The 141,859-nt window shown below is 45.2% G+C and overlaps 1 protein-coding gene and 2 pseudogenes across 1 annotated transcript; 1 reads left to right on the plus strand and 2 right to left on the minus strand.

Moving 5' to 3' along the window:
* Positions 1–44,896: 44,896 nt before the first annotated feature.
* Positions 44,897–49,287, minus strand: LOC146170677 (uncharacterized; annotated as a pseudogene).
* Positions 49,288–80,897: 31,610 nt separating this feature from the next.
* Positions 80,898–102,871, plus strand: LOC146170678 (uncharacterized). Its single transcript, XM_084586852.1, has 8 exons — positions 80,898–80,951; positions 84,853–84,891; positions 85,727–85,762; positions 89,704–89,797; positions 97,972–98,141; positions 101,190–101,237; positions 102,508–102,543; positions 102,695–102,871. Exons 1-8 carry the CDS (start codon positions 80,898–80,900, stop codon positions 102,869–102,871), a joined length of 654 nt encoding a protein of 217 aa, XP_084442978.1.
* Positions 102,872–119,460: 16,589 nt separating this feature from the next.
* On the minus strand, positions 119,461–120,258 carry LOC146170679 (uncharacterized; annotated as a pseudogene).
* Positions 120,259–141,859: the final 21,601 nt, after the last annotated feature.

The raw sequence follows: 141,859 nt of genomic DNA on the forward strand, positions 1-141,859 counted from the left end.
CGCTATCCTGCCTTTGGCGTAATTTTTCAACGCCTGCCTCGAGTCGCATAGCACTGTGTGGCAGTCGTGGTCGGCGATGTATTAAAAATCCGAATGACCCAAGCAGCACGTAATTTGTCTTCGCAAACACGAATCATGTCGACTGCGCAATCGGCTCTTTAACAGCGCAACTGCAGTAGCGCTAAGTATAAACGCAGGAAAAGCAGGGGGACAATATATTTCTTTCGTGTCCATACGTAGTTAGAATCGGCACTAAGTGTTGATCCGTTATGTATATCTGACTTCGGACACTTTGTTTTGAAGCCCTCATCCCTATCCCTCCCTCACTAAGTCCATGTCTACAAATTGCATTACAGCCTTCCCTGAACATCCATCGACAAGCTAAGATAGGAGTATCGCTGCGCCAATCTCGTGCTAAGCTCTTTCATGCTTTCTCCAATAGGAAGGAACTCTAACAACAAAAACTAGGAACATGCATTCTCTGCCTGCCTTCGCGTAGGCGTGGCCAATTTTAAGGATACCCGTGTGATTCTGATAAGAGCGATCATTAAAGCAAGCATTGCGAATAAAATAAGGTAAGAAAATATAAGTCGCAGTTAAGCTTCTCTGAACCCGAAACCAATATAACACCGCAGTAATCTTTAGCCCTCACTGAGATAAGTTTTGCTTGGTTTATAAGTGCTTTTGTACGAGTTTTCATGTTTAGAAAATTATTTGCAGGGTGCTTTACGTGCGAGTTGTGATGAAAGAGGCCTAATTAAGGTCCTTTGTAGCAATGTTGTCAGTTGAAATTAAAGCAGTCAAGACCACAATCTCTGAAGTGTAGTGCGAAAGACCGCCGGGATGCCAGGCAAAAACCAAGCTGCGGAGATAGCTCATTGCTCTAACGCAGTGACTAGAGAAGCTGATCTCTTTGCTTCAGCCATCGCAGACACCCCCAGTGAAGCCCGAAATTGCGAAAAACAAACTTTGTGTGATTAAACTATGCGAATTGCATTTGCACATAGGGTTTGTCCGAACGCCTTCTACCAAATTGATTTTCTTCTTTTCTTCCAGACGAAAACAAAGAAGAGTGGTGATCTCAGGTAGTGGTTTCCGCAAGCTGTGTAGCGGCCCGATTGATTATATGTAACAATATTATCAAAAATGCTGACAAGAATCAGAAGTATAAAATCCCACGGCCTTAAATTGAAGTCATCTAATCTCAAAGCCAGTTGGCATCGTAAAACGCTCTCTATAAAATCCGAGTTATGCATGCAAAAAACTGTATAGATTCAAATATCCTTGAAACATCTTTCACGAGCGTTAGTCATCGAACGCAGCAATCGTCACTGCTGCCCCTTTGATCGTGGCTCGCTTCAGCGCGTGGTAAGCATCTCGGGCTAAGTCCTAGTCTTGCTTCTCGTTGTTCGATGGTCTCGGCTGCCTATCGGGAACAGTTGTGGCCTCTGTCACAAGACACATGTTGTCTGTGTATGGCGTATTTGCCTAGGGTAAATGAAAAGGCGCAGTAAGAACTTCGTGAAGACAGCCATGTTCAACACAGCGCGAGAGCTTTTTGCAGTTCTAACTTGATGTAGACGATCATTAACGTGACAGTTTGGCCATTTTGGCGGAGCATGATAGGTACGAATGAGAACACAAGATACTAAACGTAGAAATATGCGAGCGCTGATTTACAACAATTCGTATTGGACCTAAGTCCGGCTACCCTTCAAGTCTTCTCATTCCAAACTTGTGAAGGGGGTCACGAAATGGTTATGCTCGAAAAATGCTTTAAATATGTCCTGTCCTGAGCTTCTGGATACGAGTAACAAGGTTCAATGTGCAGAACGAGCAGATGCGGTGGGATACTCCACAGAAGCCCAGTCCGTCTCGCTGAAATCACTCTTAACCTCATTTGTCACAAGACACCATCCCATCCCAACCATCTACCCAACAAATATATTTCGATTACTCCGTACTTACGCGACTTCTTCCACGGCTTAAAAATGATCGTACAACTGCCGAATGTAAAGTTTTTTTTTTTTTTGCACCTCAGAGAAGCTGCAAAATTAGCGACTTGACCAAGCCTGGTGGCACAAAGAATGAGATGTGCGAAAAGAAGCATCGGGCAAAGTTTGCTGAATGTTTCGCCTTAAAGCAGTTACGGAGGTCGACTGCTGAACCCAAGGATGCGGGATCAAATCCCGGCCCCAGCGGCATCTTTTAGATGGAGGCGAAAAGCTAGGTGCCCGTGTGCTGTGCAATTTCATTGCACACTACAGCGTCAACTACCGCTCTATTTCTAGAAACTGATGCTAACACACAGATGATGTTTTGCAAGTATGGCTCCCTTAGTGGCCTGGTTAGAGCAATACGATTTGAGTGACGACGTAAACAATGAATATTCTGTCTACTCCCCTTTACCCCCATCAATGACCATGAGCATTCCCATTCAATAACGGACATTCAATCAATCAAGTGCCCGGAATGTCCGGAGTACACTACGGCACCTCTAATAGGATGCAAAGCTTGGAACGTTAAACCCCATAATCCAACCAACCTGTTATTATTTGCACAGAATTAGAACATACTTCGCGGGGACACCTTCATTTGGGTAATAAAAACGTCTTATTTATTCACTATATTGGTACGAAGAAGCAATATTATCGTCCGTTAAGGCTCCATTTCTATTCCTTGCGTCTACTTCAGAATCACATAAAGTGTTGCCGTATTTCGCTTCTAGCTGAGCATTTTCGGAGTTTAGGCGATACATAGGAGTTTATGCATGTTTGTTTTCCGATACATTTGACGACTGTTGGCATGATGCCACGTCTTGACAACAGCACTCTTTCGACAGAAAAACACGGCGTAAAATTATCCGGAGTTTAAATCCGCTTAAAACATTTAGACGACCGAAAGTACTGTTGGACAAGGTTTTTCTTAGTCTTGCTTGGTAGCGCTGCTTTGTGAGAGGGCACACAGCTTGGTAAATTAAGAAACATCTTTAGTTGTTTGGTTAAGGCTAAAACAACGATACAATATCTCTCTCGCTTCACCTAAATTAACGGCATACATTTAGTGGTACATATGTCCTCGCTTCGAATTCATCCGCAAAACTTGTCTTTAACTTTACTAGCAAAACGATGGTAAATGCGACGCGAAATATTATGATGCCACTATCAAATGTGCACAACGTGCGGTTGCATCCCAGTTCTGATACAACAGTATTGCGTATTTATTCCGACATGTTTCCGAGGCCTTATTTACAAATCTAGAGTGCGGCGGCGTCTGTTGCACTGAACGAACTTTATACTCTACCATGTGCAATTTATAATCACCAAAGTTCACGTTTGTGATGCGATCGCTCTTATTAGGTCAAATTTTCATTTACAAAAAACGTTGGTAATTGCACTTACACTTGAGTACCGTCATTCCTTGAGTACTTTTACTAAACGAGCAAGAGTCGGCGTCGGCCGAGACTCCAAACTGTTCTAAAACTATAGCGGTGTTGACTTGAATGAACGCGTGTATTTCACCACGCACATGCTTTGTGAGTTTCATCGAAAACATAAAGAAGCACACAAAAACGTGCATGAAATGGTGGACATTATACTAAATATTTTAAAGGCCTAGCTGTCTACCGACCGCTCTGAAGCATTACCTTTTATTGTGGCGACAGGTTTGCTCTTCGGAGCCATCAACGTGATAGCGGACTTGCTTGGTATTTTCAGTGGAGAATATAATTACAGTGAGCTTCAGCGGACAAACTTTATTATTTCAGAGGAAGATACAAATCTGTTTTCTCGATGGTTAAGCTGCTTAGTAGAGCATGTTTGTGCCAAAGACAACATGAGTGTTTGAAAAAGACCATGCAGAAGACCACGGTGTCAGTGCAGTCCTTTTGTTTGACGCCGTTTTGGTGTTGAGCAAAAACGTAACTTTGCGAAAGCAGCAGGATTGGGCAGCGTTATACGCTCACGCTTTGCTTCTTTTGTATTGAGCTTACTTTGCCACTTATGAACACTTACGAGCGTACCGAAATTTGTTATACGAGTTGGTACGCAAACCCAGAACTGCGGCGCAATGTAGACAAACATGAACAGAGGAACGCAACACAGGCGCACGCTACCAGCTGTAATGCAAAACGGAACACAAACTTTCTCTTTCACACCCAGCCAAAACTTACTCCTCTGCTCCCAAGTACATCACACTGGCACTCTTCTTCTTTCTCAAGCAAATATGTCTGGCTAGCGATAAATGTCTTGAATTCGTTGCTTGGACGCTATCTTGGATGTGAGGGTTGCTAACATTTATTATTGGCCAGAAATATCTGCCTGGGAAAGAAGAGGCGTGGAAGTGTGATGTACTTGGGAGTAGAAGAGGAAATTGTTCATGGGTGTGAAAGAGCAAGTTAATGTTCTGTTTTGTATGACAGTTGGTAGTGTGCGCCTGAGTTCTGTTCCTTTCTACGTGCTTTTCTATGTACCGCCGCAGTTCTGGGTATAAGCGTGCCACTTATGAACACCACAGTAACAAGGAATATTTATTCGTTGCAACCATCCTCGCCTTAAGTGTTTCCTGAATTCCTTGATACGTATGTCACGTTGAGCCCTTAGTTTATCTTTCCTTGCCCGTCCAATATTTTAGCCAGGTCCTTTGTTCTGGCAGCCTTGACTCTAGGGGCAGCATAAACGATTTACCGCACAGCTGCCTCATTCATGATTTGATAATGTTTGATGTCAATCGTGCATTAAGAGGCTGCGTTATTCCACCTCTAGGACGACGATGTTGGTGCAGGCGAACAAATAAAATCAAGTTAAACGACATATTAACTCTACGGAAAACATAGAGCACGCAACTGCGGCTATGTCTCAATTAGTGGACATAAGCGGAGTGCGAACGTCGCATGTTCTAATTCGACTGGGGCCTTGTGGGTGGGTTTATTGTAGTTTTTCTCACCTAGTTTGCAGGCCTAAGATATTTGTAGTAAACAAGCCTCATTAACCAAGTCCAGATCACAAAGAAATATCGATATGTGATTTGGCAGTCTACTGGCTTTCTTGATATTCTCAACTCATGATGACAGGCAACCGACCAAGAGACCGCCGTGGAAAAGAAATTACATATTTTTAGGAAAGCTTGCGCCAACAATGAATTCCATAACTCAGTGGCGGCAATAGCCGCAGACGTGCTGGGGATCATCGAACTAGAAAATGGCGCTGTTCTCGATAGAGCTAAATTTAAAGTTGGCACAGAAACCTCGAAATGAGTCCGCCAATGGACCTAGAATAAATGATAACTATTTACAAGCGGTTGCGAGTGGCTGTAATCATTGCAGATAAATATCAATGCATCTTGCTCCAGAGAAAAACGATGTATCTGCGCTCGGAGGTGTTCAGAGTGAACAAGCAGACGAAAGCTTTGCTGTGGTAATGCCGCTCAAAGAAGCATCGACCCGATGCTGTACAACGAAAAGAAACAAAAACACACAAAAAGACAGATTCGCTAAAAATTGAAAACACAGAGGGCTAATCATCGCTTGCAATGGGTCCTAAAGGCACAAGAACAATTTTCGGACTAGTGCGTCGCAGCTCGGACGTCGTCTGTGCATTGTACTAGAAATATTCCACGGGACTAAAAAGTAGCGCAAAACGTTTTCACGCAGTTCTCTAAAACGACGCTGCATAAAAAGTATTAACATAAATAATAAAGGCGTCAGACTGTTAGAGCAGTACTTGCACAATAGATTTCGATCGGTTACTACTATTGATGCTAAATAGACTCCTCAGTTTGTAAAATAAGGTGTTCCTAAAGTATCCGTCCCCCACATCATTCTTAATTTACATAATTTACATACACATACCCAGCATTTCCTCTTTGTCTGTTCTTGTTCAAATTATTAGCTCCAAAGTTGGAGGAGAAACCCAAACACGAGCGTGGCCCTCGGTCGACATTTCAAGATTCCTTGCTGTTTCCTCGCATAAGCCATCACAGATGACTAAGTGTTTTGAAACAATGTTTTTTTTAATATATTGTTTTGGTACAAGGTTTCTCTTTCAAATAGAAAGCACAAGGGATTAAAAACCTGTTTAAAACGAAGATGCCCCGCAAACTACAGTTTATTTCAGAGGTAAAGCTTGGAAGACATTTCCTGCTGACCTCTGTGTGCCTGCCAGTCACTTGGCGGTGCTACTGAAAATGACACTCAGCATGGGCGACCTTCTTTATCGACATTTGGCCAAGTCACCTTTATTTCTGCTTTTTCAGTGATTTGTATGGATATTCAAGAGCCCTTTCCTTGCGAGTTTGGTTTATGCCATTAAATCTTTCCTTAGGGGAGCAAGAAAGAACCTGTTGGAAATCAACTGGCATACACATAATATTAAATCCTCTTACAGTGAAAGCTTCGCACTCTTTTCAAAACAAAATGAAAAACCAATAAAGCATTGCGAGATACTAGTATTAATAAGGTATTACTAGGACCACATATATATATATATATATATATATATATATATATATATATATATATCCATATAGATTGTGCGTGTGTGCGTGTGTGTGTGTGTGTGTGTGCGTGTGTGCGTGTGTGCGTGTGTGTGTGTGTGTGTGTGTGTGTGTGTGTGTGTGTGTGTGTGTGTGTGTGTGTGTGTGTGTGTGTGTGTGTGTGTGTGTGTGTGTGTGTGTGTGTGTGTGTGTGTGTGTGTGTGTGTGTGTGTGTGTGTGTGTGTGTGTGTGTGTGTGTGTGTGTGTGTGTGTGTGTGTGTGTGTGTGTGTGTGTGTGTGTGTGTGTGTGTGTGTGTGTGTGTGTGTGTGTGTGTGTGTGTGTGTGTGTGTGTGTGTGTGTGTGTGTGTGTGTGTGTGTGTGTGTGTGTGTGTGTGTGTGTGTGTGTGTGTGTGTGTGTGTGTGTGTGTGTGTGTGTGTGTGTGTGTGTGTGTGTGTGTGTGTGTGTGTGTGTGTGTGTGTGTGTGTGTGTGTGTGTGTGTGTGTGTGTGAAGAAAAAAAGCCAACAGTCGGCGAGGCCAAGGAAAGCATTCTGGATTATGTTTTATGTCTTGTTTTTTTTTTAATTTTTACTTCAATAATCACAGAAATGAGTAATGTAATCTGTTTAGGGGAAAGATAATTAAACACAAAGTAGAAGAAAAAACAACCTGCCGATGGTGGGGACCGAACCCACGACCTCCGAATATCGCGTCCGGTGCTCTTCCAACTGAGCTACATCGGCCGCTGTCCCCCCTGCTAATTTCTCGGGTAATAATGTTGCCTGTATACGAACATTCAGAGTGTTCACCAGCGCCACCCTCAACCATGCATAGCGGCGGATGTGGAACGTCCTGTGTTACCGCCAGCGTCACGTAGAACGTGATCAAGAGCGAGGGCGAAAGCTGTGCTAGAACCCTCTTACGCTACCTATGGCTTCAAGACTGCCAGAACCGAGAGCCCCGTAAGCTACAAGCAGATAAATTAAGGGGAAATGAGGGTGCTCGTTATAATACATGAAGGAAAGAAACCAATAGTTAATGTTTATTCTGAAGGAATTTGATCATATGTTATATCTGTTTCCACTTTGTTGTGTAAATTGATTTTATGTTATTTACGCTTTGTGAATGTTGTTTGTTTCATTCTGGAGGAATTTTATTTTGTACTACTTGTTTTCACTGTATTATATTCCTTGTTCTGTATCATAATTAACCCACTCCCCTCTGTAATGCCTTTGGCCCTGAGGGTACAATAAATAAATAAATAAACAGTCGGCGAGCTAGGCCAAGGAAAGCATTGGGGATTATGTTTTATGTCTTGTTTTTTTTTTTTAATTTTTACTTCTATAATCACAGAAATGAGTAATGTAATCTGCTTAGGGGAAAGATAATTAAACACAAAATAGAAGAAAAAACAACATGCCGATGGTGAGGACCGAACCAACGACCTCCGAATATCGAGTCCGGTGCTCTTTCAACTGAGCTACATCGGCCGCTGTCCCCACTGCTACTTTCTCGGGTATTAATGTTGTCTGTATACGAACCTTGAGAGTGTTCACCAGCGCCACCCTCAACCATGCATAGCGGCGAACGTGGAACGTCCTGTGTTACCGCCAGCGTCACGTAGAACGTGATCAAGAGCGAGGGCGAAAACTGTGCTAGAACCCTCTTACGCTACCTATGGCTTCAAGACTGCCAGAACCGAGACAACCGTAAGCTACAAGCAGATCAATTAAGGGGAAATGAGGGTGCTCGTTATAATACATGAAGGAAAGAAGCGGACAGTCGGCGAGGCCAAGGAAAGCATTGGGGATTATGTTTTATGTCTTGTTTTTTTTTTAATTTTTACTTCGGTAATCACAGAAATGAGTAATGTAATCTGCTTAGGGGAAAGATAATTAAACACAAAGTAGAAGAAAAAACAACGTGCCTATGGTGGGAACCGAACCGCTATAGTTGAGGGTGGCGCTGGTGAACACTCTCAAGGTTCGTATACAGACAACATTAATACCCAAGAAAGTAGCAGGGCGGACAGCGGCCGATGTATCTCAGTTGGAAGAGCACCGGACGCGTTATTCGGAGGTCGTGGGTTCGGTTCCCACCATCAGCACGTTGTTTTTCTTTCTACTTTGTGTTTATTTCTCTTTCCCCTAAACACATTACATTACTAATTTACGTGATTAGGAAGTACAAATTTAAAAAAAGACAAAGTACAATCCCCAATGCTTTCTTTGGCCTCGCCGACTGTCGGCTTCTTTCCTTCATGTATTATAATGAGTACCCTCATTTCCCCTTCATTTATCTGCTTGTAGCTTACGGGGATCACGGTTCTGGCAATCTTGAAGCCATAGGTAGCTTAAGAGGGTTCTAGCGCAGCTTTAGCCCTCACTCGTGATCACGTTCTACGTGACGCTGGCGGTAACACAGGACGTTCCACGTCCACCGCTATAGTTGAGGGTGGCGCTGGTGAACACTCTCAAGGTTCGTATACAGACAACATTAATACCCAAGAAAGTAGCAGGGCGGACAGCGGCCGATGTAGCTCAGTTGGAAGAGCACCGGACACGTTATTCGGAGGTCGTGGGTTCGGTTCCCACCATCGGCACGTTGTTTTTCTTTCTACTTTCTGTTTATTTACCTTCCCCTAAACACATTACATTACTAATTTACGTGATTAGGAAGTACAAATTAAAAAAAAAAACACAAAGTACAATCGCCAGTGCTTTCTTTGGCCTCGCCGACTGTCGGCTTCTTTCCTTCATGTATTATAACGAGTACCCTCATTTCCCCTTCATTTATCTGCTTGTAGCTTACGGAGGTCTCGGTTCTGGAAGTCTTGAAGCCATAGGTAGCGTAAGACGGTTCTAGCGCAGCTTTAGCCCTCACTCGTGATCACGTTCTACGTGACGCTGGCGGTAACACAGGACGTTCCACGTCCACCGCTATAGTTGAGGGTGGCGCTGGTGAACACTCTCAAGGTTCGTATACAGACAACATTAATACCCAAGAAAGTAGCAGGGGGGACAGCGGCCGACGTAGCTAAGTTGAAAGAGCACCGGACGCGTTATTCGGAGGTCGTGGGTTCGGTTCTTACCATCGGCACGTTGTTTTTTTCTACTTTGTGTTTATTTATCTTCCCCTAAACACATTACATTACTAATTTACGTGATTTTGAAGTAAAAAGTTAAAAAAAAACAAAGTACAAACCCAAATGCTTTCCTTGGCCTCGCCGACTGTCGGCTTCTTTCCTTCATGTATTATAACGAGTACCCTCGTTTCCCCTTCATATATATATATATATATATATATATATATATATATATATATATATATATATATATATATATATACATATATATATATATATATATATATATATATATATATATATATATATATATATATATATATATATATATATATATATATATATATATATTCCTATGCAACTTTTCCGCCATCCCAATTATCACCACCGCAGGCATGCAAATATGCCTCCGATGAGTGATATTCTCGTACTGTCGCGTACGAACCAACTATCACATTTTCAAACATGCTTTTAAACTAGTGTTACATTAGCTGTAAAACACTACAATGAATAAACAAATTACAGCTCAGTAATTTAAGACCTACAAATGCTTTGAGAGATGATAGCCTCACAAATAAACAAGTTGGTCGAACAATTAGGGCAATCCTCCGAAGAAGATTTGAAGTTGATTTGTAAAAAGCGAATACTGAATTATTTACCGTTCTGCTGACCGCCCTGGTTAGTTCAGTTTCCACAGCAACTGCCGCGAAAAGGCGGTGGGCCTCGATCCCCGGACCAGGGCGAATGTTTCCTTAGTTACTAAATTACTTTTAACCCTGTATAGCTTTCATTTGAGCCTTTTCGGGACGATGGGTGGATGTGTGAAGGTCAATAAGTAATTTTTCTCCTATTAAAAATAAACTAATTGCGAGAACTAGGCACACTTTCAAAGACATAGACCGATGAAACCGTTGCTTTTAGTACAGGAATTGTGGTCTTTTTTTAATATATTACTGCAGTTCGATACAACTCAGCATCGACGTAAGAAGTATCTTAACAAGAGGCCTAAACAACGGCATCGCCTAACTGTCAGTAGTTGCTGGCAGCCTTCTGGTCGTTGCCTCACCCCAAACTGTTGGCTGGAAGGTGCGAAGCAGTATTTCGCGATGTTGGGTCCGTCTACATCATTCCAAGACAACTGATTGAGTGACCTCCTTTTAAAACATTTTCCCGTGTGTTCCTCATTTGTAATCGACGAGAAGAACAACAAAGCATAAAGCCCTAGATTAAAAAATCTTTGTTTTAGGCGCCTGCATTGTATAATCAAAAGTTTCAGTTTGATTGTACATATAATTGTTTACAAGTAAATAAAATTAAGAAACCAGCGATAAAACCAAGGCTTGTAAATATGGTTCATGCTAAAAAGCGTAAGAATGCAGGGAAGGCCGAGCAGCCTCTGATAGTAAGACAGTAGTTCAAGAATATGTATAGGTACTTAGACGACGTCGATATCTTCTCTTTGACCTTTGAAGGCCACCTGGAAAAGTTTCACACCGTGCTCGACGCAATCAATTCGCCAGGGCTAACACTGGAAGCAGAGAAGTGCCACTTCGTTTACGAGGAGCTGCTGTCCCTGGGCCACATCGTCAGCATGGACGGTGTTCGATTAGACCCAAACGAAACAACTGCGAGCTCACAGCTTCCCCAGCCAGGTGATAAGAATGTTGTGCGCCGATTCCTCGAACTATGTGACGATTTCAAGAACTTTTCGCGCCTCGCGGAAGCTTTAACGTTGCTCACGAAGGCAGTCTTACTATTTGAGTGAAAAGCACCGACAGCAGAAGCCTTCGAGGAACTCAAGTGCCGCTTACAGACCCCACCAGTGCTCGGTCATTTTGATGAAACCGCCGAGACCGAAATTCATACCAACGTAAGCAGCGTGGGTATAGGCGCAGTCCTCGTTCAGAGAAATGCCGGAGCAGGAAACGTTATTGCTTACGCTAGCAAGTCCCTCTCAAAAGCAATGCTGTAATGACGGCTTGTTAGTTTTCCCTCTCAACAGAAACCAAATATTCGACGACCAGGAAAACATGCCTCTCGATTATTTAGGCCATGTCGAAATGGAGCTTACGCATACAAGAATTCGACATAACGGTTGCGTAGAAGTCTGGAGTCTGGTCGCAAGCATTTTGACGCAGAGTGCTTCTCGTGGGCCCCTGTTAACGTGCCTCCGAAGGACGACGACGACGATGCCTTCTTGTGACCGGTAAGCACCACCAGTTTTGCACAGAACCAGCGATAGGACCCTCTATTGACAGACCTGGTGAATTGCCTAGAAGGCAAGAGAGCTTCTGCTCCCATGGTTTTCAGGCGCCAGCTATCGTCCTTCGTGTTAGACACCGATTTCCTTGTGAAGAAGAATTTCGCACCCAATCCGACCACATACCTCCTTATCGTGCCTAAAGAGCTCCGAAATGACATTTTGCAGGCTTTACACGATGAGCCGACAACAGGTCATCTCAGGATGGCACGCACGTTGCATAGAGTGCAAACGAAGTATTATTGGCAGTGGTTGCCTGCCGAAATTACCCATTACATGAAAACATGCCGTGAGTGCCAGCGGTACAAGACGCCCCCGGTCAGACCAGCTGGGCTACTGAACCACATATAATCTCCGATCTTACCGTTGCAGCAAATATAAATGGATCTGCTAAGCCCCTTCCCGCCTTATCAACGGTAGCAAGCGAGTCATCGTGGCCACCGATTACCTTACCCGCTACGCCGAAGCGAAAGCACTGCTTAATGGTACGGCAGCAAAAGTCGCCAAGTTTTTCGTGCAGAGCATTCTCCTGCGACATGGCGTCCCCGAAGTGATCATCACGGACAGGGGAACAGCATTTCCAGCGGCGCTCACTCAAGCCGTCTTGAAGTACAGCCAGGCAAGCCACCGGAGGACGACTGCCTACCACCCGCAGATAAACGGACTATCGCGGACATGTCGCCATGTACGTAGACTATGAACACAACACCTGGGATCCCATCCTGCTGTACAAGACAACGAAAGTACCCCGTTTAAGCTTTTGTACGCCAGGGAGCCCACGACAACACTCGATGTAATGCTGCCGCACATGTCAGAGGAAGACAACCTCGACGTCATGCCCTACCTGCACAGTGCAGAAGAAGCCCGATGACTTATCAGGCTGCCCATTAAAGACCAACAACGCACCAAAACCCGACTATACAACTTGCGACGATGACACAGGCATGTCGTCGTCGCAAGTTGTGCAAGCGTGCCTTAATGATTAGAGTGCCTTATGATTACTCTTTTGGCAATAAAACTTGTTTCTCTCTCTCTCTCACCCAACGCAGAATACAAGACGAGAGACTAAGTATGGGTATGGATGTTGATTCGCCGTCGCGGCGCAGTGAAAAGATCTACGTCGATACGTAGACCCATACAAAATCCTACGCCTCGTCAGACAACTGGACTTTGAAATAATTCCCGACGGTACGAAGGCCTCCCAACTTCGCCGGGTGCGCCACAAAGTCGTGCATGTACGGCTGAAGCCGTAATATGCGTGTTAAAGAATCCGGGATGTTTAAACTTTCTAATGTTTATGTTTACATTTCTCTGTTTATTTGTGGAATATCGGGATGATGTTTTTGAGTAAGGAGTGCCGCATACCACTCAAACCTGTAATGTTTACAGCTGCTGGCATGCGACCTTATCACTGTGATTGTACGCACAAATTCTTTTTTCATGCTCGCTGTCGCGAGACGCAGCTTTATAAGATTTTTTTCCAGGGTTCCGACCACTCGCGTATGTTTATGCAGTGTTCTAGGTTGCACTAGTTTATCTGGATGTTTCTGCACCGCCTTTAATTTCAGCGTTGACGGGTGCGACGGGTATTCGTACTTCGACAACCATCAAGCACGTTTCCTGCTGTCGCCGCCGCTGAGGTTTTCAGTTGAAAGCTCAAGGCAGCCCAATAAATGTAGTGCTTCTACATTTAATGCGTGTTCTTTTGTGACCACGGCATTGTCACAGCCACTTGACAATATTTCAGCAGTTTTGCATCATGGTTGTGAGTTTGGATAACTATAGAAATATTGGAGCTCCGACGTATGCGCTTGATAAGAAGCTCCACATCCTCGCTAAGTATCAATAGCAGAGATTTTTGGGCGAGTTGATGCATTGAAGATACGTTCTAGTGCATATGAACAAGGACAAGAGAGTTGTAGACTCTCTCGTCCTTGTTCATATGCGCTAAAACGCGTCTGTTCGCTAAGTAGAACCGATGCTGCATAAAACAATCTGGTATCATCAGCTTTTAGCAGTCTCTTGGGTGCCTTTTTTTTCGCTGCGTATAAGAACGCATAAAACGTTTGTCATTTCAGTGCGCAATGACGAATACAAAAATGTCTCAAAAGCAAACAACATTTACGTTTTGGTTTACGTTTCGAGAAGAGCAGCACATTATGTTGTCGGTACGCTGAAAGCAACATCTAAACAACATAATGTGCTGCTCTCTCTTTACGCAGAGAGCTCTGTGATCAACACCATCTGGTAGGCTCTGTTGAAGTCAATTTTGGAACATTTCTGGCTTCGCGCAAGAGCGGAAAAAACGTTCTTCATTTTTGGAATCGGTTATTGATGCCCATCATGGCAAGCGTTGACGGTCGTTGTATAGCCACCGCACAAGCGGATACCGCCATCCTTCTTCACTACTGGCACCAGCGGTGTTGCCATTTGGCTCATAACGCAGGCGTTATTATGTTGTCTTTCGAGTTTTTGCAGCTTTGATTCAACAACTGGTTTGGTAGCGAAGGGAATACTTCTTGCTTTTAGAAACTGCGGGCGCGCGCCTTCACGCTAGAACCGTTCAGCGCGTTCAACTGTAATTGTTCCCTGCTAATTCTTAAAAAGGACTTCATATTTATGCGACAGTGCCTCGAAATGGAACCGGTCGTTAACTTGACAGCAGTAGGCAAGGAACCATTCGTATAATTGGAGCAGCGGAAATATGCTGCTCCAATTTATACGGATGGTTTGAAGCCAGTCTCGGCCGAACCGTGAACGTCCACGTCTGTCTACGACGTACATTTGCAGGATCTCTACGCCATCGCCATGTCGGACCTCGACATCAACCACTCCTTTAGCAAGACGAGAGCTCCCGACTATACGCGGATCTCCACCTAAGTCAGTGTAAGCTTGCCGCTGTTGCCATATAGCGTTTCAAACAGCTTAAACGTAATGACGGACACGGCTGCACCGGTGCCTATTTCCATCAAAAGAGGCTTTTTGGACCGTTACTTCGAAGGTAATTGAGTCGCGGTCACGACTCTACACAGTATTCATATCGCCCAAGTTGTCGTCTTCCACCTTCTCGACCATTTTCACTTGTTTCCGCCGTCTTTGTTTTGTACAGGACCACGGTAGGCACGCTGAATGTGGCCTTTCGGCACTTAAAACACTTGTCCCCCGAGTTCGGAAAGTTCCTGCTCATATGGTTGGTTGGTTTGTGGGGTTTAACGTCCCAAAGCGACTCAGGCTATGAGAGACAGGACTCCAGAAATTTCGACCGCCTGGTGTTCTTTAACGTGCACTGACATCGCACAGCACACGGACGCCACTCCGTTTCGCCTCCATCGAAACGCAGCCGCCGAGGCTGGGATGCCTTGGCGAATCGCATCGGAAATATATAGTCATCGGCACGCTGCTCGCTGCACAGCGTTTGAGGAAATCTGAAGCCGCACTTGGCGTCGACTCGCCTCGATCTGAGTGGACCTTGTACATTTTCATTTTCGCTCTCTCTGGTGCGTGGTTTAGGGCTGCGATTTTGGTTGCCGCTCCCACAACGAGTGCTTTATCGACAGCACTTTAGCACGTCTACCGCTATCCTTCTCTGAACAGGATGCGCCGGGTACTCGCTTCAAGCTGCAGACAAAACACTCCCTTAGCGCTTGTTCGAGGAAAATTTCAAATCCACATGCCTGAGACAAATTGTGCAGATTTAGCACGAATTTCGCAATGATTTCCTTCCCTTGAGATCGCTTGTACAACCGCGTGCTTACTGCAATTACGGGGGTCTGTGGCACGAGGTGTTATCTCAACAAGCTCTTCAGGGTATCGAACGTCCCGGCCTACGTCAGCTGCGGGACAGGAAGCTACTTCAGCAGGGCGAACTCCTGGAACCGATAACACTTATGAAGGCGTGCACCCTATCATCCTCGGCGATTTGATTAATTAGCAAGCATGAAGTAAATCTTGATTCGCTCCACAACCAGTCCCTTGTCGACTTGTAACACTCGATGTGTCCGAGACGGCTCATGCTTACTCTGATCGGTGCGACGTTCTCTGTGCTACTCGATGCTCGATGACTGGCTCACTCTCACAGCTCGTTACTGATCCATCGGATTCCATGATTGGTTAATCCCATCCTCACCGCCAGTGTTGTGTACTTGTGGTTTTCAAGTCTAAGAATTAGGCAGCCAGGCGCTTGAGTAGCGAAACAATAGCAAACTAGATGTTTGTTAGACAAGTGCGTCTACATGCTCGTAAAGCACTTTTACTAAGAGAGTGAGTCTAGGCCTTACGGCTGCTTCTATAGGTCTTAGTAGGCGGTGGAGTAGGCGACCACGGTTGCCCGGCGGCTATATAGCAATAAGCTAGATAAACCGCACATGAGTTATGGCTCCGGAAATTGTGACCGCCTGCGGTCCTTTGACGTGTACTGAGATTGCATAGCACACAGGCTCTAGCTTCTAGTTTGTCACCTCTATTTAGAAGCGGTTGCCGCAGCTGGAATCGAGCTCGTCTTTTCGGGATCAAAGCCCGAGCGCCCAAGCTTCTGCGCCGAAATGGCGGAACTCAGCGATGCCTCACACGCCTATTAATAAACAGTATCTGCACGACACAGGAAAATTAAAATTACTAAGAATGACCAAGCCAAATAAAGATGACATTGAGTAGGTGAGCCTATGATATGAAACTTTTAATTGTCCTTGCATACAAAATATGAAAGACAAAGTATGAAACCTTAAATGAAACAAAAATTCTAGCAGGCACTTAAGAATTCTCTTAAGAGCGATAAGGCGAAAATGTTTCGAGCTTGTTCTACTGTAGTGTATATTAGACAGAATCGTGCCAATGGCACATTCCAGGAAAGTGACATTGTTTAGGGATGGATTCAAGGTTAGCGGCGCCAGTCGCTCGTCGCGCCGCTTGTTCTTTAAAGTTGCCGGCAGAAGGCGTGCGGCGGTGCGCGATGGGCGACTGTGGCTGGCCACACTTTCTCCAGGAGACGGGAGTGAAGCCGTCGTTTTCACTCCTCCTACGTTGCCATGGAGGCGGCAGTAACACTGGACTGTGAAAATTAATAGTGAACTCCAACGCAGATGCAGAGCTGTTTCCACGCTACGCGACAGAGCGCCTGAATCCGGCGAAGAGCATGCGTTCCGATTCTGCGTTTGGAACACTCGTGCTCAGGCCGGAGCAATCAGGTGGTGCTCGCGGATGGGCAGAGGAAAAGCCCGTCGCTCTTTGCGCTTGCCTAGCTGCGGTTCATGTACGCATATCGATTCTTTTTAAATCTGTAACAGACTAACGCTGCTTGCTCTCACTGCCTCTAGAAGTGGTGACATCAACAGTCTATACGCGCTTATTTCGTTCATGTTCACACAGCCGAATACGGGCGCATGCGGGAAGAGTTCTTTGGCACGTTTTCGATTAGAACAATGTCACGGTGCGCAGTTAGGAAAAGAAGCGCAGTGACTAGATGACCCCATTTTTACGATGTACAAGCGCTTAGAGTTTTTGTGCATAGGTTTGCAGTCGCTTTCCGATCTGGGGCTACTATCCAACTCGCTGTCCCCAGGAAAGAACGCCAGTTTTCGACAGAAATTTTCATTCATAGCGTTGACAAGTACTGCTTATCTGTTACAGAGGGCAGAAGGCGGAGCCGGCGCAGCGACGCCACTGAAGAAACATGTCGCGGAAACTTTCGGCCGGCTCCGCCGATTTCGATGCAGCATTCTTGACTGCTCCACGGAGCGACCTTGGCTCAGTGGATGCTCCCCATCTGCGTTTGGAAGACGCGATCCGCGTTCCGGATCTGCGTTTGGAATTAAGTTGCTCAGAAAAAAGCAGTAAACGTTCTCGCACTGCTCCAGCTCTGCGACTGGAGTTCACCGTAAGATATATTTCTCACATGCCCCGCGCGACGTAGTTGGCGCGCCCGGCTGAGGATCGGAAGGGTAGGAATTCGATTCTAGTGACCGACGGCCTGCTACTGGCTGTGTAGCTGAGCCACCTCCGCTGCCTCATGCGGACAGAAGAGAAAAGAGAGAAGAAAGGAAAAAGACGTGGGAGAGAAAGACGCGCGCCGCAACAACAGCCGTCGACCTCCACCGAAGCAGTGGCGGGTGCAATGTAGGTCACCCCCGCCGCAAGCGGCGGTGACCTACCGTCCCAGCCCCGTAGAGCCTGGAACTGGCACCTTCACCAATAGCGGCGGCTGTGCGTTTCGGTTCGGGCGGTGCGGGTTACCAAGCGTTGCATCCCGATCCCGAAAACACTTAAAGTTGGGCGTACGAAACGGGCTTGCACACGCATCGCTGCCTACGTTGCTCATGGAACGAATTTTAGGGGGCTGTACGTTGGCACCTTCGCCGGAGTGGAAGCAACAAACGCATCTTAGAATGCTCGGTTGTGTTTCTTAGCGCCGACTGGTATGAGAAGCGAAAACTAATGCTTGACAAGTAGAGTGCATATTTTGGCAGCGTAAAATTAAAGACAGGACTAGAGGAGAAAGACAAGGGACAAACGCTGAACTTCAACAGTTGAAGTTCAGCGTTTGTCCCTTGTCTTTCTCCTTTAGTCCTGTCTTTAGTTTTACGCTGCCAAAATACTTACCAAGACCAACTAGCCCGTCTTTCTACGTTAACTAATGCTTGACAATTTCTTACACGTCGGCCAAATCAAGACTGAGTCCGACCTTCATCTAGCCGCTCTCGTTTGAACTTCGTCGTGATTAACTTGTACAACTGGGCAGTTATCGAAGTGCCACCAAAGAGCATTCTCTCGAATCCGCTGGTGACTTCTTCATTGTGTTGGGATGACATTGAGGCACAGATAATGCGAAATGTGGAGCAGCGGCTGTTCAAGAACAGTTAAGGAGTGAGAAACGAGTATTCTCTGTAGCCTTCGCGACATAGACTTTTTGACATCGCAAACTATGACGCAGCGTTTTTCTGACAAATGTCCCATTTTGAGAAGAGCGAACTCGATGACCTATGGAATGCCTGTTTGTGCAACAAGCCCTCACCACAGCCCAAGGTGCAATGCTAGCAGGGCAAGAAGGGTTATGCTTCACACTAAGCATTCTGGTGTATCCCAAAAGCTGGTGCCACCTACAGGACATTTTTTGGGGCGCCACTTATCGGTAATGTCTTATGCGGCAAACATGATGCTGAGCCACATATCTTATCACTTTGGGCATCTGCTCATCGATTGCAACAAACACGAGTGGCTTTCACCTGCTTCGAAGCTTTGTAAGGGTAAATTAAAGGTTAACATAATACATACGCTATCGAAAGTTCCAAAATTAGCTTTCATTCATCTGCTATATTTCTCCATTTGCTGTGCAAATTTTCTGAAACTGGTTAGGAGTTAGTGTTACTGTGATAAACAAGTATTTCCTTTGTAGGCCAACAACAATCTGCAGTAGACGTCTAAATAAAAGAGCAGTGTGTTTTGGGCCCAGTTTAAAAGTAGTTCAGATGATGTTGCATACCCCGCAACAAAGTGAGAATTTGTATTAGTAGCAACATTAGTTATGCAATTATCTTATTAGTTATTAGTTATCCTGCAGGTTATAATAACAGCCACTAGCACCTTACGATATATTTGATTGAGAACACACTCACTTGCTGAATATGGGCTGTAATAGTTTCTCAAATAATTCGCCACCAAAACAAAGGATTACATTGACTGCAATTATCAGGTTCCGTACGCAATTCATTCCTTGTTGTGCTTACAGCTTATTTGTTCGTAGATTGTGAGCAAATAAGCTTTAACTCCCATTACCTTGTCATATACCTAAAATATTGTGTCATTTTTTTTTCTCCCCGGATGTTTAAAACAAAGTTGCTCCCTTGCAGAATTTCTGGGCCTTTGTGGGTGGGACAGCTCGTCGAATATGCCACCCTAAGAAGAACTAGAAACTGTATTTTCGGGCCAACAAAAGAATGCACATAATATATGTCGTCATGTGCCCACACAACATTGTAACCAGCTCGATAGGCACTTCCTTCGGAGTTACCATGATGCAAATAAATCAACATTGCTACCATGCTTCAAGTTGCAACTCTCTGAACCATAAAACAAGGTATAAGGACGAGAGAAGCTAGCAGACAGGTCAAGGGGCTAAGAGAGCTCTCTGGTTTGGTCTTCGGTGTGTACCTTCGCATCAGACATATGCACCTTACTTATAACCTCGTACTTACGAAACAAGCAAAGCCTCTTTGTGCACGTTTTATCAAACTCGTCTCACGAAATCGTATTTTATTTGTATGTAGAAGCCTCGAAAAACTAAGAAAAAGCATCTATAGTATTTCAGAGCACATTGCTTTCCGTCCTCATTCACAATATTGAGGGAATACAATACCATCCTTGTCAGATATTGCAAATACTTTAAATTAGCAGAATGCCATCAATGCAATTTTTTCAACCTTGTGTTTTGTGCATGCTGACCTTAGTTGCTTATGCGCATAAAACCTCATACATACAGACAGCATTGCGCATTTAGAGTAAGAAACTGCCTTCAGATTTTGACCCTCATTTTTCACTCCGGTTTCTTTTGAAATCGGTTGTCACAATATACATTTGTGCTCCTTATCTCCACCAAGAAAGCACATACTCTATTCAGGTGTGCAAGGCTTCTGACCGAAGCAATTTCCTGTTGCAGTGTGTCAAATGCTTAATGAATATTCTTATTAGAGTTAAACTTGTCTAAATACAGTATTGTTATTGCATCGTTTAAAAAATGAGGCTTTCTCGTCCGTCTTTATGCAGGAATATTCCAAAAGTGTATTGTACGCCAAACTGAAAACAGTGGCCTTGGTTATTTTTTGTAATCCAGCATATCCCTTCCAACCGCTTTAATAAAGCCTTAAGGTGGCTGTCGTCAGACACTTGCCCAATAGATATTTACCTAAGGAATGCGTAAAGTCCACCCGACAGTCGAGTGGACTTTCGGGGACATTCGTGCAGAGTTTGTTTTCCCAGATTAAAAAAACCTTCGTTGAACCAAATCGAAAAAATGTATAAAATGTCAGCAAACGTCGCCAACTACCACACCGCCATGTATGGCAGTCAGGTGGCGAACTACTTTAGCCTCGACCCACCTAGATTACGCGAATACTTGCACCCACAGCATGTGTATGCTGTTCGCAAATATTACTGAATATTTTTTCTTTCGTAGAGCTATGTGTCATTTTTCAAGTTTTTCTTTCTACTTATATTCTGTTCCACCATCTATATTTGTGCTTTTACTGTTTATGTACTTTCTGAATGCTCGAGCTTTGGAGCCTGTCAGATACACTGAATAAATAAAAATACCGGAATACCATGTTTTTGTTCAGCTAACAATTTTTGAAATCACTCCCTCAGTGAGAGCCGTGAACACCTCTCTTTCTTTTCTTTTGACTTCCTGCTCATCTTCTCTTTCCTGTGCACGAGCTCCGCGTTCTTCTTTTTCATAGTACTCCATCAGCACACGGTCCCTATAACATGCAAACTTGCTCTCCTCTATAGCAAGCCGGCGTAAATCAACTTTGGATGTTTTGTACTTTCATTAGCATTTCGGGCTTCATCCTCCTGAGCAGAAAGTCATAGTCGGTTCGCTTCTGCGTTTCCTTGCAGAAAGGCAACAAACATTCTAGGCATAAGCAGAGGCTGCAAAAACATGACACTATTTACGAACACAAAGATAACTGTGCCATTTTCAATCGTGGCTACCATGGTGCTTGACGTACAGCGAAAAGAGATGAGAGTACAGAAAATGAGTGGTCAGGCACAGTGCTAACAACTGAGCTTCATTTCATTAAATGTGTACACAAAGGGTCACTGCAAAATGGACACAGTAGCAGCGCTAATATTACGGGAAAACAGGCAGTGTAAAGGCTAAGCTGATCCGCAAGTGTGCGTGCATTTAAAAAAAACAAGCTCTTATTGTGCTATGGCACCGTCCTAACATATATAATCCCTCTATAGTTTCACATTTTAAGGCATGTTTTGTTTCTTTACGAGCATTTTAAAGCTCGAAGCGAAGCTGCAGTCTACAAATACAGTCCAAGGTGACGTGAAAGTGAACTCCTAGTGTTAGGACTGGACTCCACAAGTCCAATGTTGAGATCATTGCCAATTTTACCCACAGAGCATGTGCCGTAAGTTATTAGATGTAATGAAACAAATTACACCAACATATGACAAAGTCATGTAAGTCTGAGACAGCTTCTCAGCATGTTAGATAGAAGGCTTCTGCCTGTCCCATTCTTGAAATTTTGGTCAGCAGACTGATGCCATAAACCCGTTTGGTTTGTGTTAGGGTTTTGAGAACCATCTTTTAGCCTCTTTCCTCGCTGTGTTGTTCTTAATTTTCAGAGTACATAATAACTGCACTTTTAGGAAGACAATATCGTCAGTGAAGCCAGAAAAGCGTAGGTGAAGTTTTTTTTTTAACTTCTAGGCGCTGAATAATAGAACATTAGTAGTACAATCACCCTCTGGATGAAATATAATTGACAGGAAAGTACAAGAAGGTACGTCTACAGTAGGTGGCGCTGCCCCACTCTAAAAGTGATCCTAATAAAGGCATTCCGCAGCCAGTATAAGCAAGTGATTGAAGGTGAATTACCTATTTTCCTTGCTTGGTACAAACGTCAAGGAACAGAGAATGATAGAATTTCTTAGTACATTTACTTAGGCTGGACTTAGGTTTATCTAGGCTAGCGCTTCAAAACCAGCAGCATGAAAGAGCAACGTTCGAGCAGAAAATTTAAAAATGCTTAAAAAGAATTCACAAGTTTAAAACAGCTTATGGGTTCAGAGAAAGCATCCCAAATATCTGTCTCAAAATTGCGTGTTTTTTCTGCTAAGACATAGGGCCAGTACTCGCTATTGCGAACTACACCAGGGTGTAATAATGAAAAAAGCCTTTACACAGTTCTTAAGATTACATCCTCCACACACTGAGGTCCAAGTTCCCAAGAAAGCAATTTTCTTTTTGGCAGCAATCATTACAAAAATATTTGGAAATGTTTTGTATTACAGATCTGCACTCACCACAATCCCATGCTGAATCATCAGGCTGTGTTAGAGACTGATTGCTCATCGGTGATAGAAGAGGGCATGCGGGCCCAGTCTGAAGTGATGATGATTTATTAGTGTTCAGTGTTTACAGCAGCAAAGAATATTCTTGTGGCCTTCTCGCATTTTATTGCCACTTCCTGACCGCCTCGTTCGATCGGAGTCACTCAAATTTCCACTAAACAGCCATATCATGCTTTTAAAATAGCACTATTTCCCACATCAGCATGCATCCTGGGCATTTCTCAGACCATGGCGATTGTTTCTCATGAGGGCATAGTTAAAAGTAACATTGCTCTTGTATGTCTTAGCCCTGTAGTATTGGGACAGCATCTTCATTCACCTGGTAAGTACACTGTGGCTGCTTTTAGTTCATTATTGTCTGCAGTAGAGCCAGGGATTAAGAGAAAAAAAATCATGGTAACTATCAGTAGCACTGCTTTAAATAAGCATATTAAGAATTTTCGGCTCTTCTGTACTTCAGTAACCCTCACCACTTACGCAAAAACAACATAACGCAGGCCGTGATACTCTCTTCTCAGCCCTTAATTGTTTACTAGTCACGTTCAACCTGTAGAAGTATTCCAGAACCGGTACCAACATTCACTATTTGTGGAGATAATGTGCCCAATATTTTATCCCCTTCCATATGGCAGGTACCACTTAGACAAAACTAGCAGCTGCTTGAATTGTATGCTCAGCTAACATTACTGACGGCACAAAATTAACGTCCTGTCATCTTGCGACGTAGTTTACTAAAGATTGTGGCAAGATTAAAAATGCTTTTTGAGAGGGAAAATTTGTGATCTAATTAAGAGTTATTTTTCAGGACGGAAACAATATGTTGTCGTGAACAATTTAACTTCACTACCGCAAAGCATTAATCTAGGTGTGCCGCAGGGTTCTGTGCTTGGGCCGCTATTCTTCTTGCTGTATGTTAATGACCTTCCATCAACGTTGAAATATTCAGAAGCTGTATATATATGCCGATGACACCGCATTACTTTTTACAGGTGAAAATTTAGAGGTACTTAAATGCGTCAATAATGAAGAGCTTAACCGAAATTGGTTTAAAAGTAATAGGCTAACCCTTAATACTGAGAAAATAAAGTACACCTTATTTCACTTGCGCAGAATGAACATGAACTACGAACATATCTCTAACTATCGACAACGCGAATCTGCTGAGAGTACCCCAATACAAGTATCTTGGTGTCCTGTTCGCGTCAGATATGCGCTGGAAAGAACTCATTATTAACATTTGCTCCAAATCATCTTATGGTTGTCATGTTTTACTAAGGGCCAGGGACTGCTTTGGTCTTCCAATTTTACGCATCCTGTATTTCGTTTTTGTTCACAGTCAGTTGTCCTATTGTCAGGAAACATGAGGTGCTTATAAAACATACCTAGATCCTGTTTCTCGCCTTCAAAAACGAGCTATTCGTATCACAACTTATTCAAATAGTGCATACCTCAGTAGGCTACTTTTTCAGCAGCTTCGCAACTTACCGCTATCAATGGCGTATAAACTGAAGATAGCTGAAATAGTAAACACTGTAATTAAATTTAACAACCCCCTGCCCTTTAGTTTATTTAGATTACCAATGAAACAAACAAGAGCTGCAACTAACATCCTATTTAATTTACCACCTTGTTATAATATGTACGGCCGGAGACTCCTAGAATATAGTGGAGCCCATGTGTGGAATGAAGTCCCATATGAAGTTAAGGAAAAAATAACTTTTCGGCATCTTCAAACACTATCTCATTTTCACGGAACTGTCGGAATAAATTGATTGTGTGTGTTAATTTTGAAGTTTTTCTGTACAAGGTCTGCAGTAATATTGTACTTGTTTTTCATTTCCACCCATTACTAGCCGTAAAGGCTATGGGTCCAACCAACTGGTCGCGTATAGTATTTTAGAACAAATAAAGAAAATAAAGGCGAAAAAAAAACGACGAAATTTGGTGTCATAATAAATCCATGCATATTGTTATGAATCAAACGTGCTGGAACGTCTTCAAATTCCATGTAAACGATGAAACTGTTTTTCTAGTGGTGTAAGTACGGCGAATTCTGCTATACTTTACACAACTGTTCCCCAATTTTTGCCTTTATTCTTTTAATGAAATTTCCAATTTTGGTTTTTGCCTTATCTTATTTTGTCGGTGATTTCTGCTTATGTCCATACTCATTATCCAATTCTGCGCTAGATGTGTGATCTGTTTTACTGTCCCTATTCTATCTGTGAGCTTTATCACAAACTACAAACCAGACCAAGTATGCTGACACAATGCTTTTTCCTGGTTTCTTTGGTTGCCATGATTAAAATTCCACAAACAGGGCCTAATGTTGCAGAGCTGATCTGTAATATAAACCTGTAAACTGGCTTGTAAGGTTCTGTTCACATGTACTGCACTCCACAAGTGCTGATTTACGAGGCACTTAAAATTAAAACAGCCAATGGTACATTTGCAAACCTACCCCGCACGGATAGCTTCGAGTTTCTTCAACACTCTCTCTTAACTGCTCTGTTGAAGTGCCCGCTGGTAGTGCTGTGTACACATGCGGCTTGTCGTCAGCCTTTTTTCCTCCACTGCATGTATTGCTGGAATCTTACTCCATGACCGCCAGCGGCATCGCATCGCCAGTGGGCTTCTTCCTAGTGCCTGGAGACAGATTATGCAACCGTAATCTTCATGAACAAGACTAGTGTGCTGCGCAGAACGGTCATACGCCGCTGGGACGGAGTACTTACACTCAGCTGCAAAGTCCGCGCCAGCGCTGTCAGCACTTGTAGCCTCTGACAGGGCTTAGTGTGCAGTAAAGGTGTCTCTGGCTAAGTTTTCAGCTGTGCACTCCGCTGCAACCCAATTTCACACAAAGCAAGGCGCCGGGTTGGCCATGGTTTCCTTCCGCAATGAAGGCACTTTGTAACCCATACCATGCAGCACGCTAATGATATTCTGGAGCAGCTGATCACGCTCCGAATACAATTCCTCAGTGCCAGACCTGCAAGGAAGCATTCCAACGAATGAATTCAGATTTCCTGAAGCCAAAAAACAAATTTACTCCCGCAGGTTATTCCGGTCGTTTGCAGTATAGGGCGACACCAATAATCCGAGCCGTTCCCGCACTCCGCGGTAACTCAAACGCCTACCCAATGTTTCTCTGAGCCTTACGGATATTTCGTCTCATTGCTCTGGATTGCGGACTTCCAAAAGAAGCGAGATATCCATATGCAATGTGAAAAACACGACTGCTGCTTCAGCTGGTACCGGCATCTTTTTTCTTGTGGCTAACCATGGTTGCGGCTAAACTGACAACACTCTCACGCACACGAGATCACATGAGACCCTCCAACATGAGCCCGCATGAGCAGCACACAACGGCGCGATACGTGCGTATGCACGGATCGGACCCAGAGATACGTTACGCTTTGAGTATGTGTACTCCCGACCCGCTTCGATGCTGCGTATGCACCTCTGCTCCATACGACCAAGTAGAAGTGTCGACAATCAGCATTTGAATGAATCAAAGTACACCGGCGTTTTAGACAGGATCCACTTTTATGCCTGGAGCATGCGATGCTGGCTAACGCTTTCCTGCTCCACTCGTTCAGCCCTCCACGGCGACGCACTCATGCGGAGTGTCGAACCTGGTCACGAGGGACAGCGGTGACGCCGCGAAACGAAGGAACGGGTACCATAGTTGCTCCTTAAAATGTGACAGATACCGGACCTTTCCTCTCCTATGATCCAACACACAATATCAGGGTGGGCTAGTCGTCGACTTTCAAGAAGCCACTGGACAGTACCTTTGTTTCCATAAAATATCTGACCGCTTGAAGTGTAACACTGTAGGCCACTTTGCTTTCGCACCACCTTCTCCCTTTGACCTTCATTTAACATTTGACTTTTCAAACAAGCAGCTGAGGAAAATATTAGGCCTCTTAGATGTCTCTTAAGAGGTGAATGGCAAAAGCCTACCCTTCCTCTCCTATAATTTGCCTCCCATCGTTAGCCTTTTGTCGGCATTCGTTGCAGTGCTACATATAATTTAATTGCTTTACAGAAAAGGCAAGGCGCAGTATCTATCACTTTCTGCGGCGCGTTTGTTTGTTTGTTTGTTTGTTTGTTTGTTTGTTTGTGCGTTTGTTTGTTTGTTTGTTTGTTTGTTTGTTTGTTTGTTTGTTTGTTTGTTTGTTTGTTTGTTTGTTTGTTTGTTTGTTTGTTTGTTTGTTTGTTTGAACGGTACACCAACACTCCTGTCGCGTGCCGTTCTTTGGCGCACGTTCAAGTGTGGCGTTGCATGCAGGGACGCATCGCGCCTCGTCCAATCAGAACGCCGCAAAAGCGGGACACACTTTGTCTACAGTGCTTCGGCGGCTGCGTTTCGATGGAGGCGAAACGATGTGGCGTCCGTGTGCTGTTCGATGTCAGCGCACGTTAAAGATCCCCAGGTGGTCGAAATTACTCCGTAGCCCTCCACTACGGCTCCTCTTTCTCTCTTTCCACTTTAACTCCCAAGTTCCTCCCTTCCCTTACGGCGCGGTTGCGGTGTCCACAGAAAAACAAGTGAGACAGTTACCGCGTCTTTCCCTTCCTATAAATCAATCAGTTCAGTTCAGTTCACGACAGCATGCGCCATTAAAGGCTTTCGCCTTAAAAGTGGAAGGGGTGGTGATTAATCATGTAGTGACATCACATCCAGTCGCTGCTTGATGGAACCAGCCATGATTTCAACATTTGGGTATAAGAACGAGGAGCGAGTACGCCCCGACTCTCAGGCAGCCATGGACACTTTGATGAATATCATGTGTAACTATGCTAAACCTCTAGTAACGTTTCTGAAAAGTTACATTGCGCGTGGCACCAGTCCAGTTCAGTCCAGTCGTTCAGTCGTGTCCGACTCTTCGTGACCCTATGGACCATATCACGCCACGTTTTCCGGTCTCTCACTATCTTCCTAACATCACATAACTTTATCCTCAGCGCCTCGAGGATGCCATCTAACCATCGCGTTCGCTGCCTACCTCTTCTCCGGCGACCCTCAACCTTTCCCAACATCAAATCTTTGTTCAGCGACTCCTCTCTTCTGATCAGATGACCAAAGTAGCTGAGCTTTAACTTTAGAATTTGACCCTCCAATGAGCAGTCAGGGTTTATGGTCCACAATATCGACTGATTTGATCTTCTGGCCGTCCAAGGAACTCTTAAGAGCCAGCACCACAATTCAAAAGCGTCAATTCTTCGGTGATCAGCCTACTTCACAATCCAACTCTCGCATCCATACATCACAACTGGAAAGACCATAGCACGAGTTATACGGATCTTGGTAGGCAGTGTAGTCTCTGCTCTTTACTAGGCGGTCAAGGCTAGACATGGTTCTCTTTCCCAGAAGCAGGCGTCTCCTAATTTTATGAGCAGTCTCCAATGAGCAGTCAGGTTTTATGGTCGACAATATCAACTGATTTGGTCTTCTGTTAGTAAAAGGAACTTCTGTTAGTAAAAGGTGCGATACTAGCAACAATCACATAGTAATGAGATAGGAGACAGCTGCATGACCGGCTGGGAACCGGTCGGTCTTAGCGAGGTGGAGTGATATTGCATATATATATATATATATATATATATATATATATATATATATATATATATATATATATATATATATATATATATATATATATATATATATATATATGCAATATCACTCCACCTCGCGTAACTCGTCGCAGGTGTTCCCATTTCTAGGCACTGTGTTTAGAAAAAGTTTTATTAGAGATAAGACATTCACATTAGAATAAAGGGAATTTACTGTCTTCCACGGACATAGGTACTTGCATATATACACACACGCACTGTAGTGCATGCATGGGAGGACAATGAAAGGTGCGATACTAGCAACAATCACATAGTAATGAGATAGGAGACAGCTGCAGGACCGGCTGGGAACCGGTCGGTCTTAGCGAGGTGGAGTGATATTGCATATATATATATATATATATATATATATATATATATATATATATATATATATATATATATATATATATATGCAATATCACGCCACCTCGCGTAACTCGTCGCAGCTGTTCCCATTTCTAGGCACTGTGTTTAGAAAAAGTTTTATTAGAGATAAGACATTCACATTAGAGTAAAGAGAATTTACTGTCTTCCACGGACATAGGTACTTGTATATATACACACACGCACTGTAGTGCATGCATGGGAGGACAATGAAAGGTGCGATACTAGCAACAATCACATAGTAATAAAGTATTGGAGACAGCTAAGGCACCGGCTGGGAACCGGTCGGTCATGCAATAAACCCCAGAAGCTATGCCCTCCACACCGGTCATGTGAGCAAAGAAATATGAAGAGCGTATTGTGGCGGTTCGTGAGCATTCGAGTCCGTATCATGTTCTCTTATTTCATAACATGGCCTTTAGTGCAGTGCTAAGATTCGTTGTTCAGAATGAGATGCAGTCCACATAACGCTAGCCAAAAGTGGTAAAACGGATGTATATTGACTTCAGCTTCACCATAAGAATACACACAATAGCGCATAATACACCAGGTTATTCATTTCTATGTAGCCCTACCATACGGCTCCTCTAGCGCTCTTTCTACTTGCACTCCAACATTCCTCCCTTTCTCATACAGCGCGGTGCAGGCGTGCAGAGAAAAACAATTTAGAGGACGCTTAAGCTTCGCATTTGAGTGGAACGCGGTATCGTTATCGAGCAACTTGCTATACTCATTTTTATTTATTAATCTTTCCGGAACGTAGAAGCGCTGCCAGCCACCTTGCCGAAACGCACGGGCCTCAAGTTGCAGTCGTAGTTCGTCGGCAACATCTTTGCCGATCCGAGCCGGCGCGATGAAGATCTCGGAGGCCATGCCCTGTATCTTATCCGTGCGCCACACGCATGATGGTGCTACGTACTCGCCAAGCGAAGATGAAGTACAGCGGAAAAGTAATTTGCCACTTGCTTAACTGCGTGTTCTGTAATTCTGTAATTTACATGCTCATACTTATAATTATACGCCACAATACACTTCTCTAAGGGACATTTCTGGGACAACACCGCAATCAACAGACGCGCCTTTGTCCATTTCAAACCATCTAGCTGGCGTGGTGGAGTGGTAAGCGTGCTCGTGTAAGGAACTCTATGCCCGGCAGCGTATTGCCAAACCATATCCCGTAGGCGCACTGTAGCTGACGACGTTCTCAGTGAGTTCTACTGCTTGGTTGGTTTGTGGGGTTTAACGTCCCAAAGCAACTCAGGCTATGAGAGACGCCGTAGTGGAGGACTCCGGAAATTTCGACCACCTGGGGTTCTTTAACGTGCACTGACATCGCTCAGCACACGGACGCCTTGCTTTTCGCCTCCACCGAAAAGCTGCCGCCGAGGCCGGGATTCGATCCCGCGTCCTTGGGAACAGTAGTCGAGCGTCGTAACCACTGCGCCACCCCGGCAGGGTAGTTCTACTGCGATTGTTGCTTAAAGGTCTCTCGGAACGCAACCTAAAGGTAACATAACTCACTGTAAACGGCGATTGTTGCTGAAAGATATCTCTGAACGCAAGCTAAAGGTAACATGCACTTACTGACGCAGGAAATGATAATGAGGAACGTAATTGCTTAGTGTAAATGTTGTCATGCCGATTGTTGCTGAAAGTCTCTGAACGCAACCTAAAGTAACAAAACTCACTGAAGGCAGAATATAATTGTGGTAAAGGCAATTGCAAAAAATATTTTAAAAAAATAGAACACAGGAGTCGGACAGACACTGGCATCAGTGCATAGAAGGGTGATGTTGATCCATTGCGCCCCCAAAACAACGCGAATGGTGGCCTTGAACTGCGCTCTTATTCATTTTAGACAATATATGCACTGTTTGTCGCCAGGCAGCGCCTCTCAAAGGAATCACGCGCCAAAGCGTCGTCTGCTCGAGTGCTCCTACGGGATATGGTTTGCTAATACGCATGGTCATGCCCGGCAGGCCCATGTTCGATTCCTCGGGTCGACGATTTTTCCTACTCGTTTTTATTTATTAATGCTTCTGGGATTTTTCGCTCACGGCCAACGCCGGACGACGCGGGACGGCGGCCGCCGACGACGACACCGACTTTTCTGCGACACGGGGCCCTTAACGCTACCGCTTTAATAAGCGTGACTGATACTGCGCCTTTTCTTTCCAGTGAACCATTTATTTACTGTTCATAAGCACCACAACATGTTGACTCAGAAAAATAAATGCAATATAAAAATAATAATTAGTTTACATAAACGGAAAGCTGCAGTATCTCATACGTTTTGGTGACACCTGAACCACGCCATAAGAGGAGGGAGGAACGCGGGATTGACAGCAGAAAGAAGGGGATGGGGTGCCACACTGAAGAGCAGCGGAATACCTTCGACCACCCGGGAATCTTTAAAGTGCACTGACATCGAACAGCACACGGAAGCGACGTCTCTGCTTCGCCTTCGCCTTAATGCAGCATACGGTGCTCGGGTTTGAAACGGGTATTCTAGTTCAGTAGTAAAGCGTCCTAACCACTGAGTCACAGGAAGCGTGGCTCATTAACTGCCCCTCTAACACGCTTCGTACAACAGCCCTTCCCTTCCTATGCGTTATGTTGACCATCCGGAATGCACCAACTTTAGGTTTGAACCCTTGTGACAATATATTTTGAACCGCAAGCTTCACTACGCTAAACAGTCATGCTTCGCACGCCTCATAATTTCACCTTGAGGTGACCTTGACACATAGACCGGCTTTTCTTTATTATAAACCAATTTACAATTGAAGCAAAACCTTCACTACTCTTGATAGAGCCTGTCTTCACGTGGCAGTAAATGTGACCTTGAAGTGACCATAACTGACATTAAGTGAGGATATACACAAATACGTGGTGTCCATACAAGAGTATATATACAGCACCTTCCTTTCCCCAAAACCTGACTTCAGCGAAACGCGGCGGCAGCGTTGATATACACAAATACGTGGTGTCCATACAAGAGTATATATACAGCACCTTCCTTTCCCCAAAACCTGACTTCAGCGAAACGCGGCGGCAGCGTTTCGATGAAACCCCGCCGGGGTGGTGCAGTGGTAAGACGCCCGACTACTGTGCCGGAGTTCCCGGGTTCGAACCCGACCGCGGCGGCTGCGTTTCGATGGAGGCGAAACGAAGAGGCGTCGTGTGCTGTGCGATGTCAGCGCACGTTAAAGATCCCCAGGTGGTCGAAATTACTCCGTAGCCCTCCACTACGGCTCCTCTTTCTCTCTGTCCACTTTCATTCTCACCTCCCTCCCTTCCCTTACGGCGCGGTTCGGGTGTCCACAGAGCAAGTGTGACAGTTACTGCGCCTTTCCCTTCCTGTGAACCAATTTATTTCGATGAAAGCGAAACAAAGTGGCGTCCGTGTGCTGTGCGATGCCAGCGCACATTATAGATCCCAGGGTGGTCGAGATTACTCTGTAGCCCTCCACTTTGGCTCCTCTTTCCCTCTATCCACTTTCACTCCCACTCTCCACCCTTCCTTTACGACAAGGTTAATGTGTCCACAGGAACAAGTGTGACAGATACTGCGCCTTTCCCTTCCGGCGAACCAATTGTTATTATTAACTCGGGTTGGGCCCCACGAAGCCACGGTGGTGCAGTGGTTAAGATGGCAGACGACAGTGCCGGAGTACCCGGTTTATATCCCGACCGCTGGCAACTGCGTTTCGATGGAGGCGAAAAAAAGAGGCCTCCGTGTGCTGTGCGATGTCAGCGCACGTTAAAGATCCCCAGCCCAGGTGGTCGTAGATATTCTGTAGCCCCCTAATACGACTCCTCTTTCTCTCCACTTCCACGCCCACCTTCCTGCCCTCCCTTACGGTGCAGTTCAGGTATCCACAGAAAAGACTGTGACAGGTACAGCGCCTTTCCCTTTTTATAAACCAATTATTATTACCGCGGTTTCGATTCCGACCTCTGGGAGCTGGGTTTATATGAAGGGTAAACAGACAGGTGCTCTATTGCTGTGCGATGTCAGTGCACGTTAAAGATCCCCAGGTGGTAGAAAATACTTCGTAGCCCTCCACTACCGGCTTCTTTTTCTCTCTTTTTTCCACTTTCACTCACATCTTTCTCCCTACCTTTACGGCTCAGGAGCCAGGTGTCCACAGAAACTAGTATGACAGATACAGCGCCTTTTTCTGGGAACCGGTTATGTCATAACGGAGAAACAGCCGTGTGTTGAGCGATGACAGTGCAGGTTAAAAGCCCCAGGTGATTGAAATTACTCTGCAGACCTCTACTGCGAGCCCCGACATGGCGGTGCAGGAGTTACCGTGCCCGACTGCTGTACCGGAATATCAGGGTTCGAACCCGGAAGCTGACGGATGTGTTTCAATGGCGGCGAAACAGAGAGGTGAGCATGGGCTGTGCGATATCAGTCCATGCAATATCCCAAATTGGTAGAAATTACTCCGCCGCCCACCACTATGGCTCGTCTTTCCTTCCACTTTCACTCCCTTGTTGCGACTGAAGGAAGAAGTAAAAGAAAATGCACGGGCCTGCTAGTGGGTCTGTAGCTGAGCCACCTCCGCTGCCTCATGCGGACTGAAGAGATAATAGAAAGTAAAAAGAAAAACGAGAGGGAGAGGAAGACGCTCGTCGCAACAGCCGTCGTCCACCACCGAAACGGTAGAGGGTGCAATGTCGGTCTACAACAGGTAAAAATATGGTGGCAGGCCAGCCCCCGCCGCAAGCGGTAGTGACCGACCAGTCCCAGCCCCGTAGGGTCAGGAGCAACCACCACTCCAACCACAAGCAACCCCACTTTCTATCTTTCTATCCCTCCTTCATCCGTTTCCCTGCTGCGCGGTTCATGTGTCCACAATATATTTGACTAACAATCTGCTGCGTCTCGATGGAGGCGAAACGAAGAGGCGTCCGTGTGCTGTGCGATGTCAGCGCACGTTAAAGATCCCCAGGTAGTCGAAATTACCCCGTAGCCCTCCACTACGCCTCCCCTTTCTCTCTCTCCACTTTCACTCCCACCTTCCCCCTTTCCTTACGGCGCGGTTCAGGTGTCCACAGAGCAAGTGTGACAGATACTGCGCCTTTCCCTTCCTGTGAACCAACCAACCTTTCTTTCCTGTGATTAAATTGCCCCCGCCGGGGTGGCGCGGTGGTTACGGCGCTCGACTACTGTTCCCAAGGATGCGGGATCGAATCCCGGCCTCGGCGGCCACTTTTCGATGGAGGCGAAAAGCAAGGCGCGCGTGTGCTGTGCGATGTCAGTGTACGTTAAAGAACCCCAGGTGGTCGAAATTTCCGGAGTCCTCCACTACGGCGTCTCTCATAGCCTGAGTCGCTTTGGGACGTTAAACCCCACAAACCAACCAACCAACCAAATTTAAATTGCCTCCACCACGGTACCGCCTTCACGTAACCGGGTAACGGGTGACAACCACACGCTATGGCGGCAGCGTTTCGATGGAGGCGAAACGAAGAGGCGTCCGTGTGCTGGGCGATGTCAGTTGTTGTGGCTGTAGGAAGAAAGAAAGGAAAATGCACGGGTCTGCTACTGGCTCTGTAGCTGAGCCACCTCCGCTGCCTCGTGCAGACAGAAGAGAAAATAGAGAAGAAAGAAAAAGAAGAGGGAGAGAAAGACGCGCGCCGCAACAACAGCCGTCGTCCACCACAACCGAAGCGGTGGCGGGTGCAATGATGGCCTACAACAGATAAAAATCAGCGGCTGGCTAGCCCCCGCCGCAAGCGGGGCTGACCTACCGTCCCAGCCCCGTAGGGCCAGGAACTGCCACCCTTCACCACCTCCTCCTGCCGTCCCGCGATGTCAGTTTTTGTTGTTGTGGCTGTAGGAAGAAGGAAAAGAAAATGCACGGGTCTGCTACTGGCTCTGTAGCTGAGCCACCTCCGCTGCCTCGTGCAGACAGAAGAGAAAACAGAGAAGAAAGAAAAAGAAGAGGGAAAGAAAGACGCGCGCCGCAACAACAGCCGTCGTCCACCACCAGCGGTGGCGTGTGCAATGACGGCCTAGAACAAATAAAAATTCGGTGCCAGGCCAGCCTTCTGCCGCAAGCGGCGGTGACCCACCTGTACCAGCCCCATCAGGGGAAGACTTATGTCGTTAAAGATCCCGAGGTGGTCTAAATTACTTCGTAGCCCTCCACTACGGCTCCCCTTCTCTCTTTCCACTTTCACCCTCACCTTCCTCCCTTCCCTTACGGCGCGGTTGAGGTGTCCGCATAAAACAAGTGAGACAGTTACCTCGCCTTTCCCTTCCTATAAAGCAATCAACCACACACTGCCTATCTTAGGTATCAACTCTCCTGGTCTGCCATGTGATATGAACGATCATGCATTCCAGGAGGTTGTGGTTCGTTGGTTTGGTTTGGGGGGTTTAACGTCCCGAAGCGACTGAGGCTATCAAAGACGCCGTAGAGGAGGACTCAAGAAAATTCAATCACCTGTGGGTATTTAACGTGCACTGACGTGGCAGAGCATACAGGTGCTTTGTTTTCGCCGCCATCGAAGAGCGGCCGCCAAGGTCAAGATTTGATCCCGCATTCTTGAGCACAGTCGTCAACCGCCCTAACCACAGCGCCACCCCGGTGGTGTGCAGCTTGGGCTAATCGTATTTTTAAGGACGATTTCCCCCTTCGACTGCGCACCTCCAACCAACACCGTTTCCAACATTATCAGTGATGAGCTATAGCAAGCAATGTGACTGCTCGTAAGAAACCTCCCAATCAATCAGTATTCTTATGCTGAGGTATTGTGCGCTGCTGCGTCTAGCTCGACCCAATTTTCTGCAGGGCCAGAACCACCTCAGCAGCGCTTCTGGTCTTCTCCATCTCGCGATCACGCTTGGCAGCATACACGGAAGATGGCCGTTTGGGGGACCTCTGACATTCTCCGCCACATATCAGTGCAAAGAGCCAGGCCATCTGTATCGCAAATGCGCTTCCTGTCAGATAGGTCTGAAAGGTTCCACAACTGACACACTTCGTCCGCGTTATGATGAAGGACATCACGAAATTGTAGAGTAACTAACCAAACGTCTCTCTTCCCTCATTTCATCTAACCGCCAATTCTGGTCGTCTTTCATTCGCGCTTTTTCAACGAACCGTCCTTTGTCCTCCGAGCCAGCTAGGCGTAGGTCTCCCAGGTCGCGTCTGTGAAGCTAACACCTACCTCCTGTGGTGCGGTGGGTTTTGATCGCATTTTTGAACAGCGTTGACCGACGCTGAGTACTACAGTTTCCACCCTGCCACATTCATCAACAATACCTACCGGAATCGTTCCCGCCGGCCTGCCAGTAGGCGTTGCCAACCATGTACGAATGCTTTCGTGGGCTCCGCCGCGCGACAAGGCAGCGTCGACCCGCTACAAAGGGCATAGCCACCATCACCATCACCATTACACAGGCATTATCCGCTGAATTGAAAAATGGGATCACACCAGGACCCGGAGCGCAGATTCGTACGGCAGGTGTTTCTTCAGCCTCTAAATTTAAAGAATTTAAAGATGCACTTCGTCGAGGTATAAATCCCCAGGTTGCGTTTCTGGTGTGCTTCATTGTATTGAATGCATTCTCCAGTCACCTGATTCTTGGAACAGACCTTCTTCGTGATTATGAAAGAGTTATTGACCTTCACGAGCTCGTAATTACATTTTGTACTGCTATAGCGCTCTCGGCTGACCGACATTTGCGATCCATAATGGTTTTACGTATCTACGATGATGATGTTCGCCTACCTCGAGAAAGCAAGTTAGTCGCAGTTGTCTGTGGCGACAACCGTACCGCTCAAGGCATCCCTGAAAGCAGCATGCCCTTACTCCTCGGTGCAAGTTTGTGCAACCCGTGGTATTGTAGCGCTTAGTAAAGAACTATTCACCTACTTTAACAAACTTCATTTCCGTAAACTGAGTCGACGCAGTATGATTAATTATTTCAATGACATCAACGCTAGCAACAATGCCCTTCCGTCTATGAAATTTCCGCCGAAGTTCAAAGTCAGGCGTCACTTCTCACTGCCCAGCTTAATGCTAATGCAAAGTTGTTAACCTCAGAAAATAGAATGTTCTGGCCCTCCTACTCGGTTTCAATCTGTCCACTAAAATAGGTGCAAGGGCCATCTCGAAACATAGAATTATTATCAAACACACTACCAGTCTGTTAGGCAGCACCACTCCAGAGGGGCTTCACCGGAAGGAGATTCGATTCGCCATTAGGTCCAGCAGAGGATTTACATTGACAATGCAGCGTTCAAAAAAACCTTGGGCTTCTCCAGATGTGCTTGCAAAATCACCACACAATTTTACGATTCACTGTCGACTCCACAAAGCTGCACAACGTAACAGGGACAGATGTTTGCGCTCTACCCTGAATTTACGATTTATTGGATTGTCTTCTCCATACGCGGTCCTTTTCATCAATTATTTACTAAGCGTTTACTGTCAAATTGAGGACAACGAAGGTGGTCACAAAAACCGCCCTTATAACTCCAGATGGCCCACTAGAATTTAAAATACTCCCATTCGTCCCCCGTTCTTCCATCGAATGGTGGGTACTGTACACTCCGGCTACAACTGGCAAACTTGCCTGGCAGGCTTTGATGATGTACAGTACCTCAAGTGATTTCATGTCGTACTTCATGTCATAAATTATATTGGCTTGTCCCTTAAGCCGCAGAATTATCACTCCGCTTTCGACGAGCTCAAACGTCTAGGCCATGTCTGCTCCGATCGCATCTATCTTGAGAAGACTGTTGTAGTGGCCTTTCCGACACCAACTGACAAGCGCTCTCTGCGCCATATTTAGTGCCTTTCCGCGTAATACCAACGCTAAGTAGCTAATTTTCTAACCTCAAAGAACTTGTCTGGGGCAAGGAAAAACAACATGCATTAGCCTACCTAAAAAGACGTCTAAAGGCAATATTAGGGCACTTTGAAAAAAACGCCGCCACAGGTTTACGCAAAGCCACGAGAAATATTCTGTTTATAATAGGGACTATTCTTCTCCGGAGGAGAGGGCAGTACACCATGCATTCTGGGGACTGTATCGATGGCATCGGTTGTACCGAAACATGTGTGCGAACTTACGCTGCCTTGAGGGCAATTGCTGCTTCTTTATTTTCACCTGTCATGGTATTCCGGTCAGAAGAAAATCACATTTTTCGTTCAAAGAGCACAGAACTTGCCCACATAGCAATGTTAGTAAGTCGGCAATGGAGTATATCTGTTTATTTTCATCATCATCATCATCATCATCATCATCATCATCATCATCATCAGCCTGATTATACCCACTGCAGGGCGAAGGCCTCTCCCATATTTCTGCACTTAACCCGGTTCTGTGCTGGCTGCATCCACTTGACCCCTGCGAACTTCTTAATCTCATCCGCCCACCTAACTTTCTGCCGCCCCCTGCTAAGCTTTCCTTCCCTTGGAATCCAGTTTGTTACCCTCAGCGACCATCGGTTATCCTCTCTTCGCACTATATGTCCTCCCCATGTCCATTTCTTCTTCTTAATTTCCACTAGAATGTCGGTAACTTGAGTTATTTCTCTGACCCACTCTGCATGCTTTCTCTCTCTTAATGTTACCCCTACCATTTTTCGTTCCATAGCCCTCTGAGTTGTCCTCAACCGAAGTAGAACTCTCTTGGTTCGCCTCCACGTTTCAGCCCCATAGGTGAGTACAGGCAAGATGCAACTGTTTATTTATTTTGTTTGTTTATTTTACTAAGTATTATCTACAGTACTATTAACTGAAGGCAGCTTGTCTAACTGTTCCTGCGATGGATTTGTAGCAGTCTTCGATTTCAACCAAAAGAAGTCTGAACATGTTTAAGCAGTCCTTTAATGCCTTTGCTCCTAATGTCACTTCTTAACTCTACGTGGTGTTGCGCGTCCTACCATCGGCGGCCGCGGTACGAACGAGGGCCACCATTGTCGAACTCAAACCCGGGTACTCCGTTAGTGTAAGCAGGCTATCTGAATACGCTGCTTCAAAACCGACCGCAGCTGTCCCATTTCGATGACTGTGAAACGCAAAAGCGCCTGTTGCTGTGCGATGTCAGCGAACATTAATATATCTCCATATCAATAAGATTTTGTTGTCAAAGCAACAGGACTGGGGGGCAGCCCTGCTAGGCTGCTTTAACTTGGCGAGCCAGAAGGCCCTGGTCCACCTAACCCAAGCCGCGGCGGTCGCCGATGGGCTCTTGTAATGAGGCGCACACCTAGTGATTAGGAGAGTCTGCCCGGCGACCTCAAGCTTCCTCCCTGCAATAGTTGTTCACACACACACACACTAGTAGTCGAGCCGTTTCGCGTGGCACAGCGTGGGCCAAGCTTCACATGCGCGAGGAGCTGTGTGACGTACGAGGAAGCAGCTGGTGTGTCGGAGCTGCCGTCGCGGCCGCGCTCGGCCGCGCGCTCCGCAGCTGCCGAAGATGTGACGTCATAAACACAGCCGGCGCCAGCTGCGCATCACATTGACCATGCGGAGAAAGATGTGGCTCGTTCTCCATGATGTGGCTAGAAGCGCGCGGCCACAATCAACCAACTATGGAGAAGGAGTCCCGCCGCTGCTCAGCGCGTAGTCTAAGCTATATTGAACGTAGCCATAGAGCTGTTGCTTTCGCAACTCAAGTAGGTTTAACCGTTGCTAAACCACTGGCATTTTCTATCTGAACCCTTTACTATGCATCTCTTTCTCACATTCTTCTCTCATTCCCACCGAACACCAAAAACTTCAGTGATTTCTCACCTCGCGTTACAGCACGGCACTGTTAAGGTGCCCGCCGAGTAAACTGACATGCTAATACTCCTTTTCTTTCTTGTGAACCAATTTGCACTTCTTTTTATGTAGAGGAACATAGTACAGATCACAATACAGAGCCACGCCGCGGTGAGACACTGGTAAGACGCCCGTCTACTCTGCCGGAGTACCCGGGTTCGATCCCGACCACCCGCGGCTGCGTTTCAATGGAGGCGAAACGAAGGGGCGTCCGTGTGCTGTGCCACGGCCGCTCGATGGAAGCGAGTGCGCTTCCATCGAGCGGCCGTGGATGTGCGATGCCAGTTGTTATGGCTGTAGGAAGAAGGAAATGAAAATGCACGGGTCTGCTACTGGCCCTGTAGCTGAGCCACCTCCGCTGCCTTTGATAGATTTATAGGAAGGGAAAACCGCGGTATCTGTCTCACTTGTTTTCTGTGGACACCTCAACCGCGCCGTAAGGGAAGGGAGGAAGGTGGGAGTGAAAGTGGAAGAGAGAAAGACGAGCCGTAGTGGAGGGCTACGGAGTAATTTCGACCACCTGGGGATTTTTAACGTGCGCTGACATCGCACAGCACACGGACGCCTCTTCGCTTTGCCTCCATCGAAGCGCAGCCGCCGAGGTCGGGTTCGAACCCGGGTACTCCGGCACAGTAGTCGGGCGTCTTACCCCTGCACCACCTCGGCGGGGCTGCGCTGCCTCGTGCGGCCCCGGAGAGAGTAGAGAAGAAATAAAGAGAAGAGGGAGAGAAAGACGCGCGCCGCAACTGCCGTCGTCCACCACCAACGCGGTGGCGAGTGCAATGACGGCCTAGAACAGAGAATAATTCGGTAGCAGGCTAGCCCATGCCGCAAGTGGCGTTGACCTAACTATTCCAACCCCATCAGGGCCAGTACAAGCCACCCTTTCCTCCAACGTCAGCACACATTAAAGATCCCCAGGTGGACAAAATTACTTCGTAACCCTTCACTACGACTCCCCTTTCTATCATTCCACTTTCACTCCCACCACCTCCCTTCCCTTACGGCGCGGTTCAGATGTTCACAGAGCAAGTGTGACCGATAATGCGCCTTTTCCTTCTTGTGACGGAGTCGGCGGCGGCCACCTGCACCATGCGTGACGTCACTCGGGCTCCGACATACACCGGCTCACGCGAAGCGCGGTGTGGACTAGCGTAGTGAAGCTTTTCGCTTCAAAAAGAAAAAATACACTATGGCACAATATACAGTAGTTTGCTTGAGGCCCACCCGCAAATGTCTCGTCACTGAGCACTCGGCACATCGAACTGCATGCGGTTTGAAAGTTACGCGGCTAACCAGTCTATTATACGTGTGGATACCTATAGCATCAGGCTGTTAACTAATGCCTAATAAGTCAAATACTCGCGTAACCTAGAGCAAGGGTAACTCCAAGTGTGAACGAAGGCCTCGTCAAGGACACCTACAGGAGCAGCGACCTTAAAGCTTGGAGGCCAATAACCCTTCTAAAAATGTCTCTGCGCCTGACGCCTGCTCTATCGTCAATAGTAGGCCCGCACCAGGCTTGCTTTGTCCCAGGCCGCTCGATAGAACTCCATGGCATTGCTTTGAGAGACCTTTTGATAGACGATAACAGATATGCATTTTCTGAGATGCAAAGTCCGCTGCTTGTGCAAACAAGACATGTTGTTTAAAAAAAGTGAACGGAACGGCCATGACTGACGAACTGATTTTGTCCACGCAGGCCATCTTCCTAAGGTGGCTTTCGCGAAGCAGCATTGCGCGAGCTGATTCGAACTGTAATTGTTCCTCATATCAAGCATACGCACTAGCCAAACCGTGCAGTAGACGATAAGAGATATTTATTTTCTGAAATGCAAAGTCCGTTAACACCCTTTCTGACGCAGCTCGTTTCAACCTCCCGCTCAAAGCTTAAATCAGTGTCGTCAAGACACGAGCGTCCGCTTTCACCCTTTATGTGGCGCGTATCGCGACAATCCGGCGCCATGTGACGAACAGACTCGCGTCCCTTATAGGGACTGTTTGGGATGGCAAGACAGTTATAGTCGCCCGTCATATCCTACACCTTCTGAGGAGCAGGGGAGGCCTTGGCTTTCCGGGCATCCCGAGAGTGGTCCGAGTATTCGCGTTAAGGCTGGTGGAGAGGCTATTAGCTGACGAACTTACCTTGGTCGCTCGCTCATCCTGTACTGAATAAGCACGGCGCGTCGTGTGCTTACACCCGAACATTACCGCTGTCCACAGGCGGAGAGACGTCTGCCTTTTTACCGCGAGGTTGCCGAGACGAGGTCGACTGTCGATGCAGACCTGACAGATGTTAATGTAGGCAACGTACCAGCCATACGCATCAGCGAACTAGTTGCCGTTCGGAGGCTTTCAGCTGATGAGCAACGAGAGACCGCTGTCCCCAAATGGCGAGCGGGAGCAGCCTGTCGGCTGCCAAATGAAATACGAAATTTTGACTGGCTTAGCCGCTGCGGCGTCCTCCATACGAGACAGCGTCTTGCCAGATGGAGTATTGTATCAAATGACCAGTGTGCCAACTGCGGTGCTCCCGAGTGCCTCTCGCATATTTTTTTTTAGAATGTGTAGTTGGGAGAACAATGTGGCGGCTCGCGTATAGGAAGTTTAACGTCCGAATGAACCCCGGCGTTAAGCACCGGCGCAGCCCTTTTGGACACCTTGTGTTCACTGTGATTCTGTTTGTGTTGTGGCGTCGCAAGTGCCTCGCTGAGGTGCGCCGCACTCCCGCCCGCGCTATGTACCCAGTCTTGCAAAGGCTGCGCCTCGTCATCTGGAAGTATCTCATCGCCCTCGCAGCCTCTGACTCCTCCTCCAAATACATCATAACCGACTCGCGAGGGGCTTATCGGAACGTCCAGCAAGGGTGGACTGCTCCTCTAGCTTACCGCATATACCAAAATTGCAGTCGAGATTCGGATCCCGCGTACCGATCTCTCGTCTGGGCTCCAGGTCACCAAGGTCTCCAAGGGAATGAGGCAGCCGACGCCGCCGCCCGCGCGCTTTCTCTCCGGGCATTTCCCACGGGACCCGACGCGGACCAGGATTTTGATTTCAGCCCAGTGTACAAATTTAAAGAAATATGTGAATATTACAGATATACGCACCAAACTCTTCCCACCCCGTGCAAAGGGCTGGGGAAGGCTAACGAGCGGGTGCTCCTGCGCCTGCTCACCAATACAATGTTGTGCCCGGCTACTCTAAAACATTTTGATCCGCAATTCGACGGGCTGTGCTCGCACTGTGGGGAGGTGTCTGACATCTACCACATTGTGTGGGCCTGCCAGAAAAACCAACTTTGCCCCCTATCCCCAACCCCACCCGAGAGAACTGGGAGGCGACCCTGTCCGGCTGCTGCACCCTAGAGGCCCAAAAGGTCTTAACGCAGCGCGCCCGGGCTGCGGCAAACGCCAATGTAGTGCCTGTCTAGGCATCCCACCTAGTGTACATGCCTCCATGTATTAGAATAATAAATGTTTTCACCGCCACCACCACCCTCTGGACAGTTAGCAACTGACGCCCACACACGGTTTCTACGGCGCTGGCACACGCGCTTCTATGTTGTACAGGGGAGCAGTTATTGTTGTGGCTGTAGGAAAAAGGAAAAGAAAATGCACGGGCCTGCGACTGGCTCTGTAGCTGAGCCACCTCCGCTGTCTCGTGCGGAGAAAAGAGAACTGATTGATTGATGTAAAGGAAGAGAAAAGGCGCGGTAACTGTCTCACTTGTTTTCCGTGAACACCTCAGCCACGCCGCAAGGGAATGGAGGGAGGTGGGAGTGAAAGTGGAAACAGAGAAAGAAAACCCGTAGTGGAGGGCTGCGGAGTAATTTCGACCACCTGGGGATTTTTAACGTGCGCTGACATCGCACAGCACAAGGACGCTTCTTCGTTTCGCCTCTATCGAAACGCAGCCGCCGCGGTCGAGTTCGAACCGGGGTACTCCGGCACAGTAGTCAGGCGTCTTACCACTGCACCCCCATGGCGGGACGGAAAGAGAAAATAGAGAAGCAAGGAAAAAGAAGAGGGAGAGAAAGACTTGAGATGGGTCTGTCGGACTTTATCAAAGCCCCCCCCCCCTTCTTTGTTTACCCCTCCCTGGAGAATCATGCTTTTGAGTTTACTATGTATATAGTGTTTGTATAGTGCTTTGGTCTGTGAGTAATATGCATATTCATTGTATGTATGTGCACAATAAATTCTTTTTGTACACACACATTGAAACATTTTTCACGTTTTAATTTTATACTTTTCTAACCTTTCATTTTAAGCAATAGCTTATACTTCGTGTTCAGCTGAAACACCGTCAAAGGAGTTGTCAGCACTTAATCAGAAGCTGATTAAAATATTGTATCGTGGTATCTTGTGGTTCTAGTAACTGATAATTGTTGTGAGATATGTGATAGCAAGTTAATAAATTTTGTGTAAATAGTTGAATTAACAAAATACAGAATTTGGCGCAAAGAGTTTTCGAAGGTGTAGAAATGATCAGAATGAAAATCTATCGCTTCACGATGCCCATTAAAAATATTCAGAGAGTAGATCTGTCAGAGAGTAGATCTGTCACCGAGAAATGCTACTAGTCGAGCATTTCTCGGTGGCCAGGAGAGGCCAGTTGTGCGCCTGCGTCGTTACCATGGTAGATAGGAAGAGTAGATGCGGCATGCGCTTCAACATGGCTAGGGTGGCTAGGGTGCCTCGATGTGCGCCCTCTCCCGCCGCTCCGTGCAGGGTGGGGACAACCGCGTCGTCTGCTGCAGTGTCCGCCATATTTGAGCCCACTCGTTTCAGAACACTGGAGGTAAGCTTCTCTGCGCAGCGAAGGCCCCTTCACCATCGCGGCGAAACAGGTTTTGGAGGCAGAAATAGGGTGCAGCGCTGGGGACATCTATTGTTGCCGAACCCTTTCCTACAGGCTTCTGCCCTGTGTTGCTTTCACAATAAAGAGATTAGGGACCGCTCTCCCAAGCCATTGCTGCGGTTACAATGCACCCTCCCCGGGCTGCATTCCTGAAGGAAATTTGAAACGTAGCTGTGCCAAGGTGCTCGCCTGGCCGTGCACACCATAACATAAAGGAATAAAAGTCGTTTGCGCTGCACCCAACTCTTCTCCCTCGGACAGTTCGCGTCGCAATCGTAAAGGTGTTTTTTTTTTATGCAGAAAAGCTGACTTACGGAGTTTTGTAAATTGTCTGGGACTCAGTGCGCTGACTCGCAAAAACAGAGTTTATCTCGTTCGCCGCAACGTATTAGTCAATATTAAATGCTGAGAATGATAAGGCTTATTAATGAAACATTTTACCCCCTCAGAATCAAATGGACGCAATCTGTAGGCCCTTGGACATTCGTAGTCGTTTGATCCTTGGCATCGCTTGTTTTTGTTTGTTAATTTGTGCAGGTAAAAAAAAAGAAACAATGCTGTGGTACAGGAGTTTGCACTGTAGCTGTAATATACAATGCAGCTGCATAATTCGTGCAGCTTTTTTTCATGTAAAGTAACCACTTTAACAAAGCATGGGATAATTTCGGCGCCTTCATACCTTCACCGAAAACATTAAGTGAACGCAAACTTGACTGTGAAAAATACTCTCATGAAAAGGCAAAAAAATAACATCTATCAACAGAGCCTATATTGGGAAAATGCGCGTGTCTCATCGACTGAGGAAGTTTTTCTTATATAGTGTGAAGAGTTAATGAGAAACGTAAGTGCATAAATTTCACTTACTTAGGAGTTGTAATAATGCAGTTTATTTATGTTGTAAATTATTAAAGCTACTGTCAAAAAATAGGAGACAAGCGAACTATGGTGAATTTGACATTTATACACAATATTTACAAATCTCTTCACGGCAAGCTGACGCCAGCACACGTTTTGCTTGCATGTCCATTGACTTTTTTTTCTTCCAGTTGTTGCAGGTGAATTCGCAGCCTCGTTCGAGCGTAGGTCGAGTATAACAACTTCTGAATGATTTCGTTGTGAACCTGGCATGTTTCAACATTAAACGGAACCATTTGTCTTAGGTATGTTATCACAGCCTGCACTGGAGATTTCATAGTTAGAAGGCTTTCCGCCCATTCTGTGATGCCCTTAAAATGCTCCTCGCACGACTTCAGCACTTTCATCACTTCAGGACTGGGGTAATGCAGGTTGTCGCCATTTTCGAGGTACTCCTTCAGCCTTGTGAGATATGCATTTTCAGCGTCACTAGAACCGAGCAGAGTAGCTTTGCACTGCTCGCAATTATTTATGGCTTTCAGAATACCTTTAACGAGGAATCCGGCAATATGGAACAGAATGCTGCATTCAGTCGATGTTAGCGCTTCAATGAAAAGAACCTCCGAGTCATCGATTTCCTTTACCTCGGCTTCAGCGAGTTCACGTTTCCCGTTTGACAGAAGGTCAACCAGGTACTCAGAATCGTCAACACTGTAGCTGGTGGTAGACGGCGTGTGCAAAAATTGGCTTATGCACACAAGTTTCAGCGCGCATTTCATATCATAGGCGTCTGGGATAGGCTTCCTGAGACGAACCACAGAGAAAAGATTCTCAAGGCAATCTTGTAGCAGCCTGCTGGTGAGTAAGAAGCTGTAGCCCTCCGAGTTCAAAAGAATGTCTTGCAGGCGAAGCACGACCGTTGTGGAGATCAGGAGGCCCGCCTGCGATGGCTTCCACTGAGACGTGCTGCCCATGCTCATCCCTTGAAAGGTGTTTAGAGCCAGGTTTAGAGTTTCCAGAGCTCTATGATGCTTCGCCACATCGTACAGACTTAGGGCGACAGATGGATGACGCGACGACATTAATGCGTACCATCTTGATACCAGCTCTAAAGACCAAGCTGTTGTTTCTGCCTCTATGTCCAGCACTTTTTCCTTGATGAGGTATCGGATTGCACTGGGAGCTTCTCTGAAAAATTGCACGGCAAGTCCGACTTTCATTTTCGTAAAATGTCCAGATGAGACATGGGCTTCAGAGAGCTTCGGTGCGAGCTTTAGCTCCCTTTCCTTGTCAAACTCCAGCACAGCATGCACATGATCCAGTTTCACTTCACGTGAGGGAAGATCGCACTGGCTGGCTGTTGCTTCACTTAATGTAAATGCATGAGATGTTATCAACTAACCTTTAATATTCTTCAAAACATGAGCAGCGTCTGCGTTGAAGAACAACTCCATATCCTTGAGCGAAGGGTGTGGTATTGAGCAGGTTGTCTTCGAATTTCGGTGGCTAGAAAATCCCAGCTCACGCCACATCGGTCGATTTTAGGCGCCCATGTCGGACGTTACAACCCGAATTCTGAGGGAAATATCGGCGCAGAGTTGGACAACTTGCAGAACAATGTCCTTGAGCGTGCGGCCATCCACATGGCTTCCAGTGAAATGATAAGCTATCACCTGCTTCCATCGCTGGTTGAGACCTCCAACCATAAACACCAGAGCGTGATTAGCAGGCTCATCTGGCTTTTGTGGCAATGTCACTCCCCCATACACAATGTCTTCAGCGCGGTCAAGCTGAAACCCTCTGGCAATCTCCATCTCATCGATAAAGAGGACGCAGTCTTTTTCTACATCTTCCATGCCTTGTGCCTTCGCTTGGAGAAGTTCTACAACGTCTGTAAGAATTCCTGGTGAGAACTTGAGCCAGTGGAGGCGACGAGATAGAGTTCTTTCTGCCGGAAGTGGATAGCCGAGCTGTCTGAGAGTTCTGTAACCAGACTTCCCACAAGAAAACTTCAGTTGAAGCCCCTGTTTAATAGTCTGCGGCGACCAGATGCTTCCCTTGTTGCTTTTTCGGGAAAGTGCACGAACTTGATCGTTATTTAAAAATTTTATCCTTTTTTCAAAGTGCTCTACGGCGCTTTTTAGCTTTCGCACCTTCTTTCTAAGAGAGTTAATAGTCAAGTTGGCTTTTTTATGCACTCCTTGAAGTTGTCTGTGGTTCTTTCTCACATCTTCCAGTTGTTTTCTCAGTTGAGCGCAACAACTACTGGATGAATGTGCATCGCAGCCTTCATTTTGCTCTCTTTGTCCATCGCTAGGCTGATAGACAACCTCTTCACTTAAGTTCGTTCCCCCAGGCTCATCGCAATCCGCAAAAACGCCAGGTCCTTGTTCCTGCACTGTTGAGTTTGATGTAGTTGGTAGAGCGGGTGTGCCTCTCTCCTTAGGAGCCTTTCTTTGGTGGTGGACCATAGCTGCACAAACAAAAGGAAATGCAAGAGCAGAAATGAGTGAAGTTCGTCAGAATTGCTCAGTGTCGGCAGTTATTTCATAGCTGCGCGAACCATAACCTAAAAGCGAAAATTTTAAGCTTGAAAAGTTCCAATTCCAATTCCAATTTATTTCAACATCAATACCCACAGACACTGATGTCACGGACAGTGGGCAAAAAGCCACAAAAATAGGGCTTGGCAGCGCCCACTGACCGTCTTCTTGACAGCGACACAGCAGTGCAAATATACATTAGATATGAGCAAGACATGAAATCAATGAAAAGAACTTTTGCAAAAAAAACTAGGCAGGTAACACTTTGCATACAAAAAATAATGATAGGAAAGTAACAATATCACCACACATCTGAACAAACAGTCAATAAATAAGTGCAAAAAACACAGAGGCGAACGCGTTGTAAATTGAAAAAAAAAAATATATATATATATATATATATATATATATATATATATATATATATATATATATATATATATATATATATATATATATATATATATATATATATATATATATATATATATATATATATATATGTGTGTGTGTGTGTGTGTGTGTGTGCGTAATCAGTTAAGTAATTTCGGCAGTTGAAATCGCAGCATCTGGTCACCATATTTTGTGCGGTTACACGGAACCTCCCAAGTCTCGTGATAGCGAGTGTCCCGAACATTTCTGTTTAGTGTTAGACTCGATATAATTTCAAGAGTTTTGTTTTTCTTTCTGATACCTGTTTGATAACGCTTTCTGAGAGTATGGTGATAAAGTTCAGGAAGCGGCACTAATTTTAACTCCCTGAATAGTGGTTCGGAATGAGCAAGGTATGGGACATTCATGATCGCTCGAACAGCCTTCTTTTGTATTATATGTAACTGATTAATGTTTGATAAAGTGGTTGTCCCCCAGACTAAATAACAGTAGTTTATTATTGACATAAAAAGAGAGTTATATATAAAGCGTTTTACACATGTAGGGAGGCAATGTCTCAATTTAGAAAGTACTCCGGATACTCTGGATATTTTCCTAATGATTGTATCTACTTGCAGATCCCAAGACGTGTGCTGTTCAAAGAGCACTCCCAAACATTTGGCAACAGGCACAATTTCAATGACAAAGTTTTAAAATTGCAATTGGTAATGCAATTGGTACTGCATTTAGAAGGCCAGATTTTAAGCGCTATTATTCTAACTCATGAGTCACAACAGTGATGCACATCATATTTGCCATCAATAATAAAATATAGTGCAACTTACGTCTGAACGAAAAAATGGTTGGAACAGCGTTTGACTTTAGCAGCTTCCTTCCATCCGCGCGGTGATTCTCGTAGCAGTTGTCTTCGAAATGGGCCTGCATAAGAAAATTAATTCAGGCGTCCAGTATGTAGTACAAACAGAAAGAAATGCCCCTTTTGAAAGATACACAAGTTCTGGCACTGCTCCAGCGATGTTAAGGAGTTGCGCACACTCGGCAGCTGCATTTATCAAATCCTAAAAGTCAGACTAATAATGGCTGCGCACAAGGGAAATAGCCGGCACTGCACAATAACTGCGCCAACGTTAGAAATGCCAGATAGAAGCAACAAGTTCTTAGCGAAGCTACTATATACGAAAGCTCACATTCACGGGAGTTTTACCAAAAGTAACTAATTCCTGGCTTCGTCAAACAGCCCTGGAACAAATAAAAACTCTACAAAACTATTGTCAAAGTTTCTGACGCTTCTGACGCATGTCTCTTGATGCGTTTGCTTTTAGGGCCATTTGAAAAATTAATCAAGAACCTCTCGGCTCTAAGCTAACCGGCTACAAGCAAGCAGTCTGTTATTGCATAAATGCCGAGTGCTTCTGCAACGCTTCACTGTATATAACTAATATTACCGTTAGTTGTGTTTATTAGCCTGTGCACAGAAATACAAAATCCATGTCCACACCTGCGAGTTATGAAAATGATTTTCCGCCACTCATCTGCTGTATAATTCCTCCTTATATATGTTTCATAAAAGATGTAGTCACGTAGCGTGCGTAGTTACAGCCTTTCCAGGAACACTAACACAACTTCCAGCGCACATATTAAATGTAAACCTGCAGCGACAGACATAACTACAAAAAATCGCAACCGTCCAAATAATCACTGTACTTACATTGCATATGCGCGAAGAGTTTGCGGGCTTCCATTTGTCCCGCTTTATCTTCACCGTCCAGAGGAGCCTTCTTTTAGGGTCTCTTGGGAATGAAAACATTCTCCAGCCATTTCTGGAGTGGTTTGAGCACAGTGGCACGCAACAGCCAGGCATCTTGCGAGTTTTGAAACCGAAGAAAACTGCGACCGGGCGGACGCGCGACCACGCACGTGCAACCGGCCCGTGGGGAAGCGAGGAGTGGGCTCAAATATGGCTGCCCTCTTCCGCGGCGGCGGCACTGACCCTGTCAAAGGATGGCTCCACCCTGCACGGAGCGGCGGAGAGGGCGCGCGCATCGAGGCACCCTAAACATGGCCCCGCGTCCGCTCCACCCTATAGTGAACTAGAATATATTCGCTCCGCCGTACCACCGTTATGGTGTTCCATATTCTAGAGTCATGACGTCACACTGATGAGCAGTTGTGCGCATGCGCCGATAGTATGGGGACCGGACATCGGAATGCCTGTTGCATGAGTGTGCAGTGTGTTGCTGGTCTGTGCAGAGTTTGCTTCGCTGCTGTGGTTATGTTGTGCGTGAATATGTCCGGTAAAACAAAGTCCAGGCAGACGTGTTGTGTTGTTAGTTGCACTAACAGCTACGCAAACTCGTTAGATGCTGCACAGCCGATTCATTTCTACCGATTTCCATCACATTATTACCCGCAACAGCAAGAACGGCGTGCGCCATGGATACGGTTGGTTCGAAGACAGAGGTAAGTATTCATTGGTTTTCTTTTTTTTCTGTGCGGTCGTAGAAACATTGTGGCAGGTCTTAAAAGTTGGCTTTAACCGGAAGTTTTCTACCTTCTGTAGCGCAGGAGCGACGGTACGGGCGCCTGGCAGCCGAAAATGCACCCCCACATATATTGCCGTAATTTTATTGGCAATCGAAAATCGGAGGAATCTAACAATCCTAGTTATAACCCAAGCATTTTTCCGCCTGTATACAAGAACAGGCCGGCACCAATAGATTGCCAGGGACGTTACGAAAGGTAACAACTGTGCATTGACAAAATTCATTTCAATTTTTTTAACGTCGAGCGCTTCTCTCGAATGTTCGGTACCACAGTACAACTTGTGATGACGGTTTTCATGATCATCGTTTATTCAAGTGTAGGTGGTAGGAACATGTGGGTACTTAAGAGAGACGTGCATTGCAAGTAATCATTCTTTCAGCTCCAGACAGAGTACCAAAGCTGGTAGCTTTCAGTTTCAGAACGTATGATAGCTTGAAGAACCTTTCCTGCTTTAATTGCATCTACTAATAATTCATGTCACGATGTTTACCAACATGCTTCATTGCGCGGGATTTGCGTGTTTTAAAGGGAATTTACGTCCTTGAGCTAAAAGAATTTGGAAACATGATTTTCAGCAAGATAAACATAGGCTACTGCGTTCCCTTGGTGTAATATTTTATTTAACAGTTTTTACCAATAAGTTTGCTTTTGAACGATGTGTGTAGATTTATGTTAAAAAGAAAGGATAATGTCTCTCCAGATGAGTTCTTCGTGTTTTGTTTATCATCTCAGCCCCAAAATCTGCAGTAACAAGCCTACCTGAGCTGAATCCCCATGGTCATACAATTAAATATATATATATATATATATATATATATATATATATATATATATATATATATATATATATATATATATATATATATATATATATATATTTGTAGCCCTAAAGGACTTCATAACAGCCAACTGCATAACTGTTTCGTGGTTTGGTTTCTCATGGTATTAACAAAGGAATCAATCTCTAACGACCAGCATGCATACAAGGCGTCTCCAGGTAATTATGAGCCTAAAAGGCAAACTGAATTATGAATCAGCTGAACTAATCATTATTTTGTTTATTCCTTGCACACAGAAGGTATTAATCACAGTATTTAAAAAAAAAGGCTCTGTTTAATCATGTGTAGTTGCTTTCTTCTCTTGTACAAATGTTATGTTATTCATAACAGCTTTACTGATTTTCTTTGTGAAATTTTCAGACTAAGCAAACGACGAAACAACAAGCTTCATTCAACGATTAAAGCAGAGCAAGAAGAGAGCAACCAGGTACAGATTCGTTAAGGCATATCAGTGGTAAAGTTGGCTTGCATTCGTTATGCATAAACAAAGCAAAAATGGGGGAGCCCTGCCCACTCCTCGGTGAAACGCAATAACTTGATCAATTGTATTAACTGGCACAATAAGTAGATATGTTATTGCTGTCAGTTTTTTTTTTTCATTCATTGTTGCTGTTATAAAGGTTTAATGCTGGTATCTATTATCCTACGCAGTTTTATTTCACTTAAATTCTAGCCAGATGTTGTGCGTTACACATTATTTTGAGCACTATTCAAATGCAATGCATATCTGTCTCACATATTCCAGATTGGCATTCTATTTGTTTTACTTTAGCCAGGTGAGCCACACTGCCCTGAGCCTGAGGAAGATGTTCCAAAACTATGTCACGAAAATTTCAAGAAGGTATGATGACTGCGTTCGACAGTTGTAGATATCTGACCAAACGCAGATCGCTTCCGTGACAGTGTTAACAATGCACGTTCCTTGTTGCAGGTTGGAACAATGAAATCAATTCATCAGGAAGAATCACTTGCCGAGCCCCATGTTTTTCTTAGCTTTACTGACAGCAACACTGCATGCACACAGATTTCATTTAAAATTGTGTCAACAGTGTTTATTCAAACCGAACCTTGCACAACACAAAATACCGCATCAGGACTAGATCACAAGAGTGTTTATTTCTGTGGAACTCAGACCGTACAGTCAGATGAAAATGTCCTGGTAAGCTCGTGCTCAGTGACATTATCAGTCTTTTCATTGCTGGCTAGCATCTTACCTGGCACCAGAACGGTGTAAGGGTTGTCGAAAGCTGACAGACCCACCCTTTTCCTAAAGAAACTGAAAACTGGAATGACCTACACAGCACTAGGAGCCTTGTTTGGTGTACACCGTAGGACTGCAGCCAGGTGTTTTCTGGGCATTCTTTAGACACTCTACACCAAAACACGAACTTGGATCGAGTGGCATCACAGGGATAACGTGCTTTCAACAATGCCCGAGTGCTTTAAGTTACACTATCCCAAATGGTGAGTTGTGATTGACTGTACCGAAATCCCAGCAGAACGCCCTGCATCAGTAGAGTTACAAAATTTGATGTATTCAAATTATAAGGGAACGTATACTGCGAAACTTCTTATTGGAATTGCTCCAAGTGGCCTCGTAACATTTCTGTCTAAGGCATATGGAGGAAGGGCAACGGATACATTTATCACAGTTCATTCAGGCTTGCTTTCACTATTGGAGCCGGAAGATGTCCTGCTTTCCGACAAAAGCTTCCCTGGAGTACATGTTGATGCGGCAGAAGCAGATGTTATCCTGTTTATGCCACCATTTGCTGGTGGCGGAAACTTTACCGCAGAAGAAATGTCTGAGACCTACAACATTGCAAGTGTTCGCATACATGTAGATAGAATGATCCAGAGAGGGAAGATTTTTAACATCATCAATGCCCGGCTTCCAGTTGAGCTACATGATCACATTGATCAAATTATGCATGTGATTTGCTTCCTGGCAAAGTTGCAAAATGGCGTCTTGAAACAATATGAGTAATCCTTTCCTCTCATACAGTGATTCTATATACCACATTTTGTGTACATTTGGTGCAATACACAAGTATTTAGTATCACAGAAATGCCATTAAATATGAAAATGATCACGTTTTTGACTAGCTGATGCATTTGGAAAACAAATATCACAGTTCCTAATGGAGCACGTGTAATACTGACCAAATAAAAAAACTGCAAATTTGGTATTTCTGAAACAGCATGAATCACATCACCAAAAATGACATTGAGATATTGTTCCTAAGTAGATGCAATTTTAATTTTTTCTGAATTGTCATGCTAAGAGTATGTACAGAGATGCTAATAAACACATTTTTTGATTTTGGTTATTGATATCTGATGCCTAATCTCATTTAATCAGTAATTCGGGCAACAAGTTTGGAAAGTAGAATGTCTCAAACTTTGGCACAATGTGGCTCAAAAAGCTGTTGCAACGTGCAACGGTTAGCACCATTTGTTCCTTGGGAGTGTGGATTACAAGCTGGCACACCTGGAGACCAAGAACGTAAAGAGCTAGCTGTATCTGAGTAAAATACTGATGTTTAAGTTTGCAAATGCCATCCAATGAAGCAATCTATGCAAGGCATATACCTTCAACAAAGCGTTCTTTGCCACTTCTTTTAGAATATGGGCACTTAATCTCAAGCAGCTCCGTTAAGCAATAATCGGCTTCGATTAACCCATCAGGGCTGCACGCCAGCCACGGCTGATCTTCTTTGACTACAAAGCTTACAGTGTACACTTATTTCTTAAAATGGTACTTGTACCATTCCCAGGCAGCCGGCTCAAGCTTTACTCCGTACAGCCTTGCCTGTGTCGTGACGCGCTTTTGTGAAAGTAGTTTTTCTGCTACTTCCTCTGGAGGTCTCCTTGCTCTAAGTATTTTGTGCACAGCCGTTGAGGTTATCCGACTAGACCTGCGAAAGAAAGCCAGTAGCTGAATTATGCGTCTTACAGTGGTAAAACCATATCTTGTTTCTAGCAGTGACAACTAAAGAAAGTGTTTTGACTAATAGATGAGATAAAAGGTGCCTACCTTGCTGCATGTCACTCTTTCGTTCTTTGTGCTGTGCACTGAACCGCGCTGCATACATTAGTCTTGTAAAAATAGTCAACCGGGCCGCTAAAGTTGCTGCTGTGGTTGAAGTCGTCACAATAGAGCAGATAATATTTGGCCCAAGTGTAATCTTTGGAGGGAGTCTGAGAAAAAAATAAAAAGGTATTTTTGTCCCGCCAAGCTGCACTTGACTTTCTCGACGAAACTATACCTGCTGTGTCTCAACACTTGTTTCGCCCCTCTCCTCTCGCCTTCTTTTTGCAGCAAGCATGGTCACCATAGGGCAGTTTATGAAGCCGTACTTATCTAGCAGGTATCAACGCCACCCTGGGCTGAAGCATCTGAAAAATGTTTAGATTTGTATTAAAACAGCATTTATGGCAGGTGAAGTTCAAATTTCTTTTTTTTTCTCATGCACTAGGACAGGCATCATACATTTAGCGACACATTTTTCCATTTTAGAGCCATATTTTGCAAATATATTTAAATACCACATATCGCATTTACTTGGAAAGTGCTGACTGAATAAAATGCAAGGTCTTTTTTTTTCTGCAATAAAAATTATAGAAACGTGCACAGTAGCCCCTCAAAGCTCATGTTCTCGAAGAAGTGATATGAGCAGCAAAAATTCCAAAATTTTGCATCAAAATCGTGACGCGACTGCATCATTTCGGGTGTAATTGTGTCGATGGACGCTCGAGGCTGCGAACGGATACCGCGCAGTCCCTCTCTCACCACGATATCTCAACGAGTACGAGAGACTTTGCAACGCTCTCAAAATTAAGCGGGAAGTGCCTACACATCCGATCGAAGATAGATAGTGTGCAGTGTTGAGTGAACTCTCTGTTCGGACAGAAGAAATTTTTAAAAAATGCGCCGTGCAAACGTATATATACTTGAATGTAAACAGGGAAATAAACTTGAATTTTTAAACTCTTCGCAAGCTAGCAAAGAATCTTTTCACATTATTACGTTTGACGCCGTGTTCTTCTAATTCAGCCATAAAGTATTGCCTATGCGCATGAGGTAATTGCTTACTGTCGAGTGGTTCTCATTCTGGAAGTCCGTTCCAGTAGTTGTGCTCACTTAGTGTTACCGTATCGCAAGTAATGAGGTTACGTACCATCGTCCCGCGAACTCAGCCTTTTTCCTTTGTGGTAAATCTTTTTTGAAGGCACCCCCCATCTTCGACTGCCGCTTGCGCATGATACTGTTACCTCTGTGTCCACAGCAAATGCGAGCGCCGCAGCATGCTTGCAGCGGCCGTCCACGCCGGCTATGCAGGAACATTTTGCCCCAATGATGTTCCTTGACAAGTCCAACTGAATGCAGGCGACAATACGGCATGTAAAATCGGTTTTATGTACTACGACGGTTACCCAAAAAAAATGAAGTTGCACTTACTTCTAGGTCCACATCGTAGCTCAGCGCATTGAGCTTCGTCGGAGGGATACATTTGCAGAATATATGTGTACCCTCTGATTGGCACTTCCGTATGTCGTATACGTGGCTAGCCCCGTAAAGGCACTACCCTTTGTCCAGGTTACCAGATCTGAAAAACTCTGTGCGGTTTTTTAGGCTTTGAAACCCACACCGGAGGACAACGGGTAGCGCCATTCCGCAAGCGCCAAACGCGACCCGCTCCGCAGACTCCGCGACTCACCATTCCACTGTTATGCATTTTGCCATGGGCGGCGCTGTTCGCTGAGGAAACGCCGGCAGTGCTGAAAGAGAGTAAAAATAGGCTGTTGAAAAATTCCGCAGAGCGCAGTATGGTGATAGTAGCCGCGGGGCTAAACGACGTCCTAAATGGTGACGCTGCAGGAGTGGTGGAAAGTTTATCTAAGGGAGTTGACGATATCAGGGAGATAGCACAGCAAGCGCAGATAGTTGTCAGTACCGGAGGTGCTAGGATTGAACGGAAAGCTGGACGGGGTGACAGTTAACCAGGACGTAAGAAAGATAAGCCTGGAGAAGCGTTTCGAAGTGATTGGGGTAAACAGGGAAGTGCATAAAGCAGGTTTTGGTGCGAGCTTTTCAGCGAGATGGCATTCATTTTAACAGAATAGTGGGAGCAGAGATCGGCTGGCGCCTGGCGGGCAGGGCTCTAGCTTTTTATGGGGTCCGCGAGGACTCCGTGCACAGAGATAGAAGTGAAGCAGAAGAAAGTGTAATAACGGAGGCTGAGCCCAAAAAATGACAAGAAGGAGGTCGAGAAAGAAAAGTACAAAAAAGAAATTTCACACTAGGATCAGTTACATAAACATGCAAGGAGGTAGAAAAAGAGCGAAATGGCTAGAGATAGAACAGCAGTTGAAGGATGACAAAATAGGTGTGTACGCTCTTAGCGAGACTCATCTCAGGGATCTAGAAGATCGGCCGTTTATAGAAGGCTACGTCTGGGAAGGGTGCAACAGAACGAGAACGGAAAGAAAGGGTGGAGGGGTAGGTATGTTGATACACCAGGGAACAAATTGGCAAACAATTAAATCATCTTGTAAAGAACATATCTGGGTTTCAGGAACCATTGCCGGCATAAGGACATGACTAGGGGTAGTTTATTTAGGAACAGGACATCAATGCAGGCAAGAAAACAGGGATCTTGTTGAATGTCTCAGTGACGATATAAGCCAGTTTGGAAACGGGGCCAATATTATTCTGCTGGGGGACATGAACGGCCACATCGACGATCTGGATGGATACACGGATTGTAACGGGAAGCTAATGCTAGATTTCTGCGAGCGACACGATCTAGTTATAGTAAATAGAGAAACAAAATGTGAAGGCCAAATCACGTGGGAATTCCGCAGCAGGCCGACGACCATTGACTACTGTCTAATATCGCGGGAAATTTATAGCAAGGTCACAAAAATGAAAATAGATGAAGAAGGGGAGTGTAGTCTGGGAAGTGATCATAAACGTATTGGTCTGCAGATGGGGCCCTTGATGAAAAGAGAAATGGAACTTAGACAAAACGTAAACGCAAAATTAAACGACGATCAAATAGCGCAGATAGCAGCAGACATAGAGGAAGCAATAGAGAAAAAACCCATGGGAGTTTGGGATTATGAACAGGTAGAACTACTCATAAGGAGGAAACTTAAGGAGGTTAAAGTAGCAAACCGCTGAAATGGAAAGAGGAAGCCAAGGAGCTGGTGGAATAAGGAAATCAGGGAAGCTATTGAACAACGACGGGCTGCTTCAAGGGAACACCGAGAGGCAAAAAGCACAGGTATCTCAGGAGGAAATCGACCAAAAATGGGAATCATATCAACAAAAGAAACTTGAGGTGCAGGCCCTCGTCCAAAGAAAAATAAGGCAGTCCACCGATCACTGGATGGCTGACATACAAGCTGCCTCAAGAGGCGGAGCAAGAAAATTCTGGAACCATATAAGCTGGCTAGGGAAGAAGAATCAAAGAAATCAGGATCGGATACAAGATAACGAGGTAAATTGTTTAAAGGGAGATAACGCAGTGAACTACATTACATCAGTTATAGCCGAGTCATTTAAGATCGACGATATGGTAATCTCCGCAAATCAGGAAGCAACACAAGGTAGCAGAATACAAAGCAGCTTAGAACTGGCCAATCTAAACTGGAAAAAGGCAGAAAAAAGTATTCCTAAAAACACATATACAGGAATAGATGGAATTCCGATCAAGCTGATTAATGAACTTGGTCCAAAAAGTAAGGAAACGTTGTGAAAAGCTCTGGAAACAGTCATAACGAATAAGCAAATTCCGGACAGCTGGCGTCAGAGCAAAATGGATTTGATTTATAAAGGGAAAGGAGACAGGATGCACATAAAATCCTACAGGCCGATTACCATAACATCTGTTATGTGTACAGGTTGGCCATGCAGGCGGTGAAATTAAAGGTGCAAGCATGGGTAGAAAGTAACGAGATACTCGGAGAACTTCAGAACGGCTTTAGAAATGGTAGGTGCTTAGGTGATAGCCTGTTCGTGCTTACCCAATGCATCGAAATATCTAGAGTGGAAAATAGATCTTTGTATTTGGCCTTCCTGGACATAAACGGGGCGTACGACAACGTAAGCAGGGAACTCCTGTGGACCATATTAAAAGAAGAAGGTATCGGTTATGAGATAATAGAGTTCCTACAGGAAGTATACTGGGATAACAAAGTAGAAATTACGTGGGAAGGGATAAGAAGTACGGAAGATGTCAAAGTATACAAAGGATTAAGACAAGGCTGTCCTCTATCACTGCTGCTGTTCATGCTTTATATGATAAACCTGGCACGGAGGATACAAGACAGTAACCTAGGTTTTAACCTGTCATATAGATTAGGTGGAAAGGCGGTAGAGCAGCGCCTTCCCGGTTTGATGTATGCAGACGATATTCTGTTGCTAGCTGAGAGTCTGGGAGAATTGCAAACTCTAGTTAAGTATTGCTGAGACGAAGGGGGCGCTCTAGGCTTCAGTTTTAGCGCAGTTAAGTCGGGCCTGATGATTTTTAACGGCTCAGCTGACCAGGTTCTTAAAATACAAGGCCTTGAAATACCTAGAGTAGCAGAATATAAATATCTGGGGGTATGGGTAAACGAAGGACTGGCATACAATGGAAAGCATGAGCAATTACTTAAGGCCAAAGGGCGAACGAATGCCGGGATAATGAAGCATAGGGCATTGTGGGGATACAACAGGTATGAGGTTTTGAGGGATATTTGGAAAGGAATTATGGTGCCCGGACTTGCTTTCGGAAATGCGGTTTTGTGCCTAAAATCAGAGGTACAGTCGACATTACAAATAAATCAGAGATCCGTTGGACGATTAGCACTAGGTTCCCACGGCGAAACCACAAATGAGGCGGTACAGGGAGATATGGGCTGGGCATCTTTCGAAGTACGGGAAGCTCAGAGCAAAATATTATATGAGGAACGCCTGAGGAAATTGGACAGTAACAGATGGGCAGCTAAAGTATTTAATTACCTGTACTTGAAAAGCATTGACTCACAATGGAGGAAAAGAACTAGAAAAATAGTATGCTAGTCACAAGGACGGATAAATAAAGAGCATTAAGCAACAGGTGGAAAACACAGAAGGTAAAAATCGGATAAATTCGACGGAAAAGAAACAGAGTGTGAAATTATACCGAAAGTGGAAAATGCAGATCAGGAAGGAAGATTTATTTGATAACTCAAGAGGCAGTGCCCTACTTTTTGAAGCTAGATGTGGTAACTCCAGTGAAACAATTGACCATATTATACTCGAATGTAAAGGTATCCATCCGGAAATTGATGCAGGCGCAGTCACTGTTCCTGAAGCGGGTTTAAAGATACCAGTGATCGGGTGAATAAACCGGCGGTGGAAACTAGCAAAAAACGACTGGAAGATTGGTGGCTTAAAAGCAGAGAAGTGACATAATGTTAGTAGTGTAGAAACAAAAATTTATTAAATAGAATGATGATTTAGTTAATCATTCTAAATCAATAATTAAGATAAAGGTAGAAAAATGAGCATGACAGCTACTGCTACCACCCCGTTTCAAATGGGACGCTCCTATATTCCATCCATCCATTTATCCGGTGGCGCGCCAAGCAACGGGCGCCCGGTTCATAGGTAGCCAGAGTGACACCAGTGCGCCGCGCGCTTCCTTGCAGCCTCGTCACATGCCGCTTTATCAATCGATCCGCGCGTCACATGCGAAGTATTCCGACCCTATTCACTATCAGGTTTAGCTGGCAGCAGTTGTGGTAACCCTGCATTTTGGAGACACCATAACGTTGGGCAGTTCTAAACAAAAAGCACACACAAAAAAAAATGTCTCCGAAACGTCGGCGCCGGTCAACCGGCGTACTTCCTACAGCGCGCCGTTCATTCGTCGGACACTTGAGATGCCGTTTGGAACGCCGTCCAATCAGAGCTCGAATTTCACCGTTGTCGTTTCATGATTCATCGTAGGCCCTTTCTCGATTTTTCTTTCCTCTCTCCGATGTTGCGTTGTGTGTGCCATGTTTGCCATTTAATCTGCAATGGCGTCACGTGAATAGGCTCTAAAAGGCGGTGATGAAATAAATGGCTGCATCACTTTTGATATGGATACAGCTCAGGAGAATTCAGTCGTTGCTAAACGGCGGTACAGACAGAGAAAACTTTTTCGAACCTGAGGTGGTCGACTGGCACTTTGCTACTCAACATAGAGAGAATGAGCGTAAGAAGGCGAAGAGAGCAGCGGAGACTCAAAAAAAAAGAGAAGAACGTCTATACTCAATCTCTCTCATTGCTAAACATAGTGACCACAACAAGCTCAACCTGGGAGAGAGAGAGAGAGCGAGAGAAGAAACTTTATTTAGCCGTAAAATTATATAAAGCACAGTTACATTGCCCTAATAGATGGCCAGCAGGTCAAGCTTATTGGCGGCCTCATAGCCGCGCTTGAGGATCCGGTCTTGTATGCACGGGTCCGAGATGTGCAGCAGGGTCTTCTCTTAGTGATCTGGATGCAGGCTTTCTCATTCTGGAGGTGAGGTGGGTCCTCTTTGCATCCCCAGAGTTTATGGTTGAGGGTAACTCTCTCATTTCACAGTGTGCAGTCAGGAAAAAATTGGCTGGGAAAAATATATGAGAGAACTACCGGGTTTGGAAAGGAGCTAGTTTGTAATCTCCTCCGGGTAATTTCGTGTTTTTTACTATACTCGGGGACAACTTTCTGTGGCAGTGGAGCCAAAGCTACGGGGGCGGGGCTTTCTTAACTGTGTTACTACGCTATGTAGTTCTGAGTATCTGACCTTGGCTGCGGTTTCGGCATCGCGCACGACGTACGCTGCCAAAAACAGAAACAAAATTAAAGAGCACTGCAGACCCTCCATTGGAGTAATGCGAAAGCAAGGATGCTGCTGTTGGTTGCTTCTGGTTGCTTCTAGTTGCTTGATTCACTTCTTGTTTACCCATTTTAGTCTTTGGTACTTTCAAATTGCGCGCCAATCCCTTCCTATGCCCTTTCTCGGCTCTACTTCCGGTTTTGCAACGTCACATCCCCTACGACACATTAATTCACTTCTTGTTTACCCATTTTAGTATTTGGTAATTTCAAATTGAGCGCCAATTCCTTCCTATGCCTTTTTTCGCTCTGCTTCCGGTTGCGTGACATCCTTGACGTCACATTCATACCGCACAGCTTTCTCTCCTTCCGCTTTCACTCCCACCTTCCTTCCTTCCCTTACGGCGCGGTTAAGTGTGAGAGATACGACGTCTTTCCTTTCCTGTGAACTGGGCACGTTGTTTAGCAAGTCTTTGTTCACGCTCTTCGTTTGTCTCCATAGCTCGCCGTTGTTTCATCCGCTCATTACGGCGAGCTGCCTTAGCACTAGGCGACATCTAGTCATGCGCACCGCCGGCTCTCACGCACGGCGCGAGTCGGTCGCCGCTTTATACAGCTTTATAACGTCACAACACCTGTGGCACTCCTGGCGGAGAGAGCGGGAGTTAGGCCGCCGTTCATGCGCACCGCCGGCTCTCACGGACGGAGCGAGTTGGTCGCCCAGCTTTGAGGCGTGACGTCACACAGAGGTCACGCGAAAGGTCATTTCATGTGCACCGCCGTCGCACCGCAAAGGCTTGAAAGTATTTGCTAGTATTGATACAATAAGCCTGATACAATAATAAGGTTAATAGTTCCGTAATGGTATAACGTTCCAGAGCATCACTTGCGAAATTTCTGCAGGCACTATATTCTTGTGCGGAGCGAGGTGGTGCGTTTCGGCTCCGTAGCTTCCACCACATTGCAACAAAAAGTTGTCCCCGAGTATAAGGCGCTTGTGCGGGAGCGGAAACTTCATTCGTTCAAGGCAGAAGGGGTGGGCTGTCGTGAAATGATGTCAGGTTATCCTTGGCTGCCCCCAGAGCGGAGGTGGTCACCGCACGGCCGACTAAACCTCGGGCTGTCTGGTGAGCCGCCTCGTTTCCAGGGTTGCCAAAATTTGCCGGTACCCAAATCAATGCAAACAGACTTCTCGCTACGTATATCCTTGCATAGCCGATCTAAGCCATCGCCAATTTTTATACGCTGTTACTTCGCATAATTAAACGTATAATTTCCATTCTGAGCAGCTTCACATATAACAAATATTATTCATTTTTGTTTGATCAAACATATTGTGAGCGCGGTGCCAGAACTTTCACCTCTTTTACCTGTACATAGGCTGCATAGTCATCATTCACAGGTGTTCGGAAGATCGTCGCAAGATTCCCAGGATATTTCCCGATCCTCTCGTTATACAAGACGCCGCTCGTCTCCCCTTCGACCGCTCTCCCAATCCTTCCGTCCTAGCGCGGAAAACTAACAGAAGCAGTTTTTGGAGAGAAAGCTGCTCCCCAAACGAACCCTGGAATTCCTCCCGGACACCCGTCTAACATGCTGAAAGTACTGATCGAATTAGTCTATGTTGATGCCCTCATCGATACGGAGGCCGCTTATTCCGTCATTGATGGCAACTTGTGTTATCGTTCCCGCAAAGAGATAACTCCATACATCGGTACCCCTCTCCGCAAAGCCAGTGGTACTACCATCACATCCATAGGGCAATACACAGCGCGCGTTCTCATCGATGACCAGAGGCATCATATTGAGTTGGTGGTGATTTCGTCATGCGTTCATGAACTAATTTAGGCTGGGACGTTTTATTGTCGGCGTCTGCCCTTATTTCCTGCCGCGACCGCCTCATTCGCATTGCGAGCCCTCAGTTGTAACTCGATTCTGCGTCCTGCCCACTACGTGTTCTCGCTGCCCTTGACTACGTTTTGAGCCCTGCCCGTGAGCACCTCATCATTGTTGACCTGGATTATGCACTTGACGGCGATGGTTTAGTGATGCCAGCACCACGGTTGACCTCCGACGGCATAGCACTTACCTCCTGTCTCACCTGTTTCAACCACGGTTGCGCGGTTGTCGCGGCGCTGAACATTTGTACCCAGCCTTTATTGTTACCGAAAGGAAAAACTGTTGGCTTTCTTTTTGAAGGAGAACCTGTTCCCCTCGCCACACTTTCCTATGCTTCACCACCATCTGATGCTCTACCTCAGCGACCTTCCTCGGCACTCGCGGCAACCATCAGCACTGATCTAACTTCTGGAGAGTCGGCGGTGTGACTCGCAGTTCTTTTGAAGCACAAATATTATTTCGATGTGTGTACGTCATATTTAGGCCAAACTTGTGTCATCTCTCACTGCATAAAGACTGAGTGATCAATCATTGTTCGTCGCCGCCCATATCGCGTTTCTTTATCAGAACGCAAAATTATTGAGGATCAAGGTGCAGACATGTTCGCGCGAAGCATCATCCGGCCATCGAGCAGCCCCTGGTCCTCTCCTGTTCTTCTCGTCAGAAAAAAGGATGGTTTTGTGCTGTTCTGGGTGGATTACCAGTCCCTTACCATGATAACCCGCAGAGATGTTTACCCGCTGCCACGCATCGATGACGCACTGGACTGTCTTCAAGGAAATGAGTACTTCTCGAGTCTCGGCTTGCGCTCGGGATATAGGCAAATTCCCATGCATGAATCCGCCAAGCAAAAGACTGCATTTCCTACTCCCGATGGTCGTAATGAATTTAATGTGATGCCTTTCGGGTTGTGTAATGCTCCAGCCACCTTCGAGCTCATCATCGGCACAGTGCTTCGAGGAATGAAATGGAAACGCGCTTGTATTATCTAAACGATATCCTATTTTCGTCGGACTTCGCAACAGCACTTGCACCATCTCACAGAAGTTCTCACATGTCTGGCACGAGCCGATCTCCAGCTCAACACTAAAAAATGCCACTTCGGCAGCAAAACCATCAGAGCCCTCGGCCATGTTAGCAAGGCGGGCGTACAGCCCGATTATGACAAAATTGCAGCGGTAAATAATTTTCTTCAGCCCAAATGCCAGAAAGAACTCCATAGCTTTCTCGGGTAAGCGTCGTACTTCCGTCGCTTTATCCAAACCTTTGCTTCTATTGTGGCCACTTTGCACAACCTCCTGAAGTCTGACACGCTTTTATTATGATCCAATGATTGTGAACATGCCTTCCAATCTCTCAAGCGAGCACTCCAATTCCGGTGCTTCGACATTTTGATGAGACAGCTCCCACCACTCTTCATAATGACGCCAGTGGACAAGGCATCGGTTCCGTTCTTTTGCAACGCAACGCTACGTCTGCAGAGCAGGTTGTGGCATACACTAGCCGTTCTCTCACAGCAGCTGAGCCTAACTACTAGCATTATGAAACAAGAATGCCTTCCCGTTGCTTGATATGTCCAAACATTTGACCCTATTAGCATGGCTACCACCTCACAATCGTCACCGACCATCATGCGCTCGGTTGGCTGTCGTCGTTAAAAGCTTATCAGGTCGGCCCGGCCGCTGGGTGCTACGTTTACAAGAGTATACCTTCACAATCACGTACACATCCGGCAGTAAATACCTCGATGCTGACTCCCTCTCTCGTTTCGCGCTGTCTTCTACTCCAACCAACTTCCATGCGGCCACTACACTCTGCCCCTCACGTCAGCCTTCCGGTAATTGTCTAGATGCTGCACCCATCGACGTCTCTCAGCTGGACCTAAGTACTAACTTCTCGGCATTGAAGCAGGCTGATCCTTACTGCAGCACAATCGGCCTTTTGCGGGACGCGACTGCGCATGCGCCCAACCCCTAGCGGCGTAGTCGCGAAGCGAACTGGTGGGTTCGTGGCCGCCGCAATCGATTCCGGCGGTGGAGTAAACAAACCGGCGGCTGGCCGCGGCGCCTGCATTTCTGCGGTTGTTTTGGTGGTCGCACGACGCTCCTGACGATGCCGACAACTTGTGTAGCATTTGGTTGCGATACACAATGTTTAAATGGAAGCGGCCTCGGCTTCTTTTCTTTCCAAGTGCTTCACGAGATCGTCTTCGACGCGAATCTTGGATTAAAGCTATTCGTCGGCAGGGCTATCAAGGGCGCCCTTGGGAGTCATCGAGCGCATCAAGACTGTTCGGGAACCACTTTGTAACACGTACGAACTTGGTACTGAAGTTAAATATTTGTGCAAGCTGTAATGAAACCTTTTATTAATGAGCAGGAAAGCCTTCCATGTCAACGCTGTACCCTTATTTCTTCCCGACGATATTCAACTTTTCAAGCAACGAGGCCAAGCGGGCGAATGCAATGAGCCGTTTTCAACGTGCGACAAACCGGACAGCGAAACAAAAACAACCAGAGGAGTCAGCGACCAGCTACCACTCTCCAGAACAATGCTTGTGGGGACAAACGTGCACACGTCTAAAAACTATGGAATGTAGTAAACATTTCACTTAAAACAAAAACATGGAAGAAACGTTTCTGTCATTAACCTGCCATTATTTGAAGCTTGTTTCTAGGTGTTGAATATTGTTTCTGTTATTTTTACGAACTTGAGTGGCTGCAGGACCGTTCTCAAAGTCAGACCCTAGAGATTTTGGTGGCTGTCCCCTAGCACCACCAAGTTCGTTGCCTTTGAGAGTGTTCATTAAAATTCCATGTAGCATTGGACTATCCACATTCAGTTTCATTACTACTTGCTTGTAATGCATTGAAACTTGATGGGTTACAGTTGTTGCTGCATTATTTGATGAACATTTAGTGTGATATGCTGACTCAGAAAAGCGAGAAGGCTGTTTCAGAAACTGTTAGATATGTGGTTGCAGCATAGTTGCTGAACTTTCTTTTCTCACATATTGTCAGCACCTCCACCAGATGCCACGTGGTGGTGACCAGGGTCGATGACACAAATGAATAGTCGGTGATTGCACTGAAGAAACTCTTTATTGAGCTGACTTGCGCCCGCAAAAAACTAAGCAACTCGGCTTTGGCGATAGCAACAAACGTGCTCGTCGAACAAAGAATGCCCGTCACACTCGTCAACGCTCAATTTAAAGGCTGCTCAGAGCAATCTAGATAACGTCGAAAACTGCTGCTAGCACAACATGGAACATTGCAGAAACATACGCAAGTGGTCGGAATCTTCGAGACAGATCTCGGCGCATTTTTCGCGGCAAAGAAAATTATAACGCGTCGTATTGCGACAACGAGCATGAACAAACACGGGATACAGAATCGATACGCGTGCCAGAATCACAGCGATAAGGCCGCATGCCGGCGGCTGTTAAAAAACAACAAATACAGTTTTGAAGGTTTCGAGGCAATATGTTGCCGCTGCTTCAGCAATCAAGAAGCAGTCATAGCAGTGCATCTCAGGGTTATCAAGTCACTGTTTAAGACATTAGCATAATGTACAGAAGCATGTCATGGTTCAGTCACTTCAACTTGTCATTTTTATTTATTTGTACATTCTGCAGTCCCATAGGAACTTTGAAAAAGTGGGATGAAGTACATATGAAGTGGGATAGAAGTACACAACTATTACAGACTGCACGGTTTCTTTCATTTGCACTGCTAATTAGAGCACTGCATGGGCCATAATTATTAGCCTAGGAGGAGCCCAAAGAAATCCTTGACTACTTGCCCAGCCCTCAATGTGGGTGGGCCCAGCTGAAGCCCGAAAAAAAAATATGAGCTAAGCACATTTCACTAATTCAGATGTTCTGGTTACTTCAAATTTCAGTGAAAAAATGCCGGAATAGTAGCATGAAACTAACTCCTGGTTCTGGTTTTATTGGTCTGTTTTTTCCTTGCCTTACATCCCATTGATACGAATGTTTCGAAACATTACGTTTCGTATGTAGCCCTCGACTTTGAAACGGTGGCCCTTGCTCAACTGGCGATCGCATCGCATGCCGCACGACTGGAGGTACCACTGATTTTGTTCGTCATTGGGCTTGGCTGCATTCCTCGGGCATGACACTCAGCCATCACTTATCCCTAGATACCCACCAGGTATCAGGTGCTGCCCAGTACACGCCATCGTCGACAGAACCAAAATTATGTGCGCCAAGAAAACGTGCTCCGCAGCGGGGCTCAGCGTGCGGAGGAGCGGTCGGTGCGGTGCAGTATCACGCCAGCGATCATCTGCCGGCGATCATCTTGCGCCATGGTACTCCTCGTATCTTGAATAGCGACCGTGGGAAGACATTTCTTTCCCAAGTCCCGGCGGGAGTACTCCGCGCTGCCAACACCATCCACTAGACATCTAGTTATCATCCTCAGACCAATGGCCTCATCGAGCGCTTTCACCGTACGATGCCCGACATGATATCCATGTACGTCAGTCCTGGCCATAAGAACTGGGACACCTTTTTGACTTTCCTTACCTATGCCTATAATTCCGCCGTTCAACGCCCCACTGCCTACAGCCCTTTCTTAGTTTATGGCTGTCACCTAACAACTTTATTCAACACCACCTTCTCCTCTGCTCCTGCCCCTCCTTCTGCATCGTTGGGCGACCAGTTTTATACACGTATGGCCCATTGCCGGCAAATTGATCGCCGCAACACTGAAGTCACCCAGCAAAAACGGAAGCACCGCTATGACCAGCACCAACGCACGGCTTCCTCCTCAGACAGTGATGAAGTTCTACTCTGGACGCCAGTCCGCACTCCTGGATTGTGCGAGAAGTTTCTCCACCGCTATATCGGTCCTTACACCGTGCTCCAGCAAACATCTCCCGTGAACTGCCACGTTGTCCCACCGCATACCGCCACTGATCGGCGTCGGCGCTCAGAGTTATTCATGTTTCGCGCATGAAGCCGTAGACCCACCGACCCGCTTCAATCTAAACAGCGACCAGGGTGACCGCTTGCTTGCCAGGGGGATTTGTGTGAGCGCGGTGCCAGAACTTTCACCTCTTTCACCTGTACATATGCAGTATCGTCATCATTCACCGGTATTCGGAAGATCACGCGCAGAGTTAAAGATTCGTGATGGAATAAAGACCTTTGTTCGAGCGACAGCTCGCAATTTACTATATATTTTCCTAATTAGCATCATCAAACACTAGGTTTTCGTTCCAAGCAATCTGGTACCATTGAAACCAACTTCCAAATTCTTCATTTTAAGTTATTCTCATCATGTTGCTATTCAATTACAAGCTCTACGTTTTTAACATCATCAACCATTGGCTTTTCATTCTGAGCACTCTGACACCTTTGAATCCAGCTTTGTCCGATATTTTTGTTTCGTCACTTTTTTCGATATTTGACCATTTACACACTTTAAACTTCCTTACTTAGCAACATTGGCTTTTCATTTTGAACATTTTCAAGTCAAGTCATCTTTACGTCAACCTCGCAGAGATGTTAGGGGCGTAGCCAAAAAGCCTAACAAAGGCTTCACGAGAGGCTACGCCCCCATGAAAACCCTTGGCAACTTTGGTGCGACAGATAGCAATACAGATATATATTTGTTTGTCTTATTTTCTTTTTACAGAAACAGCAGCACGGCGAAGCAACACTTCCATATAAGGATGAAACAAGGACATACACGCAAAACAGAAGGCATTTTTATAGAAATACAGTTTCAGTCAGTTCATAAAAAGTATGGAATCTGCATAGTGTAATCAATCTATTGTGTATAACAGAAGTGGCATGTTGAAATTAATACTTTGTCGTCCGTAATTTGTTCGGGTTTGCGGAAGGATGAAATTATTTTTAGTACGCGTGTGATAATTATGAGTGTGCTCAAGCCTCTACATTTCTCTAAAGAAAAGGACTGGATTTATTGCTGCAGTCCTGTGGCGACCTAATAAGGTCTGTTTGTATTGCTGCGGGAGAGGAATTATATTCAGTTTGACATATTTGAGCCCCTATTTCCAATGTTATATGTTTTTCATTATTTTAATTTATTGCTTTATCAATAGCACACTGTAATATAATAATTCGTTCATAAGAAAGGGAAGGTGCTGTATCTGTCACACATTCTGTGGACTCCTGAACAGTACCATAAAGGAAGGGAGGGAGGTGGGGGTGAAAGCGGAACGAGAGAAAGGGGTGCCGTAGTGGAATGTTCCGGGGTGATTTCAATCACCTGGGGTTCTTTAACCTGCACTGACAACGCACAGCATATGAACGCCTCTTCGTTTCGTCTCCATCGAAGACCAAGGAAAAAACCGGCTGAAGTTGGGAGTAACGTCCACTTTGATCCTCAAATCGGGTCGTTACTCCGCGAGAGGAGCAACTTCCGCGAGAAGAGCGCCGCATGCAAATTTGGAGTATTAATGTTTAGTCCTGGCTCGAAAAAAGCTAAGGAGAGATTGAACGGGAAGACGGACTGTTCATTTGATCCCCAGATTATTCCCCGCTTCCCTTCCTGCCTCTCTCAGCGCGCGTTTTGAGTTCAGAGCACGTGTCACTGGATCGGTGGACAAGACGTGCATCTTATGTTTGCAACACTGCAAAAGACAGGGGAGCCCTGGCCTATTCATAATAATTCACACTACTATAGGTAATTGTGCTATATCGTGCCCCTCGCCCCGCGAATGGCTGGCGGCGACAGGGGAAGCACAACTGCCTTTTATTGTTCCCTGTGGAGAGAGATGCTTAGAAGCACAATTACCTATAATAGTGCCCTATTATAGTACCTATTATAGTGCACTGCCAAATGCAGGGGCCCAGGGCGCCCCTGCATTTGGCAGGGCTGTAAATATTTTGTGAGCCGAAATATAAATATACAAGAGCCGGCACAAGAAATGCGACAAGGAAGTGATTTTCACTAGAAAAACCAGTTAAGAGGCAAAAGTGGCCGATTTTGCCCATGAGCGAGCATGCCGTCGATACAGTCCCTGCCGGTAGGATTAATCACGTGGTACGAGGGGCTCCGCGTTCCGTTACGGCTATGTTATACTTCGGGAGAGCCGTGCTGCCTTGCTTGCGAAGTAGTTGCGATCGGTGCTCCTTGGCTATATTGGCGCCTCATTTTAAATAGACAGTGCCTTTCTTTGTGTCGCAGCGCCATTTTGTTTGGCGTGTTGGAAAGACAATATCCAGGCTCGGTGCTTCATAAAGGGGCAGCGACTTCAGCCTCGAACCATGTCTACTTGATTGCGGTAGATACCCTGCATGTTTACTATATTTGACGAGACCTTTTTATGGCCACGTGGTGCGTTACACTAGCTTATGAGCCGTGCATTGCTCCAAGAGGACGCTCAATCATGTGTGAAGCTTGTATCTGTGAAGTGGCTAGCGTGCACCAGTAACGTGAACCACATGTCTGTATAAAGCTTTTTTCTAGCATTCGTACAAGCATTCGTAGGCACAAGCTTCTGAAATAGAGAACGTGGATGTTTCCACTTGTGTTTCTGAGCAGCGGCATTCAGTAAACGCTGCTTGTGTGCATTTCCTAATTTATTTTCCTAATTTCACCTTGTCCTGTGTTTTTGGTATTGAATAGTATGCTACTTACAGGGGTAATCACTGTTTTGTTTGCTTTATTAATATTTAATTGTGTAATTTCTGTATTATCCACATCCCCCCACCATTTTGCTTCATAACTAACAATATAATGTACTCCTGTTCTTCCCTCGCTTCCTTTTTATTTATGTCCAGTCCCACTTCAGTCTAAATTGCCGACTAAGTCACGATGGCAATTGAAATAAATAAAAAGTTTAGAAAGTAAAGTTGAACTGCCTAATTTTACATACAGCAGTGGTAAAAGTACAGTCTATCGGAGCTAGCATGTCCACGGCGGACGTGGGTGATCAGCCTGTGGATAAAAATCGGTCTCAGAGGTTTATTAGATATTCCTTTCACATTCCTTCATATCCTTCAACAGCTAATCTTGAGGCAGTAAAATTGGCCTTCCCAAAGCTCATTTCTGAGGATAAACAGTTTATCCGGAGGGAGTAAGATTTGCACTCCCAGAGACCATTTCTGTGGACCAACAGTTAATTCGTAATAGAGTAACATGTGCTCTCCTTAGGATCATTTTCGAGGTTCAACTGTTAGCCTTTAAGGGACTAACATGTGCTCTCCTCAGGATCATTTTCATTAGGAAAGTAACGTGTGCTCTTCTTAGGACCATTTGCAAAGATCAACTGTTTGTCTTTAAGGGAATAACACTTCGACGAACAATTGTTAGTATTTAATGGACTGACATGTGTTCTCTCTAAGATTGTCTGAAACGATCAACTGCTACTCTTTAAGGAAGTAACATGTGCTCTCGTTAGGATCATTTTCAATGATCAACTGTTAGTCTTTAAGGGAGTAACATGTGGTCTCCTTAGAATCATTTTCGAGGATCAACTGTTAGTTTTAAGGGAGTAACATGTTCTCTCCTTGGTATCCTTTTCGAGGATCAACTGCTAGTCTTTAAGGGAGTAACATGTGCTCTCCTTAGGATCATTTTCATGGATCAACTGTTGGTCTCTTGGGGAGCATCTGCAAGGAGCAACCGTTCCTTCTTCTACAATTTGTCTTTTCGAGGCTAAGTGTTTATCACCTTGCATTTGGTCCCCAAAAGGGTTAATGTTTGTGGAAAACCAGTTGGTTCTCAAAAGGACTAATCTTCTACCTTTTTAGTCCTTTTTTCTTAGAGTGAAATGCAGCCATCGGCGGTCTAGATTGAACCCAAGTACTCCAGTACAGTAGCCAGCCTGCTTAACTACTGCAGCACGCTGCGAGGCTAAAACATGGCAAATTTTCAAAATTAGCATCATGAAACAGTGGCTTTTCATTTTTGGCAGCCTTGAACATTCTTTTTCCCATTTTTTCATTATTTAAATGACGTAATTTATGAATTACATGCACCTAATTTTCTCCATTAGCATCATCAGGGACTGACCTTTCATTCTGTGAATTTTGATACCTTTCAATCGCTCTTTTTATAAATTTTAACTTTTCAGGTAAGTCAAACATTTAATTTGCTACTTACTTATTCTTACACACTGATTAGCACCCATAAGTAGTGCGTTTCCTTCTGATTCTTTTTACACCTTTGAACCTCCTTATTTCATTTGATTTTTATTTGTTTAATTGCTCAATCATTTATGGCATTTTCAGTAACTCGTCATCACCTATCACCCACAACTCAATCACTATAAACAAAAATTACCAGTTTTCTTCACGTAACTCTAGTTATTTTTGACATATGGTGCCGACAACTACTTCGACGCCTGCGTCGTTTCGTTTGAACGAGCTGTATAAGCTAGCGTTCAAGAGACTGTCTGCACTAGACTCATCTGTTCAACACTGCGTCAATGCGTCCAACGTCTTACGGAGATAAACATTATTCAGACTTCGAAGTAGTTCAATTCAGTACCATAAAAGAAAGCGGTGCTGTGCAAAGTCAGATTTATACTCTTTCCTACACTCGAAATAAAAAGGTACACTTTACTGGACTCAGCCCTGAGATGTATGCTTGATAGCCGACCTGGCATGTTACTCCAGATAAATATAAAAATTTCGGACGCTCAGCTTCGCCTTAAGAGTAGATGCGATAGAATTTTTGACAATGACTTTTCATCCGTGGATTTTTCTTATACTTTTGTAGCGTTACCTATAGAGCGCACATTCAGCGAGTTTGGGGTGATGCCTCAGGAGTTTACCTCAGCGTAGAGACAGTGTACCCACAACGGGATCTCAAGCATACCTCCCCGTTCCAGTTCCCATGTGCCGCGTAGGATTCCTTATGTGCCACCCTTCTCACCACATGCTGGCAATGTATGCAAACTTACAGAGCAGCCTGTAAAACTGCATTCTTCCGAATGCGCAGCTGTACATGCGAATATTGCTCGTTTCGGCACAGCAGAGGCTTTCTGGACAGGTGTCACTTCTCTACTGGCAGTCGCAGCCGCACCAGAGTTGCTCCAAAAAGATTTCACTCTTCGCTGTTCAAATTCATTTCATTTCATTTCATTTATTAATACTGTCAGCCACCATAAGGGGCTGTAACAGGAGTGGAAAATACAAAACAAAAAATGAGCAATGTAGAAGACGATGAAAATCAATAGTCAATCAAAAATTGCCTCTGAATACACAATCCCAAATAGTTGAATAAATATAAAACTTTCAAGAGAAAACCCCACGACACCCTAAAACCGTTAATATCAACATTTTAGTCCGAAAACCTTTTGGGCATTTATTTCGTTATTCGTTTTGTAAACAATGCAACCACCATTGTAGAATAGAAAGAACGTTTTTCTCTTTTGACGAAAGACATAGTATTACAAATATTATGATCCTCAAGAAAACCTACCTGCCTTTTTTATACATATAAGATTAAATTATGGTTGCAAAAGCAATTCTTTCTTGACTACCGACTGATGTTTGCATGCCCGCTGACTTTTAAAAAAGGACGTCATCTTCTGCTTAATTTTAGTTGGCCGAGCACTCCGTGTGACATGTCCGCGCTTAGCGCCTGTTGTAATTGACATTTCAGTAGAGTTGCCAACTTCGAAAATCATTTTATGCTGATCTCTTGGCTTGCAACTTCGATCAATTCATTTTGCACACTTTACTATGCCGTCTGGATCGGCTCAAATAATTAGGATAGCGTTCGTCGTTTGTGTTCAAAACTGTTTCCTGTTTACATCTGACAATACCTAGACAACTGATAATGCGTCCTCCCTCTGTGTTTTTTGACAGAGCAGCATCAGTACGAAGAAAGCACATTCTGCACTCTCCATAAGTGGTAGTGATTTTCTCTCCTGTCCCTGATCAATTCCTTAAGGGCCACAGCCGACTCTTCTGTCTGTATATGTATTTCATATGCATTCTCCCACATCGTCACCCACCATGACCTTCTTTCTTCTCTCCTTCCCCTTCCCCAGTGCAGAGTAGCAGGCCAGATTTGAATTTTTCCGGCCAACCTCTCTGCCTTTTCCTTTCAATAAATACATCTATCTATCTATCTATCTTCAACAAAGGTAGGGTTCATTTGCCTTTCAAAGTTCCTGCACCCAGTCCGGAAACGTAGGGCCCCGCAGCGACTTCCTCCTAAACTTCTGCTCATACCTGATAGGTCTAAGTCTCCCGGACCGCATTCCTAGTAACAGCAGGCCTAATGATTGCATTAATAACGTCGCGTAAAAAAACTAAGGGGTATTGCACGTGTTGGAATATTCGCCTACTTGACATCTCAGTGACATCATGACCTCAAACCGATGCTCTCTTACAGAAATAGATACAACTTTAAAGATCTTACAATATTCTAAAGAATTGCAGGAGCAACGAAAACCGCCAATAAAGAACGAAAAGAACTGACAACAGCTAAGGCTTTCGCCTTCCGCAATATAACGCTTTTGCCTGGTAAACAGCGTAAATTCGCTACATTTAGCGAGAAAACTGCTAACGTGGTAGCACAATCCAATTTGAAGAATCGCTCACTATGAAAGAGCTTCAGACGGCACGGGCAGTTACCAGCAAGTGATTATGCCCATGATCCCGAAGGTGTTAGCTACACTGCCTCTCGCACTAGGGCCAAGGCACAGCTTCTCGCTGTTTATAACGACGCCTTTCGGTACATCCCTGGACGCTATAGGTGCGCTGCCACATATGCCCTTATGGCTCCATCACATACTTCTTATCAGCAGTCGCCCTCCCGGGTAGCGCCAATGCCTACCGCAATGATGGCGACACTCAGCCATACAACGTCATCTACATCATGTTGGTGTAGCCATACTGCTATGTAACTACGCCAGTGAATGTTGTCTTTGCTCTGCAACAATACTCTACTGCATGGTTATGCTCATCGATTAGCTGTCTCGCTGCATTAAAATTGTTAGTCATCACGCATAGCATCTTGTCGTACACTTAAGCTGGCTACACAACGACGCCTTGCGAACTACACATCGCTTTGTCCTCCAGTGGTTAGCCGCTCACTGCAGAATTTCTGACAGCGACCACACTGACGGCGCAGCGATGCATTCGTTTGTTCTCATTTCTTTCCTCGAAATAAAGGAGCTATACTTGCGGATTCTGAATCCTGGAGGTTAGAACTCTCTGTGTGGTGTGATTTCACTCTTTAGTACGGACTCCTACATGACTTCAGCCCCACTTATGACTTTCAAATTCCGCGCTATCAATATAGCGGTGATTGCAGTTGCTGGCATCAAATTGGCTTAGCCGTTTCTACAAGAGATTCTTTATTCACAAAATACATGTATCCGGCAGGCCTACTTGCTGCAAATGTGATGTGCTCCTTGACCTCGATAAAGTGGTCCGCAGCTGCCAGAGCTTTACTGCATATCGCAAAATGATACAGGCTCTCTTAAGACTCTGCTAGGACGATGTCCGGTGTTCGGAGGCCTTTTTGGGTTTTTTAGGTAACGAAGCTTTCATTATGCATGCGAAAAGTCTTTGTAATTTACATAAATGACTAAAGTTTGGTAGAAACCTTTGAAAATTTTGTCTGTGATTTCGCATATTTATATATACGCTTGAATTCAGTTCCAATTTTTTATGCAACTAAAGAGCCTCCTGTCGCAGAAATTCTAATCTCGAGTGGACGACCTTGTATTTCTGGAAAGCAAGAACAACATTCCGAAATCACTTAAAACGGCAATTTCTGCCTTGACACGCTTTGGCAGCTGTCGATGAATCCAGGCGCTTGTTTCATTTCATTTCACTCGTGCAGAGCAACCACGTGTGAGCTGGGCCTAATTTTGTCCCAACTGTGTTCTTCCGGTCTCTATGGGTGTATTTATCAGAAACGTCTAAAACATTTTCTATATAAGCGGCAAATGTCTATCTCGTATCTCGTGCCTAGGCTGCGCCTGCACATTTTGTTGAAAACAGAGCTATCGATAGCCTCCAAACGATACCTATTTCCCAAAGCTGGCGTATGTTTTCACGTTATTGACCCGATTTCACCGGCCCAGCTGCCACATGGTAGCATATGAGAGCCATTAAAAAGGTCATTTCGCATTTTGCCCTGAGACATCGATCGATCTCCAGCTGATAACACCATGATGAATCTATTTGCGATCGCTTTCGCATTGGCATCTACGCTTCCGCAATGCGCGTTTTCTGGCGACGGTAAGCATCCAGTTTTATCCAAATGCCATTTTCTTCTACCTGAATCCTTTATTCTGTGGGAAACGTGTTTCCAACGAATAAGCACCCAAGTTAGGCGTCTTGCACGGCTGCATTTTCCGAAATCTATAACACGCAGGAGATGACTTAGCACAGAGCGTGGCAAATGGTGTCAAGGGAATTCTGTATTTCCATTAAAGTATTTGTTTCAATACAACCGCTATTCCAAAATGCTCATTAACAATAAAAGGGCCACATATACTAACCTTCTGGGGCAGGAGTTGTGTACTAGAGTTTTTCTTATAAACCATGAAACAAACGACACATGCATTCAATTAACGTGCTACTTAAAGCTTGTCATTGGCACGTCCACGATATTGTCTAAGGAAAATATGGCGTAGGCGCGACGCATTCACTCAATAATAAAAGCTTCGCACTTCCTTTTCAGCGTGTGCTGCTAGGCACACTCATTGTAAAGCATATTAGGAGGTCGACATTCTCGAGTAGATTTTAGAGATATCTGTACGGGTTGCGAGCGGCTGAATAATTCTTGTGATTAAGAAAATGCTAAGCATATGAAAAGACAGTTACTCCATTCTAAGCAGAGTCGACTAAAACAATCACTAGTTCATTTCCTACTTGATCAGATATTCAAAGCCGCATTCAAAAAAGATTGCAATATAAGCATGGCATGGCGAACGATATTTAAAATCCCGAATCCGCACATCGGTTATCAACTGAGGTTGTGGATTCGCAAAACAATTTGCCTCAGGCTACCCGTGTGCGAGATATGATTTCGATTAACCAGCAACAGGGTATATTTTTGCAACATGAGTTTTTCTTTACCACATTTTATGGCTCGGATTCTGACGTAGAAGGTTGCCCCTTATAGTGTCATCAGTTCAGTTCAGTCATTCAGTCGTGTCCGACTGTTCGTGACCCTATGGACCATATCACGCCACGCTTTCCGGTCTCTCACTATCTTCCTAACGTCGCATAACTTCATCTGCAGCGCCTCGAGGATGCCATCTAACCATCGCGTTCGCTGCCTACCCCTTCTCCGGTGAACCGCAATCTTTCCCAACATCAAATATTTCTCCGGCGACTCCTCTCTTCTCATCAGATAACCAAAGTAGCTGAGCTTTAACTTTAGAATTTGACACTTCAGTGAGCAGTCAGGGTTTATGGTCGACGATATCGACTGATCTGATCTTCTAGCAGTCCAAGGAACTCTCAAGAGTCTCCGCCGGCACCACAATTCAAATGCGTCAATTCTTCGACCGTCAGCCTTCTTCACAGTCAAACTCTCGCATCCATACATCACAACTGGAAAGACCATAGCACGAGTTATACGGATCTTGTTTGGCAGACTAATGTCTCTGTTCTTTACTGGGCGGTCAAGGCTAACCATGGCTCTCTTTCCCAGAAGCAGGCGTCTCCTAATTTCACGGCTGCAGTCTCCTTCCGGGGTAATCTTGGAGCCCAAGAAAAGAAAATCTGTCACAGAGTCATAGAAGCTAGCAAATGTAGAAAAGGATGAGTGTGCTGCTTTACAAAGACAGTGAGCTCATGAAAGTGCAAGACAAAACAGCTTTCGCTTTATCTAATGTGGCAAAAAAAACCCTGAAGCACATCATTGTTGCTGTCCACTGCACATAGGCTTAGCAAGAAGCGTAAGCAAGGCAAACGGAGCTCTCACTCTTTATTTAGGGTTTGAAGAGTTAAACCTCCATATATGGATTTTCCTCACAACACCACCAAAGCAATACTGAGGAAACAAAAGGTCGCTAACAACTGAAAGTTGGTCGATAGATGCAGCGTAAATTTGCATAGTAGCCTAAATACTAGTGTTACATAGCCTCTGATACATAAATTTTATTCTAGCAAATTCCCATGCCTAATTAGCAGGCGCACTTAATATTCAGCGAAGAGAAATCACCGCGTCCTCACGGTTGATACCATATCCAGCATTATATACGTACCGTTTTGTGGAATAGAGTTTGACTAAATTTTTTTCTAATTTATGCGTATATGAAGGTACGCCAGGGCGTTTCTCAGGTTTGTCATTACTATAAAATCTATTCAAAGCTTTCAAGAACATGTTCAGTGTTACACCCGAACAGAATGTCGCACTAGATAATCTATATTACAAATTAAGACTGTTCTCGTATCGCAGAGAATTGGAGGAAGATTAAGATTGATAAGCCGAATTCAACGATTTGTGTTATGTGTCAAACTATTTCGCTGAAGGAACTTTACAATAAATAAAATAGGGGAATTACGACCCACCTATTCTTGACGAGAGCACTTTGTTTTTTTTTTTACAGCGATTTCATGTTCGAACTTCAGCCTGCCAAACTTCCTAAACATCGGAGAGGTACGTGCACTGCAAAGCTAATGTGGAGCACGGAAACTTCAACAGCGCAGTTGTAATCTACGCGTCAATGCTTAGCCGTTCTTTACCGCTCGCTATCTTTGCAATCTGTTAGGATAAATAGCTTGAAGAGATATTATTCGATATGATTGAAACTGTTTGAATAATGCTTTTGGGGTAAGTAGGCTTTCTTATGGTGTCAAGCCTACTTGTACATCTTGCTTTTAGTAAGAAAGTTTATGCCTAAGTATAACAATAGTATCCCAATAGTACACCACTTTCAAAGGCTTGACGCTGCTTACCAGGAAACTATCTTGGCTACATGGCAAAACCAGCCAAAAATACCTATGTTTGTAAACTCTGTCGTCAAAAGGCCATTGTTCTCTTCGATTGCCTTTGCTTGCGACATCCACTAGGAAGTAATAATTATTGGTCATTGCGACTGCAATATGTTCCGCTGCTCAAAGATTGATGTCATTAACACCGCCTTAGGTAGCCGCTGCCTTTCTGAACGCAAGAAGTAATTCATTAAGCCTTCGCAAGGCTTGTTTCCGATGTATCTAATACGAGACGGAATACAGCTTTGCTACTTCAATGTATGCTCACAAATATTCGCAAACATAGATAAGTTTGCTATGTAAGCGACTATTGCTTAATGAGTCCATGAGCAGCAACTTTACTTTCTAATCTAGAGGTGCCGACAGTTTCTTGCAGTCTGGTTTCCAGAAACAGAGTAAACGCCTTCACAATTCTGCGCACTTTTTGGGTCCGCCTGCTGTTTTCTGTTTCTGTGGCGGTATTTTGTTGCTTTTTTTCTCGCTACTTGACACTTAGAAATAAGAATGTTCGGTCAGTGTCGCTGAAGACATGAATATTGCATTTCAATTTATTAGGCAGATGAGCCTACCATTTTGTTCATTTGCGGAAGTGAATAGCTATATATATGCGACTGGCGCAAAAACCGAGATAAATTTAAGAAAATTTTTGACAACCTTGTGCGATACTATTTATTAGCTAATTATTTCACTTTGTCCGACACCAATGCACCAGCAATGTTCCCGCGGAAATAATTTAATGGATTGCGCACCTTGACATAAACGAGCCAACCCATCTATTTTATTCCGCTTTTCGCCCTAAATTCTCACTTCTTTCTGCGAACAAGCAACACTTCCGTTTTAAAAGACCCTTTCAAGCATATTTACTCCTGTTCAGTTTTCAAACATTCGATCGTAAAAGCGGTTTGCCTGCCGCAAAAGTTTTAAAGGTGTTTCTACGATCCATTATTCATGAGATAATAGCCGGCTGCTTCAACTTCTCAGATCACCGCGAGCGCTTCCGTTCACCGATTTTTATAGCCACTGCGTGGCTGACGAATGGAAACAGCCAAAGCAATAAAATTCTTGGAGGCACTTGCGACTTCTTAATAGCGATAAGGATAAAGCCTTTGGGGCTACTTCTCTGTACTGTTTATTTGACAGAACTGTATTTTGGACGCAGATAGTTTTCAAGCACATTATGGTGTAGTTCGCTTAGCACACATTGCGCATTCACTACCTACTGTATTGAGGGAGAGACTGATTGAACAGACGCCAGCAAACTCGCTCTCAGATCCTCCGCCGAAACACAGTGGCGCCCCTACGTTGCCACAGAGACTGCAGGCTTTCTTGGCATGTCCGTCAAGGGACTGGAGAGAGAGTGTTGTCATTTCTACTATAATCATTATCGTTATCACTAACTTCAGCGTCATTGTCATCGATTGTACTAAACAGAAAGCCTTAATGGCTAATGCTGTCTTTCGCAAAAGGTGTCACACTTTGCGGACATCCTAGGTCACGTAATGCTACCCAAGATGACGGCCACCCTAGGTCAAGGTGGGACAGCCTGGACCAACAGGACGTATGAAGTGAGCCTTCATACGTTCCGTATGAAGCGTAAGCCTTACGTATGAAGGGACGTATGAAAGGGGGACGTATGAAGGCGTAAGCCGCATTACGCTTTCTTTACGTGAAAGGCGGTAGCTGGCAGCTGAAATGGCCGAGCACTAACTGGACGTTGGGTTTCCTGCCACTACGTTTGGCAGGAGCTGCCAACTCGGGCCTTTCCTTTCATAAGGGTGATATCAGAATCAGTCTTCCAAGGCCATTGCATTCACGTTATCCCTAGGCCACGCAGGCCTGTTTATACGGATCGGTTAAAGCAGGGCTTTGTATGTTGGCTGGTAGCTTCCTCTACCGCGTCAAATCGATCCAGGCGTCCGTGCGGCCCCTTTCATTTGACGCTTCCTCGAACGCCGCACCACACAGTCTACAGAAGCTGACGCCGTAAAACCAGGAATGAGTGAAGGTTTAAACAAAGGCTGTCGCCTTATCGCACTTTAGTAGTCCAAAGTGCCACTCAAATGTTTATCCTTATGCTAGACAAGGAGAATTGCGATCTCTTACGAGCCCGGCGTGGAGTTGTAGTTTGCGCGCTCGGCTGTTGTTGTTGTTGCGACCGAAGGAAGAAGGAAAAGAAAATGCACGTGCCTGCTACTGGTTCTGTAGCTGCGCCATCTCCGCTGCCTCGTGCGGACAGAGAAAGAGAGAAAGTAGAGAAAAAAGAAACAGAAGGGGGACAGAAAGACACTCGTCGGAACAGCCGTCGTCCACCACCGAAACGGTAGCGGGTGCAATGACGGCCTACAACAGATATAGAGCCGGTGGCAGGCTAGCCCACGCCCGCAAACGGCAGTGAGCTACCTGTCATAGCCCCGTAGGGCCAGGAGCAACCACCCAACGTCACGTGAATCGGAAGGATATGAACTCAAACTCAAGTTTCGCTGCGCGACGGCAGCGCCGCGTATGTCGCGTGGCGGCGAAATTTGAAACCACAGGGCGCCGCCGGAGCAGACACTCCGCTAGCTTCGTGTGCACACGCGGCGAACGAGCTGCGCCAAGTGTTGTTTTTTTTTTTCGTGATATCGAAACGCTTCCGCTGAAACAAAACGGGGGTGCAAAGTAATGTTATGTCGTAGGGCAGCTGCAACAGCACGCGAATAGCTGAATGACGAAGCTCACATGAGAAAATATATGCAGGTTCCTTTGTCAACTTTTACTCAAGAACTGTTTTCCAACCATAGGATGTCGTTCCGAGACATTCGCATTCTTTGTGGAAATTGGAAAAGAAACTTTCCAAGGTACCCCTTCTGCGTAAACTCCGAAATGTTGCCAGTTGCTAAATACTGCTTGGTGCGGTATCGAAAGAGTGCTATAGTTTAGAACACGCCTAGAAAATGCCCGGGATGGAGGATTCTCGTTCGCCTCGATTCCCGCGTGTGAGTTGTTTTGACGATTTTTTGTGCTCTCCCCCTGCATTGTGAGCGCTCTGAAACCAACCAAATCAACAGATATTATGCGTGCGACGCCCGCGATAGACTCGCATGTGTGACTGTGCACTAAGGAACACCTGCCTTAGCATTTCTACAACGACCAAGAAATGTCGAGGAACGAGGCCTTTTAGTTGGCAAACTTGCCTTGCTGAGAAGATTAGTTACAGATCTTGGTAAATTTTTTCAAGAACAAAAATATGTCGCAAGCGCTACAACGAAGCGCCTGTAGCTCGATGGATGCCACTCACACGGAACACCCTATTTGCTTCACAAATTGCATGACTACAAATCAAACAATATCATAAATAGAAGTCCACCATTTAATAATAACGGAAATAAATTAGACGAATACTATACCAGCTCGCACTGATCTTAGAATTCACCTTCCTCCCGGGTCAGTGAAATGCTTATGTCTCCAGGAGCGCGTGGATCACTTATGTCCCATGCGGCACCGTGATTTTCAGTCTGCTAGCATTCGTTCCTTTGAAGAAACACCCCTTTGGGACTGTATACGTATTCTTATGCGGCGATATTTGCTGTGATAGCGCGGTAATATACAAACAAAATCGTATAAAAATCCCATCCTAAAACCACAACTGTGTTCGACGAGTGAGCTGCTTCATTTCACAGTGCAGATAATACTTTCGCTAATTCTAAACATATAATATACGACATTATAATTAAATACTGGTCTTAACTCGAGAAAAACGTCGTACATTATGTTTTCGCTCACGTGGTAAATGCACTTTACGCTCAGTAGTGACTCTAGTGACTCATTGTCTCTTATCGCCTGCTATAGAGTACACAAGTGAACAAAAACTTTGCCTTTAGCTATGTTTGCTTCATGGAAATCCGCGGCAGTCTGCGCAATCGCGCGCGAAGTGCCTGCGTGAGTGCGTACATGTGCAAAGGAACGTTCGTGGCGCACGTGGCGAAAACAGCGAGCGGAGCCACCGACGTCCCAGTCTGTGCTTTTCTGTCACAGATGGCCCTGCACATCAGGCTCTGCAACGCCGACCAGCGATGCTTTGGAAGCATATGATGGTTCGACTACCTTTGGAGACGAAAGTTTATTTTGTTTCTAACGCCAGTGCGAAGTACATTTTCTGAAAACACTTTCCGTACATGGCTCGTAAGCCGAGGAAGCCTTTCGCCTTAAACCGATAAAGAACTCTCACAAAATGCGTGCCCATGTTTAAGGTTATTCGTAATGCACAAGGAGTTAACGCAAGCAAGAGCTTCCGTTGCTATCCGCTGTTACCTGAACGTGCCAGCATCAACCACCTGAGGCAAACGAATACAATGCCAATAAAGTAAATGACTGGTTTCTACATCCTATTCTCTCTCGTTATTGTGTGCGCGGCCTTTTTATGTGCCGTTGGTATGTATTGTTCACCGTCAAGCATGCTGTGTCGTTTTTACAGAAGAGTAACACTTGAAAACCATTGTTCGTGAAGTTACCTGGCATATGAAAGCCTTGCAGAATATTCATTCAACAGAAATTACCTACGCTGCAAGATCTCCACAAGCTTGAGCTTCTCACCTATTCAATAGCAGCTGCAGTGCTTCAATTATACAAGCGCAGAGGTGAATCCATTAGAGGTGCATGTACAAAATCGTCCAATCTTAGTATGAACAAGGATGACCTCCTCAGTGCGCCCCTGAATCCGATTCGACCGTGTATTGAAGCGAAGCTGCACACCATGCAAATCCTCGCCTGCAGGTCACTTCGGGCCTGCGCAAGCTTGTTCTACTAAGTGTGGACGACCCTGTACACCCGTGAGCAAAAGTAGAATGACGACGCGATCCGCAACAATTGTTTTTGTTTTCCTTTGTAAAACGATGTGCTAGGCAAAATTGTTTGGGCAAGAGCGATTGCAAACATATTGAGCAGGGTACCTGATGGATATTTCAGCAATAGCCGCTTCACTATTGGAGAAGCTGGCGTTCAATTTGGTCAAAGAGCGTGGTATCTCCACTTTTGTGCACGGGTTTACGCATGTCAACTAAGTGGAATATTTGCATATATTTGAAAAATGTGGTGGTCCTCAGCGTTCTGCTTAGGCGCCGCATGCAAGCATTGCAACTACGTCATGTACTGCCGATGGGTGTACCATGAACAAAGTTTTTGTACAAATTAATTTATCGTATACCACTCAGTCTCAAAATCGTTTTTTTTTATTATTACTACCCACCTTCAAATTTACTTATTTAGTAAACCGGCTCAGTTTAGTCTCAGCGTTGTATATGTTGGAGCAACTGATGCCACTCGCGTGTTGGTTTGCCCGAGGCAATATAAAAGGTTTAACAGCACTAGGCGTGCTTGACAGAACTTCTGTTGTTTACGAGAGAAAGTATAACAGGGAAATGAACGCACGTTAAAATACATTTGCAGAGTCCCCCCTAACACCTTCCTTTCTCATTCTTTCATTTCAAGTGTCTGAAAGCTGCTGGTGACTTATGCACTCCTGAATCTGTAAGTACTATATCCGTAAATGTATTTTGAAAGGAACCTACTTATTTAATCTAACTCACGTGTCGGCTGGTGATACAGTTAGTGTAATGAATGAAAACATTCTACGTTATATTAGTGCTATTCTAATGAAAAGGAATATTTTGGTGTCGTTTAATTATCGGCAATGACAAGATAAATTTCGCTGAGCCATTTTTCCGAAAGAGTTTCATTTAGATACGCTGACTGTGGCCTGTAAAAAAATGCAACATGTCTCCTTTCGTTTATGCAAATCATGAGTATTGTAGTTTCCTACATTTCTACGTCCTTTACGTCAATACGATACACACGAAGAAAACAACGTTATCACGAGCTTCAAAATTGATACCATGAAAAGGCAGTACCCGCAATAATACAGTACTTCCTTGATGCAAAAATATTTAATGTATTCAGAACATTAGCACGAAAATATTGCCGTATTCCAAACCATTCTCGTACCCTTTATTGTATGAAATTATTCTTCAATGATCTAAACAGATGTTCATTTACATTTTTCACCCTCTTCATATTGATTCCATTTTCCTTTGTTTTTGCAAGGTGTCTGAATCTTTATGCACTTTTAGCTCCGTGCATGTTATCTAAGCATACATATGGTCACGTTATAAAATTTTACTCGTAGTTAGCTCTTTCGCTCCAACTATGGAAAGCTAAAAGACTACCAGACACATTTTTAACATGTTTTACTTAGGTCAAGCACTTTTCTATAAACGCTTAGGACAGTATTTAGTGCAATCGTCCTTAAGACCTGCAGTAGGTCAACGAAGTTGACATTTAACGTTGTTTTCATTTTACACTGCAGGATGGCATAGTGCTCTTTCTGGGCCAGCTGCTCGAGGTGAGAAACTCTTCACTGTTAAAAAGGTGTCATAATCATAGTTTAGAACCCTTGCAACACTTTTCTCTTTCAGAAGTTGTCAAAAAACTCTATTTAATGCATTTTTCTTATCTTCTTAGGCACCAAAATGTACAGCTTCATTTCTTGAAAGCCCGTTTTCTTAAATGCTCAATGCTTGCATTTCATTTCCGTGCCCAGTTTTTGTTCTAGACAAACCTTTCTAAATGTACGACATTAGGTCTTTGGTGGTCGCTTAGGGTAACAAAGTGGATGAAGCTAGCACAGGACCGGATTAATTGGGGGAATATGGGAGATGCTTTCTCTTTGCAGTGGGCAGAATCCACTGATGATGATGATGCTGATGATGACGTCTTTTAAGAGCCAGATCTAGGCATGGTACCTCGAAGGCAAAAATATTTCCGAGCTGCAATAGAAAAAGTCTAAACATTTCGCGGTCACATCTTAGGGACTGTGTCCTTTCAGAGGTTAACAGCACAGAACGTAAGAACAATGACCGGAGAAAAAGAGCAGGTATCTTCCAAATAGATAACCAGCATATCCAAGCTTCCAGTCTGATCAGGAACTCAAATATATTTCTTTTATATAAAAGGCACTTTGATAAAACTTATGGCTCGAGATAACATCACCAATAAAAGTCGCTACACAACCGTTCGTCGCACAACAACGAATCGCTTCTAGCACGCATAGTTGGCAGCAATCCCCCCCCCCCCCCCAAACAAAAAAAAAAACAAAAGAAGATATACGTTATATTTTATCAGAAATATATTCCAAAGTTCGCGGCTGGTGTCAAAAACTTAACAACCGGAGCGCTCATTTCTGGGCCGATGTTTAATGCGTCGCATCTTCGCTCGTGGCCGTTTGTGTGGGCGTACAAGCTATTTTCATAATTCTTTTACTGCACACGTTTCCATCACTGAGTAACCTTTAAGAATCATTGCAACTAAAGATATTTATTCACAGACAAAACGCTAAAAGTTCTCTTCTACTAGCAACTCGAATTCTTGGGAAACTGCTTGTTCTTTACCTATGAGAGCGTAAGAGGCTGATTAGTATAATAATATGAAATCACGCGATAGGGAGCAACCTTACCAAATTGCTCTCAGGTAGCTCACACAATTAAGCTCATGGTAAATATTCAGGATTCAGAGGGGCCAACAATGTGTGTCTGAGAATATTGTCATTCAAAATCTAACTGCATTTCCCCAGTTTCACGCTGTTCCAATGACCTTTTTTTTTAAGTCAACTTCTTTTCTCGAGACTATAAGCAATTGTGCTTGAGAGGACTAGCCATGATAGATAAAAATGCACGAGAGATGCTCTTATGTATGTGTCAATTACAATGATCCGTTCAATAGATACTTAATGGCACAGAAGATCAGCAGCTGCCAATGCTCCATAGCCACACACAAAAAATTACGTGGGACACTTAAGCTCTGTCATTGGGAGTATGGCACGAAAGCCTAGACTACCACCCGACGTAGCCGTATGAACGTGCCTGCGTTACTAAGATCTAAAGTGTCTGACTAAGACTGTAACGGTCCTGGCAAGCTGATTCTGACGTCACCTCCACCTCCCCGTTAGGAACTAGAAACCCGAGTAAACGGCTCCTGCCAAACGTAACGTCCGGCAACCCTACGTCTTTTCTGTGTGCGGCAACGCCTGCTGCCAACTATCTCCTGCCAGCGCCATGCGCGGGATTTTTTTATATGCCAACTCCCTGCTTGAACTATCGACGTGAAGCTGAAGAAAGCTGTTAGCATACTTACCCTTTTCTATCTACAACGTCTTTCTCTCACCAGAATTGTGCAGTTTTGATACGTGTTCTGTACTCGAGCCACTACGCCGTCACTGGTGATGTCGTACATGATACTACTGCATGCTGACCAATTAGCATATCGGGCAAAACCAGAGATCGAACCCGACACACTAGGATTTCGTCACGGCCACCATCATCTGCCAACATCAGCATATCGTCAGCACACAGCGACAGCACACATACCGTAGACGACAAAGCGCCCAACCTTATCACTGGTAGTGTACAGTCTGGAAAAGGGAAGCTCGTGATGGTTTCTCTCCAAACGCCGGCTACAACGCCAACGCATTGACTTTCTGCAAACGAAAACATTAAGTGTATGCGGAATTCAAAATATCTTCTGCACAGTGTAAACTCCTACATTCCTGCGTATAAAAAAAAATCGAGTCGCTGTAATAACAACGCCATTCTCTTATCAAGGATCAACGAGAGTGGACCTTGAGTTACGCACCGCCTTTCTTTCCTTCTCTCGTATACTCCAGATAAAAAAGCTGCACTGTGTACACATATCATGCCGTCAGCCGTTCATTTACATTTTGCAGCATGTGCTTCGCTGGTGCTCATATTTTGGTGTTGATGCCAAAGCCGCGTGCGTAGCATTTGTTAGGCTTGCTTATGTGCCCACGCCAGCCTTGCTAGACCGATTGCTACGCGCGCTATATTATTACAATCGCATTCAAGGCCCTGATATCTACAAAATCAGACGTCCGCGGTGTCGGTATCGGTGCGATAGGCGAAAACTCACGGCCGTGTCTCTGGCAAGTGGTACTTGGACATCCGAGCAGTGATTGGTCATCGAAATGTGTGACATCACGAGGCGAAAGGATATGTCTGAGCTGGCAGGCGCAGCCAACTCAAGCTTTGCCTTTAAGGTGGAATTATGAGATCGAAAGCGAGCCTTTCAAAACGGTTTATCACGAGATAGATATTCTGCCTCTGGGCCATACTTGCAAGTACCTACGTATTGGTTAATAATAATATTAATTTAATGCATTTATTTACCGTTTTGGAAGAAGAGGGACCACGGACGAAAAGCTGCAAGACGTAGCATGAGAGAGGCCCAGTACACAAACATGTTTGAAAAAAAGCATACAGGGTAGCATGCGAAAAAAGCCATAATACATAATGTCTAAAGTGCATATTTTGCCACGGAAATTATCACTATGCAGGAGACGCATCAGTAAAAGAAAGCAAAAATGCTTATGTACTTGGAAACTACAGAAGCATCATAAACATACCGGGAACCTTAACATTTGCAGTTTTCAAACATTCTGAAAAAATAGTACTTGGGAGCCTTAGGACATAATAAGTCATTTGCTATACTACAATACTTATACATGTATATGTGATCAAATAGACAAGCGCCTGTTATTCATATTTTGTGTACGTGGTGTAGTTCAATTATTACTGCAAGCTGTAAAAACGCAAATTGTAGCAAGTTTCAAAGGAGGCCTATGTACTATGCTGGGTGGAATTTCGTGTAATATGATATCTTAAGGCTTTGCACAAACGAAGATTGTGGGTTTATAGAGGCGCATATAAAAGAATAATGAGTCAGCGAATAGCACAGCGCATGTACGCGATCGAGGTTGCGCAAGCGGAGAGGGCAATCAAGAGGCCTAAACGCTTGTCATACCATTATAAGTTCGGTTTGATTTATAAGCTCTAAGTTTAGGTCCGAAAGCGACTCCGGAAATGTCGACCAAGTGTAGATCTTTAACATGCACTAACAACGCACAACACACGGTCGCCTTGATTTTCGCCTCCACTGAAAAGCGGCCGCCGCGGACAGGATTCGAACCCGCACCCTTGTGCTCATCAGTCGAGCGCTGTAATAACTCAGCTACCGCGGCGGGCTCATACCATCAAAAGCAGAGCTGAACTGCCGCCTGAAGTTTTAATTTTTGTTTTAATGTCTGGAGTCTTAATGACGCCCGTCTAAGTATTTTTTTTTTTTCACTTCTTCAAATTAGGCTAAACATAACTTTAGATCCAAAAGCAATGGTTTTAGGCATGTGTGGCATTGAACGCGGTCAATTCCTTTACTAATATTGTCTGTGCTAAGTTCGTGCTCTTGACTAAGAGAACAAATGGCAAAATATTTCAGTGCACTTTTCAAGGACTTCGAACTCTGGATATAGGATCGCAAGTCTACTTGCTTCAAGAATTTCTCAAATATCTACTTGCAAGGAACGATTTCGGTAAGTCTGAGCAAATATAATTTTTCTGACAAAAAGTGAAAGCCTGCATTTTTTGTGTTGTACAGACAGGCAATGAGACTAATTAGATTTATAACTGGACAAAGTTACCATGGAACAAAAAATTGCTACTTGAGCTTTTTTATTGTTTTAATTATATTTAGTAATTACGTTCATTCAGAGCTAATACATTGAGACGCATACAGTGATTTATGTGGAAAATTAAGTCCTTCAAAATTTGAACGTTATCTGCTATAAACGCAATATTTAGCTTTAACAATGAAATCCCTATTTGTTTCAGAGAGAATTCCCCATTCCCTGAACATTTGATTTCCATCAGGACTGACATATCTTTAAAACATGTAGAGTTTGATTTAGGAGAAATGCTTTTCGTACACAAGCTAGTTGCTGGACAGAAACATTCGTTCGAATAAATGAAAATAAACATTCACAGGCAATAAATTTTAGAAAGCTGCTTCACTGTGCGAACTGTTATCGCATAGCCTTAAAGGCCAGTTCTTCTGAATATCTGGTGTCATCGTTGTGAATGAAAACATTAGTTGGTGGTTTAATTTTGATTACCTCTGAAGGGAAGCGAAAGCTTCGTGTACATGGCTACGTTCATTGCCAAGCTTGGATTAAACACTTTGTGCATTTCTCCAAACGTAAAGCATGGGTCTCTTCGGCACGCCGCCTTTTCAGGGCCTCATTCCCCAAGTGCCTTCTTTGTGTTCGGACGCGATACTGCAGCAGGGTATTCGTCCTTCTCCATCTCACGCAGTGTTGTAACCAAGGCAGGAGCCCGAGGGCTCCTACTGATACACGTATAGCCCCCCTAGCGTCCTCTACTTACACGTCACACTGACGGAACCTGACGTGACCTTGACCTTGCGGGTGATCACGGTCAACTTGGTGACATATATGACTGTGCCAGTCACATGACGACCACAATGTAACGTAACCTTGACCTTGACAGGGGTCACGGGCCACTTGGTGGTCACATGGCGACCACCAGGTGATGTCACCTATACCTTGACAGTGGTCATGGCCTATGTGACTATGCCCTAATGTCACATGGCGACCACCAAGTCACGTGCCTTGCCAGTGGTCGCGGGCCACTTGGTGGCCTACGTGACATACCTCAAAGTCACATGGCGACCCCAGGCTGCACACACAAGTTTGACCTCTAAATCTCCCTCAGGATGAAACCCGTGCATACCCGACGGGTCGAACTACTTGGCGTAGTGAAAATCTGCTTCAAAATCGGCAGTCATTGCTCGTGCGTTGCCACGAGCTGACAATATGATATGACCAAGTTGGCCGAAGATGGCAGCTCGGGCAGCTCCTTCGCGATTGGCAAGACGCGAATCAAACCCTCCGAAACTCCTTTGGGCCCATGCCAGATAAGCTACCGATATGGTTATGCTGCAGAAAAGAATAAGCACACATACAAGACAGTCTGTGAGTTAGTGCAAACTGTGTAAATTTTTGTCACTTTCTCGAGTGTCATTAAGCCCTCCCTTCATGCCCTCCAATGAGCAAGTGCTATTTTGTGCTAACTAGCCATATCAGATGAACAGCATCAAGTAGCCCTGGGGATTACATGGTCTATTAAAAGACGCTACCCTCCCGCGCACAGAAGCGTTCGTATTTCTTACGTGGTTGCAGCTTACGACTGTGTGCTAATGATGCTTTGATTTAATTAAGGTTGTTTAACGTCTGTGAGGAGGTTCTTTAAAACCCACCAATCAAAGGGTAGATTTAGTGGGACCAAACAGACACACGACCAGGCCGGTCACACTAGGAACATATCTTTTTATACAGACACATTAGACTAGACAAAAAAAAACAAATAACTAATAAAGAGCTTGACAGATAAGACGAACACGCATATGAACTAGTAACAGGGACACTAGAAGATGGAAGTCCATGCGGACGCACCCGGTCGCCTGGGCTCGGAGTGCGAGGAATGCCCGGTGTCAAGAGGTACTTAGGTCGGTCAACAGGCACGTGGCTCGTCGGCGGAAAAGGCTCGGCCGAGGCGAGAGGCCTCAGATTGCCATCACGCGGCAAAGGCGTCCGATATTCGGGCGCGTCTATCCAGTGCACCCAGCATGACGCCGAACGTACGTGCTGGCTACGTGCTCCAGAAGCAAAACAGTAGTCGGCCACTCCCAGGTCTAGTCACCCGGGTCATAGGACAGGTGTGACGTGATTGTCAGGAGCTCCGTGGCCTCTCCCAGGTCTGGTACCCGGGTCGTAAACCAAGCGGAACGCGATCAGCCGCAGCTCCTTGACCACCGGTCCTCCAGCAACGCTGCTCCGCCGATCTCTCCCCTTCGTGTCACTTCCCCGCACGCGCCACATACTTGCGTCGTCGTCTTCCACGATTACGCCTCGTGCCGAAAGTTGCAAATACCATGTGACGTTAGCTCCTTGCAAAGGCCCCCTCTTCAAGTGTTTTTTTTTTTTTTCTAGTATCGAAAACATCAACCCAAGGAACATGGAACATGGTGTTCTCGCTGAATAGTACACATCCCGCACGGCACACAGTGCACATCACACAACCTAAACGGTCATCAGTGTTTAGATCACTGTGTCCACTTAAGTTCCCCAATAATATCTTATAAAGTAGGCGATGTCATCTATGCATAGTGTTCTGAAAATATTGGGGTCGTTAGAACATGAAAACACTGCCAACATATGCAGTAAACGAATGTGGAGGATGTACACAGAATCAGATGCACGCTTCCAATCTTAAGTTCTGCACTCCGACTTTGCAATCATGCCCTCTTGCATACAGTAACCAACGACACCAACACTATCAACATTGATTATTCGACTTCTCGAAACCACCATAAGCAGGAACATACGACCTCTTTCAACAGCACTTGCACACACTGACTCAATTATACCGAGAGCAAGCTATCTCTCACACATCTAGAAACATGCATGGGTCTTTGACTATACGGTTGCTCGTTCTTAGCCAGCCATTTTCAGAGAATGCATCATGGAGACGATCCTGCAGTTCATCCATGCACTTCCTTGAATTTGGAGACAATCACCTGCAGAAAGGCTTCTGTACCTCGCTTTGATGACTGATTGCTAGTCTTGGCCTTAATACTTCTAGAAGAGCGGTACAAGTCGGCAAGGTATCCCGTAATACTAGAGGCTACCGACTCGAGTTTAAGACAGGGACCGCTGTAGCCTTGAATGCAGCCCCTCTGCCTTACAACAATGCTGTATGTCTTGGATGTCTCACTCGAACCCTCACAAGAAGCCACCATCCCTGCCTCGCTGACATCGATGCCCAGAAACGCATGCAAGATACACTTCGCTCGCTATTCAGCCAGGCATTCCTCTTCAGCACGTCACGTTGGCACGTGTCGCATGATCTGACGAAACGTGTAACGTCAGCCTGTACCCCGCGGCCAATAGAACTCGCCGAACACCTTATCTCTAGTCCTCCGGATCCCCTTATGGCCTGATGGCGCTCTCGTGCGCCAGCATGAGGACCGTAGAATTCAAGCACTTTGGTACCACTTTGGTTCAACTATTCGGTCGGGACGCATTTAGTACGACGGGTAAAGAACCCCGTCCTCGAGATGGAAAGTATGCGCGATCTGCCTCTTGCCAACACATGTTTTCCTAGCTTTCTACGACACTCCTCTAAGGTGGTGTCTTTTTCCTGCTCAAGACGCAAAACCAAAAATGACACATTGATCACATTATGGGCGAGACCTTTGCGACCCTCCGAAAACCTCACCACGATAGTAGGTGAAGGAGTATTGGATGATATTAAAGTGGCAAAAGAAGTCGCCTGCTCGATAGGAACTGGTTTATCGACTAAAAATGGAGCCTTTGCATAGGCACCAGAAGTATGGCGATACAAACATAGTCACGTAAGAAAAAACACAACACAGGTGCACACTACCAACTATAGCGAGAATCTGAACACACAGTTACTCTTCACCACTCATCCTCTTCTACACCCAAGTACATCTTCTTCACACACCTCATCTTTGCCAAGGATATAGTAGCACTTTCTTCCACGCAGAACTCATTGTTCAAGCATTACAGTCACATTTTCTACACTCAAGTAAATCTCCACACACCTCTTCTTTACCCCGCAGCTATTACCCCTATTATGCCAGTGTAACACAACCATCATCCAAGCAGAACAGTCACAAAGTCCACCACAGAGACACACGCTACGCACTAAGATCATCCAAAAAAATTCACTGTTAAATTCCCTATGTAAACAATAGAAACTACAACTTGCCCAGCATATCTAAGAGGCAATGCGAGCATTGAGCACATGTATTTGAGGGAAAGAAGGATCAAAAACAAACGTAGGTGTCTAGGAATAACAGCTTTAGGGCCGATAATAAACCCAATTCTTTCCATTACTCAGCAAGAATTCTCAATAAAAGTAAATTATTTCCTGCGTAAACACCGGGAGGCTTCACTAACACATATGTCTTCTTTCTTCTGTATCCAGAACGCCTCTAAAATTTCGCGGGCCATCTTGTCCCGACTCTTCCCTATTAAGCCTACTAAACAATGGTTCAGACTTGCACTTCTGACAGTGCAGGGGTAAATTTGACGCCTTCCCATTTTCTAAGGACGTCTCATGTTCTCTTATTCTATCATTAATGCATCTTCCAGTCTGGCCTATATATACTTCACCGCATGTCAGTGGAATCTCGTAGATCACTTCCACCACACAGCCTATAAAACCCTTTACATGCTTCTTATCGCATTGTGCTTTCTTTCTCCTCCCTATTATTGCACACAAACCATCCAGTTTTTTTGGCGCTTTTTCCCTTTCCCGAGTAGTATGGTGACGAGATCATCACCTCCGCCTCTGGAACTTCCATGATAATTCCATCCACCAATAACAATATTGCCTTTTTCCCTGTGAGCGAATTCGCGGGTACGAGAGCCTGACGCACAACAATGCTATTGCTGCCGGTGTCACGCAATCCAAAAACTGCCTGACCAAACTTTTCACCGTGCATCACGGGCATTTCGATGAATAGTCGAAGTATGCACCACCTTTTCCAGCTGGCTTTCTGGTGGCTTTCTGGATAGCTTATCCCTGCAGGTCCGGTAGGGGAAGAACTCCGAGGAATCAGGCAGAAGGCAAACTCCGCATAGTCCCCCGAACTCTTACACATGCATGACTTTGCATCATATCCTGACCTGCGGCAGAAAGTAGAGTCAGGTTTATTTGGCTCAATACTGCAATCTGCGGTTCTGTACCCAGTCGTCTCGCAGATGAAGCACCGAACCTGGGACTGTTAGCGAGGAGCATAGGTTTTGGGTCCCACTTCATCTTCTTCTAACTTCTATAACTTCTATTTGAAAACCAGTAGATTACCTGTCGCTGTGCCTCGAGGAAGTGATTGGCCGTCTTCGTTTGTTTGTCAACCGTTTGACAATCCCGTTCACTTAAATACGCAGCAAAACGGGAGTGACAGTTGTTTATAAACTGCTCGGTCACCATGATTTCGCGAAAATTCTCAAATGTGTAGTCCTGTCCCTTCGTTTCAACCCAGCGGTCAAAGAAGCTGAAAAGCCTAGTAGCGTATTGCGACACTATTTCGCCATCTTGGGGATTGGCGTTCTACTGATTCTTTGAGAAATTTCTCGAGATACCCTCACCAGCAAACCTAAATCTTTGGGTCAAAGCAAGCTTAACCCTCTCATATTCAACCGAATCCTCAGGCAAAAGCAAACCAAATCAGTTTAGGGCTTCCCCGCCGCGCACTTTTCTTTTGGCCAACCCTATCCTGTGGCCACTTGTTCGAATATTTTCAAATAGGCATCTAAGTCATCTCGACTTTCATAAACGGTGTTATAAGCATAAGGGTGTTTATGGAGAGGCCTGAATGACACTGCGTTCTACCGATTGCTGAGGAGAAAGAATTGCGCCACCTTCCATGAGCCTTACTTCCAACTCTAAATTACGCGCCTCTAACTACAGTTTCTTCTTCGTAGATAGATCTAGCTCCTGTTTTTCTTTCGTAGCTCAGGCCTCTAGTTCCAGTTTCTCCTTTGTAACCCATGCCTCTAACTCTAGTTTCTCCGTCGCAGCTTCGCACTCAGCGATTCTCTCCTCCCGCGCCTTCCGAAGTTTTTTTTGCATCCACCCTCACAACTCGACGTTCTCAATCCCATGCGCTCCGAGACGCTCATATCGCCTCCAAAATATTTCCTTATCTAGCCTAGAGACCGGCCTGGTCCTGACGCAGACGCCAAAATTGTGAGGAGGTTCTTTAAAACCCACCAATAAAAGGGCTGGTTTAGTGCGACCAAACAAACGCAAGACTAGACCGATCAAACTAGTAGCATATATTTTTATACTGTAGGATGGGGGTTTATTAGAGGTACTGGGACGCGACCTAGAAGCACGTCAGAAACAGTCCGCGTACAAGCAGTTCCAGAACACACACCGATAGCGACGTCACTGGCGACAGCGCACGGAAGCTTCATCTTCGCACGTACATACATCCTCATCTTTACAAGGGCCCTCGGGGAGAAGAGGAGCCACCCTGGCGACTTACGGCGTAGGCACAATGGCAGGGTCGTAATATTTTTTAGGCGCTGGACGTGTACAGCTTCGCGGCCGCGTCGACGGAGATCAGGTGAAGGCGTCAGGGGTTCGACAACGTGAGTACGCGTACGACGGTGCTCCTCCGCCAGACGTGTCATTGCAGTCGAGTGAACGAGTAGGATGGCTCCGAAGCGGCCCAGAAATTTCTCATCGAGCGGTTCGGATAAGCGCAGGAAGACGGATTCTTCCAACACTAAACAACGAAAGACCAATGAACAAATGCGTCAACGGCGGCTCCAGGCTTCTCCGGGGACTAATGGGAGAGATACAGCATGAAAGCGCTTTCGACGGCTCTGTGCTTCGCTTTGGACGAAAGCAAGGGAGGCAGAAAGGAAGCGCTAAAAGCGATTAGTTGGTAGTCATTGGCAGTCGAAGTGGCGCGGCAAAGGCTTTTTCTAGGGCACTTTAGTGTGCCAAAGTGTTCCCATAGTTTATTTACATCTAGTCAATCGCTCGTTTTTTTTTTTCTTTTTTTTTTTTTTAGAGCGACAACAGACTCTTGCTCATGCAAGCTAAGTTAGGGTTAGGTGGCTGCTGCCAGAGTACGTTGCTGCAACCAAACAGTTTTCTGCAGGAATTAGTGGTTTTTACAGAGAAGTCTAAGCAAATGCAAGGCTTCTTTCTGCGCAGTTTTCAAGCGATTTAGCTTCAACAGTAAAACGAAAGAAACTGTGCCGTGCATTGTGCGGCATTATGCTCCCGGAGCCCTTGTACAGGTCCTTGTACAATGGAGGCCCAGCCAGAGATGCTTTAAAGACGGTAAAAAAATGCAGGTGCCACCACAGCATATTTTTTAAGTTCGGAACCTTGGTAGAGAAAAACGTTTTGAATGGAAAGAGATTATATATACCCTGCGAATCGCACTGCTTAAAATGCAGGACGCCAGAAATAATGGACCATGTTTTTATACTATTGGTAAGGGTTTTATTTTTTGCATGTATTACAAAGAAAACTAAAGGAAGATTTTTCCGCTAGATCCGTATGGTATCGGCACTTATGCACAGTGAGTATGGGTTACCATTTGATTTATTTATGCTCGCGGGCTCCGCTGTAAATGGCACTCGAGAATGGCTGGTTACCTAGTATGATAAAGACGCATGACCTGCCCAGAAGACAGGTTTTTGGCAATACAGAAAGCTACTGCGGAAATTCCCGAGTTGCTCTCAAGACTAAAGCTTTTGTTGTTTATACGTGAATTTTAATGCGATGAAGCCAAATCTGTGCAGGCTGATCTCGACGTGTCTTATGTAAATAGCGTTTTTTATGCTTTTTGTTGATTTTGCTTTGTTGTTTGACCTATGTTTTGTTGTTTGTTGGTTGATGTTGTTTTGTTTGACCGATGATGTCATCGGTCATGACCAGACGTGACGTCACGAGCGAATGTGAGGTCATAATGACGCCACATCTGGTCATTACGTCACCAGGCGAAGACGTATCAATCTCGCGATATATCCTGCGGGATCTAGCGAAGAATTGTGACACTTCTGGTGAACGGACAGCCCAGCGAGTCATGAACTGTAAAAGGCTTTCACGTTAAAACCAACCTTTGTTTCTGCAGATATTATCCTGCCTTTGCTGACCAACATTTGCAACAGCTTTAACAGCATTCTCCGTTTGCTGACCGCGGGCATTGTAACCCTGTCGTGCGGCGAACTGCGCTTCGACAATGCGGCCGTGTGCGGGGAGCCCATCGTCATAATAGTTGAGGCGACCACACCATTTGCATCGGTGAGAAATGGTTTCAGATTTATTCTAATTTGAAAGTTATTTCATCTTACGAAACATGTTTGAATGCAATAGCAAGAAGTTCCGCAAGGTCTCGCCGTGACGTCTAGCGAACCGTGGTGGCAGGAGCGAGCGCAGCAATCGGAGAACACGCGCGGTCACCGCCACGGAAGAAGAGGGGGGCTGAGCTGGGGGCTGAAATGGGGGCGGAGCTGGTTACGAGGCGCAACGCCGACAATGACGCGAAAAGCAGGAACGGGCGCCAAATAGCTGCGCTCTAAAATAAGGTAATCAACGTATGATGTCTGGGGAAACACACTTAGGGGAACGCAGCTTCAAGCACACATCAAGGCCTAATACAATAACGCTTCTTAACGTCATATAGGGAGTCACGCATGACGCTACAATCCCCTCCACACTCTTGCGACCAGCTTTCAGGAGAGCCAGGACATTTCTTACATAAAACATGCAGCTATCATCACACTCTCACCAGAAAGTTGCCTTGATGAAGGTTGCCTTGGTCAGTCAGCGTATTTCACAGGTCTAGTTCATATGCGCTGACGGTGCAAGTTAACTACCAAAACTGTTTCATATAACGCTGTAGATATTATTAACCTGCTAAAGGGGCAATGTGGCATGACATTAGAGTGAGTTTTCAGTCAGGTAGAGCGGTTGTTTACAGCATACAATGTGTCATGTTTACAGTCCGTTACATGAGAAAAATGAACAGTCAGTCGGATCAAAGCGCACTTGCCTCAGCATTATTTCGGACTTCTTCCTTTAGTACCCTGAACAGGCTTCATGCTGCCTATACAACTCCCTCGTTGTGCACTTTCCAGAAAGGGACAGGGCTCTTAACGGCGGAGTTATATTTACCAAATATATCGTAAAGGAGTGGTCTCGTGAAGTGGGGGAATCGCCATCCTACATAATCCACGCAGTTCTGACAATGGAGGATACTTATTGCACAACTTAATAACCATTAAAAAGAGAGTGTAGCGGAGAAAGACACGAAAGGCGAACAGAGTCGTGTGCGATAGCGCCAGTGGTTTATGTCATCGCTCTCTGTGTAATGCTTTTGAGCGTTACAATATTAAGTCTACGTATCTCTACTGCCTTGTTCGTGATTGTTAATGGGCTTGCTTCATGCTTGTCTCCTGCTGCTATATTTGGTTACATATGACATTTTGAAGCATACTTTGTCTTATTGACTTGTATTTGAATTATATAACGTTGCAGAGCAACAGAAAAATTTGTGGGCTTTGTTTAAATTTTCATATGTAGACATTGTTCATGTGCTGCCAGTTCAAATAGCCATATAAAAATGCATGCGCCGATGTTACGCTTGTCAAAACGACGCGCACCTGCTGAAAATCCCTCCAAACCTGAAAGCCCAAACGCGATTATTTTTATATGTTTATTGCTGGTACCGACAGCGCCACAAAAAAGGGATACAATTAAGAAGGGGAAACAAAATAAAACCAAAGCAGCCACTTAACAAATAAGCAATGCAACCATGACACATCACCCGTACATCACAAGAATAAAAGACTTACGGAGGTGCACCAAGTGACTCGCTGAGCACAGTCAACACTCCCTGTCCAGACAGCCTATCACAATCTCTAATCCACAGGGACCCGTAGCAGCGTGTAGAAGTCAACACTTATGCCAGTCCAGTTAGCAGTGGTAAACATTGTAGTCCAAGCAAATATTTACGTTCATGCAGCCACTTTCATCCTGAGAGCTACCAGAACTTCCTGCTAGGCATAATCTTTGCACATTAAGATTTCAGCCCTGTTCACTTCATCCATATCTGTTTTAAACCAAGGGTCGTATAGTCAACAAGAATATTCTACAATTGAGTGAGCGTTAGCCTGGGTAATAAACTCTTGTTTCTGGAGAAAACTAGTCTTAAACCGTAAGAAGACTATAACTCTACAAGGCGGTGTCGCGTCGACACAGGCCGCCAGCTTAGATTAGCGTTTGTGTGTAGGCCCAATTATTTGTATTCAGATACTGAAGAATGCTACATTCAATTAATTCCATTCACAAATTCATGTGGCTTCTATTTACTGGCGCCAATATGCAATCCCATACTAGTCATCCTGTAATACAACGCAGCCATTCAGACAGCCAATAACAATACACGACGCGCAATTTTCCGCAACAGAATAATGTTCGAAACACTACCAAAGCAAATATGCCATTCATAAAAATAAAAATAATAGCATATATCAAAATGAATGCATGAATAACGTCTTTATTTGATTGGAGGGATGGCTCTCGGCTGCTGTTTGGGTAATCAGGGAGTTAGGAGGGATAGGTAGTGTGGCTTCTCGCTTCGCGGTGCTTCAAGCTGCTTCTCGCTGCTTGTCATGCTGCCGATCTGTGCGTTGTAAGTCTATCTCTCTCACACTAGTCGAAACAGGCCGCTCTGACTGCCATAGGTGACAATGGCATGTTGTATTGCGGTGCTTGATAGCATCTGATCTGCTAGGGTTGGCATGTCGGGGTGTGGAGTATGCGTAATATTGTTTCTTCCTCGTGCAAAAGATGCGCATTGCCATATAAGATGATTTGGGTGTGCCGAGCACTCTTGCTGACAGTGGATGCGTGTGTTCTGTTTGAGTGTTTCGTGAATAAAGATGGCAAAGAGGAATAAAAGTAATATTTGACACTTGGTGCATAACTACACTCTTCAGTGTTGAGAAGAGCTGATTACTTGGCCCCGATTTTGCGAAAACGTGTTATAAAGACAGGTTTCTTTTAATCACCATGACTAATAGTATATAAATAAATATATTGTCTTGAATACGAGAAGCTTACGCTGAGATGGATGTTCCTGTGCAAAGCTTTTATAGGCCCTTTTCTGATCCAAAGAAATCTGGAGGGACCATATTGTCCAGACTTAAAAACAAAACGGCTGCTAGATGAACACACCGCTTAGTCTCCAAGACAACCAAACTGAACCCAGTCTACATTATCTTCTATTCGTAAAATGTGTACTCAATTGTGTATAAGTGGATATATGTTTGTTTTTTCTTGCCACAGTGCCTAAATGTTTCTGGACTCACATGCGCGGGGAACACGCCGGTAAACGTAAGTGGTGCAACAATTATATTTTCTTCTACAAATCCTGCCAGGTCGCAAAACCTTCAACAAACTCAGTGAACTTCAAGTGGTTGGTGCATACTTGTCTGGACAGGGCCCACGATTTTAGGGCGAGCTTGTTGAAAGTGGCCACTGAACATGTTTGAGCAAGGATCAGACATATCTGGTGGAACGTATTGGTCCCACATTTTCTGTACAAAACTTCAAGAGCGTTAACCTCTTCTGTGCCAACCCAGCAAGGAGACGAGAAGGCCAGAAAATGATTTCTGAATATATTTTCGCACCTCATAAATACTGCATAATAAATCATTCCTGAAGAAATGTTCAAGCTTTAAAATAGAATAAACATGTCTACACGTGTAGACGGTAATTGTGAAAGCCAAATACACAAGTATTTTTGAATTGCGTTCTAAAGTTCAAAGCCTGATTACATGAATTCCTTATCTTTTCAACGCTAAATAAATTTGTAAATATCACTCTTACCTCTCTGTTGTTACTGCTAACGTGAACAGAAAGCTACGATTATGACTGCTTACAACACATTGTTTCGTTCTAAAGAAAGATGGCATGTCTTGCACAGAATGTAAGCTGTACCTTACACTTCCAATGGCTCAAACTTTCATTGCTAACAAATGATCTCCTGGAACTTACAACTCTTCTAGATCAGTGCCCGCGTACGAGTAAATTCACGGCGAACTGATTAAAGCAAACAAAACTTGAATGCCTATATTGTACAATCTTGCGAAGAGAGAACGAGAACCACAAGAATGTTGTATTGGCGGTGCCCTTCAATCCAGTGTTTCTTACACGAAATAAGAAAGTAAAATAAAAAAAAACGCCGTCCTGTTAGTAGTGCTTCGTCCTAAGAGAAGTGACTTCTGAAGCCACTGAGTATATTAACGCTGCTATAAAGATTGTCAGAAAATCTTTTTTTTTTTCTGAGAACGATACCCAAATCTCCTCGCGGGATGTGTTTAAGGGATATGTCGGTGCGGATGCAGACAAACGACAAAAGAGGTGCCGTGAACGACTCCTACTGCACCTTCACATAAATGACGCTAATCCGTTGATCTTTGACATGCATTCTATTTTTCTATTTTAGCCAAAAATCATTAAACTGTATTATCAGGTACACCAGTTACTGTTTAATGAGAACAAAAAACGTAATTTCTGTATGTAGACAGGCAAAAAAAATGTTGTTTTGGCATATATTTTCGAAACTTCCAGAAAATATGATCTACTTTTTCTTCATGTTCAGGAACCAGCTATCATCGGATTTTTAAGAACACTTGCGGTAAGCAAATTTCTCATTCTTTTACTGTCCCTGCCAGCGGGCTTAAATAAATTAAGTGCGTAGCCATACTTAACGCGTTCTTTTTTAAAAGACGTGTTGCAGGCAACAGGACTTAGCGACCTAACCAGCCAAAAATATCACTCCTTTTCAGTGCCTCCTGAACTACATCTTCACAACATCCCCGAGCGAAGCCCTTACACAGCTTGTGTGTGGTCTTACCACGGGTGTCGCAGCGCTTCTCGGAGGAGCTGGTTCCCGTAACCTCCAGTCATTACAGTGCGGACTGCAAGGCGCGGTTGGGATCTCCTGCACTACGCTCACCTGCTAGGTCTTGGTTCTTGCCCACTTGTGCAAGACATTAACGGAATGACCTATGGGTATCTGATTCATAGTATGTTAATTGTATAGACCAAAAATCGCCACTCGCTTGTAAAAGTTTCAACAAAAAGCATTTTCAATCTTACCTGCGAAAAAAAATATAAATGCACTAACAAGCACTTATAAATCTCCATATTAAATTAAATGCTAAGCTCTACTGCTCCGGGTGCAACTTCTCGTTTGGCCTCACTGAGAATGCATGACCTTGATCTAATTCAATACAGGTGTCTACCGGAAAGTGAAACAGAGACTGTGCCTTCATTTCCTTAAAAGCAAACCTAAACAAAAATATTAAAAAAATATTATAAGAAAAGCAGCAATGAAGGCACTATTATGTATGCTCCTAAGGCGAAACTTGAGCGTCCCCCAAATCAGACCGCCAAAGCCTGCACAACCTTGCTTAACCGTGCAAACCGATGCTTAACATAACTGGCCTAATAGGTACCGTCTTTGCCAAAAGTAACCAGGCTGATCCGAAGGCTGCCGGAGCAAGCGCGCGGCCGTGTAGCGGCGTCGCGCTCGCTGTGGCTTATCGGGACTCGTCAGCTCCGAGGGTACAACAGCTGACGTAACTTCGTACCCTCACTCTCGCCCGTTGGATGATAAAAACTAGGCGCGTATGATGTGCGGGCTGCGGTTTCAGGCATGCGAAGCCTGGTTGTGCCCAGCGAGGGCGCTCAGTATGCGACGGGCCTATTCACTCTACTCGGCAACTGTAGAAAACAGAAAGGCAGGTGATAGTAGATACGGTGAGCTCTGGTTGTTCGTTTTTAGGACGAATATATGCTAGGTTTGCCTGACAGTGTTGCCCTGGAATAAGGGTTCCGCAAACGAGAAAGTAATCATATGCATCTAATGGCTAAGCGTGAGAAAGGTTTCATTATAGTTCGTTACTTAAAACAAAACTTACTACAAGCAAATGCAAGAATTTGTTATAATCAATCATTGCATTTATTTATACACAGCCTTCCCAAGGGGTTAACACAATTTTGCAAGCCTAAAAGAGAGATAAGGTGGCTTGAAAGGGTTAACAAGCTTTCCCATATCTTTGTACCGGAGTCATGGCCTTAAACTGAAGTACGCAAGGCACCACGGAGAAGGCAGATTGAAATTTCGAGGTGTGTCATCATTCTCAATTTTACAGGTGCATCAAACACGCTGGACAGCGCAATTGTGCTGGTACGTTTCAGCAGCGGATTACAGAACACAAGCACGTATAATTATACAGCAAGAAACGCGACTTATAATATCGGCGTCAGGGCTGTTGCCGAGAAGAGCGAATAGCCACATCACTATAACGAGCGCCCTAGCTGGGCACAACCAGGCTTCGCACACGCGAAACCGCAGCCCACACATCATACGCGCCTAGTTTTTATCATCCAACGGGCGAGAGTGAGGGTGCGAAGTTACGTCAGCTGTTGTACCCTCGGAACTGACGAGCACCGATAAGCCACAGCGAGCGTAACGCCGTCACACGGCCGCGCGCTTGCTCCGGCAGCCGTCATAGCAGCCTGGTTATTTTTGGCAAAGACGGTACATCACATGCTTGAACTCCGGCCATTTTTAAGAACATAAGCTCTTGCTACTTGCACTTTTTGTCCGTTTGGCCGTCGCTCTCAGATTTATCGGCCAAGTCACGTGATCGTAGCTACAGCATTGCAAATAATTCCTTTGCTACCACGTGACCACCCAAACAATGTAGTTCACCACCTGGCCCATCATGTATGACACCATGATCCCCCAAAGCCACGTGGCCGAGCTTTCTCTTAGTGCTCTCACTTTAGACGCAATTTAGTGCATGAGGAAACACTAAATCGCATTTGGAAAACGGTGTCTGTTTAGCTTCTCAGTCGCTTCTCAATCAACTACTGCAGTCGCCTCCCATTAATTAGCCTCCCTGGGGTAACCAAACCTGCAGTCGGGAAGCCGCTTCTCCCACCAGATTCGCGTGCTGTTTGGTTTTAAAACGACCGCTGTTTACGCTTCCACTTAGCGAAGGAGTCTCAAAATGTGTCTAAAGCGTTACCATGAATCAATGTAGCACCTCACTGCATATATATCGGGCTTTTAAGTCGGTCTTGGTAGAAGTTGTTGCTTTTAAAGGATGAATCAAGAAGTGTTCACGATGCTTATCAAATCACTCCGGCTGAGTAACAGTGCCTAGAGCAGCCAGATGCGAGCTGAGACATTAAAAAAAAAGCTGAAAGGAAAAAATAACACTGCTTGCATGAATGAATGTGATGGCATTACATACCCGTGGATATGTTTTCCGGTGAGGTTTTCAATGAACTATTCAAGTTCGTTCTGCTTGTGCTGTATTCGGTGTGTGTGTGCGTATCTGCCCATTCCATGTAGACTGCGACATTTTACATGGCTTCTGGGAGTCGTATTCTCCGAGCACTTGGTTTCAAAGCATGCATTTCGTGGTACAGATCATCGGTTCGAATTCCTGTCACGTGCTGGTAACAATGTAACAGAAGTGGGGGGAATTACGGGCAGCTTTGAATACACGTTTTGTTCCCGCACAGATAATATATATTTTATGTCGGTTACTAAAATCAGTTCACGTAAAAAAAATGTAATTATGTACTAGGCATAGGGCGGGGGTCCAAAGCTTCCTGGACTGAGAAGGCTGCCAGCCTGGCTTGAATATTTCACACCTGATCTGATGGATGATTAGCAAAACCTATATTTTTATCGATTTTAAGGGTGAAAGGTTAGGGAGATTGTTGGCCACGCCAGGTGACCGCCAGTTGCGTCCTGGCAGTGAACTCTTCGGCCTACTCGGTGGCCCGGGCCTGGACGTCCAGGTCGGAGCAGTGCAGCATGGCTTTCCACACCTCCAGAGATAGAACTGGCAGCAAAGTGGAGGGTGGCGGATAAGTTCTGGCCTTAATAAAGCTTTCTCTCTCTCTTTCTCTCTCTCTCTCTCTCTCTCTCTTTGTTTTCCAGGGCTTGGTTGGAAGGCAAACAGCTGGAGGCATATATGCCGTCTGTTCAGTTTCCTATCGCAAAATTATTATGGCTTGAATAGCAGATGCATGCAAAATGTAAAACGAAATAGGATGCGACACCCGCGAAGCACTTCCTGAAGAGTGGGCGCGTCAAACTTTTGATACTGAAAAGCATAAATTGATGGCGACACGTGGACGTTCATTAGTAGTGACAATGAGTACATTGTGAGCCCAAAACGCGAGGTTAAAGGCTTCTTACTACAGGGGGGCGCACGCTTCACCGCTTGGCTGCGCGGCCGTTCTATGTGTCCTTGTCGAGGGTAACCACACCATGGGGAGCGTTGGGAGCATTTGAGCAACTCCTGAATATCGCGATCACGCTCCTTCTTTGGGAGTACTGCAATGTGGCTACACAGGTGCTGACACCGTTTCGATTCATGCAACCCTTTATGACCAAGCTGGCGGTGTTAATGCGGTGCGTTATTGATGCACAGCTTACTCTTCTTAGTGAGGATGCATTACTTAGGATGAGGATGCAACCTGCCCCATACAGATAAGAAAGGAGATAGCAGCACTCAAATGGACCGCATGGTAGGTTAACTGTCGCATCCAAGTGGGAAAACTCGCTAATCCTTAGTAACGTACGCATCCTAGGCGAATGGCGGGTTCTTTAATAGTTTGTAAGTCTTGAGGCTATTGTGGCATTGCCTTAGTTCAAGTGTGTTTGTTGGGCCGTGTGTATAGCAGGAAGCATAACATCCCAGCAGGGCGCTGGCTCATCATCTGTGAAGATTGTACCAGGTTTTTACCTTTGTGTGAGCTCCGAAACTGCTTGTTTGTTGCATTGAACAGACACTGAACTGCATGCGCCTGTATTTTAAACCTGTGGTTCACCGCGTCACGAAGCAACCCCTTTGTCGCATGTAAATTGGTATGGTAGCGCAGTGTGTTGCTTTCTGACTCTGTAATAAGAACTTTGTGTTTTTGTTCAAATAATAGCACATTGTTTCAAAACGTTTTCTTTGAATTTCTCCTTTTCACCTGTCACCATCTCACCCCTACGGACCACTGACCGACAAGTATAGAGGTGCTGGGCGGCCGGAGACTCCGGAGAGCAGTGTGAAGTGTGCAATAGCATGCCTTCGGGCAGCTGATGACTTTCTGAGTTCCTCGATCTCTTTGTATTGCGCTGGTTCTTCCTTCCATGTGCAAATGATTAGCGCAGTGCTGTTTTAAAAGTCAACTGCCGCGAACTTAATATACCATTATTTCTTTCTTTATCACTGGCGAATACCTTGTACCCGTTGTTTCACTGTTATTTGTCCACGATAAATTTTCTTTATAAACATATCTCATCAGTGGCTATACAAATGCGATTCCACTGCCAACTTCATGGGTTTCATCGACTATACGTTGCCAACACCGACAGACAATTGTAGCGTGATGGTGTCAGTGAATCTTTCACCTTCAAATTCATTTTAACTGCAGAAAGACGAACTACACGTAATTTTTTTTAACGCAGAGATACATGTGAAACAATAGTGGAATGAAAAAAGGAAAATATACAGAATACAGATTTGTTGTTAGCGGCAAAGGAAAAACCTGCGAGCTGACAGAAAACCGAAGAACAGAAAACGTGGTATAACGGACAATTTTTCTCAATAGAAATGAATTTTCCGTTGGTTTTAAAAAAGTTTATTTATTTATTTATTTATTTATTTATTTATTTATTTATTTATTTATTTATTTATTTATTTATTTATTTATTTATTTATTTATTTATTTATTTATTTATTTATTTATTTATTTATTTATTTATTTATTTATTTAACATGTACTGCCAATTGTACGCAAGGTCTTCGCCAGGAGTGGGCGGACAAATTATACAGCGGGTGAAAAAATAACAGAATAACACAGCAAAATAGCTACACGGGTAAGAAAAAATAATACAATCGAACAAAGAGAGCAAAAGCAATGGATATTGTGAGCATTTCATGGCTCTTGTTCTTTCACTTTATTTCACTTAACTCTCGGGCAGGCGCCCCGCCCCGCTACGGGTCGGAGGAGACTTCATTGCACATCACCCCCTACGGGGTTACAGCAAAGCCGACACCAGGGGGGGGGGGGGGGCAAATCTTATTGAATCCATTGAATTTGCAAACGTTTCCTTTTGTAACGAACCGAGTAACTTCATTAACAACAAACTGACACATTCCCCACCTTAGCCTTTCTATCCACGCATTTGTTAAACATGGGTCTTTCCCAGGCACCACCTGGGGTAGCGATCATTACCCCATCTTCACCGACTAAATGGAAAACAGCTTCTCCAAAAAACCACTCCCCGTTATCGATTAGAGCCGCTTTCGGCGTCCTACATCTACGATAACGTTCGCCTCCCTCTCTGACCTTTCTATCGAACTAACGTCGGCTCTAAAGGCATCGCAACAAAACATACCTTGTGAATCGGATACCCGGTATCGCGACCATCATCTTCGCAACCAGTGGCAACGAGTGGTCACGCTCACTTCCCGCTTCTGATCCCGCGGGCGCCATCACAAGGACCTCTTGACCATACATCGCCAATATAAGGCGATCCATAATTATCAGCTTCAGCTTGAATCAGGGCAATCTTATGCTAAATGCGAGAAATTAGGACACGAAACTGGCTTGTCGCACTTTGGCGTACATATCGCTCTATGGCCGGCCCAAGCAAGCGCCATGTGGCTGTACTTGAAGAACTCTCATTTGTGTTCTCGCCAGAAGACGTTGAACGAGAGGTGATATCGACATTGTGCCCTCACACCTCCACCGCACCAATAGGACTTCTTGCTGCCCCTGATATCGCAACGGCCAATGACGACCTCGACCTACCTTTCACATTCGCCGAAATTTAGACCGCATTAGCGCAAGGTGCATTCCAATCGGCACCTGGCCACGGCCAAGGACGACCTCACGCGTATCAAGCTTCTTAAAGTTATCAGCGTATCTTGGGCTGTAAGTGCAGTTCCGGATCACCTAAAACTCACAATAATCAATCCGATTCCTACGCAGGGTAAGGATCCTGCAGTGATTGTAAACCTTCGGCCTATAGCACTCACTTCACCCCTGCACAAACTAATAGAATGCTTGATCTGCAGTCGCATGCAGTATCATCTCCAGTACGCTACAACCGGCCTGCACCCCTCTCAATCTGGTTACCGCCCACATCAGGGAAAGCACGATTGCCTATATATGACTAGTCGTGTGATAAATCGAGCATCCCATGCGCACACTCCATATTATATATCAGCCGTTGACGTGAAAAACGCGTTGGATAACGTGAACTAGAACGTCATACTCGAAGACCTTACTGTGGCATATTTCAGTCGTCGGGTTATGCGATGGATTCGCGAATTCCTACACAATCGACTAATTCGTCTTCGATATACTGGAAATAATCTTTCACCCACTTCCTACCTTGACAGTTTTGTCCTTGAGGGCTCTATCCTTGGACCCGTCCTGTGTAATATCGCCGTGGCCCGCGTGGCTCGAACCCACGAACATGACACATCTGCTAGATTCGTTATTTATGCAGATGATATCGCTATTTGGACTGATGCAGTAGACTACATTCTTCAGAAGACATGCAAACTGAATTCCAGGCTGCTATCAATAGTCTCGAATGCTCCCTTGCTAGCCTAGCTCCAGCTTTCACCTCGAAAAACTGAGTTTAACGCAACTGGAGGCCTCAGTACGCCACAGTATCAGCTCTATGAGATCATATGTCGACATCTAAGCGAAGCACTATCCGGCTTCTTTAAGTCGCTGTCCCCAGCACTAACAGGTCTGGAGCATGGGTTAAAGTACTAAGGGCCAATGGAAGGAGAAGCTTCATCTTTTTACACGTATGTCAAATACATATGATGGGGCCAACCACACAGCTTGCCATACACTCCCTCTAGCTGCGGCAATCAACAAACTTACCTAGTTAAAAAAGGGAATTGCGCTGAAAAAAGACACGGAAGAGGAGAGGACATGGACGGGCGCAATCTATGTCCTCTCCTCGTCCGTGTCTTTTTTCAGCGCAATTCCCTTTTTTAAGTATGTATGACCGATTAGCCCAACAACGTGCTCTCTTAAACTTACCTAGGGAGAGCCGGTATACAACTTTACCATGTGTGATGCAGCCACTCTTCAGAATGTTTCCAGCAGCTTTACACACAATGAACGGCCTCCCCCGCCACACCTCCCTGTCAGTCCTCGAAGCATCCACTCCATTACCACCGCTCTTAGATATTCTTCGCGAGGCATGCCAACGACATAACGAACATCGCTCTCACACTAAACAAGGGATTGTACTCGACCACTGGGATCGTCGTGTTCCTGTTCCCACCGATTTCAGAGGGACATTCCCATGGCAACATCCATACATGGACTCACTTTGGTGCCGAGCAATTGCACGTGACCGCCTGCTACAACGTCGCATTGCAGTAAAACAGATAACTTCAGCTTAAGGTGATGACAGAATGGACATTTATGTGGACGCATTTCTAAAACAAAAACGTAATAGCAACATTCTGAATTTTCCCAGAGTACCCGTCTTTCAACAATTCTCACACTTGTTACGCCCCATGGATTACTCCGACCGACGATGAGCTTCTGAGGCTCTCTGATGTGCTAAAATACCTACTGTCGAACCCTATACCAGCCATAGGCCGAACATCACCCCAAATCATACTCAACACAGGCTGCCATGCCGCCACACTTAACCTCAATGAACCTACTACTACCAACCTAATCGCGAACAAACTGCATCGCACTGTATTCATGTTTTATGGCTATTCCATTCGTGTCGTATGGACTCCAGGCCCCACTGATGTTGCCACAGGGAATCAGCCCACTCATCAAACGGTCAGGGAACGTCTGCTAACTTCTACTCCTCCGCTGAACCCTGTTGAGGAGACATCTCGTGCATGGCTCTAGAAGCTACATGCGATCAGAAGAGCATCGCCATCCACCATTTTCGATTGAACCACCTCATAAGCGCGAGTCACCTTCGACGTCATGACACCACCCCTCGGGCTTTGTCGCTGACACCTGCAAGCTCTACCGAGCTTTAGAAGACTTCATTAATAGGCTTTGTGTTAATGCTGCCTACACTCCTCACATTCTCCACAATGGCCTGCAATTGATACCACTGATTTATCAAGACTGCAGCTAACTGAGACACCCGTGCTGCCACTTTAATGCAAACTGCACCTATTTCATCTAATATGGCACTGCTCCTTCTCTGATCGAGGCAGAGACGCCTATGTTACCACACGTGGCACACCTGTAGATGCTATCGCTTTTAATCAACTTGTTTCTCTCGGGCTTCACAGCATTAAGGACGACCTTTCTTTCTGTGGTAGACGAAGAGGCCTTATACGAGCAGTGTGAGGTGGGGCTTCTCACCCTGCTTAGTGGATTTCTCTGAGCTTGACTGCGACTTGTGCCCTTATGTCTTCGAGTTGAACTATTACCTCACGGCTGTAATTCCCCATCATTCTTCATACCTCTAAATACGGCCTCAGGCCTTCCTCCACTAATAAAAGATTTCATTCATTCACTTGTGCATACCATTGTCATCCTCTCGTGGCGCCGCCTCCTCTACGTGCCTCGGTTCGTCATCAGAATAAACGCGACAAAGCATATCCTTACCTTGCCATCACAACTTTGCCGTCTCGTTCAGGTCTTCTTTCACAAGTGGTGGAGGTGGAACTCGATCCCTTTGCTGCCTTGTGCCCTGCCTCTCGCTGGAGCTACATTCCGGTCGCCGTTTGGTAACTTCCATCATCGTCATGTCAACCGAGAGCAGCTCCAGCCTGGTTGGACCCTCTACCTCGGCTACACCGCCCACTACGACTGGGCCCCCACGACACCGCAACTCGCCGCTGTTCGCTGGTCGTCGCGACAAAGACGTGGATGAATGGCTCGATACCTATGAGCGCTGCAGGGCTTGCAACCGGTCGGGCGATGCTTTAAAATTTCTCAACGTTTCTTCCTACCGCACTGAGGTCGACAGGAACTGGTTCATCAGCCGCGAACCTCAAATCACTAACTGATCTACCTTAAAACAGCAGTTCTGAGAATACTTTGCTGGCGCGGCTGTTGAGGCTGAGGTCGCGAAGAAACAGCTCGCGTCCCTCATTCAAGGTCCCGATGAATCATATGCGTCTTACATAGAGCATGTCCTTGCACTTTTCCGGCGTTATAGTACCGCCATGTCGGAACCTGAATGCGTACACGCCATCAAAGGAATCGATTCTGTAGCTTTTAACGCCCTAGTTGCCCAGAATCCTTCAAGTGTTCACTCACTTTCAACCACCTACCAACGCCTCGACCAACTACAGTCCTCCCGACTGCAGCACGGTTTCACTACTGAACCCAGTTCTGCTGACCTCGATCTACGGGCACTAATTCGAGCGATAATCTGCCAGGAGCTCCAAGCCCTCAGCCCTTTCTGCCGGCACGAGTGCGATCATTCTTTTCCACCTTCTAGTGACGCCGGCCTTCGCAACCTCATTAAAAAAGCAACAATCACCCGCCCTATCGCATCCAACCCTTCTGCACCACACCCGGCGCCGACGTACACTCACGTTGCTGCACCCCCTTTTTCTATTCCCCCACCCCGATCAGCACTGCCCTACAACCACATCAATATCATGGCGGTGGCTCAACCTGTGCCATCTTATTACGCACCTTGGCGCCCCTCCCATCCAGTGTGCTACTATTGTCGAATTCGAGGATATATCCCGCTCCTGTCGTCGAAGTCTTCAGAACGAGCGCCGTGGTTACGACACCTTCGAAAGTAACCTTATTTCATGTTATCAGCGCCGGCCTATTCTCAACCCACCTTGTCAGTCCTCTCCGCCGCAGGTATCCTCGTCTGAACCAAATTGGGCCCATGTATCCCGACGCCGGTCCTCTTCCCCAGACCGCCGCTCAGTTTTTCCACAGCAGACAGTTTGAACAAGCTGTCTCATGTCGTACCGTGTATTACTGGGCAAGCGCAAGCTGGATATGCTAGGTGGACTTAGTATACTTCGGTTACTGATATATGTAGCAAGTTTTAGCTGGTATAACTGGTTAATTATATATGATATATATAGATATCTATATAGATATATGAAATAGGTATATAGATATATATATATATCTTAACTATATCTGCGCATATATGCAGTCAGCCTGTTCTTGTTTTTTTCGTCCACATCACAGCACCCATATGCACTCTATCACTGATGTAGTTCCAAAATTTGCTCGGCGATTCTTTGATAAAGCATCTGAGCGTAGTTGTGGAAAAGCGTTTTTGGTTGTGAGTGTGCAATTTGCCTGTTTCTTTTTTGTAGTCTTTTAGTTTTGCGGTTCATGTGAATTATTTCCCGGGTAATACATAGATTTAAATATCAGCGGAATGAAGATAGAATGCAATGTATCATGTGGTTTAAAACTGGAGCCACAAAGCATCGCCAGTTGTACTTCCCTGGGTGAATAAATTTAAAAAGTCGTTATATTCGTATGCGAGATAAGTCATAACCGCCGCGTCAATGGTTCTGTTAATGCGCGTATATATTTCTTTCGACAATGCAGACGGGCCAAGTTTGGCAAACGTAGTGAGCAGAACACCATCTCGTGGTTAGGGAGTCCATCTGAGTCTTCTATTGTACAGTCATCTTTTATGAAAGGCTGTTCAGTGTAGAACTAGATGTTGATTGATTTGAGTCTCAGTAGGCTCCTCGACAATTTGCCTAAGATCAAATATAAACAAGGAATACACCATAGCATCACTGACTGTATATACAGTACTTAAAGACTGCCAATTAACACCTGGACAGTTTAAAGCACCCACTAGCGCGATCATGGAACCGTATACGCCCCTATGCATGTAGTCGAATAAAGAATCTAGATAGGTGATTTCATTTATTTTCCATAGCGCAGCAAGAACACAAGGGACAGACACAGTTCTAGCGGTGTCTGTGTACCCACTAGCCTGAACCCTCACCCTATGATTTCAGCATTTGGGGGCCTGTATACTGCACTTACGTTGAAACAAATGTGTTTTAAATATAATTTGCCCCATACAGCTTCAAGGTCTGGAACATCGGGCATTAACGAATAAAGCGAGTCTTCTTTTAACAGCAGAGCACGCCCTCGCCTCTAGTCTCCCTCTTTTTGCGAATAATTGCATACCCCGGAGGGACGATTTCGTAATCTCAAACAACCGAATGCAACCAGATATCGGTGATTGATAGTAGCGATATCATGACTTAATGGGAGAAGGACACAGTTACCTGCACCTCGACCTTATTGATAAGGCTACGTTCTTTACATTCAAAAGGGTTATCGGTAGTGTCAGCGCGTTGTTCGTTTAAATGCATTGCTTGATTTCTGGTTTTCTTTTCTTTTCCTCCGATTTCTTTTTCCACTTCTACCATTCCATTAAGCTCCTCTTCCAATTTGCAAATATTGGCCATTAATGCTTAATTTATCGTAAATTAGGTACACCTACTCTTTTCGGTCCCGGTTTTCTTTTGTCACGTCCGAAAGTTTCTAAGTTCCCTAAACGAGTGTGAGAAATCTTCAGTAATGAAGTATGCGGAGCCTTTCAGCTTTGAGCAGCATTTAAAAATTCTCGCTTTATCCCTATAGTCGAGAAGCTTCAATATTACTGGCCTGTTGTAGGATTTGTCAAAATCTCTTCCTCGTCCCAGGCGGAGACTCCTTTCAGTGCCTGATATTTTAACCTGCAATATGTATACGAATAATATCCCTGGTTACAGTTTCTTGTAGACTTTCCGCCAAATCGATCTCTTGCTCTTTCAGACCATAGCCGATGATATTAGACCTGCAGCCTGTGTTTCCGAGATCATCCTTTTTCGACAGGTATGAAACGTTCTGTTCGAGCTTAGTTATTTTTTAATTGCATTCAGACACCTTTTTCTCAAGTAGGCCCATGCCCTCTAGCTTTGTGTCGATCACGGCAAGTTTTCGGTTCGTTGTCGTTTTACTTCTTCTATTTCTTGAATATCTTTCGCAATAGCCTACAACTGCTCCGCAATCGATTCATCACCTGGGCCAGAATATGTTTCGATGTCACCGCCCGGTAGCAAAACAAGGAATTTTCATTGCGTTTTCTCACCTGTACAGTCGAGCGCGATTTGAAGGTTATCGCGCGAGCGTCGACCGGGGACATGAACAGCGCCATGGCCCAGAATTCTCTGCCGAGGCGAGGGAGGTATCAAGCCAGCTTCCCTCACTCTTTTTGCTGTTCCTTTAGTAGCCGTCCCTCCCTGATGGGACATCACTTTCATTTTTTTTTTCGTTTGGTTCTACTAACAGGCAGTTATCGTTGTGAGCACGACGTATTCTTCGGTATTATCTGAACTTGGACACTTTATCGCAACAAATAGAAAGCTTAGAATAGAGAGAAAGGGCGGTGAGTATGTCGCGGGAGTGATGGTTGTTGCATGGAACAGCGAACGAGGGAGAGAAGAGTGCGAAATCATGATTTTTCCTGTTCCAAACCCGGCCGCCAGGTGCCTGGAGTGCAAGGCTGGTCGACGCTCGCGCGATAACCTTCAGATCGCGCTCGACTGTACATGGTAAAGAAAAGGGTTGGATTAGATCCTTGCGGTGCCGCCGTGCCCACTCGTTGCAGATCCGCTGTGGCCGCTCTTTATGCCGTAGCCGCGTGACAGCAATGATGATCCCCCCCTCCCTTTCTGTCGCTGATAGTGTGGTTCCAGGTGGCGCCGGATAGATTATCTTATCGCGTAAGTCTGTATAATTCTGTACCACCGCTCTAGAATCGAACGGAAGAGACAGCAGTTCCAACGCTAAGATGCTTGACGTCGGTCCGAACGGCGCGAGCAGCAAGCCCAGCGTACCCTGTACCTGGTAAAAAATGGGTTGGACTTCATCCTTGCAGTGCCGCCGTGTCCACTGGTTGCAGATCCGCTGTGGCCTCTCTTTATGCCGCAGCCGCGTGACGGCAGTGATGATCCCCCTCTTTCCCGTTTCCGTCGCTGATAGTGTGGTTCCAGATGGCGCCACATAGATGATCGTGTCGAGTAAGGCTGTATCATTCTGAACCGCTGCAAAATCAAGTGGAAAGACACTAGGTCCAACGCTAAGATGCTTGACGTCGGTCCGAACGGCGCGAGCAGCAAATCCAGCACAGCCTGTACATGCTAAAGAAACCGTTTGGGCTGCATCCTTGCAGTTCCGCCACGCCCACTGATATGTTCGTCCATTCACAGTTGTGACCGATTACCATGCTATTCGCTGGTTGTATTCGCTTAAACATATGACAGGCCGGATTGGCTGTTGGATTCTACGCTTTCAACAGTACCATCTCGACAGTTATAAATCGGGTCGCCAACATCAAGATGCCGACGCTGTTTCTCGCTGCCCACTTTCGGAATCAGTCTGCTGTTTTACAAAGCAATGTATTTCCACTTCTGAGCAGAGCATAACACAAGTTTCGACGACTTTGAGAACAAACACACTCTCCGCTCGCAGCACTGCCGTCCCATCATCGACCACCTGGTCGGCGCTTCGAATCCAGCCATTGCTACGCTCCGCCGATGGCATCCTACGCAGCTACGTGTATTGCGCTGATGGAACGCGCTGGATCCCAGTCGTGCCGCGTGTGCTTCACCAACGTATACAAGCAGCGCTCCACGATGAGGCTAGTGCAGGTCACCTAAGAGACGATTAGTTTAGCCTGGCCCCTCCTCTAGCGTAGCTAAATACGTCGCTTTCTGCCCCTGAACCAACGTTGCAAACGGCCGACTTCCCCACTCGCTGGCATCCTACAACCCCTTCCCTGTCCCGTCACGCCATTCGAGTACTCGGCATCGACTTATATGGTCGCCTGCCTCTCTCCGTTCGGGCAACTACTGGGTCATCACAGTTGCCGACCACCTTATGCGCAACGCCGAGACAGCACCTGTGCTCACTGGCTCGGCTCAAGAGGTTGTTAATTTCTTTTTGCGATCTCTTGTATTGCGTCATGGCGATCGTCCGGGCTCCTAAGCCACCGCGAGACGACCGTGTTATTGACAGTCGCTGCCGAAGTTGTTCACGCATCATCTACCCTCCTTAAGGCAACACCACGCTATCATCCCTAGACTAACTGTCTGACTGAGCGATTTCATCGCACTTTATCGCATATGCCCTCCACGTATATCACACGAAATCATCGACATTTGAACTTAATTCTGCCTTTCGTCACATCCGAATATAATGCAGCAGTACAGCGGACTACCGGTCACTCTATTTTTCCTCGTTTATGGCAGTCCTCCCACCCACAATTCTCGACAGTTTTTTTCTTCTCTTCGCCCGACCATTCCTCCACATCAGTACCTGTCAATTTCTTATCCCGTGTGACTAGATGCCATTACCTTGCTCGCCTCAACACAGAAGTCTGCAATGAAGACCGCAAGAGCCACTACGACTTTGATCACGTGGTCTCTTTCCGTCCCGGTGACGAAGTACTACTTTACAGACCACTGCGCACTCCTGGCCCTAGTAAGAAAGTTAACCACCGCTACCTTGGTTCCACAAGGTCATCGGCCAAACTTCCCCAGTGAACTACCGAGTCACATCTCTTGATCCCCCAGCCGATCGACGCCACCGTGGCACTGAAATCGTTCATGTTTCTCGTTTAAAGTCATTTGTGCGCCGCGTTGCATCGGTTGCTTAAGAGCGGCCAGGCTGGTCGCTTCTGACACCCCGGGCGGATTGTGTGAGCCTTCCATAGATCTTCTTCTTTATCTTGTGCATACCATCGTCATCATCTCGCAGCGCCGCCTCCGGCACGCGTCTCTGTTCACCATCAGAGTAAACGCCAGACACGACATATCTTGCCTTGACATTATGACTTTGCCGTCTCAACATGGCCGAAATACAGAACCAAGGAGAGGTTTTAAAAAAACAGCATTTTTAATGGAAGTTAATTACTAGATAACAGATGTCTACAAACGAGCTCAAAATTAAAAGGAAAGGATTCGGCTTGGAACGATAAGGAAACATCAAAACACAAAGCTGTACACAAGCTGTACCATCAAATAAAGCTTGTACGAAAAGCAATGACAGCACACAAAAGCAAGCATAGATTAGGCTATACATATGCAAATCATTCTTCGCCGAGAGACGAACATTCGACAGTATGCGCATCCAACGCGTCCCTAGAACGTATCGTTCGATGAAAAAAAGGGTTCTTGAACACATTGTGAAAAAAACGGGTCGCATGCGTATTTGTAGGCTGAACATATAGGTGCTTAACAATTCATGAAAGAGTGAATAAAAATGACATCCTCCCAAGCCTTCAAATAAATGAGGAGACTGCAAAAGAGGTTGAGTCCTCTACAAGACAACAAAGCAGGTCCCCAGCCTGGCGTTCTTACTGAGAAGGAAGGCTGACTGCATCTGTTATGAAGCGTGTCTGCTACACTACCATAGGAAAACCAAACATATCACTTTTAAAATTATTAGGCTACATGGAGAAACAGTCTTTACATACGCTCATCATCACGTGGGGTATCAAAAATGAGCCCCAGGCCTTAAAGGCATATCAAGGCAGCGAAGTTCAAAAGCACGATTCTTTCCAGTGCTCCAAGTCAGGGCTTCACATAAGCACTACCCATCTTTTTGTTGGAGCCACGCCCGACTCTCGTGTTACCTGTACATGTTGCAAAAAAGGAGTCGTGGAAGTGCCCCTATTCACTTAGGGAAGGGAAAAATCCTGCAGAAATGGCCACTCCAAGTTCATGCCTTGAACTTGTCGATGGTGTCTTGAAAGTACGACAACAACATGCTATTTTCTATCAGGCCCAGACGCAGATGGCCGTGTGTGATGTTGAGTGGTGTGACTTGTTGTGTAGGCACCCGACGTTACATGTGGAGCAAATTGGCAAGCAAAAGCAGTTTTGCGAAGACATGCTGGCTTCTGCAAAGAAATTTTTCATCCATACAATTCTACTCGAACTGTTTAGTAAGTACTTTACGAAGCAGCACGCAGGCCCAGGAACAAACTCTTCGAAAGAGGATGCCTACTGCTTCTGCGATGGGCCGAAAACTGGAAAAATGGTTGATTGCGACAACGAAGCGTGCCACTACAAAGGTTTAATTTTTCTTGTGTTGGACTCAATAGAGCCCCAAAAACTGCCCAATGGTTTTGTCCAGATTGCAAAGGGCCAAAATACTAAGCTTTCGGTTCAGCAGCCAAGCACAATACAGTCATAATGAATGCAAAGAACTGATGCAAAGTTCAGTGCTTTTTGAAACGCACTGAAACAAGATTTTCCATCACTCACTAGGGACGTGCTCTTCTGCATTGTCTTTCAGGGCTGTAACAATTGACGAGCACAGATTTGATAATACGCAACAAACAGTTACTATTTTGTCGAGAGGAGTGGCTTTGTCTCCTGGCCGACACACAACAAAATCGATGGGCACGACCCACTTTAAAATAATAAACTTATTTCTTATCAGTCCAATTACTCTCAACGTGTATGCGCACATTTGCTAGCTTTCTTGTACTTTGCACTTCGGCTAAGAGCTATTTCTTCCCTTTGATGTAGGCTGGCACATGGAGTCTGGCACAATAAAAACCAATGCTTTCACTCACGTTGAACCCTCGGTTCGCAAGAACCACATCTCCAGGTACCAGATGGTCCAAACATCCACAGTGTTCAGTGTTGTTTTTGTCGCTTGTTCAGCCCCCCCCCCCCTCCTAACCCTCCCCTTAACCTTCAGATATAAAGGTAACAACACCCTGCGGAGCAATACCAATTAAGTACTTCGCCGTATTGCTACCTTCATACTAGCTGAGACCATGTTTCACACCTTGGAAGGTATGAAGACGGCCTTACTATTTTTATTTCGAAGCAGTCAAAAATTATGCCACACTGCTGCCGAATGAATCATAGAATGCATGTGGCATAGTCTGCTGCAAGGCGTTTCGTGTTGGCCAGACAATTTCATCTTTAAGCCCGCAATATGCCACATGCAACCATTTGTTCAAGATACGAGATACTGTTGCCTCTGAAACGATAAAGCGAAAGCTAAGATCAGCATTTTTGAAAGTTTAGTTTCAGCTTCATTATAAATACAATGAATTCTTGAAACCTGGAGATGTTGTTGTTTTCGTTGTGTTAGACAAAGCTTGCGAGAGCTTAGAATAGAGCAAACAAAATTGTAAAGTTTGCCATTCTAGTGTAGAGCCGCACTTTTGCATCAGAACTTTTCAGTGCGGCTTCGGACATCTCAAGTTGCTCTTTTTCTTTCTGCAGCGCATAAATTTGTTCGTTACAGTCACAGAATGCAGCTCCACCGCCTTTATGTCCTCCATTGTCATGTCAGTCCGAATTGAGATTCCTAGAGAAAAAAAGAAATTTTCTGCAAATTCATTACCAGTAGCTCCACAGAGAAAGTTATGATGGTTAGGCATCATGCCGTACATAGGCAGAACTGCAATCCAAGGGCTTTTAAACTAAGACTATGACGAGCACTTGTGCCCCCCCCCCCCTTAATTTCCTTCCCGCAAAAAAAAATATAAAAAACGAACCTGTCTCACGTTCGTCGGTGTCGACTTGCTCCTCTTGCGATGGCTGGGGGGAATCTGGAGCGGCGCCCGGCGATTCATCCGAACTTACTGCATCAGCATCAGTCTGCCGCTTCTGTGCATATCGCTTCTTTCTGCGATCGTGCCGCGCAGAATCGGCATACTTGGTTCCGTAGCCGAGGTTGAGAGACGGGGCCCAATCAGGATTTGTTTCGTCGAAAAGTTTCGATGGTTCGCCTGCGGATACAAGTTTACAAGTTTTCCATGTTTCTGTAGAATGTCTTCGTTTGAAAGTCGCCGTACATGAGTAAAAATGAGGCATACCTAGTCTAACTGAAACAGCGTAAAGGGCACAAAATAAAATGACACGCACAACGCTGAAACAGTGAAATGGACGCACTCGGCACTGATGTCTGCGCGTTCTCTTTGCGTTGTTCTTAAAGAGATTGTAATACAAGAGTTGACTCACCTTTTATGAAATGGATGCCGCATACTCGCACATTACGACTTTTATGATTGAACTGAGTGCGTTTGATGTGCGCCGAGCACAAGTTGCGACGCTTCTCGCTCAAGGTTCTGGTCTCCTCGCATTGGTTTTGCATGACCTTTGGCAGAGAACAAAACTCGTACTGGTCGGCTGTTTCTTCCTCCCTTCGACGTCGCTGCGATTGGAGCAGCCAACAATAGCACAAGTACCCATGTTTACCCAAGAGAGTTCACAAACTCACGGAAAACAACACGGGCTTGCTCGAAAGCGACTGAGCGCACCACGGCCGTGCCGCCACTGGGTAATGGTTCAACTGGGTCGCCAACATGGCCGACGCATTTCCCCTAGTGACGTATTATGGCGTCAGTGCAAGCCATGTATGGAAGTAAAGTGAATTTTCCACCCTTCTGGGTCTCATGGGCCTTCCGGGTCTCATATCGCATGGTCCTGCGATAGGTCAAAGCTTCATGTTCATTTTATTCACGACATCAGCAGCCCGTGTCCCCGCAGCAAGCTGCGATATCAGATCCGTCGACAACAGCAAGACCCAGCTTGAAATGGTGGCTGTCCTTACGCAGGAGGGTCAGCAGGACAGCTGAAAATGATGTGGGAGAGTGTGGCTTGACGGTCGTCGCACAGCGAGCATGCAAGGGAGGTCCCATAATGGCGGGATAACTGCTGAGGAGATGGGTGAGCGGGGGTCTCAAAACATCCCCAGAAGACTCTGCTCGGCGCAGATAAGAGAAATGTGGCATGTCCGACGGTCCAAACGGGGTATTCGCCTGAGCTTTGCAAAGATGTGCGTCCGTTCCTTCGAGAAACCCAGACCAAGGCTGTCCTCAGCCCGGCAAACTAAACCTCGGGCCAGTTTTTTGGCAGCCTCGTTTCCGCGATTCCCACAGTAAGCGGGCAGCCACAGGAAGTCTGCCTAGGTGGCATATTGAGGGTGGGGGTTTTCAACAGAGGCCAACGATGAGTTTAATTCCTACCTCTTAGCGATGCTGGACAAAGCTGCTTTAGAGTCGCTAAGGATGCATTGGGAATCCTAATGTGCAAGGGCTAGGACGACGGTGGTCTCCTCTGCCTCATTGGATGTACAGCCCGATGAAATACGATGAGTTAAGAGGTGGGGTAGGGCTTAATTGTAGCCAGCTGTTACGGGTTCATATGTTGAACATCCGGCGTCTACCCTGATGGCGTCCTGGGCTTGTCCATAATACTTGTGAACGGCATAGCGAGGAAAATGAGATACTGCGGATGGACATTTCGAGGAAGAGGTTTAACAGCGAGGTGTGTGGATATGTCGAGAAATGGAACCATAATTTACCAAATATCGCTTATGCGAACTTACTGTTTAGTTAGTTGGTGGCGGTTTGTTCTTATGTATTATAAGGCGCGAATAACAAAGCAAACACGCAGAAGCAGACGGAAGAAAGCGCATTTGTTTCTAACTGTTGCATATCCGAAGGGTACATCTATAGCTTTAGCGTCGCATGTATGTCAAGCAGTTTGATATCAAGATCATGGTGACACATGCGCTCCAGAAATTTATTTTCTGCCGAATAGAGTGATATTCAGGAATAAGTTATGAGCAACAGGTCGTTCTTTTTTATATACAACGCTTGTGTCATTCATGCCATTGCTTTTGCCAAGAATGCTGCGTCAGTGTAGGATGGTTCACAATTACGGGACCCTGCCAGAAAGCATGACAAGATCACCAAGTCAACCAGAAACCAGATCCTGGCTCGCGAAGAGAATCATTTCTGTTCTTTGTAAACCTTGAATTTTCAAGTTGGAATTAATCATGGTTAATCATACAATAGGCACTGTGCATTCCAAAAGAAAATTAATTTCAAAACATGAAAACAACAAAACACACTGGGACAATATTACAGTAAAATGAGGGCGACAAGCTCCGTCCTTTTCCTCTTTTTAATTATTTTCATTTCTATTTCTTCGCTTATAGCCGGCCGGACGATAACGTCAATGGTAAACTCGATAGCGGCTTCTTGAAATTTGATGCGTCTCATTGCGCATTCAGTGGATGACGCTGTTTGCGTTAGATGCAACACCGGGGAACTCCACCGTTAAGTGTATAACGCAATAGCGTTTCGCACACAGTGACAATGTTATTTCACTGTTTTCTATTTTACATTTGTATACATCGTTACTTGGCATCAGCAAACATTGCCTTTCCTTTCTCAGCATTTTGACGCATTTGACTTTACATTTGTATACACCGTTACTTGGCATCAGCAAACATTGGCTTTCCATTATCAGCATTTTGACGCATTTGACTTTACATTTGTATACACCGTTACTTGGCATCAGCAAGCATTGGCTTTCCATTCTCAGCATTTTGACGCATTTGACTTTACATTTGTATACACCGTTACTTGGCATCAGCAAACATTGGCTTTCCATTCTCAGCATTTTGACGCATTTGACTTTACATTTGTATACACCGTCACTAGGCATCAGCAAACATTGGCTTTCCATTCTCAGCATTTTGACGCATTTGACTTTACATTTGTATACACCGTTACTTGGCATCAGCAAGCATTGGCTTTCCATTCTCAGCAGTTTGACGCATTTGACTTTACATTTGTATACACCGCTACTTGGCATCAGCAAACATTGGTTTTCCATTCTCAGCATTTTGACGCATTTGACTTTACATTTGTATACACCGTCACTTGGCATCAGCAAACATTGGCTTTCCATTCTCAGCATTTTGACGCATTTGACTTTACATTTGTATACACCGTTACTTGGCATCAGCAAACATTGGCATTCCATTCTCAGCATTGTGACGCATTTGACTTTACATTTGTATATACACCGTTACTTGGCATCAGCAAACATTGGCTTTCCATTCTCAGCATTTTGACGCATTTGACTTTACATTTGTATACACCGTTACTTGGCATCAGCAAACATTGGCTTTCCATTCTCAGCATTTTGACGCATTTGACTTTACATTTGTATACACCGTCACTCAGCAAACATTGGCTTTCCATTCTCAGCATTTTGACGCATTTGACTTTACATTTGTATACACCGTCACTTGGCATCAGCAAACATTGGCTTTCCATTCTCAGCATTTTGACGCATTTGACTTTACATTTGTATACACCGTCACTTGGCATCAGCAAACATTGGCTTTCCATTCTCAGCATTTTGACGCATTTGACTTTACATTTGTATACACCGTTACTTGGCATCAGCAAACATTGGCTTTCCATTCTCAGCATTTTGACGCATTTGACTTTACATTTGTATACACCGTTACTTGGCATCAGCAAGCATTGGCTTTCCATTCTCAGCATTTTGACGCATTTGACTTTACATTTGTATACACCGTCACTTGGCATCAGCAAAACATTGGCTTTCCATTCTCAGCATTTTCACGCATTTGGCTTTACATTTGTATACACTGTCACTTGGCATCAGCAAACATTGGCTTTCCATTCTCAGCAGTTTGATGCATTTGACTTTACATTTGTATACACCGCTACTTGGCATCAGCAAACATTGGTTTTCCATTCTCAGCATTTTGACGCATTTGACTTTACATTTGTATACACCGTCACTTGGCATCAGCAAACATTGGCTTTCCAATCTCAGCATTTTGACGCATTTGACTTTACATTTGTATACACCGTTACTTGGCATCAGCAAACATTGGCTTTCCATTCTCAGCATTTTGACGCATTTGACTTTACATTTGTATACACCGTTACTTGGCATCAGCAAACATTGGCTTTCCATTCTCAGCATTTTGACGCATTTGACTTTACATTTGTATACACCGTCACTTGGCATCAGCAAACATTGGCTTTCCATTCTCAGCATTTTCACGCATTTGGCTTTACATTTGTATACACTGTCACTTGGCATCAGCAAACATTGGCTTTTCATTCTCAGCATTTTGACGCATTTGACTTTACATTTGTATACACCGTCACTTGGCATCGGCAAACATTGGCTTTCCATTCTCAGCATTTTGACGCATTTGACTTTACATTTGTATACACCGTCACTTGGCATCGGCAAACATTGGCTTTCCATTCTCAGCATTTTGACGCATTTGACTTTACATTTGTATACACCGTCACTTGGCATCAGCAAACATTGGCTTTCCATTCTGAGCATTTTGACGCATTTGACTTTACATTTGTATACACCGTCACTTCGCATCAGCAAGCATTGGCTTTCCATTCTCAGCATTTTGACGCATTTGACGTTACATTTGTATACACCGTTACTTGGCATCAGCAATCATTGGCTTTCCATTCTCAGCATTTTGACGCATTTGACTTTACATTTGTATACACCGTCACTTGGCATCAGCAAACATTGGCTTTCCATTCTCAGCATTTTGACGCATTTGACTTTACATTTGTATACACCGTTACTTGGCATCAGCAAACATTGGCTTTCCATTCTCAGCATTTTGACGCATTTGACTTTACATTTGTATACACCGTTACTTGGCATCAGCAAACATTGGCTTTCCATTCTCAGCATTTTGACGCATTTGACTTTACATTTGTATACACCGTTACTTGGCATCAGCAAACATTGGTTTTCCATTCTCAGCATTTTGACGCATTTGACTTTACATTTGTATACACCGTCACTTGGCATCAGCAAACATTGGCTTTCCATTCTCAGCATTTTGACGCATTTGACTTTACATTTGTATACACCGTTACTTGGCATCAGCAAGCATTGGCTTTCCATTCTCAGCATTTTGACGCATTTGACTTTACATTTGTATACACCGTTACTTGGCATCAGCAAACATTGGCTTTCCATTCTCAGCATTTTGACGCATTTGACTTTACATTTGTATACACCGTCACTTGGCATCAGCAAACATTGGCTTTCCATTCTCAGCATTTTGACGCATTTGACTTTACAACGGCAAAACCGTACCAAACGTCCAGCAAATCAGAACCCTCGGACTTTTTATTCAAGAGAACGGGTATAACGACGGAACGATAAAAAATTCACTACCTACGTGACGCAAGTAACAGGAATATTTAGGAGGATTGCATTCAAAGGCAGAGGCCTCAAAGAGAGAAGCCTCTTGAGACTGATGCAGGCGTACATAATAAGCCGAATATGCTATGCCACACCATTTCTCAACATCAGGAGTCAGGACCAATGAAAAAGATAAGACAGACGCACTAATCAGGCGTTGCGTCAAGAGGGCGCCGGGTCTACCCATCTCCTCTTCTACGGAACGCCTGATAGAAATGCATGGAGTGCATAATAGCTGGACGGAATTTGCTGAATCGGTGAGAATCGCCTAACATGAGAGATTAAGTAGGTCGACCACGGGTCGAACCATCTTAGAATGGGTGGGTCGAAAAATAGATAGGGGCACAGCTGACAAGGTTTCCCTACCACCACTATGTCGCGAGAACATCATTGTCCGTCCTCTCCCCCGCAACATGCACCCAGAATACCACAAGGAGAGACGGGAGAAAAGAGCAGAAGCACTGGTTAAAAGAGCAAAAGAATTCAAAGTAAAAGAAGTTGCCTACGTAGACGCCGCAAGCGGCCGATCAGGGGCGGCAGTCGCCGCGGTAGTCGATGGTAGCGGCGTACCAGTCGTCTCCGCCACCATCCGAAGCAGAAACATAGACACGGCTGAAGAGGTCGCAATAGCGCTCGCTTGCGTCGAAACGAAGGCTAGATTGATCTTTAGCGACAGTAAAACTGATCTCTGGAATATCGGAAAAGGCAAGGTTTCGCAAGAAGCCGCCCGAATTCTAACAGCTGCAGCTAAATTCGATCGCAAAATCACCCTAATTTGGGTCCCAGCGCACACGTCCGTCCCCGGCAACGAGGCGGCCCATGATTTAGTCCCAACTTCCGGGCAAACGCGGAGCTGCCCGACTGCCAGGCGATGGACGAACGTTTGCCAACCTACAAAGAAATAGGCGACCCTCGACCCTTTGGGACTTTGGGACCTGACTTTGGGAATGCCCTAAGTCTCCGGGCGCTAGGCACAACATTAAAAGTAGAGAATCCTGGGTAACCCTGCAGCAAAGCGACGTACCGGCTGACCAGCAAAAAGCCGTCCGCCTGGCGGCTGAGGCCGCGAATAACCAACGTATATTCGCCAGTCCTTAGTCGCGGAGGTTCCAGCACCCGTTCCTCAGGCCTGCGTACCAGGAGCGGGGAGTAGGGGGCCTCCTAAATCGGTGGAAATTAAAGTTTTAATCAATCAATCAGTCAATCAATCGACGGGTCAGCGCAGGGAACGGGGAAGCTGCCTTCCCGAAGGAGAACATGAGAGAGCTTTGATTTGTATTTCCGTTACTTTGCGTGTCACTGTGGCATTTTGCACAGACTATCTCCGGTACCTGATCGAAACACTGGGCTCCTTGCTTAAAAGGTCCTTCCCTGGACAGTGGCCCTTTAGTCAGAATCTTTTTTAACGAGAAAGCGTTACTTCGCTATGTTCACAGATTTCTGTCCGCAGACCGTGTCTGCAGACCGCGTCCGCAAAATCGAGTCCGCAGCAGTTGCGGCTAATTGAGAAGTGTTAGAGGTTACTGAGTGGTGTCAGTCGACAGAGGCTACGTAATGTTGCTGCAGAAATTCTAATTAGGCCAATAACTTATTTAGGTAATTAATTAGAATAACTGGTTCACGGGAAAGGAAAGGCGCAGTATCTGCCACACTTGTTCTGTGGACACTTGAACCGCGCCGTAAGGGAAGGGAAGAAGGTGAGAGTGAAAGCGGAAAGAGAGAAACGGGTGCCATAGTGGATATGACGTCACGTAACCGGAAGTAGAGCCAAAACAAGGGCATAGGAAGGGATTGGCGCGCAATTTGAAAGTATACCAAAGACTAAAATGGGCAGACAAGAAGTGAATTAAGCTGCTAGAAGCAACCAGAAGCAACCAACAACAGCATCCATGCTTTTGCATTACTCCAATGTAGATTCTGCAGTGCTCTTTAATTTTTCTTGTTGCCTTTTTAGTTCTGCATTTCATACGTTCAAGCTAAAACATTTTGTTTTTGTTTTACTTTGCATTGTATAATGTCACTAAGTGATTCCATGAGTACATTAGTAGGGCAAGGAAGGCGAAATCGGTTTCCGCCGTGGAAAAGGGAAAGATCGAACATTCAGTCTCGTGTGTAGGCTTTGCTTTACATGCCATGTTCAGTAGCATCAGCGTTTACTCCTTTTGAAATCGCTCGAAACGACATCGCAGCACCTTCTGGAAATGCCAAATTGTCTTGGGAGGGCGCTAAAAATTGATTCTAAAAACTTCTGAGAAACCCTGCTGCGTAGTTCGTACCCTGAGCTCCACTTCCGCCTCGTCCAACTGGCTGTAGAGGGTGCCGGTACACAAGATCTCCCGGCCAGCATCTAAAGCGGTGCGTCCTGTCTCTTCGCCTTAGGTCTGAGGGTGCCGGCGGAGGTATCGTTTCTGTCAGACAAAGTTCTTTCCTCCACCTCCTCCTCAAAGGGCAAGGAAATTGCGGAGACAGTCTATCAAGATGAAGATCCGACTGTGTTTGGCACGGTCCTGTCTAGACACCAGCGTCTAACCAACACCTGCCAGATCATTTAGTTACCGCGTCTTCGTTAGATATAAACTTCACATTAGGTTGTCATTTTTGAAGGCACTTCGGGCCATCTGAAGACATTTTGTCCAGAAGTCTCCATGCTCAAGTCACCCAATTACTGCGATACAGAGTGAGCCGTGTGCAATATGGCCTTTCAGGAACGAGCATCGAGAATTGAATATCCCGGAGCATTTCCCCAAGGTCTCACACATGCGCTGACACTGTGAGCTCTCCTCAATAATTACATCCACTGAAATCGGGGGGCCTCAATGACTGCCTCCGAATTCGCAAATCATTTGTCCGCATCGTCAACAGCGATCGCTGTGCCTCTTCCAGCTGATCCGTACGCCTCAGTTCCAGCCACCTCCGTTGTTTGTACGCCTTCGTTTGTACGCGCATTGCCTACGTTGCCCCTTACCTTCGCCTCACGCGAACAGATCGGGAGAGACTGGATGCATCACTACGCAAGGCATACAAGACAGCATTGGGTCTACCCATGTCCACTTCCACCACCAAACTGATGACCCTCGGGATCTCCAACACAGTCGACGAGCTGATTGAAGCGACTCTAACTTCCCAATATGAGCGCCTCTCGTTGACACGAGAGGCCGTGCAGTACTGAGCCAGGTAGGAATCACCCCTCTGATGGCGGCTTCTACGTATATGGGTCTCACACCTGAGCAGAGACTCAGTCTTCGTATACTTCCGCTTCCCAAACGTATGCATCTAGAGTATCATACAAAGCGCATAGCCGACCAAGCCCGGCAACTCCACAAACGTTTTACCGATCGCCCCGATGTTACATACACACATGCCTCCCACACCCGCTTCGACCCGCTATGGTTGCGGTTGCATTGGCACCGCACCGAAACTGGCACAACGCCTGCAGCGTCCTCAACGCCGCAACTGTTACTACCGCGGAAGAGGTTGCCATAACGTAAGCTCTGACCGACCCCTCCACCAAAGTAGTCGTTAGCGATTCCCAACAGGCAATTCGTAACTTCGACGCAGGTCGTATATCACGACAGGCGCACACTATCCTCCGATCTCTCCCCTTACCGTCTACACCTTATCTTCTCATATCGGCCCCAGCCCGTGAGGCGCTCAGCGGGAACGCACAGGCGCATGCTCTAGCCCGAGAACTCAGCTACCGGGCGGAGCAACCTCCTCAGCCTGCCGCTTCCTCTGACACTTCCCAAGGCACTCATTTACGCCTTGTTACATACACGGACATCCTCCAGCATTATCGGCTCGAACGGTGTCTATACCCCCCTGACCACCGAGAACTATCCCGGCGCAAGGCCGTTCATTGGCGCAAAATACAAACAGGAACCTTTCCAAACCCATGGCTATATAGCAAAATTTTCCCAAATGTTATTGCACCTAGTTGCAAACACTGCTCACAACCAGCCACATTCATTCACATGGTGTGGACATGTATACGGTACAACGCAGACAATACAGCTGCAGTGGATGCGTGGGGGTCCCTCCTGCGTACCACCGAGCTCGCCCAAAAGCGCCAGCTCATTTTGCGCGCATTGGAGGCCGCAGAGTCCCAATGGATCCCTGCTGACCTTCTCTAAGCAGTGTAACCAGTCTTTCGGCTGGTCCCCCTTCTTTGGGAGTAAATAAAGAGCGTATCATCATCATCAGCCACTTCCATAAGGGTTTCAACTCAGCTGCTAATGGCTTTAGTCTCCAACTGCCTTTTGCAAGCCCAGAGAACACGTGCAACCTGAACGCTTCCTGCAACCAAATTCGTTATATCTTCGTGCAACGAAGAAACCTGCCACTCCGTATTTGCTCGCTACATTTGATTTGTTCGGAAGCAGCCAGAGACACCGATAATGTCAGCTCATTAATATGCCGTGGAAGCCTCCTCTGATCGAGAAATGAAAACTAGAGCAGGAAGATGAACTTTACTGCTCTTTGCTGGAATGTTCGGCCAACCATCTTGAGGCGACATGATGTCTACAAAAAGATCAGTTGAGGTCCACCTACAAACACAATAAAGCGCCTGCGCTTCCCCCTAGACGAAAAGTTCCAAACTGCTTTACGCGGAACCCCTGGATTCCGATTTCAATCGTCTTGTACATTGTACATTGCTTGACGCGGACGATTTAACTATATATGCGTCATACTCGGTCCATTTTCCCATCTTTTAAATATGTGGGGTATATCACGTGTTTATTTGCATAATACAAAGCAGCATGCAGCCGCAAATACATTGGCAACTTGAGAAAGGTCGGGGGCTCTGATTCGATCTGTGTAGTTTGGTAAAACAGTGTGTGAACATAACGTGTATCTCCGATGTTTTTACGCATTTGTGGAGCAGCAACGAACCCAAAGGCGCTAGACATGTGAATTCACCAAGCTTTATTGGATCACAAAATTGGTTATTTGGTGAAGTGCAGATCATGCAATTTAATACTGCACCTGTAACCCAGACAAAGTACACAATTTTTTGACTAATTAAAGCTTTTTATGATCTTTTCAATGCTAACGTTTGTGTCATGTTACCACATTTGTCACTTTCCGTAGAAAGACTTCTCTTGAGGTATTAAGACGTAAGTCTTTAGTGGCGCATACTCACAGCGTCCTGTCCAACTATAGCTGTCAATGAAATGACGTTATCATCCGAAACGCACATCCTAATTCTCTTTATCTACAGTGAAGAAGATAGTTAAAAAACAAATAAATTTTATCTACCCCGGAAATTGAACCTCCATTCCTTGGATCTCCAAACCGAGCGCTTTAACAAACTGCGCCCCGCGTGGGATTTTTTTTTCTTTATTGCATGGAAAAACTTCCGTAAAAAGAAACAACTCCACTTACTTAAACATGTCCATGTCTAAAGTTACCGGGCTGCTTAATACGAGCCCGTCATATCCCCAGCCCGATAATGCACAATCATCAGAACATCAAAAGTCTGGGAGACATACACATGCGTCTAGATACGGCATCCAGTTTGGAGGTTCTTCACGTGCAGCATACACACTTCTCACCAAAGCACACTGCTCCCGAAACACGGATTTGGACGATCTTGGTGGCTCTGCATGCCTGTCGATCATGCGGCTTTTCCAAAGGCTGAACAGTCCCATCAACACAAATTGATCGTAAGGCACGACAAAGTTTTTGTCAGGAGGCAAAAATCTAATTGTATAAGGCGTAATTTCAATGTCCTTTTTAAGAGTTCTTTGTAGTATGTCCCAAAAGAACATAGCATCACGGCACAGAATAAAGTAATGATCAATTGTCTCAGGCACGTTACAGAGACGACAATTTACCGACCAGTGCAAAAACATCTCCTTATTGGGAAGAAATGTCTTGACAGGCAACGTCGCTGTATGTAATTTGAAAAAGAACGTTTTTGCAGCTGCCTGAATGCACATTTGCCTAACACACTTTAGAACAGTGGTGTCCAAAAACCCCAGATAAGGCTGCCGATACAGCGGTGTAGGGAACAAAGACTCAGTGAGAGCCTGGGTCATCTGCTTTCTCGAGAGGCTATACAGGTAATCTACAGAGAAACACACAGTGAGAAAATTGAAAGTGTCAGCAACCTCCTTAAGGAATCCCTATAAACGCCCCTCACGAGCCTGCCCAGTTGGTGCGAATAAGTAAGGCAAATGTGGACTAAGACGCCTAATGAGCACAGTTACAAGAAACGGATGGTTTGCCGATTTGAAAAAGAAAAAACGGGAAACAAGTTGATGCACAAACAAGTGTACAAGGCCCACTCCACCAGACTCTAAGGGAAGAAACAAGTTTTCACGCCGCATGGGCTCCCATTGAGAGCGCCACACAAATGTTGCAAATATTCTGTGTATAACTTGTACTTTCCTCCTCGCACAATGCAGGACTTGAAGGACATACGCAAGCTTTACAAACAAAAATATGTTACAGACCTGTGCCCTAGCAAACACTAAGAGTTCCCTACCCATCCAAGCCTGCGTTTGTCGCCGCATAGGTACGATTTGTGAATCCCAGTAGGCTGCGCTGTTACGAACTTGGTGCAGCGGAACCCCTAGGTACTGAAGAGTACTACAGTCCCAGCATATGCCTCCAAACTGGCTTGGTCTAGTGCCCCAGTGTCCCAACCAAAAACCTTTGGATTTATCTAAATTAAGGGCCGCCCCTGATACACCGCAGAACTGTTCAGTCAAGTGTAAAGCCTCAAGTACACTCTTTTTGTCAGAACAAAAGAGGGCGATATCGTCCGCGTAAGCTAAAATCTTTACTTCACATTGAGCCAGAGAGAAACCACGGATGGCTGCACTGTTAATTATACTGAGACAGAGGGGTTCCAGATATAAGCCAAACAACAGTGGAGACAGTGGACATCCTTGACGAACAGATGATTCCAGTGGTATTGGTTTCATTAGCTCCTGATTAACAATTAGTCTTGTATACGAGTTCATATAGCACAGCCTTATGCCTTTGAGCAAAACGTTACCAATGTTTGCATTCTCCAAGACCGCGAACAAGAAATTGTGCCGAACTTTATCAAATGCCTTCGCCAGGTCAATTTGAATCAGAGCAACTTGGCCTGTCTCATCTGATACTGTCTCGATTACTGAACGTGCAATATGGATGTGTGTTTGAATACTGCGCCCTCTGACACCACATACCTGATGCGAACCTATCAAGTCCATGATAACCAGCTGCAAACGAGAACAAAGGACCTTGGCAAAAATTTTGTAATCAACATTACGGAGGGAAATGGGACGATATCCTTCAACAGTTTTCAACCGATTAGTATCTTTGCTTTTGGGAATTAATATTGTGTGGCCTGAATAGAAAGTGGGAGGCAGGAAACCCACATCATAAGATGCTTGGAATACTTCCATCAAAACAGGCGTTAGGCAAGGCGAAAATATTTTATAAAATTCGCTGGTAATACCATCTGGGCCAGGAGATTTCTGGTTCTGAAGGTCTGAAATGGCTGATTTAATTTCTTCCAAAGTTATGGGTCCCTCTACTACAGCACACTTCTCATCGTCTAGTCGAGGAAAGTTCTCAAGTATGGAATTATAATCGAAACCCTGATTTGGATCTTTAAAACTGCCGAACAGCTTTCGATAATAGTCATAGAAAGCAGCAAGAATACTAGGAGCATCACTATATGTGCAATCACCATACTGAATTTCCAATATTTCCTTCGTAAGAGCATTCTCTCTTTCATCACTGAGGGCCCGACGTGAAGGTTGCTCGTCAAGAAACTTCGAGTCCTAGATCTTATTAGGGCTCCCTTGTATCTTTCCGTCGCAAATTGTTGAAGCTCTGCCTTTACGTTATTAATTTCAACATAGGCACCCGGGCTAACCCTCTCTAGCTCATGTAGCTCAGTTAGAGTGCGCCCAAGCTCACGAAGGTGGTGTCTCTTTAGGAACGCGTTTCTTGCAGAGGCTTCAATTGCGAAGTTTTTAGTTCCCTGTTTAAACAAGTCCCATTTTTTAAAAACTGACAGATCATGGCGTGACCATATGTCTTTCAAACAAGTAGGTACAGCACGCTTAAACATTTCATCTGAGAGCAGACAGTTATTCATTTTCCACAGTTCCCACCGAGGGTGAAGTATCTGCCGGCTGTACCTCCCTACCTGAAGAGACACCATACAATGGTCACTGAAGAAGATGGGCCGCACCCAGTAACCAAACACATTTGCTAACGTGTCTGCAGAAACATAAATTCTGTCAAGGCGGGCATTAGAGGAGAACTGAAAATTAGTGAAATGAATACTGTCGCCTTTTTCCTGCCCCACATCCACAAGGTTATATTCACAAGCCAAATCGTTAAGTAATGCAGCACTAGGGTCATATCTCTTACATAATGCTGATCGGTCCTCATCCCTACAAACACAATTAAAATCTCCCAACAACATAATTTTGCGATCTGTGCACAAATGATTAACTAATGAAAGAAAAAATGCCTTCTGTCTCGCTGTTTTACAGGGGCGTAAACACAAACAATTCGCCACTGCACACCTGAGATTGTGAGGTCACAGCATATAAGTCGTCCCTCGTCATCTACGCAATAAGACATGGCTGTCATCTCTAGTGTTTGGCCAGGAATAGCATACACCCTCCGGACAAGCCTCTAGCGTGGCTAACAATAATGTTATATTCCGGCAAAAACGGCTCAAGAGCAGCTTCCGTCTCTTCATCGGAGGACAACTTTGTTTCCTGAATTGCTGCTACAGACACACTCCATTTCTTTAACAGATGTCTTAACTGCTGCTGTCTCCGACGATTACGCATACCCCTGACGTTAAGGGTAGCGACTTGATATGCTGCGACGCTAGCCATTTTAGGTACTAGTCCTTTTAACCATCATCCCATGGAATGGGGTGGCCCGCCTGCAAATTGGCGGCCTTTCGGGCAGACATCGCCCTCCTCTTTAAAGTCACCCTTCCTGTGGCCTCTACACAGTGTGCCTTCTGGCCAGCACCATCGATACACACCTCATCATCTGCGGGACGCTTCAAAGGCACTGTGTTGTCCATGTCCTCCTCTGAGACACTCAAGGCTTCGGCCCACGAACCTGATTGGAGCACATCGCTCGCTGCCACACTGACAGCCGACAGAGAACCGGACGCACCAGAGATCGGCGCCACAGACGGCTCACTGTTACCCTCCAACGAAGAAGGAGAATCAATGACGAAGGAGGATAGGCGAGCATCTACTGGCAGTATCTTCTCCATTGACTCCACAGGAGGCATATCCAGACGTCCTTCAATGGCAGGTGGTTCTTGGACAGCAAGCGCAGCACTCTGAGTGGCGCTCACAGGCGGGCCCGGGTCCGGCGGTTTTGGCTCTGGAGACGCTGGTTCTTGATGGCCAGTCACTGCAGCTTATTCTGAGTTGATGTGAGGTGCAGAAGGCTTCTGGTCCCCACCAATTTGAGGTTCTCGACCTAACTCACCAGTTACATCAACAACCTCTGACACATCCATGATATGTTCGGACGCCACGTCATCTTCTCGTGACCACTGGCCTTGACGCAGTCTATCGGCATAACTTAATACACAGTTCTCCACAGTGTGGCCAAAGCGCCGGCACTGGGTGCATAGAGGCGTTCGGCACTGACGCCGTACATGACCTACCCGGCTGCATCGAAGACACAGTGAAGGTCTCCCTGGGATAAGCACTAATGCCTGCACCCCATAAACATTAAGAGTGTGAGGAATTGTATTTGCTGACGCTCCGTCCTTGAGCGTGAGGGAGATTTCACGGTTCGCCGTTTCCATGTGCTCCATCCCTGGGCACCGCCACTTTTCACGCTCCACAGATTGAATCGTTCCATAAGGCTCGAAAGCTTCCACAATCCTCCGGTGCTCCATATAGCGGGGAAGCCAAAGGAGCTTAACCTTGACATTCTTTGTATCCGGGTCGAACACCATGCACCGAAGTCCTTTCACAGGGAACTCTGCTTCGTTAATTAGCTTCTGCTTTGAAGAACTACTCTCGCAGGTAACCATCCACACGTGGCTCATTTGGTATTGACCAGTGCACAAAATTTCCCGGAGGTCCAAAATCTGTGCAAGTGCGTCTCGAAAGTCAGGTGCTCGGTACGGGCGACCCTTAAGGTCGGCATGTAGGAAAACGGTATTAAGGACAACATTACCGGTGGGCAGGCGTGGAAGGACAACTTTGTACGTTTCGGTAGTGTCCTGAGGAGTGAAATACAGATCATTATTCTCCTTGACTACCTGAGGGTGATACTAGCGATGACTATGAAGCTGCAATTAGTGATAATGGCAATGATGACATTAGCAATGAAAATGACGTTGCCTTTAGCCAAGAATGATGACAGTGCACCGTGCGCACTCGCAACGCTTAGGCTTTCGCATTTCTGCCGTGTAGATTTCACTGTTCTCTATTATTTTTAATTTCATTGTTGGGGTTACAGATATATATAAAAAAATAGAAGCACAGGCCATTGTCTTTTAAAACGAGTTTTTACATCTTCGAAAAATGAATATAGGCTTATAAGAGCGGCGACTTCGTGGGGAACGGCATTCTACTCCACAAATTCTCGTGGAAAAAAGGTCCTGAAATAGTTATTTTTCTAGCAACAAGCCGAGTTATCTGAAACGGATGCGAAGCACGATGAGATATGTGGGTGTGATGCACAATGTAAGGTGCCTGATTGAATGAACTGTTTAGAATGTTGTGCAGCAAACAAAGGCTGCCAATGCGGTAACGAAGTAAGAGGCTTTCAAGGCTGGCGTACTGCTTTAGAGATGACACGCTGATAGAATATGAGTGTACATGATGCACGAAACGGATGACACGGTTCTGAACTGATTCAAGCGCATTTGTTAGGTATATTTGAGGTGGGTTCTAGATAGTACTGGCGTACTCAGGTTTTGGTCGCATGAGTGTTTTATATGCCAGAAGTTTTACTTGTTGAGGCGCATTACGTAAGTGGCGTTTTATGAAGCCTAAAGACCTATTTGCATATGATATAATGTTAGTTATGTGATTGCATAAAAAGATTGCTGCAGAAGGTGATTTGAAGATACTTATATGATTCGAAGCGTTCTAAGGAAGAGTTAGCAACTTTATATGAAAAAATAAGGAAATTATGCTGGCGAGTAAAAGAGATGAGTTAACACTTCTTGGCGTTTAAAGTCTTACTTACCGATAGCACCATTCTTGTACTTGGGTTAGGTCATGCTGTAGAGCTATTTGATTAGATATGTTAGTAATTTTCCGATAGATAATGCAGTTGTTGGCGAAACATATTACCTGACAGTGCACATGAAGAGGATGGCCATTTATATATATTAAGAACCGGAGAGGGGCGAGTATAGATCCCGGCGGGATGCCAGGTGTTACAGGGGTTATGTTTGAGTGCTTATTATTAACATAGACGAACTGTGAGCGGTTAGTAAGAAACGCTTTAATCCAGTTCAGAATTTTGAATGCAAATTTAGAGCGACGAATTTCAGTAGCAAGCGTTTGCAAGACACCTTGTCAAACAGCTTTGCGAAGTCTAAAAATATTGAATCAGTTTTCAGGTTACTATTGGTTACTACAGCAGGTTACAGCAGGCTACAGCAGATTACTACAGCAGGTTACAGGTTACTACAGCCTTGAAGTAAAGATTGCTAATTGTTTTTCACACGAGAAACTCTTTTGGAACCATGTTGCGCAGGATGAAAGGAGTTGTTTGAATCTAGGAAGTTTATTATGATGTGGGAGTGCATGATGTGTTCCATGAGTTCGCATGGCACACTAGTTAGGGACATGGGGTGGTATTTTAATGTGGAATCTGTTGTACCTAATTTGTGGACCGGAATGACCTTCCCTATCTCCCAGCCGTGTGGTAGCGTTCCTGTTAAAAGAGATTGTGAAAATAACAGAGGCATATATACGGAGGATATGTCCTTAGTACTTTTAAGACTTTGAAAATAATATCAATAACGCCAGCAAGTGATGAGAGCTTAATTTTGTCAATGAGGATACAGATGTCATGTGCATTGATGGTAACAGAGAGAGATGGCTGCGAATTGATAAGTCAATTTCTGTCTTGAAAACCACAGCGGAAGGACAATTGTGGGTTTAGTATTTCCCAGAACTTTCTAGGGTTGTTGATCAGGATTTTTGGGAGGTCAGTTTCAAAGAAAGTTTTTTTTTTTTTTTTTGCCTCTACGGAGTGCTGTGTAATATGTGTCCTCGGTTGCATGATATCGTTACCATGTTTTTGTATTAGACTGCGTTTTATTGACTGATAAAGTAGTTTTTTTTTTCAAATTTTTTTAGAGTTTTGGTGAACCAAGGTTTTTGACAATTGTCCCGGAAACTGGTAGAAGGAATGAATTAGCAAGCTAGTTTATTTTGTTTTTGAAAGTTGACCAGTTGTCTTCAATAGAGCAGTTATGAAAAGTAGATGGATATACGGCTGAAAAGGGTGTAATTCATTATTAAAAGCATCATAGTTTCCTTTATCATAAACGCGGAAAGTTTTGCTGAAGGTTTGGCGGAGTGAAGCGGAGAACTTGAAGCTGGCGTGAATAACTCTATGATTACTAATTTCACGCAGGTAACTAGGTAAGCTAGATTCTAAGGGTGGTTTGCTAGGATTAGGTCTAGAATGTTTGATGTTTCGTCACCAACACAAGTGGGTTCAAGGACCACTTGACTAAGATTGAAATAAGGCATACATGAACAAAAATTCTTGCTTTTGAGTTTTCAGCCGCCAGTGGTCCTACATATTGCCAGTCGATACACGGTAGCGTTAAAGTCGCGAAAAAGGAGAACTTTTGCGTTAGGATGTTTGCAAGTAACTTGTACAAGCGCATCGTTTAGTTTTTCGTCAAACCTTGGTTTACTGCTTAGGGGCGTATAGCAAATGGCTAGAACGACGGTTTCATTTGGAGCGCTGCATTTGAGCCATACTAGTTCCAGGCCGCTCCGCCGGGATGGCGCAGTGGTTACGGCGCTCGACTACTGTTCCCAAGGATGTGGGATCATATCCCAGCCTAGGTGGCCGCTTTTCGATGGAGGCGAAAGGCTAGTCACCCGTATGCTGTGCGATGTCAGTACACATTAGAACCCAAGGTGGTTGAAATTTCCGGAGTCCTCCACTACGGCGTCTCCCATAGCCAGAGTCTTTTGGGACGTTAAACCTCACAAAGCAAACCAAACCAGTTCCAGATCAGAACTGATTGCTACTGTTGAACATGATATTTGTTTGTTAATGCAGATAAAAACAACCCCTCCTCGTGTACCTTTACGATCATTTCAACATAGTTTAAAATCCGTCATGCCGTCTAGCACTTCACTATCTGCAACGTCGTGTGTAAGCTACGTTTCGGTTACGATTAGTATGCTGCTGCCAGAAAACAAGATATTTATTTATTTATTTATTTATTTATTTATTTATTTATTTATTTATTTATTTATTTATTTATTTATTTATTTATTTATTTATTTATTTATTTATTTATTTATTTATTTATTTATTTATTTATTTATTTATTTATTTATTACAGATACCTCAAGGGCCCTTGGGTGAGGGCATTATATGAGGGGTGGGCGAACAACCTGGTGTTAATAAAACAATGTCTCTGTGGCTTTCTTGAAATGGTCCAGGTTTGCAGGAAGGATGGCACTTGTGAGAAGATTGCTCCAGTCACGAGCTGTTTGGACAAAGAAGGAGTGAAGATGGGTGTCGGTGCAAACAGAAGGAGGGTAAAGGGCCTTATGGCGGCTGGTGCGGACTGAAGAACGATGAGCAGGCTGAATAGGACAGTTATAAGGAAAATTGTGAAACATTTTATAGTACAAACATAGTTTTGCAACAGTACGGCGTTGCTGGAGGTTAGGTAGGCATGCATTATTTTTTAGACAAGTAACACTGGTGGTGTACACGTAATTTGAGTAGATGAATCGAACGGCGCGGTTTTGAGCAAGTTCAATGGATTTAGTTAGGTTAAGTTGAGCGAGGTCTCAGATGGCAGATGCATACTCTAATTTCGGCCGAATTAATGTTTTATAAGCTAGTAATTTAACCGTTGGTGAAGCCAGACGTAAATTACGACGAAGATAGTCTAGAGTTCTATAGCCATTGGTAAATATGCACGTAATGTGTGCGGACCAATTAAGGGTACCCGAGATATCAATCGCAAGATATTTAATGCAGTTGAGGGATGAGACACTGGAACCGTTTAGAAGATAATTTGGGGTACGGTAATTTTGTCGTCTGTGGAAAAAAAGAAGCGCAGTTTGTTAGTGTTTAAGACCATAAGCCCCCATCTACAACACCACTCTTCCAAACTTTGTAAATCAGAATGAATAATATCGTTATCTGCAGCGCTATTGATAGAACGGTAAATCACATAATCGTCAGCGAATAAGCGAATCTTTGATGAAATATTATTAGGTAATTCACTGATGTAAATTAAGAAAAGGACAGGGCGTAGGACTGTGCCTTGCGGCACACCAGAGAGTACGTTAGAAAGCGTAGAAGTTGTATGGTTGGCCTCTACAAATTGCTGACGGTTAGTGAGAAAATCCTGAATCCAGTTGAAGACGAGCGAGTTAAGGTTTAGTTGCGAAAGTTTCAGTAGTAGCCGTTTGTAAGGGACTTTGTCAAAAGCCTTCTCTAAGTCGACGAATAGGGCTTCAACCGGTATGTTAAGGTCTACGTTAATGAAGGCTTCGCACTTATCAAGAAAGCTGCGGCCATTTGCGTAGATTATCGAGAATGAAAAATTATCTTAAGTGTTTGTTCCTGACTTACTGCCCGCTTTCGGAGGGCTAAATGATTCCTACAAGATTTATTTCACGGCTTGAGATTGTTCATCAGAGACATAGCGCTTTGAGCCCATGTGCAATGTTTTGTATCCCAAGAAAAAGGGTCCGGCTATGTTTTTCGCGAACGCCATATTATGTTGTGACACTGTGTAATAATAATCCATGGCAATGTGTAATTACTCGCTACCTGTAGCGATTACAATATACGTATAATTTGGGCGCCACATTTCTGTATCAACCAATAGGCAATATGATTTCGGCTCGATACATGGCCACGATACATGAATTCGATTTCCACACCGCTAACACTCTTCTAGCACTACCACGTTGTTGTTGTTGCTGTTGCTGTTGCTCTTGAAAAATGACACGTACCCACCATAGAAGATTGGCCAAGGTGTGGTGTTGTCCACAAACTCAATTAACAGTACAAGCTTGTCGCAAGGCGATATTGTAAATAAGTATATTAATGTAACTATAAAAATTATGAATATAAAAATCTAACAATCATAATAATTTTGGCGGAAAAGAAACCTGAAAGAACTTCTAAAGGGTTAAAAGGTTAGCCTACCTGTTTGCTATAATATAGTCGTGTATAATTCCACAAATAGTGTCCAACGCAACTCGCATGACACTCGCACCGAACTACAAAAAACGGATGGGGAAAAGGGGAGTCCTAACCTAGAGAGGGAGATCTCTAGGTATGTCCTCCTCTGAAGTGTGAACCGTCGGAACGGAGTTTTCTCTCTCTCTCTCTCTCTCTCTCTCTCTCTCTCTCTCTCTCTCTCTCTCTCTCTCTCTCTCTCTCTCTCTCTTTCAAAGTGCAGGAAACACAAAAACACAGGAATCGACTAAAAAAATATTTTGAAGTTTCAAGTGAGATTAACACAGATAAACAATCGGCAAGAATGATTACTTGTGATACATGGCATAAAATTTTGTGCAGTGCCAATCCAAAAGCTAAAAATTCCGCAAAACACATAGTAATATAATCTTGGATACGGATAGAATAACTCCACGTCAAATCCTTTGAAAATATGCCAGCTGC

Source organism: Amblyomma maculatum, unplaced genomic scaffold (genome assembly GCF_055883805.1).
Source record: "Amblyomma maculatum isolate TAMU_Amacu unplaced genomic scaffold, ASM5588380v1 scaffold_78, whole genome shotgun sequence".
Lineage (NCBI taxonomy): Eukaryota > Metazoa > Arthropoda > Arachnida > Ixodida > Ixodidae > Amblyomma > Amblyomma maculatum.

Excerpts from the sequence above, each read along its gene's own strand:
- LOC146170678 (XM_084586852.1), top strand. The coding sequence starts at position 80,898 with ATGACGGCCACCCTAGGTCAAGGTGGGACAGCCTGGACCAACAGGACG. Across the intron at positions 80,952-84,852 it reads GGACCAACAGGACGTATGAA|TGTCTGAAAGCTGCTGGTGA; the intron begins GTGAGCCTTCAT and ends TTTCATTTCAAG. Across the intron at positions 98,142-101,189 it reads CGACCACACCATTTGCATCG|TGCCTAAATGTTTCTGGACT; the intron begins GTGAGAAATGGT and ends TTCTTGCCACAG.